Source organism: Xiphophorus maculatus, chromosome 4 (assembly GCF_002775205.1).
Source record: "Xiphophorus maculatus strain JP 163 A chromosome 4, X_maculatus-5.0-male, whole genome shotgun sequence".
In the NCBI taxonomy this organism is placed as follows: domain Eukaryota; kingdom Metazoa; phylum Chordata; class Actinopteri; order Cyprinodontiformes; family Poeciliidae; genus Xiphophorus; species Xiphophorus maculatus.
The window spans coordinates 32,510,397-32,654,575 of record NC_036446.1 but is presented as its reverse complement, the minus strand read 5'-3'; the positions used below and the strand labels follow the sequence as shown (position 1 = coordinate 32,654,575).

The 144,179-nt window shown below is 39.2% G+C and overlaps 1 protein-coding gene and 1 long non-coding RNA gene across 5 annotated transcripts; one reads left to right on the top strand and one right to left on the bottom strand.

The window, feature by feature from the left end:
* Positions 1–58,274: 58,274 nt before the first annotated feature.
* tshz3 (teashirt zinc finger homeobox 3) lies at positions 58,275–104,483 on the bottom strand. The gene is made up of 3 exons (XM_023332237.1): positions 104,398–104,483; positions 103,440–103,963; positions 58,275–63,500 (listed from the first exon to the last, which is right to left on the bottom strand). The coding sequence occupies exons 2-3, from the start codon at positions 103,477–103,479 to the stop codon at positions 59,851–59,853; spliced, it is 3,690 nt and encodes a 1,229-aa protein (XP_023188005.1). The 5' UTR covers positions 103,480–103,963; positions 104,398–104,483; the 3' UTR covers positions 58,275–59,850.
* A 294-nt stretch (positions 104,484–104,777) lies between these two features.
* LOC102230119 lies at positions 104,778–131,559 on the top strand. 4 transcript variants are annotated; one of them, XR_312735.2, is made up of 6 exons: positions 104,778–104,869; positions 105,212–105,272; positions 113,813–114,002; positions 114,094–114,166; positions 121,798–121,873; positions 128,273–131,559. It is a non-coding gene; the product is annotated as an uncharacterized LOC102230119 (long non-coding RNA). The 4 variants fall into 4 exon arrangements; XR_002752632.1 differs by having other exon boundaries at positions 127,331–131,559; XR_002752633.1 differs by lacking the exon at positions 128,273–131,559 and adding an exon at positions 123,496–124,509.
* The last annotated feature ends 12,620 nt before the right edge of the window (positions 131,560–144,179 follow it).

The following is a 144,179-nucleotide window of genomic DNA, read 5'->3' as shown; positions in this document are numbered from 1 at the left end:
CAAACTGGTGTGAAAGTCTAAATTATAGAAGAAAAATAATTAAGCCAACTCATGTGAGCGTGAGTTAAATAAAAATAGATGTAGAGACATCTTCTAGTGATTGGCTATCTTACACTGCATGTTTTTAATGCAATGATGTGTTATTAATAAAACAAACTAATAGAAATAACACTGAAGTTATTTTTCAATTAGGCTCAGCATCGCAGCAATCTGCAAAGTGTGACATTAATTAAAAGTTCAATGTCCAGGATGTTCATCTGAGCCACAGACTTATTTATGGAAATCTGCCCAACTTGTTTGGGCAGATCTTGTTTTCTATGTCTAAATGGAATAAAAAAAGGAGAAACATTTGCTTTGCATCCTGTGTTCCCTCTGACTGACAGACAGACATGGACAGAATCAGCTGCAGTGTGTGTGTGCGGCTTTAAGGCGGTGAGGCGGGGTTATCTGCAAAATCCATTTTTCTTCCCCCATTTCATCAAACTTTTCAAAAGGGATAGAAGTTTCATTGACCTTAGTTCAGCACTAATTCTGAAGGAAAAGTAAATACAAATAAAATAGCTTTGCATTTTTTATTTTTGGTATCATAATTATGTAGTCTCTTGGAGCTTGACAAGCCTTCTAATGAGTTCTCTCAGGACCTCGCTTTTATTTGTTCGCTAGTTATTTTGAAGCTTGATTAAGTCCCCTTGTATTTAGCAAGCACAATCAAATCAAAGGGGAGCATGATTAACTGTTTGCATTTCTGCAGCATCTTTCTGAAATTATAGTCACTGACTTTTTCTTTTTCTTTGTTTGTGTGGTCCATAATCTATAACACTTCATTACCGGAGCAACTAATACCTTCTTGTATGCTGCTGTAAATTTCAGTAGGATCTACTTTGACAAGTTGGAAGATAAAGACAAAACGCATGCAATTACTTAATATTTATGTCTTACAGGAGTTTAGAGGTAAAGATTTAGATCATCTAATGTCTTAAACTACTGAGTCCTAAACTCTTTTGCGGGTGACTACCAGAGCAAAGTAGGCAATTGATTTTTGGGGTGTTTGACTTCTAGGCACCCAACTATTGACTGGCAGTGACCTTTCATTGAAACAGAAAGAAGAGAAGTAAGGCTACTGACCAAATTCAGAATTCTGCCTTTAATTTTCTGAGATAAAAAGTCTAAATTCTGAGAAAAAAAAAAGTTTGAATTCTGAGAAAAAAGTAAAAAAAAAAAGTCAGATTTTTTTTTTTCTTTTCAGTGATTCTAGTTTACTATAAAAATGTGGTGTTGCAATGATGGAATGGTTAAATGGCAATGGCGTTTCCATGGCTCTGACCACCACAGGCGAAATATCCCATCATGGAACCTACATCCAATGAGCCGCTTTTGACGTTCAGAATGACATTGCAATGGTAACAACAGCACAAATGTGCACAACAGAAATGCAGCAGGCAGGACAACCAAGTTTGTTTTCTTTCTGCGCCTGCCATTTCTGTCCAGTGGGAGCCATGGTCGTCAGCGGCGTGGCTTTGTTTTCAGTCCACTTGCAAAAAAAAAAACACAATGTAAAAGCAAACAAAAAAAAATCTACTTTTGGGCCAGACCAAACAAGCCAACCAGAGGACTTTCCTGATGTGAATACACTTTACACATTTATCTGAAATGTGGTGTGGCAGCTCAGTCGGATCTCTCTTCAGAGTCCAACCCAGTGAATCACAGGTAGGAACATCCACACGAAACAAGCCAACGACGCACCGCCGCATGTAAAGCCCTGTACACGGCAGGCAGCTTCATTCCACCGGCTGCAGGTAAAAACAACATGATACAGGATTTAAAAAGAACCTGGGAACAAGAAGGCTTGAGAACAGAGGAGAAAGAGATGCATTAAATGATTATAATGATTGATGGTAATATCTATTTCGGCAAAAAAAATGACTCCAATAGTGTAATGGTCAAATGGTAGGTGGGGATGACAGAATTATTAAAAGAGAAAGGATTGAGTAATTTCAGCACATTTATCAGTCGGCACATCACAGCTTCACTCTTGGTTAATACATACTGTAAATCGCACCGATCCCACCGACTTCTCCTTTTATGTGATTCTTATATTAAGTCATAAGCTTGAAGAGCAGAGTTGATTTTAAGTCCAGGATTGCAACCAAAAAAAGAGTGTGACACATTATTTTTATTCAGTTGAAAGCAGAAGTTTTCATACACGGAATAAAAGAAGATATTCACCATTTCTTTCTCAGTGTTGGATGTTAAGTCAGAGCAAACTTCTACTGTTTTACGTCAGTAAGACATTATCTATTAAATCTCACAATAATGAGATTTAGTAGCTAATATGTCAGATATTTATTTATTAATGTCTTCAAAATCAGAAGTTTACATAAAGAATGACCACTGTCTCTTTAAATAATGAGGGGAAAGAGCCCAGAAGATGATGTCATTGCTTTAGAAATTTCTGATAGATTGTCTTACTGAGAAAAAATAAATCAATAAATAAAATGTAAAACAAGAACAGCTGAATAGTTAGATTTACTTTGTTATATCACACAGAAAGTTAACTCAGTGTTTCAGGGTTCCAAGGTTTTATGAATCCATATCAACTCTAAATCATCTCACACCATGAGTCAAATTTAACCAGACGTTTTTGTCTCCGATATGCTTTGTTTGAGTCTCACCTAAAGTAGAACTAGTGATTTATGTCAAGTAAAAACTGGAACTCCCTATTTTAATATTTCACACATTAAATATACACTATTATGCATAAATGCACACAGTGGAAACTGTCTCAGCACTACTATTGAAGCTAACATCTGCAGTCTTACCCATTTCCGCTCTTGGGGATACAGCCAATCAGTGTCAAGGAAAATAAATGGCACTCCTGGATTGGCTACTTTGCAAACTCCAGCCAGTAGCGTGTGGAGCAGCAGTGTGCTAAAGCATCTCAGATTTTCTTTTAAAAGTCTTACAATTGTGCTAAAAACAACTCAGTCAGTAGGCAGGGTTTGCGTAAATAATTTGGAGAAGTAAATTATGGAAAGATGAAGAAAAAGGCTAATACTGAACCTTAAATAAGTGGAGGTCCACTTGATGCAGCTTTGCAAAATAAATTTTGCTGCCATGTTCTTTCTAACACACCAGATGAAACCTTAACCAGGTGAATTTGGTCCAAAAATGATAGTTTGTCTTCCTGCTTTAGTAAATATATCGTTATAAACACATTCTTCATCAACTCTTTGTGGTTTTGTTCTGTCCATCTGTTGGATTCTGTCTCTCCGTCCTCTCCACAGTATACGGAGGCTGTAATAAAGGTGGTCAGCCGTGGTTCTCTCTCAGGATCCAAACTGACCTGAAAATATGGCAGCCAGGAGAGGAGGTGGCAGATGGCTGACAGGGCATTTTTACCCATAACGCTCCAGTAAAACTTTAACTCCTAAGATTTAGTGCTAGCCTGCTGCACTTAGCAAACTGCAGCTGCTGCCATTTTTTATTTATTTTTTTTTCAAAAGTTCCATACTGATAGTTTTGCAGGCTGTGCTTAAAGATGTTTTATGGATTGCTCTGTGAAAGACTCAATGGGTCAGTATCATTTCATGCAAAATGTTTTGGCAGACAAGTAAAAATAAAAATAGCTTTTACACCTTAACAGGCATCATAAAGTAAAAAACAAAACAAAGCAAAACATACAATAATGATTAAAATTTTCCATCCACCGTAATACTGACTGATGTTTATGGTAGACAGTAATATGGCATTTAGAGGTATCTACTCAGCCTTTCATTCACAGTTGCACCCGTGGAGTGCTCCATCGTAGTCCAGTCATTGAATATCCCCGAGGCAGTAGCTCAATCTAATTCAGATTTTTTTATAAATGTCAAAAGGGAACTAATGCTCATAGTTCATAGAAAGTTTCTTTTTTTTTCCCCATTGATATAAAAACTGGAGTAACAACAAATTAACATCTGGTGTTTAAAGGATGCCTCAAGTCCTATTTACTAAAAGTGAATTTTTTGTGGCGATCTGTATTCTACTCACCCTGAAAATACAGTAGCAGCAAAACATGAAAATGCCCCTTTTAAGGCTAATGGATGGGAGAAGATAACTACGCTGATATACATTACTAGAGGTTATATATTTGATTCTACATGTGGGAAATTTCAATCTTTAGGAATGGCCCCCAGATACATTCAGAAACAAAGGGCAGGGAGATTCTTTCTTTGTGAATCAGAACTTCAAGATCCCTATGAGACAGTGTGTGTACCACACTGTAGCCTGGTACAGAACCAGGTTGTGATGGAGTGTTCAGAGAGTGAGTGCGGGAGGACGGGATTTTTATATCGGTGTAGTTTTATTTATCGAACACACCTGCAAATATATACAAGGGGCCCATAAAATGTTTAGACAGAGCAGCAGGCGTAAGGCGGAACAGCAGACAGAGATAAAGAAACTTGCAGAGTGACTCCATGAACTTCTCCCTCTTCATCTGCTGGCAGCCTTCTTTATGTTGAAGAAGAAATCAAAAAAATCTAAAACCTTTGATACATTTGTAGGGATGGACAATGTTTTAGTCAGTACTAGAGCTAATAATGGATAATATGAAGAGAAAAGAGATGAGAGGCAATGGTTTCTGTAACTGACAGATCAGAGAGAAATAAAATAGATGAAATAGTAGTATGAGTAAATGAGTTGTTTTTGTTTTATCTGCTCCTTATTTGTCCTACACTGTCGTCGTTAAAAAATATCTCCTGTCATTGCTATGCAGATGATATCCAGTTGTATCTTTATTTTCTTCCAAATAAAGTTTTGGAATTGCACATCTTACTAGAATGCACAAAGACTATTAAAAGTGTAAAACACTGCAAAATTCACCAAATGCATACTGTTTACCAATCTATGCAGTAGCAATAGAAAACTAGAACTAAAAGAAAACAGAGAACTGAAAGAGTTTTATAAAAAAATATATATATATTTTTTTTTATTCTTGTGTCTATGAAATTTCTGTCAATGACATCTTTGTATTTACAAGCCAAGTATCTTCAAATCGTCTAGGGCCAGTGTCTGGCAACTTTTAGATGTGTGTCTTCCTCAACACACCTGAGCCAAATAATGAGGTCGTTAGTAGGACTTCAGAGAACTTGACTGCATACTGAGCAGGTGATTCAGAGCAGGGAAGCATGTAAAAGCTCCAGGACAACAGCCCTGAAGGATCTGGAGACCTCTGGCCCAGGCTGTAGTTCTATACATATGAACTACATACACAACAAAATTCCCCTTGGGCACACACGTTTCAAACCTTTAGCTTGTGGTTGACACTTCTAAATGAAGATTTTATTTCAGTCTGAAAATCTGATGTGATATTTCAAAGGAACATTGAAAACATTTCTGTTTTCAATGTTCAAAAGAAATTAATCTGTCTTTTGTTGAATTACTTGTGGGAAGCCATTCATGTCTGGGGTTCAAACCTGAGAACCTTCTTTTGATTGATAATCAGAAAAAAACAGAACAAGGTCCTTCATTAGGTGAACCCAGCACCCACTTTACCAAAGATAGTTTTCACATGTTTGCTAGAACTGAGCAGAAAACACAGCACAGAGTTTCAGGATGAACACCGTGGCTTTAGTGAGCTTAGAGCTCCATCTTGTCACTGCATCAGGTTTATTAATGAACGAGGACACTGACCCTGTCAGCCTGACAAGACTGGCAGCTTAATGTGTTGGAGAAAAATGCGAAACTATAACTATATAAATAAATAACTTACCACAGTGAAAAGGTCCTGTGAGGCCCAGCTAAATGCAAATCATGGCTGATTAATCAGGTCGTATTTCCACTGAACCAAATACGCTTACCAGTCAATTGTGTTAAAGTAGCCCTTTTCTCACATGTGCCCAGTACATTTAGTGATGCCAGGACATTATGATGCAACAGTAATTCAAGAAAGTTTAGTCTGAAAGCTTACAGCTGTCATGGTGGACGATTTTCTTTCAGGCATGGCTGTATTCTCTGAGGTCGTCCTACAACACAGGTTCAACATATCCGGGGTAACTGTAGAGAATGTTTTAAATACCCTGAGCAGAGAACATAGCTACACTCATGAAATCAAGAGTTTAATGAGGTGCAGAGGAAGCAGTAGAGTTATTCATTTCTTATCTGTGAGGACATTAAACTATGTCACCTACAGTATGTCCACTTGCATAAAAACACACCTATTATTTTGGTTAAAACACGAGGAAATAAAGAGGCATTTGGTGAAACAACAAGTTCTGTCACATCTGTGAGGTCTGTGCTGCTTTTCAGGTGTTGGTGTACTGATTACTTTAGGCATGCTAGAAACAATAGGAAGGAATTCATGGTGTTCTGCTGCATCAGGTCCAGTAACGAGTAATCTAGCGCGTTGCTGTTTCATATCTAGTAGTCAGACTACAGTTACTTATCAAAATCATTTTGCGTTACTGTGCGTTACTATTTTCTGTTGGAATTTAATTGTATTTCCTCTACGCGTCTGGTCGAGTGATCGCCGTTTCTATGCGACAGTATCAGCAGCGACAGAAACGTAAACAATGGAGGGAAGAGGTAGATGCGCATTTTGTTGGTAGAAAAACAGGAACTATTTCGAGTTTCTGTCGCCAAGTCCAATTATTATAAGCGGCTGTGGGCTTTTTTTTAAAAACATTTTTAAACTTGCTGGCAAATTTAATGAGTCGCAGGTTGCGCTATTTGGGCTCGTTTTTGAACGTGAAGTTGCTCATTTGGACTTGTAAATAAGCAGACATAAACCCCAGAATGCGTCTGACCTCCAATTAGTTTTAGTCAGGCTCTCCCTGTCCATCATTTCCCGGATGATCCGTCCCGCTTTGTCTTTGTTAATGTCAAGTTAATTTAATACCTGTCAATTACGTCGAGCTATCCAGAACATTGGAAACATCGAGACTAATATGAACAGAGCAATAAACGTGAAAACAGCCACGAATGAACGAGTCCGTAAAGTTGTGCAACCAAACGGCATTATAATTATTAATATTAAGATAAGTGTCACAAATCTGTGCAGCAGCCATCTGAATTGTGGAGCCGCAGGGGGAGCTCTGTGCGCTGCGCTCTGATACCAAAAGCAGGGCCGTAATTCACAACCTGGAGGGGGGGCTTTAAAATCCTTCTTAGAGTTTTCCAGACAAAAGTGGACCACACAAAACATGCACAAATTACTAACGTTTTTTTGTTTTGTTTCTTTGTACTGTAACCATTAAAAAATCTCCCCTTGAGTTCAACCTTATTAGTGGAGACACATTGTTGATGTTACCATTATAAAGTAGTTTACAATTAAGTATTGGCAAAGAACAATGTAATTTTCACAGCGTTGTTGTTAGCAGCTGCTGAAAGTAACTAAAAAAGTTACTTTTAATGTAACTTAGTTACTTTCCAAATCAAGTAGTCAGTAATCTAACAGAGTTACTTTTTCAAGGAGTAATCAGTAATCCGATTAAAGTTACTTTTCAAAGTAACTATGCCATCACTGATCAGGACACAGTTCTGTGACATTGCTGCCTTCTGGGATGGAAATTTCCGTGATTTTTTTGATTGGTCAAAAATGGTCTGAGAATTATCAGTAGAATTAACCAAACAGTAAATGATCAACATCTGTAGTGATGGTGGACATCTATTTATGTTCCTATCATGAAAAATGTATCATATCATTTTGATGTATTTTAACATAGTTAAATCCACATTGATGTACAAAACCCCCCAAAAATATTGATAGTATTTTTGGGATTGTTATTTTTCACTATTACTGTACCTACAGTTGGTTTCATGAAAGCATCAGCAAATATCAATGAATATGAAAATATTATTAAAAGCAGTAACTGTGTGCAGCTTGGTGACAGGAATCACTCTTTGTATCTTGTTGGTGTCATAAAGATGTTTTTATGAAACAATATTTTAAGTTTGTTGACTGCAGTGATATGCAGTTATCTGAAAACAACTGAAAATATTTTCTAATTATATTATCACTGTTACTGTTGTCACAATACAACTAAATATTGTGATAAAATTAGTTTAATTCTAAGGTGCATACCACCTATTCCTAATATGTAGCAGCCTGATTTATATTAGCAGTGTTTTATGGTTCAATACCAGTTACTATTTGAATTATAAAAACATCCTCAATGTGGTTCTTCAGATCTGAGATTAGTCAGAATTCTAACCTTTTTTCTCATTTTAATTTTAATCCTCTTCAGTAGATGGGAGGATGAAACAGGAGACGGATAGATGGACTGGGACTTCATTTGCAGTAAAGCTGCTGCTCTTGTCTGTCATGGTGAAGAAAGAGCTGAGCTAAGAGCAAAACTTTCAGCTTATTGGTCCATCTACATTGCAATGCCTCAATTATGGCCATGAGATATGGATCATGTTCAGAAAAATAAATAGATCTTTTATGCAGCTGAAAAGGGTTTTTTTTCACAGGAAAACTCTGCCTGGTTTGATTCAGTTTGCTTTGCCTTTGCAGGAACGTTGACTTCCTTAATTATTTTTTGCATTTTTCATTTTCATTGGGTGAATTTTTAACTTCTTTATGTAGCTTTAGATTTTTCTTCAAGTTTTTATAATTTATTTTCCTTAATTGTTGCCACAATTGTGGACAAAATAAAATAATAATAAAACAAAACCTTTTGTTTCAAACATATCTTGTACGTACAGTATATCTGTGTGCTTCTGTGGGTGTGGCGTCAGGTGTGTCCTAAACTAAAATTGAATTGGTGTGTTCACTTTTGTTTATTTGGTAGCTGGTTTTTCTCCATAAGCTTTGTGATTGTACTGTGAAGCTAACTAAAAATGAATAAGTAAGCAGAGTTTTAAATAGTTAAATCTTGTCCAAATTTTTGCTAAGAAGAGTAAAAATGGCTTTCTCTGCTATTTATCAAGCCACTTACCGTGCCTTGCAGTGTGTACCTACACATATCCTTCCTGTTGGTGTCCCTCGTCCCACTACAATCCTTTATTCATATAAACCACTCTTATATATACAATGTGTCTGTTGCTTGCATCAGAGTCTAAGACTCGCCTTCAGACATGACAGAATTAAGTTTAATGCCACCATAAAATAAAAATCATTCACATTTTCATACTTGAGTGAAATGACTTGCACAGGGTCAGGATTTAAAAGGGAACTTCTTGTTAATTGCAAAAAATATCTTAAATTATATGAGAATATAATTATTTTCCCAAACACCAGGCATGAAACTGTGAACACAAAACTGTCCAGCTGGTTGTCCAGTGGATAAAGCTAGCTAACTGCTAACTGGAAGCATCTGAATGTTTGCTAGCAGTGATATCTATATATGTATATATATATATATGATTTATTTAAATAAAACAAATTAAAGCCAGAGCATACATGATGGTAGAATATTTTTAAAAAAAAAAGAAAAAAAGATGTTAGAAGAAGGTAAAGACAAAAGAGCAATACTTTTTTTTTTTAAATCACTCAGATTTTTCACTTCAAATTGCATCTACTGAAAAACATCATAAAACATTACAGTTGTTTTGCATGTACCTTTATGCCAATTTTTTAATAAATCTGCACCCGTGATGTTCAGAGTACAACAGATCTGGATCCACCTGAGAGCTGTAGAGAAGCAGTTATTTTCCGAGCTTTTTCATGTTCATTGTTTTTCCATTTTGTTTCCCCTTGCCTCGCTTCTGCTTAATTAAACAAAGCAGTTTGCTCCCGTCTTTGTGAAGACGTACCACTTTGCACTTAAACCTGCACCCCTACTGGCTGGCTCCGTCGTCCGAAGCACATTTGCAGCAAACACTTCAGCACTCTCTGTTCACTTTTTAATGGCCTTCTATCCTCTGTTCCTTGCCGGATTTTATTTCACACAGGAGACAGGTGAAGAGTCTCCTCAGCATTTTTGCAGCTCCTTCCCTTAATCTCTTTGTGCCTAATTCTCTTTTAACGGTGTTCACTGGAGTCATTAACTGATTAAGCAGTTTAATTAGGCCACGCATTGGAGACACACGGACGACTCAGTCATGACGGAAACAAAAGGACTAAAATCTTTAGGAAATTAGGATCGACATAACTAACACAAAAATACAACATTCTTTTAAGCTGGCAAGGTTTTACAGTGCAATTGTTATTATATTTACAGCACATATTATGAGGGAGATGCTTTTTATTCTTAATGGATAATGAAAATATTTAAATTTATTGTGATTTATATATATCTATATATAAATATATATAGATATATATAACTAATCCTTGTGTTTGTGTGGGGGGTTTGCAATTTTAGCATAAAGTATAAAATATTTTGGGTCAGTCTCAAAAACTTCATAAAATCCTCATCATATCTCTTCACGAGGAACCGTTTCCCACAAATGTCCACCCAGCTGCTGTCAGCTGGATTTTGTCCAGATAAAATACTAGAATACATTAGAATGGACCTCCAGTCCATTTTGCTTCAAAATTTAAATGGTGTAGGAGTTTTAGTAGTTTAAGAAGAATTAAAATAAACATTAACAGATACACACAATGACTTTTTGTAAGTACAAATACAAGTTCATCTCAGTAATTAAGACGTTATTGAAAAGTTTATCTAACAAGTCAGTAACTTGGTTCTTAGTGAGATCCATTATGTGTTCCTACAGACTGTTGTCAAATCTGTATTTCTACTAATTATGATGATTTTCCACCTACAGCTAATGAAACATGACATGTAAGATTAGAATATTACATCAGACCAATAAGGAGAGAAATGTGGGCTTATTGAAAAGTATGGCTTTTACTCTGAAAAGCTCTTAATCTGACAAACAAGACTCTTTAGAACATGTCCTCTAATTTACTGACATGCCTGTCGTACGGTATGATATTGTACTCTAATTCTTGTTAAATCTCAACTGAATCATTTTCCACAACTTACAGTTTCTTGAAAACAGAACCTACAACGCTGTGAAAGTCTCTGCAGAATCACAAGTAACTCCATTTTATGGCTGTTTTTTTTTTTTTTTTTCACAAGTCTCCCACATCATCAAACTAATTATATCAGGCAAAAATAATATGAGTTTCTTATTAAGGAAAGAAAAACTATCCAAACTATACTGGGGCAAATTCAGTGAAAAAAAACAAAAACATTTTTAGAATTATAGATTTTTAAAATATTTTTTTCAATCTAAGGCTTAAAGGTCTGTGACAGAAATGCCACGCCCTCCCCACCACCAGCCTATCACACCTTCAGCAGGGCTCCAGCCTCAGGCTGCAGGCGGCTGGTGGAGGTGAAACATCCTGGGTCAGCTCAGGATCTGGTGCCAGATCACCAATCAGAATCCCATCAACATACCAGGAGGGGGTCACAGAAGAAAAGCTGCTCCTCTCCAGCCAACTTTCACTCACACCAGTCCTGCTGTGCTGCTTTAAGGAACACTTTTAATTGAAACACGGCCTTTAATCAAGCTAAGCTAAGGTAAGCTCGTGATACGATTTGTGACACACAAATGCAATTCATTTTGCTTTTACAGTGTTAAAAATTCACTGGAAATGTGATCTCAATTCAGTTTGCAAAAAAAAAAGCAGAACCAAGACATGCCTGATAAATTCTGAGTTCAAATTGCATTTAGAATCAATCCAGTTCATTAAAGCAGTCTTACAGTCAGATTAAAATACATTCATTTAGACTCCAACTCAGTCAGAACTGAGAACACAAATTCAGTTCATAACACAAATGGTGCAAAAATGACTCAAGTAATCTCAGCTGATCACAATGAATCCATCCATCATGGTGTCCAAACACATGGCGACAGTGGAGAGGAACAGTTCTCTTTTAACATGAAGAGACCTTCAGCAGAACCCGGTCCAATGGAGGCCTTCATCTGTCATGACCAGAACACGACTGGATGGCTAAGAAAAGAAAAAACACAGTAGCAGTGAACCAGGAAAACTTTCTATGCTAAAGAAAATTTGCATAAATATCAACAACTTGGAAATTGGACGTATTTTAAAGCGTTCCAAAAACTTTGATGAAGTCTGAAACTGATTTCATTCTTGATTTAACTTTGAATAAAGTCATTAGGTAAAACTGTAAAAAACATAGATCTAAACTGTTTAGATCTGCCTGACGGTTTGTCCACCCTGATTTGATGTTTGAACTGTAACATTTCTTTAACATAATCCTTCCTCCTCACACAGCTGTGTGTTCCAGGCGGTCAAAAAAAACAAAAAACACCTTTTAACGTCTCTGTTGCAGGTGATTGGTTAATCAGGTGCATCTGAGTAAACCTTTTAAAACACCTGCTGGCTATTTCCTTTATTACAGCTTATGGAAGCAGCAACAGTGTAATTAGTTTTAACACAAACATTCACCATTTGACTTAATGTTTGCTTAATGAATGACAGAAGCAGAGGGTGAGTTTGAACTCTTTCATTTGGGGCTCTTGAGGTTAGATATGAATCATATTGAAACTTGTGAAGACCAAATCTTTTTTTATGTTCTGAGTGTAACATTCATAATTCTAAAACGGCATATTTTTGTTTTTCCTGCCTTTTTTTTCCAAAGCAAATATTTTTTAAAGCAAATATGGATATTGTCACCTGACTAAAATAATGGCCTAAGTCATTTTTGGCCAAAAGAGTTGAACAACAAAAAAATCACCACACTCTTTCTTTCCACAAGAAAACCCACTTATGACAAAAAATGACATGGGCCATTATTTTAGGAAGGTGACAGTATGGAAATATCATTTAGAGTTTTAAGCTGTTATTGCTGGTAGGTTTTGGAATTAAAGTTATTTATTGAAATAAAAAAAAAAGCCAATCGTACCCATTGCTTAGACAGGAATGCCTGGCAGAGTGTCGGTGTGCTGTGGAACTGGGGGATGTTGAACATATCTTCCCATTTGCTGATTCTGTGATTCCGGCTGCATGTTTGATTCCAGCAACGGCATCAGGGACACAATATAATTTATGGTTTCCATCTTGCTGCAGATGAAAAATAATCAAATCCAAATAAAATGCAAAGAGGAGGAAGTGATTATCTAAATGATGGCTGCTGGGCTCGGGGAGTTTTATCTGACAGCTGAGCGCACCGTCTTTATGGACATCTGGAGGATCCAGGGAGGAGAGGCGGCGGCAACACAGGCACAAAGGGGCGGTTTAGGGATAGGATGGTGGAGGGGGGTCGGGGTGGGGCGCACATTCAAGCACTTTACAAGAGGAAAAGATCAATTCCACAGGCATGCATACACACACACATGCACCCCCCCCCCCCCCCCCCCACACACACACACACACAATTGCTGTGACAGCCTGAGACAGAGCATGACATTTAAAAGGAAAAGGCTGACATTGACTCCATCACTGTCAACCTGACTGCCATAAAGCAGCTGCAAATATTAAAACATTTTTCATCTGTGCCGCTCGGGGTTATTGGCACCAGAAATTGTTTTCCTCTCCGTCTGCTGCTGGCCTGTTCTGCCGCAGCCCTCCCCCGAGACCCTCGCCTGTTACCGCCGCTGCACAACATATTGGCAGTTGATGTGAAGCTATCCATGTACACTTGCCACTCACAGAGTCTTTATCGCCTGCTACTCCCCCCTCTGCAGCAAAGAAAAAAACAAAAAAACCTCCTTCGCTTGGACACACATAAAATGAACAGAACACACACACACATACACACACACTCACCCACATTCATTCTCTGCTTTCTGGAATAAACGGTCAGACAATAAAAGTGTAATTGAATCACTCAGATGGGAAGCGTTTTCTGTGTATGTGTGTCTGTGTTGCTGACTTGCATGTTTGATGATCCTGGTAATGATGCCGTTTTTGGCAATCAGCAAACTCCCTAAACATTCTGACTGATTGCTTTTGTTTCCAGTTTGGGCAACATCTGTCCTTGCAGTTGTGTTTGATGTAAAACTTGCTACGCAGTTTGATCGCCATTTGCCCACCATCTCTATTTTACATTTGCCAGAAAAACTTGCAGGCCAGCATGCCGTGCGTACCTTCATATATTTTGAGCTGCAATGATTTTCTTATTAAATGTAATTCAGTTTCATTGGTTTGTGAGCAGAATGGTTCAACGTCTCTTCTTTGATAAAAGTGTTTGCTCTTTCACAGAACCTCTCACATGTTACTGTTATCAAGATTCTCTGGCACATTTTTATTTATTCATTTTTTATGAAACATACTAAAGTAAATATGCTCATGTAAAACATTCTTGGTAAAAATCTTGTAACCAACTAGTGTAACTTACGAATAGATAAGTTGAGAAACTTAGATTTCAATGTTGAAGTTACAGTTAGTCTATCTTTCTAAGTTCAAAAAGGAGGATAATAAGTACAAACAACCATATTATCAAGAATGAACAGATTATTTAATACAACTTGAAACAGAATATTACGGTACAGTTTTTTTTTGTTCCAACATAAAGTGTCCACCTTTTTTATCAGGCAGTGTATTTTCTTTTAGTTCAGATTCCTTATAGTTCAGTTCGTCCTTTGGAAGTTTTGTTTTCTTAGTTCAGTAATTTAAGTCAGTCAGTCAAGTCTTTGTTAAATGGCCATGTGTTTCTTTGGATCCAGAATCTTATCTTATCCAGTGCAAAGTAGGCAGCGGATCCAGCAGTCCCAGGTCTTGGGTTGAACCCTGGAGCTCAGCAATCCAATCCAGGCCTGCGATGCTATGCAGCTGGACAGTCTTCAAAGTTTCATGGGGTTCTAAAAAAACCAACCAGAGAAAATCACAGTAAAAATGTGTTTTACTGCCAGGGATCAGGTCACGGATCTTCTTTTCTCTTAACCGTTACCGGAATTAATCAAGAATTTATCTTATAGCATGCAGTAATTCGCACAACGTGCTACAGCCAGCTACGGTTTTCTTCTTCTTCTTCTTCTAATAGTTTCCTGCTGTCTAAACCAGAGTGTAATTCACAAGCCACCTGCTGGCGGTTTCTGGTATGACAAGAAAACTCAAAATGAAAATATAACTAAATTGCTGGGAACATTAAATAACAAAACAAAATCCTACAGAAATAAAATACCACTAACAGTACCACACATATACATGTGGGTTACAATCTGTTAATGACCAAAAAACCAATGGTCAATGACTATTGTTTTTTTGGTCATTGACCACATACAACAAATGGTAAGTGGAGGTCAGGAATGGCTGAGAGTGGCTCATCCGTTCATCTCCAAAAGTTAATTCCTTGAATAGCATGATAGTTCATTTACTGCTGCAAGTCAAAACTTTTTCTATTTTGTTTGGTGCTATCTGAATCTGATCAGATGTCCATTTTTAAAGGGATACTCCTTGTTATGGATTATGATCTACTATGGGCTTCATTGTAAAAACCCAGTTTTATAAAAAAAAAAACCCGGTAAAAACACAGAGTGACACGAATTTCAAGCTCACATCAGATCTGTTTGCTCAAACCCCCAGGAGATCTTTGAGACTCGAGTTGTTTAGGGTTGCTAAGAAAGTTTCTTGCTGCACAGTAAAGATTATTTGTAATCTCTTAACAAAACCCTTGTGAAAAATCTGGTCCTTCACTTAAACAGATTTTATAGGAGATTCTACAGCTGATTTCAGTGGTCATCCACTGCAGTCTTGCCATGACCTGCAGGCATTTAGCTGGTATAAGATGTAGCGGCAGCTAGCACATGGTGGTCATTCTCACTCAGCCTATTGACTCCAAATTTGCTGAGTTGGCTTGACCTTTCGCCTAAGAGAAAACGCAAACCCAAATCAAAGCACCCTAAAACACTCAGCAGTGAGACATGTGCCGTTATTTCAATATAAGCCCAGAGATAAAATGACTTATTCACCTTTTGCGTTTTATCTTAATCTTTATAAACTATTAAAGCTTATAATTTATTCTTATGCTGTTTTAAGGTTTCTTTAAGACAGTAGCTCAATCCATTTAGTCACCAAAGTCAACAGCTTACATCACCTTGGACCCAGGGAGGAGCACACATAACGCTGCTCTCTCTCTTTAGCCCTTCAGGCTGTCTTTGGACCTATAGGAGATATGTGCTGCTAATGCTCACCAATGAGAGGTCCAAATGGTCTTATTACAGCAGTTCCCACAGCTCAGGCCGTACATCAGGTAGAAACACACTGCAAAATGGAGACCGTGATTGTTCTGGGAGCAGCAGCGCTCATTACTCAACATGCCTCATGCTTCCACAGTACATGCAAGTCTCCTTCTCTCACAACCCCCAGTCCCTACCACACATCTTCTTTCTCTGCCTCTGCTTGCTGTTTTTATAACTTCCAATTGCATTTAGTCGACGTGATAAGGCTGTCTGCAAAAGGAACTGGCAAAAGGAATCCACTATTGAATTATTTACATTTGTGAAAATGGCCGGTGCATTGATGGATTTCTTGCACATTCCTAACCGTCTAAGTAGAAGAACATTTAAGCAAGAGAAAACAACTCAACCAAATTTGAAGTTTTCTTTCTTTCTTTCCTTTGCTCATTTGTTGCTGTGCTGGTGACCTCTGGCATTTTTCACATCAAATGCGTTGCCTTCTTTCACCAATATTTTTAGACCAATCATCACAGTTAGGAGAGATGCCTCCATGCTGGTGTCTACAGTACAACTGTTAATACCACCGTTCTTTTCAACTGACTGTCTTAAAAGGTCTGATATTGTCAATAATGGCTCATGTTTTAAGATATTTTGTGATTATCTTCATATGCTCTACTAAGGTAAATTTGAAGCATAGGAGATGCACACACTGTTTTGTTCTTTCATTTTTGTTGTTTCATAAAAATTAAACAACTATGAAAAATAATATCATTGCTTTGACACATTGAAGAACAAAAGTCTGAGAAAATTTGCCTAATTACGGGAGAAGAAAGTCATTCCATCAAAGCTGCTAGATGATGCATCACTAAATGTGTAAAAGTTTGCAAACATTTTGTAAGGAGGCTAATCGCTAACCTCAACCACAAAATCCAATTTGGCCTCCATATGTGATAACTCTGGAAATTAAATATTTCTCGACTTGTGTATTAACAAATCATTCACCCAGAAAGAGACCAAACCCTGTTCTTCATGTTGGAATATATAGTAAGAAAAGACAAACTGAAGACTAAGCCGTGAAGAAGACTTATCGACTTAAAACCCTTACTTGCTTTATGTGCTACCACGACCCGGGTTTGTTTTTCAAAATAATGCTCATGTCCTTCCATTTTTTGAAAGAAAAACCTTTGCAAATTATCCTAAAATAAGCAAAGAACTATGGATTCATTCATCCTTTAACTTGGCTGCAGTGAGAAAAGGTGGAGATGCGTTTGAAAAGAGAGTGTTGGTTTTCCATCCTGGTGATCTTCTGACCAAATCACACCGCGCGCATTTTCTGAAAAACCAGTGACAATTGTGCCAGTTTAAAATAGCTCAGGGCATTTTCTTTTCTCTTCTTTTTTGTCATGTCTTCAAAGGGAAATCTTTTGTTAGAAATTAGACTGACTCAGTAATTTACATACAAACAGTCTGTACTGACTGACTGCTCTCTTATCTCTGCTGCCAGGCATGTTGGTAATGTGACAAGATAAGTTTTGCTGACCACATGTCAATCAATAAAAGTCAAAAAGAACATACTGAAAACAATAATTTAATAGTAATGTGCAGGAGGTGTGTGTGTGTGTGTGGGTGGGTGTGTGTGTGTGTGCAGTTAGTCCAAGACAACATAGCCATGAGGACACCCTAGTAATTAATCTCGTCCAGCTGGTAGATGACCACCGGCGATTCACCATCGTCCTCTACCTATGAGTTCACACTAACAAATGTCCAGAACTCCATCACCAGAGGTTGCATTAATGAGTGGGGGAACAAATTTGATTAGCGCTGCATTAGATACGGGAAATGATTTCTGTCAAAGCCATCTTTATCGCAATTATGATATGATAATTATGTGATTCACTATTGATGTAGGAAAGATAACAATACTCGCAACTGAAGAAAAGAGAGAAGCAACGGTCCAGGGTAGGTGGACGGCACGGAAATGACAAAACTAAAAAGATGTGAGGGTGGTAATAAATACCTTTACTGCAAAAGAAAACAATTTCTTAAAGGCAGAAATTGTCTTTAGAAGTACGATGACATGCAGTTGTCAATTTCACTGTGTGTGTATTAATTTAATGTTACAAGCTTGGATTTCTGTAAGTTGAATAATAAACACTGACAAGGGTAAGTACAGGTGAATTAAACATTATGTCTTCATTGAGAAAAATTCTCCATCTCTTTTCTGTCCTGATGGAATCTCTCCTCCTGCTGGTCATTCATTGATCAGACTCTCAGGAAACTGATCTAGATGTGAGAACAAGTCTTGCATTTTGATGCTCATGTTGCTCCATAGTTCAGAAAGTTGACCTGATTGAGCAAAATCAATGTGATTTTTGGATTCAGCACATCAATATGATCATAAAAGAGTTGAAAAACCACAGACAATTCTTTTGGCTGTTGAACAGTGTTATCTGTGGAGAGCAGAACTACATGACAGACAAGTTTCCAGTCCATCACAGGGCAAAGTTTCAACATAAAAGTTCATTTGTAATCACCAATTTAATTAACAAGTGTGTTTGTGAACTCTGGAGTACCCAGAGAAAACTCAAGCATGCACAGGGAGAGCAGTCCCGCAGTCAGGTGTCCCGGCAGGGTTCTGGCCTAAAGTCGTTGTCGATGTAATTAAAAAGCGCTAGCCAATACACCACCATGCAGGCACAGAATGAAATCTCATGCCACCCAAACACAGCTAAACTTGTGTTGGACCGTCAGCAGCTGACAGCCTCGGCTCCCTGTGGAGTTCAGCAGTGGTTTAGGGAGCGGTATATTCCAATTACCTGGCAGGATTCCCAAGCTATGGAGAGTATTCAGAGGGAGTCACATTCAATTACAGTCTGTGTCCTCTGTGGACATTGTGTGTTTTTTACCTGTCCTCATGCATAAAGCAAATACTTCTGCTCCTGTGTGAACTTGTGGGTGTGTGTGAAGGGTAGTTCTGTCCAAATAACTGTATTTATTTTTATCTGCTTGCATTTATAGACTTCCCATCACAACATCCTTTACATTAAAGAGGCAGTATTATGCAAAGTTGTCTTTTTGAGCTTTGTGACATGTTATTATGTTAATCCCTCATCAAAAACATACCTGGAGTGTTGAGTTGATTCTTTTATTTATGTTTGAGAAATCCTTCAATCTCCATAGCAACCATTCAGCTGTGCAAATCATCCAGTTGGACCTAGCACCGCCTTCGAGGATGAAGTTCTTCCTCAGAGCTACAGGCTCCAAGCTTCTGAGTTTTGGCCTCAAACAGCAGCTCTCCCCCACTCCTTCAGACTATCCCGCAGCACTTAGCAAACACCTGTTCTCAGTTCAATGCTGGTATGCAGATGAATGTGTAATCTACTGTTGTTCTAATTCAATTGATCAGGCATCCAAATGTCTACATGCTGCTTTTGATGAAGTGCAGGTTCATTTTGAGCAACTAAAACTGGTTTTAAATGCTGATAAATCAAATATATCCATTCCATTGGAGAATATCCCTCTCATGAGAACTGCCCAAGGTAAAGTTATCAAAAGTGTCTCCAGTTATAAGTACCTGGGCTTAATTATTCATACGGAGATTTCTTTTAAACTTCATGTGAAACATATAATCTCCAAATTAAGGGTGAAGTTTGGGTTTTCACTACAGAAACAAATCTTGTTTCTCCCTCAGAGCTCAAAAACTTTTGATCACAGCTACTTTTTTTTGCATGTACTTGATTATGGTGTTGTCTAAATGTATGCTTCAAACAGCTGTCTGCAGTCCTTGACTCCAGTGTATCACTGTGCTTTGAGATGTATCACTGGTTGTTCACCCACCAGCTGGCATGTCGTCTCTGCATTATTAGGTGATATACACACTGGAGATGACTCTGGTGGAAGAGCCTCTTATTGGCCTGCTTCCTAATTATGTATGCACTTTCATTCTGAGAACAGACAGCACTCATGCCTTACTCTCTAAGGATTGTTTGCACCTCTACGTGTACAAACAGAAAAAGAAAAGAAAGATTTTAGTTTTTCTGCCTCCTCTACTTGGAACGACCTGCAAGCTGAACTCAAATTGTCAGAGTTTGTTTCACTGAACTCTTCTTACAACCCTGACTCTAACTGAAGTGACTATATTCATAGTTACTTGAATATGCCATGAAATGGCCATGCTATACTATATGCCTGAAAAACACATGATACTTCTTCTTTAAAATAATGTGTAAGACCTTCAGTCTGCAGACTACATGCAGAAATGTCGGCCTCTTGTGAAAGAAGGTCAACAAGCTGTGTTACAGCTTTTCTTCAGACATGTAAGGAAAACAGGAAGCCAAAAAAGTATCTTTGTTACTCCTTTGCTCTTAATAAAAGTTTGAAATTTTCATTCAACAGAGACGTTGGTTTCTGAAAAGACATGAGACGGGCATCTCTCAAAAGACAATGAACAATGTGAAATCTTTCTGGTTTCATTTGCATTTTATTAAAAACAGAATGTTGAAAAACAAGGGAAAAATAGTTTTGGATTTACAACAATCAAAATATTTTTTGTGCCTTTTTTCACCTGTGTTTTGACGACCTATCTTTGACAATAAGCTGCAAGTCTGAGGGTGGGAGGCATCTTTGCCATTGCCCTAATCTGTTATTCCATCCACAAATTCTCAACTTGATGTAAGTACAGACTCTGGATGGATCACTCAGAAGTATCAATATTACTTCTTGTAACAAGAAAAATGTTGGTTGTGGTGAATAAAGGCTATTTGAACAATAAAACCTTTACAGAAAATACTTTTGCTCAACACTTTACTGTTGTTTCTTGATCTTCGTTATCTTCAATGCTATTTAGAGATTCAGAAAATAAATAAATAGGAAGAGATATTGTCTGACAGTAACAGAGTTCATAAAGAACATTTATACAATTTAGTTTATGTATAAAGAAAATACCAAATCACTCAGTAGCCAGTCTGTCCCCAAATGAATCATAGGTCAGACAAACACACACATTCACCTCTGGCATTTTTTGCTATTATTCCCAAAGTGTAAATATGCATAAATATTGCATAACAAATGCTCATGGTGAGATGTGGTTTATTACAATTATACACAGATCATCCTTAAATTAATTACCCAAGTCATTTTTTGCTAAAAGTGATTTTTTTTAACCTAAATCATCTTTTGGCAACAAAAAATGACTTATCCCATTATTTTATGAAGATGATCATTTTACAAATAACTGCTTCCTCATTAACAATCTTTTTCACTGCTCCAATGTTACATGTGTGTAACATTACATGCATTTCATTCTATAAAATGAACTGGTTGTGAGCCAGTGATCTGTGACCTGTCCAGGTTGACCTCGCCTCTCACCCAATGACCGCTGGAGACACCAGTCCCTCATGACCCAGCAAGGATAGCTGTGTATGGGTAATGAAAGAATGGGTTTACTGGGGCAATGACGGTCAGAAATTCTCGTGTCTATTATTATTTGTTTTCCAGTATTTCCATAGCTTTGAATTACTGCCACCACCTTCCCTCTCTACTTCTGAACTTGGAGCAAAAGCAGTTTAATTCACAGGGCCAAACTTTCCCTTCTCCAATATGTTGATTTGATATACTCCAATAGAGCCTTTCTCCCAGACACCATCAATTGCCTATAGATTTTTCTTAGCTCTCTTCTGAAGAGAAACAAAAGCAGACCCTGAAAAGCCTCAGGCCTAAGAGGGTTTATTGATATCGATGTTGGGAGAATATCGCCTATTTTCGCTGGGGGATCAATCAGGCCGTCACCACTTGCTTTACGATCGGCAGACTCTCTGCTTGTGGGTTCATGGGGTGTGTGTACGTGTGTGTGTGTGGCTTTGTGTGAATGACTGCTGGTCTTTATGTGTGTTTCCAAATCTGTACACGAGTTAGACACAGAAGGAGATGTAGTTTTCTAAATAAATTTAGGAGTTTGGATATTAATAAAGAATAGATATGATTTTCTATGGTCTATTCTACACAAAGTCTTACATTGTCAATATCGAGGATCAACAAATGTGAAGAAATTGGAGCAAAAATTAGGGTGGGGTTGTACTAAAAGAAGCTGAAGGGCACAGTTTCAGTAATCAGGGTTGGCCCTGCTGATGAAAACTTTCTTGAATTTTAAGAATGCATCTCCCCATAATTAGACTCAAACTGTAAGTGATGCACTTCTCAGTGCAAACACATTATTATTATTTAGTCCATCTAAAGTATGCATTGACACATGCTAACATCATGGTACAAAGGATAAAAAGAGAGTTCAAAGAAGTTCTCAAATGCGAGGAGACAAGTAAAAACCAGATCAAAGTTGATGTGGTAGATGAGAACTTCACAGACCTGAGAGGTGAAATAGCAGGACCACCTGGTATCTGGTGACAAAATAAAGATAGGCCTTTATTTTGACCTAATGGCCTATCTCTCAGAGAGGTTTAATTAATTCACAGCAGAGCATTATGGGAGCGACACACAATGCCATCTTTAAAAGGCTGGAAATACGTGACAGAGGAAAAACAACACAGCCTTCAGTTACATTTGGCTTGAGTGCAACCTGTGGCCGTCTATTGGCAAATTGTGCCCACCTGTGTAAATCTCCACCCACAACAAGAAGTCAACAAGAACACCAACAATAAGATTCAACAGGGAGCAACCAGCAATAGAGAGAAGTCAATTTCCTGTGAGTGGACAACAAAAGTAGAACATTTTCAACTTGCTCATGTTGCTTAGGCCTCGTTTGCACGTTTATGTGTACAAGCTCAGAATTTCACATATACCAATTGTACCAGTTGCTTGGCTGGGTGAGGACAAATGATTGTCACCTCACAAGTTCCATAGGAAATGAATGGAAAAGGACATTTCTAATTTAATGATTAAAACAAAATAAATTCCTTTAAACCTTCCTGAATATGAAAACCGGGAAAATTGAAAATCTTCAGACATGTTTGGTTTGAGAAAAAAAAATGCATACAGTGGCAGTTTTTGATATGGGCAGTTGCCCAGGGCGGCAACAGAAAGGGTTTGAGGCACCCAAGAACTGCAAAATAAAATATATCTTATCTGTCAGTTCTCCCATGAACAAGCTTGCTGCTACAAAAGATTATTCATATATATATATATATATATATATATATATATATATATATATATATATATATATATATATATATATATAAAAATAATCTTTTCTCCGTATATATATATATATATATATATATATATATATATATATATATATATATATATATATATAAATTTTCAAGAAATTTTCAAGAGATATATATATATATATATATATATATATATATATATATATACGGAGTAGATAACATCTTTAGCAGGAAGGCAGACCTATTAAAATTTGTATGAGCGCATATATTCACAGAGCACTGCCCCCTGATACCAGTTAGAGCGACAATGACTGTTGGCTGTTGCTTTTCCTGCCAGCTGGAGGGTGCTGATGGAGTTTGATTGTGTGTGCATTTTGTGCGAGAGCGTCTGCGATAAAGAGAGAGAGTGAGAGTCTAAGGGAGTAGAGATGGGGGGAGGTCATTTCATAGGAGTAGACAAGGGAATGGAGGAGAGGATGGTTGCACACCTGGCATCTGCCACAGATGGGCATAATCATCCCCCTTGCTAACCACACCCAATGAGCCCGCTCAATAAACACCCACCCACACACACACACACACACGCACACACACACACGCACACACACACACACACACACACACACACGCACACACACCCACACACACACGCACACACACGCCCACACACCCATGCCTCTGTGTGTTTGGGATAATCACACACACATATCCCCACTGTCAACTTATACACTCTGATTTGAACAGCAGTCATGCCACACTCTGAATTGGTCCAGCTGACAAAACCAATTACCATCCAGTAGAGTTAGAAATTGTCATGTTTGTTTGGAATCTAAATGAAATGAAATATTTTTTATAGATTGTAAAAGATTGTTTTTGTGTGACAAGTTGTGTGTCTTAAGTTAAGCTAATTATCTTAACAAGTCATGCAAGTATGGCTTTGAGACTTGGTGAAAAGCTTATAGCTTAATGTAAAAAGACAGTGACAGATTTGCACAGTTAAAATACAATTATTTTAGACAGATATCAGCAAATCAATTATCAGACATTTCTGGCAGCAGTAAAAACAAATCAAAAAGCAAATGAACATGATTGACTCATGTTACTCTCTGTAACAATCTTCCCTTTGTGTAGATGCAAACACTGATATTACAACATTTCAAGTTTTTGCTTTTGTTGGAAAGATCTTAAACATTAGCATTTGCTAGTTTTGTGTTTTCAGTAATTGACAGACTTATGAGATGCTGGAGAGGCTGCAGCCATCTTGAAAATTTACTCTGACTATTTATTTGTTAAGCAAGACACCTTTTTGCAAAACAATATAAATAACAAAACAGAACCCATTAGAAATAGGCACTCTTAAGCCAGATAAGGGATTTTTATACATCAAGTAATACCCTGTTTCTTGTTCATTTGAAAACGGACTCCATTGATTTAAAACCAACTGAAATGCATCCATTCATTCAGTTGGGAGGCTGGGCATTAGCTGAGTGTTCATTACAAATGTATGCAAAACTTTGTCAATATTCCACTAGTGCCAAAAATACAATTTTGCAATTATGTTGTTCCCATTAAGTAAGAACTTATAGTTTGATCTTGTGATGAGTCATTAAAAATTATGCTCTGCCATGATCCTCCTACTGCTTCCTGTCTTCTTCTTCCTTGTTTTAACCAGCAGTACAATCAGGTTGTCGATCACATGACTTGTGTGATGCAATAAAAGTGTATATAGTTCTCTGTGGTACAATAAACAGTCAGATTGGTAACGGTATTGTCATAAGGCAATAGTCCAAAATCCATGAGGTTGTAATCAGAATCAGTTAACAGGAGACAGTAGAGAGACTTGTTGTAAGTCTTTGAACATAGAGAAAAACAACATTGTTGTAAGCTAGTTGAGCTAAATGCAGCTACCCTGGATGCCAAGTCCAACATTTAGCTTTCTACGAAAGTACACTTAAACAGGAAATAACAGAGTGCAGAGTTGTTAATCCATTTTGCATAGGTGCAATGAATAAACTGATCAAGCATGTACTGTACTGGCTAGGATGAATGCGAGATAAAGCAAAAAGTTTAATTTTTTTCTTCCTTTGCACTCGTTAAGTCTGACAAAAATAACCTCAGAAATGAAAGCAAAAACATCGAAGGGCAATAAATAACTACAAACTGTTTAATGGTTTATTTATCAAAAGAGAAAAAAAAGAGTGTTCTTGAGGAAGTTTGGCAGGCTTGAGAAGGAGCATATGTGATCTCACACCCGCCCCTTCCTATCCTCCTCTTTCCCTCTCCCCTCGACCACCCTGGAGAGCAGGAGCCCGCCCTTTCCAGGCAACAAAAGCGGGACATGGCCTGGAGGCTTTGATGTTTATTTTAGCAAGCCCCTCTCCTGCTGCTTGCCCCTCTTTTGTGTCTGTCCAGGTACAACAAGCTTCCCATCGCAACACACAATCCCCCCGCCTTGCTACTGAAAAACAGGCGGTGGCGGTGGTGGTAGAGGCGAGGTTAGATGTGAGTCTTTGAGCTTGACCGAGGTCAGGGAATGTCCTGTACTCAAACCCTTAACCCTTCCATACCTTAACCCCACCTTCTCCCATCTGGAGGAGCAAGCTCCTCTCCTGATCCTCTTCATCTCATAGCCTCCTCTCTCATGTGCGCAGCCTCATGTAGATATGATGTGTGTCTCTCCTTGCATTTGAGCCTTAAGGAAGCAGTACACAGGAGCGCATGGAAGGTGGGGAGTCTGGACATAGTTTTGAAAGACTCTAGGTTTGGAGGGGGTGGAGGAGGTTGTGGATGGGGAGCGGTGGAGGAAGGGGGGTAAGTTCCCTTTCACTGTCTGCCAATCCATCAAGGCTCAGCCTACTGCTGTGCGGTCCGACAAGCAGCGCAGAAAAGAACAAGGCCCGGCAACAGAGCCCCCTTTCTATGGCTATCACTCATCTCCCTGCAGACTCTGAACTCTGCACGACCTTTTCCACAATCTCTTCACCAACTTCCACTCCTTAGCACCTTAGCTTGTCTTAAAGCAGCATGCACACGATTGCTTTGGTTGTAAAGCTAACACATATGGGGATGAAGTAGAAGAATTGTTGTATGCACTGCTCCGTCTCAGAAAATACATGTGCACACATGAGTCCAACCTCTCCCCAGACATCAGATTGTCAGATAGCCACAAGGAAGCATCAAGTCTGAGGAGCTCCAAACACGGATGTGCACAGATGCAGTGAAAAGGTTCAGTTAGAGGACATCTTTATATCAGCAGGCCAGACACATTTTGTTGTCGTTCTCACAGATTTGACATGTCTGAATTTAGCTAAAAGCTGACTGACTCTTGCCGGGGGATTTTTCATGTATTCCCACAGTCTTTCTCTTGCTCAGTTGTTTAATTCAGAAGACAGATTTTGGTGGAGTTGTCAGGATTACACTTTGTGGTTGTGTAGGTGGTAATAAAAGAAGCAAATATCCAAACAGAAAGTGTCTTGTAGGTTCACAACTTTGTCAAAGAAGGATTTAAATGTCTTTACTTTTTGTCAACTTTTTTCCCCTGTTTGTTGATAGCCATGCTGATTTCTCACCCCTTTGTAACATTGCTTTCTGCTTGTGTGTCTGTGTCTCCGCTGGTGGTTTCCTATGTGTCTCTGTGCTTAGAAACAGAATGTCAGTATTAACAGAGATCTTCTGACCTGACTAGGATTCCTGGTTTGAGACTTTTATCTAATGTCTTGAAGAGTGAAAGAAAGGTTCTAGTTTCAAACATCTGGGGTTCCTCTAACTCTCCATGACAGTAGGTTAGGATTCTACACTATTTGCTGATTGGTCAAAATTTACACATGAACATTCTACACTTATCTTTAAAATAATTATTTCGCTAAACAATTGTATCTTAGTTTTTGACTATTTAATTCAGCCATTAAAATCTGCTAAGGGCTGATTTTTTATTGTTTTAAAAATTTATCAAATGCAATATTTACCTCATTAAAATATAAATAGTCATCCATGAGCTAAGAAAAATGCAACCAAACCCGATAATAAAAAACCTCTCAATGTTGAATTTCTGAATGAATCACACACAGTGTTTTCTTTTTTTTTTTTACTTTATAACAGCTACGTCACAGCCAAACGCTTGTGATCAGACAAAGTTTGAAATCTCAACCGAGTCCACGCCTCCAGGGAGCAGGGCTGGTTTTTTACCAAGTTTATAAAACCCTGAGAGCAAAAATGTCTACAAAATTAAATCACCCGCTGTCATTAACATTTATTTATTATATCTGAATCAAAGTGAATTAAATTGTGAGTTTTATATACAAGACAAGGCATTTCAGATACTAAATTAACTATGTGTCACTTTCTACCATTCTTTTGATCTCCTACAAAAAATGGTTAATAGGAATGAATGGGAAAGGACACTAAGAAAGTTGATTACATACATGATTCTATATTAAAGACAACTCAATCACTGTGTTGATGATCAATGAACCAGCTATGGTAAGCAGAACATACATTGGGTTTGAATGAGACCAGTAGTAACCAGTAGGCAATCTGTGCTCAACTTGGAGATGTAAAAGAAAGGTTGCAGATTCGGCTACAGTAGAACTGTTCAATATGAATAACAACAAAAACATGTGATAATCCTGGGTTTTAAGGAAGCTAAAAGAAACTGACCAAGTGGTCAACTTGTTAGTAGGTGAGTAATTAAAGCAAGGGTAGATGACTAAGGAAATACTTGACAGAAAAGAACTGAAACTGGCAATGCAACTGACTGTGAACCCGAACAAATTACAATTCCTAAAAAAAATAAAATAAATGCAGGCATGGTACCAGCATCAGCCACAAATACAGTAAAGAGATGTAATACTGCTGTAAAACACATCTTACATCTTTGTGTTAGTCCGCTGACTCTAAAAACATATTTAGTGCAGTTAAAGAACTGAAGAGTGGAATACCATTTAATGAATCATTCATGCATCAAGAAACACGTCCAGGCTGCACATTTACAATTCTCAGATTGTAACTGATGATGTTTGGTCAAAAAGTCACATCTGACCTAAAACAACTTTGTATGTGTATTTCAGCCAGAAGACAGATGTACCAGTCAGTGTGGCGACTGAAGAGATGGATAACTTAGTAACATCTGGGCCTGTGACAGTAAAAGAGGGATTTAGTGTTTGCTCCCCCAAGGCAGAGGGAAGCTGTGTGTCCATTAAACACTTTATTACAGAGCCAGCAGCCTCATGTTAACTCACTTAGGCCAGTGTGCAGGAACCACTGCTCAGTACTTTGACTGTCTGTCAGATTACCTGCCAAGCACTACACCATGCTGAATACAACGGCTATGCCTTACACACGCTGTTCAGCTTGCTCCGTCTTATTGAGTTCTTTTTCGTCATAATCCTTAAAGTTGCCTGCACTAGGTTGTGCAGGACAAAAACAAACGTTCAACACTGGGTATTTTTCCGTAGTAGAACATAAAACACATACAGCTTTGTGTGTTTAACATTGTCTTGTATAATCACTCCTATTTGTAATAAACATCTTGTGTTAGTAGAAAGCATTTTTAATAACAGTATTGTAATTGGAACTTTTAGATGCTCCGATTCATCTTAAACTTGAACTTTAGGAGTATTTTTTCTTTTTTTTGTTACTAATTTACAGATAATATTATGTGTACCCACTGTACATCTGACTTGAGTGAATGCTGCAAGTCAATGTCTCGATGCAATGTGATGGGTTCTGTCAAAGCTGCTGTGTGTGTGTAATTTGTTTTCCTTAGACAGCAAACTTTTAAAACCAAATTCAGGGATTAGCAAAGCTTAAGATACTGTTTGACAACTAGGATTAATTGGAATACATTTGTGACTGAACTGAACTGAAATGATTTGTTTTTAAGAAGTGTCTTGAGAGGACATGTGTTTTGAAATTGTGGTATACAAATGAAAAGAACTGAACATAATTGAATTTGGTGATTTTGGAATAGAGCCAGCTTTTCTGCACAAATATCAGAGCAAACTCCTCCTAGATCTTTCCAATCAGAGGCTTAAATTTTGGTCAGCATAGTCTTTCAGCATTGAAGATCAAAAGTTATCAAAAGCTTTTCGCTGCATTAAAGAATGCAGACATATTTTGCTATGTGGATATGTTGGTCTCTAATTCGCACATTTACGATCCCATTAGCTCTATATTGCATGTGAATGATCTTATTAGGATGTCATTAAGATCATGTTGGACATTGAATCAATGGCGCCGCCTAGAATATTGGAAACAGCAAAATCTCCTTGACGCATTATCAGATCCATACTAAATATTGTGAGTTTCCTCTTTGACAACTGTTTAACACATTGGTTAGTAAATTGAGGAGATCACTTTAGCCCCACCCACTGAGAAAAAGGTCTCAGTTTTCTGTGGTGAGTAAACTTTCTAACCTTTTGTCATAGTAAATCATTCCAACTGACATTTTCAAAATACTAAAAAGGTCTTCATTGATCCTTCATGAAGCTTCACCTAAGGTTGAATTTTCATCAAACTTGGAATGCTTTGACCAGAGACGACGTTACTCTGACTCAAAGTAATATCGAGCCTCACTCTTTGCACTGCCTTGTGGCAACATCCACAAATGATCGTAAGGCTCGTTGAAAACATTGAGGAATGTCCATGGTTGTGATACACTCTGGAGCGACACTGATCTGTGCGGATCATTAGCTGCTATAATCATTTTTTATTATTTATTGGATTATTTTGTATTTAGCCCGCAAAATAAACTATTAGGTTACTTGAGATCCCTTTTGTTTGTGTATTGTTTATGGTTATTGAAGCTGCACGATCTTCATTACCATCCAATTACCAAAAGCAGACATGCAAACATTGAGAGGCCCAAAAAAAATATGGAAAAATATTAGCCACTGACGTGGTTCCTGTGATAATATGTAACTCCAGCCAGAATCTGTTTTACATCGTATTTTTTTGTCCAACATGTGGATAGATCCTGTCTTTTAGAGCATGTTGTGGGTTTGTGAGCCATCCTTACTGTCAGTGTGGGCTGACGTGCTAGATACACTGAATATGGAATCTGCTTGTCTGCCGTGCGCTGAGGCTGTCTTTGACAGTGTAGCGCTGTCTGTGTCACACTCTAACAGACAGCCAAATAACCCCTTGGCAGTGTAAACAAAGAGAGATTACACCCTGGTGAGTGGAGGGAGTCTGCTTATGTGCTCCCACCATTGAGGGGATAAACTGACGATGGGTGGTTGCAGCAGAAAGTGAGAGAGATAAAGCAGAAAAATTGAGAGAAAGGCAGTGATGAGGCTAGACTGAGCATCAAAGATGGAGGACAATAGTTCAGACGTATACACTGCACCAGTGGGTCTCATTGAGTCATTTTGAGGGATGATCAGGAATTGCACATTGAACATTATAGGAATATGGTGAATATTTATTCAATTGTGTCATAAATAACCGGTTAAGAATTCTAAGAATGTGACTTGATTTGTTACAACATAATATCTTATGTATAATATAATATATAATATGTATTTTTATATACTGTCATGTTTGGTATTGTAGCAATTATAATGACACATTTGAATGAAAGACAGGGTTTTCCCCAGTCTATTATTAGCCTGGTGGGCCTCCAGACTTCACCTGCCCACCCCTCCTGCCCCACCAGGCTAAGCGTTGCTTGTGGTGTCGACTGTAACACACCAACCAGCTCTATAGGGCCAGGCTGACAGCAGTAAGCTCCGTCTAGCTCCATGAAGCCCAGGCAACAAAAACAAACAGCCGTTTATTAAAAGCTCAAAAGTCACAACATGGAAAAGCTTAGTCCCTACCAGCACCACATCCATTATATTTCACTGTCTGTATTTCCCATGCAGCAGAGAGGTGCAGTACTGTGGTGCTAGCTCGTCATTCAAGGCCAGTCCAGTGTTGTATGGGGCCTTAGAAGAATTTGATTTTGGGGCCCCTCTTCCTGCTCAGAAGATCAGCACCAATAACAACGATTCAATGCAGATTTAGTGGAATCTGGGAATACATCTTCAATTTTAATTCATCTCTGCTGACTTTAATTGTGACTAGAATGACACAGTGTTATAGATCCACTGGCTGATTGCTTAATTGGGATTTAACAAAAGAACAAAAGAATGTATCTTTATTTTAACTGTCTGTTTTTGATTGTTGTTTTAAGACTCTATAATTATGTGTAAGTATTGTCAACAATGTCTTCCAGTAATTTATAATTATCCAGTAAGATTTTTACATTTCCTGCCAATTTAACATCTTTCAATCCAAAAAACACAGCGGGCCGTTGTTTGGACCGCCCTGGTGCCCACATCATCGCCCTCAGCAGGTTTTCTGGAGGAAACTCTGAAAAGAATATTTTTGTACATCCAATGCTTATAAAAAAGGAAAAAAAATGTATGTTAAGGTAGAATATGGTAATTGGCCTGTACTTCTATAGTCCTTTATCAAGTCCATAGTATTAGTCCCAAAGCACTTTACACTACATTTCACACACACATTCACACACCGATGTGGCAAGTTACTGGATAGTAGCCACAGCTGCCCTGGGCAGTCTGACTGAGGCGAGGTTTCTATGCACCGGGGTCACCAGCAGTTAAGGCAGGTAAAGTGTTTTGCCCAAGGACACAGCAATACAGGTGGGCAGATCAGAAATTAAACCGGCAGCCCACCAATTACGCAACAAATTCCTATCACATCACCAACAATCGTCCCAGTCGTTTGAAAAAAAAAAAATTCTGTGATTTTTATTTTATTTTATTTTTTTATAAAAATACCTGTACATTATCTATTTGTTGTTTGGTAGAGCTCTGCATATTGCTACATGAGAAACAACCAATCTGCTATCCAGGATGATCATAAGTAATTTTGGACTGAGGTATATGTATATGTTATCTGTGCTGCATATTGTTACCATAATGGTAGCAATTTCCACAAAAATGTCTCATTTTAGGCAAAGTAAGGATAGAACCTTAGGATGAAACTCCAGCACTTTGTATTCAATAATATATTGTAGTCTCATAAATGGATGACATTGATAGTTATCACTCCTCCCCCATGTGTGGGAACATTAAGAAATAAGAAAATAACCTAAATTAACGCAGCATTTCTTATTCTAGTCTACTAACCATATTTCTAGATTAGTCATAATTTCTCCTACTGTATCACGTTACCATGACTCCAGCTTACTTTTTTCAAAAAAATAATAAATATTTTTCACAACCAGCCGTGACGATGGAAACGGGAATCATGCAAAAGCCAACATACTAGTAGAACATTACTTACATGTTGACCCTGCCATCCTGTTCCTATCAGAAGCTTTCTGTATCAACAGAAAGTAGTTGCTCTACATCTCCCCTTGTCAGAGGCTATCAGTGTCAACACCCCCCATCTCAGTTAATAGCTCTGTCAGCTCAGTGACATCGCTGGGTTCAACCACATCATGACACTGGACGTCAGAGCTGTCGCCCATTAGTGAACATGGTTTGCTTTCGATGTCAGCAACCGTGACATGCCCGACTCGTTCCCTCGCACACCAACATGATATCATATTAATCAAGAGGTCAAGGAATTTTGTCGATGGAATCGCAGCCGTTTGAAATTTTCTTGTGAAATTTTCACATTACCTGCATTTAGCAGAGGCTCAGTGAGGTCAGAAGAAGCGCTAACAAATAGAGGAAGAGTCAGCAGCAGGATGATTAATTACCGAACAATTTATATTAATGTTCATTGGAAGACCTCCACTTAGTGTGTAATTAATTCCAATTAAAGGAGTTGCTATGGTTATGTAAGGGGAAAAACTAACAATGTAATCAAGCTAATTAAAGAGGGGTGGTCTGGAACCCTGCCGTTATCACGAACCGCTGATGCCTGAAAAGCGAGGCTGATCTGTGTACTTATGCACAAAAACATGATGTAAAACAGCTTCCTCAGCAACACATAGCAGCAACTTTTCCTTCTTATTCTGAGTTCATGAAATAATACAGAACAGTTGAAGCAAACTTAATGCATTCTCAGGTGCAATGACTTTGTACATAATGTTAGAAACAAACTTTAAAATGTAGTGAATTGATGACATTCTTTTCATCACTTGGGTTTATTTCTCTCCTTGTGTCAGTTTAAAATTCCTAGGAAAAATAAGCAAATTTAATAAACTGGACACACCATAAATCCTTCAAGGTTAACAAAAACACCATTTTACATGTTTTCATCCGATTGTCAAGCAGATTTTATTGTGAATTAGCCATTTTTCTATCTACAGGTTTGGAGCGAGTTAACCAGGCTATGTGTTGACATTTAATCAAATGTTGACGCTACACATGGCCGTTATAAACAACATGTAGAATGGACCACATATCTCAGAAAAATGGAGAGTGTCTGTGCCTCCAAACTGGAGGTTTTGAAATTTCTCTGAGTTTTGTACCTCTGGTAAGGCACAGACAGACTCACCAGTGGACGGGAATGTTTGCTACATCAGAACGGATTTTGCAAATGTGTGTCCATCTCGCCTTTAGTGCATTGTCTTTTTCAGCAAAGCCAACGACCACCTCAAGAGAGTGTAAGCATTCTTCTAGATAGTAATTTAATTTAAAAAATATGTTTTTTTATTTTTCAAATTTTGCCAGTCCCATTAACTGTTTCTAATGCAATACTTCAAGATATGCATAAAAACATTGATGTGAACATGGCTACAATGAGCTTAGCTGTTGCTGTGTGGATGTCTCCAAACCTAATGATCACCGATGTAATCCTCACAAACGGTGTTTCACAACAGAAATGACATACTCAGTCAAGAGGAGCCATGTTGTGTTGTTTCCTCCAGCTGAGCATATTTGTAACTTCCCATGTGCGATGTGAGTGGTGCTAGCCAGGTGTCAAGAGGCATGTTCATGTTTCACCAGATGTGGGGTAAATATGTGGAGTATTGTTCTCTCTGTGTCACTTCAAAAAGGCCCTGAAATTAACACTCACAAGGTCGAACTACATAGAGTTGTATGAGAAATGTACTTCCGCTAGATTATTCTTCCGCTACAAAATGCTAAAGATCAGCAGATTGTCTCCAGATGCAAATGTTAACACACAGAGAGAAAAAAAAAACAAATTCTTAGATAAGACTCCATGCGCCAATCAAGCTTCAGTCGATTTACTCACTGTGACAGGCCAGTGTCTGTCAAATGCCACGACTGTCGCATTGCTGTCACCTGACGTCTGATGGTGTTAAGTGTCACACAGCAGCTTTGACTTGTCACACTCCATCTGCAGCCTGTTACTCCACCATGGCCCACTTTCAATCAAGCCCGTCAGTCAAAGTTTGCCCACCACCAAGCTGTCTTTTTTTCTCCCCTGTTCATCAACCACCAATTTAATTTGTCCGTAATTCATCTTTTACCGGAGCCTTCTCAGGGGACCTTCTTCAACACAGTCTCACGCTAACACTGAGGCAATGTGATGGTTTGCTACCAGGTAGATCTCAGTGATTGCTGACGTCCCATGACTGACACTGCTCAGTTGTGACATGTCCCAATAAACCTTGATCTCATTGATGGAATGATGAAAATGGATAGGAGGAAAACTCAACATCATTCTTTTTTTTTTTCCTCTAGCTTTTGCTCTCTCCTAGCGTCTCATTTTTAATATAACTTTGCATGTCAAAACGTCAATTCACCACCAAGGGGATGTGACAAGCTCCGGGGCCTGGGGGAGAGGGCTCTGAATTGAGGGTCCTGGTTCAAATTGATTGTGATTTTACTCCAAATCAGTCAAAGTGTTTAGCTTTAATGTGAGCTGATCAGAAAGCCACTTGGAGCACGACAGAATGTGGAGAGAGAGACCATGACTGGGTTGTTAGTCCTGTCATTCTCCTATCACTGTCAATCAATAGTGGTCAGACATACAGAAATGGATATTTCTATTTCTTTTATGTTCAGAAATACATTCATTGTAGAAAACAAAAATCCAAAATCTGCTGCTACACTGTAAAAAAATATGTCTCTAATTTATGGGAAAATACCATTAGGAGTGGTTGCCAGAACTTTACTGTATAAATGCGGTAAAATACACAGAACTAGGTTGTTGTTCAAGAAAAATCATGTTGCAGAACATGAACAGTTGGTTTACAATTGTCCATCCCAGGAAGCCAGTGGTAAAACACATTCCATTGCAACATTTTGCTTGCCTGAATTAAAGTATGAATTTATTAAGCTAAGTTGCTGGGTTTTGCTTTAACATCTTTTCCATGTACAAATGTTTCTGTTTGTGATTCAACTATGCCTATGTTTCTGATTGGGGTTCCTGATCAAGGCATTTTGTTATCAACACATCCCACTCCTGTTCCTTATCGCTGGCATGCTGTCAGCAATTTTACATCAGTGATACAAAAACACTGCAAGGTCACAACAGTGACATGCCAACCAGACTGTCTTCTAAAACTTTTTTTATATATATTACAAAAAGGTGAGCAGCTCAGGAGGAACTGGCAACACTTATTATTCCGGTAACTATAATTCTATTCACAGCTACATTTGATACAATGAACTGAATTTAACATTTACGATTCAAAAAGTTCCCAAAATAGAACTTTAGTTCTTTTTTTGAAAGTATGTGTACCTAATGTGAAACAAAACAAGAAGCTAAAAATCAATATGAACATAGAGTTCCTTTACTGCATCTACTGAAGTTTGAAACATAGACATGGCATTGATGTTGATGCATTTCACACACTTTTATGTTGGCAGGTGGTGAGCAATATACATCAGTGATACATATACATACATAAAAACATCATTTTTAGAGTACTCAATCTTTAAACATTTGGGTTTGGGAGTGGGGTGTAGTCTTCATCAGCATGTGGCAAAATAACACAAATTTCCTCCTCTCAAACACTTGCAGTAATGCACCAGTTAACACAATGTCAGTCAGTCATCTTTTATATGATTGTATGTCCAGGAAACATCCCTAATTTTGTTGTGAGAAAGTGGTCTGAAAATGCACTTTCATTGGTGCCTTTGGTTTGTGCAAAGAAACTAAAATTTCCCAATTTAGAAAAAAATGAATTTCCTCACCAGACCTTGATTTTACAATCCAACATAGCTGCCAAGAGTGCAAAGAAATAGCTTTGATAAGAAACACTTTGTTTATGCTTTTGTATCTCATTAAGCACACATTGTACTGTATAACGTCTGTTACTGAACATGTTGCTACAGTGTTTGAAAGTGCAGAATGCTGAGAAACAACTTTGTCACTGAACATAATAACTAGAAAATCCAGCTGATTCTGTAACTTGTAACTGGTACACAGTTAAGTTTGGTGTCCCACCATTCCAAGACCACTGGAGGATGGGCACAGTTGTGGTTAACATATCTTAAGTTACATATCAGTTTTTCCAACAGGACTTTGCAGGTTCCAGCGGCTGGCTCATTGATCAGGCAGTTACTGTGTCGGATCGATGCAGCAAACAAACCAACTTCAACTGAATCTCAGACAGATTCTGTGAAGTGTTGTCAAGAGGAAGATGAGGATAACCCCACCTAGCAAAACAGATGACCTGAAGGCTGCTGGGCTTCCATTACACCCCAGCTGGCTCATCTCCTCCATACCACTCTGCATTGATGCAGTAAGTCATACACCAAATAAGTATTGAGTACATTGAAATGAAAATACTTTTCATAGTCTGACACTTTTATTTAAAATGTCGTTTTGTAATTGTAATATTGTAATTGTCTCAGGTGCTGGATTTTATAATTTCATTATTTCTCAGACAGTTTTCCATTTATCTTTTCACTAAGTCTGCCACCATGCTAAGCCCTCGTCTGCATTTTAGTCCTTCTTCCAATTTGCAAAACTTCATAATCATCAAAGAAATCAACAAACACCTAATAGCAGCTATCAACAAACAGGATGGTAGTAGAGTGATAACTTGGTTTTGCACTCAGAAGAACCTGGTCATTTAGCAATCAAAGAGTTGACCAACTCGAATTTAAGAGCTTCTTTCCAACTTCTGAAGACTGGCCTAAACTGGGTCAGAACAGTGATCCCACAGACCGCAGCCAAACTACAAGAGAGGTTGAAGCAAAACCAAGAAAAAAATAAGAGAGAGAGAAAAGCATTGAGTCTTACAGCTAGGTGTGCTTTCTTATGACTGTGCTGTTTTATTCAATCAGAGTAAATTTGGTTATTTAATGAGATGCTATATGTAAACCTAATGCTGTCATATGCTTTACTTTACTGTGCAGTTTTTGCGTTTCGAGCCTCTAAAACTCGGCTTTCACTCCAGAAGTTGTTGTCTAACAAAGCTTAAGTGGGCTTTTAAGCACTCAGTTAATCTCCCTGTGCTGATGACTGCTCATTTGAAAGAACTTGATGGCCTTGATCTCTGTGAGTGGATGGGAAGTGACAGCATCAAAGCCATGAACAGAGCCAGTCAAACTTCACAGCTCCTCCTGTCAGAAAGAAAATCCCACTTGGAGGGTGGGAGGCAAAGAAAGGGAGAGGGAGAAAAGGAGAGCGAAAGATGGAGATAAAGAAGTTTGGAAGAACTCCACTCAGTTCAGGCCAACACTGTTCCATTACCATGGATCACGTCTTGTAATTTGTCAAAACGAAGTAGAAAACTGCATCTTGCATTGCTATCATGCCACATCACATATACATGCAGAGATACGGTCACATAATATGTTGTTCCTGATTCCAGTGCGAGCCCTGTTGTGATTTTATGGACTTTAAAAGGCTGGAGAGAGGATCAGAGACCTGTTTCCCATGAGGTCAGCGTTTTCCTGCATTGCCAGAGTGGCGTTTTAAGGCACCTTGTAATGTGTATGGAGACAGGACCTAATAGACTGATACACAGGTTTTGACATGCTATTTGAGCGTGCAGGCCTGCTGTAATTGGCCACGTCATCATGCATTAAATGAACAATATATAGAGTAGTGCCCTGAGACGAATGTCTTGGCCAGATCCGTCAGCCATCAGTGCAAAGTGCATGTGACAGTCAGCTCTGAGGGGGAGGAAGAGGGCGGTCAGGAGAGGTGGGGGGAAATACTTTAAAAAAGTATTACTGTGACGGACACTGCTCTCACTGTATGAAGCCATCCAGCTATCAGGGGCGAATTTACACAGTTACATAGTACCAGATTACTGTGAGGAGTCCACAACTTCAGTCAGTTCAATATCTACATGTCTTTTCCCCCCCAGGTACTACAGTCAGTCAAGTGCAAGTTCACATTTTAGAATTAGTCCTAAATTGATCACACACTTCAAGACTAGAACAAAATTAAATATTGAACTAATTTCCTTTCATTTTTCATCTTTTTTCTAAGGATTTTAGCTGGCAGTAGTGGCCTTTATTGATCAGGAGTTAGGCAGGAAGTACAGAAGAGAGAGAAGGGAAGACATGCAGCAAAGACACGAGTAAGGGATTCGAACTCGGGACGGTCGCATCATGGTGTCCTGTCTATGGGGTGCTTGCTCTATTCAAGGTGTGTTTTTAAAGCAAAATTTGCCACTGAGCACAGCAGTCTGTCTATCCAGGTGGTCATCAGCCCAGTTGCACCACAGTGGACTGTACTCTCACTATTTCTCTTCACTTGTTCCACATCAGACTTCCAGCCCAATTCAGAGTCCTGTCATTTACAGAAATACTCTGATGACTCTACAGTCATCGGATGTATCAGAAACGGACAAGAAGCTGAGGACAAAGATCAGCTGGATGCTGGTATGGAACCAGTCACGTAGATTTGAAAGGAAACAGGAGTGAATGAGCTCTTTTCCATCTTGGGAAGTGGAAGTGTTTGAGGAATATAAATACCTGTGTAGTTCCAGGTTGATTGTGTCCTCTACCAACCGTTTTGCCTGGTAAGCAAATTGCAGGAGATTCTGCAAGAGGGCTGTGAATTTTTTAGAGGCTTCAACATCAGTTCCTGAAATGTCTTTATAGCCTGCAGATGGCAGGGAAAATCTGAAGCACCATGTTAAATATTAATATAGACAAAAGAAAATCAAAACTCTGATCAATGTATCTGACACCTTGTAAAACCTGTGGCATGAAGAATTTAACAAATATAAGGTCAAAGTAACAAGGTGTGTAATGTGAGTTTATGTTGTAAATAAATGTTACAAACTTCTTTTTAGCAATTATAATCACTAAAATCTGTAAGATTTCTGTTTCACAGAACAACTTTAATTATATCCCCCTTATTGGTTCCTCAGAACCAACATTGCATTTTAAGTGAACCTTACGTCCTGCTTTCTAGTGCTGAAGTTTATTTATTCCATCAATAGAGAAAAAGTCCAATTTGCTTTAGGAATTAGATTTGAACTTGACCACAGATGTGCAAACTGTGCGTTGCGGTTATCAAAGTTGAAATAATTAAACCGATCTTACCTTGGGTGTTGTCACAGGGAGATAAGTTAAGTTTTGAGGAAATTCAAACTGACCCTGAACTATTGCAAAGATGTGATCATAGATACAACAAAATGACATACAATTAATTATTATCCATAGAAATAATAGATAATACAAAAAAACAAGTGCATCCATGCTCATTCAAATGTGGGTGTGTGTGTGGACGTGTGCAGGAGTGTGTTAGTGTGATGGAAACACTGGCTCCTCTAATCTTTAAATTACCTCTGAAAAAGAGAGTGCTGACCTTTACACAGAAGTTATATAAAGTTCAATTTAACAAGCTTCTCCCCTCTATGATTTATTAACCTGAAATGTGAAGTGGAGCCCATTGCTTTACTTATCTTCTTGGAGTGCTGAAAAAAAAAGGAAACTAGTGAGGTATCACCAATATATTCACCCCCTCTACTCTGATTTACCTAAAGAAAAACCAATGTAGCCTTCTTTGGTTTGATTTCATCTCAGAATAGATCCTGTTTTGCACCTCAGAGAATAATACTCAACAAACTACATGAAAGACCAAGCAAAGCTGCAGACGAATGGGATAGAGATCTGAGGAAGTTTAAAGCAGGATTAGGTAATACAAAAAAAGGTTAGTAAACCAAATCCAGAGCGTTAACCAACATAGAGCAACATAAACCCTCTACATCTACATTTACATGGATGCAAGTAATAAGAATTTGAGTAAAATTTGAGTAAAAAATGCACCAGGTAAAATTAGAATATTCTGGTTGGATTTTAGTTCAATGAGAATGAAATTTAAATCCAAATGAGACAGATTGGTAATCCAAATGGTGAGCATGTGTCATGCCAACATGTCAATGTGATGTCAGTGTCCTACAGTGGCTAGACGCTGTCAAGAAAGACAAACTGCTCTAAGGCTGATCTTTAAATAAACTTTGAAGGTTTTTTTCTGCAACTTTCTCATGCAGTAGCACAGTGACACCTACAGCATGTGTTGTTAGTCTGTAGCTTAATTAGGGAGTGCATTTGACTGCTAATAGAACATGGCATGGGTCAATTCAGAAAACACAGAATAGACTCATTACTGCTTGTTTTTTACACTCAGCACAGATGCAAGCACAGTTTCTTCTTCTGTGTTTCTTTTTTTGTGGACGGTATAATGTAAAATCAACTTTGTTGAGCTTGGTTCCATGATGTTATAATGTTACTCCCTCATCAACCTTTGAGAAATCCTTGAGTCTCCCGTGTAGGCCTGTCGCGATAAACGGTAAATCAATTAATCGTACGATAAATTAAAACTATCGGCGTCATTTTAATTATCGGCATTATCGTCTCTTCCGGCCTTTTTCTCTTTCTGTTAATGACACCCAATGAAAAAAGGCTCAACTCCGGTGCTCTCCACTGACTCCTCCCTTCCTCATTTTACTTAGTGTAAAGCCCAGCACACAGGAGCTGTCGGCCGATTGTCGGCCCATTTTCAAAACCTGAGACCACATATTAGCCGACAGAAATCCTAGGTATAACAGTTCGATCGGGTTCGTTCCTGCCTGTGGTGTCCAACAATGGGCACAAAATAGTGGCTACAAGTCCAGTGAACTAATTTTAAAACCAGGCACTAATCAATGCTTTACTACAATCTACCTGCAATGCATGTGGCTAGTGTCAGCGTAAAGTCCTGCCTGAATGAAAATCATTAGAACCTATTTACGTCACGTTAACAAAGAACAGCTGAAAAGTTACCGGGTTTACCAACTGCGGTAGCAATTTCGCTCCAACTCCTCCTCTTGTCATTTCTATATTCTTTGCATGAAATGTTGAATAAACATTAATGTTGTTTCCACATATCATCTCCAATGTCCGCTGGACTTCAGGTTGCGCCGTGTCAGCTGTCTGGGATTCCCCAACGTAATTTCCCCTCAGAAAACACTGAGGAGAATCCGCGCTTTCTGATTGGCTACCTGTCACATTCAACAGGGTGAGTTAAAGATCCCAGTCGGGGAAAACCCTGATTTAGATCGGAGAGGGAACGACGATCTACCGTAACACAAAACACAATCTGAGAAAGACCAACGTTCAAAGATTGTTGTAAGGGGAAAAATAGGAGCAAAAAATCATGTAGTGTGAACTATTGCATCAGGTAGTCGATGTGCCCATCTTCTCTATTTAAATCTAATTATTACTGAAGGGCAACATAATATACAGACTTCATAATCTGCACTCTTTTGGTTGAATGTAGTATTTATTTCCACTTTAGCTTTATGCTGTTTAGTTTTTTTATTTCAAGTGAGTTTTTTGTTAATGGAGACTGAGAATCCATTTTATTTTTGTTTTTGGTTGTTTTGTTTATTTTGTTTATCATTTCCAGTGTTAAGTGTTCTTTTGAAAATAAAGTGCATCTATCTTTGGCAGGAAATCACATGCATTATTATGTCATTTCCATTAAATCAGTGTAAAAAGGTCGTCAAACAATATTATTGTTTATCGCAATAATTTTTGAGACAATTAATCGTTGAGCAAAATTTGCTATCGTGGCAGGCCTACTCCCGTGGCAACCATCCTGGTGTGCCTACATGCTAGCTCTCACAAAGCTCAACCTGTTTCCACATAGCTCCTCCTACAGCACTCAACCCCTCCAGACTAGCAGCAGCAGCATTTAACTCCTGGTGGAATTGCAGGTCTGCTGGGTTCATCATACAAATTACTCCTCCGTCCAACACTCCTAGGATCGGTTGTAAGCAACATAATGGAGAAACGTTGTTGTCATGCTGTGCTGTGTCAGAAAGAGCAGGAGCTCCTTAAGGAAATTTAGGCCAATTTCAAGTCATCAAATTGAGAAATCAAACTTCTTTTAAGCCATGTTCTACATATACAGCATTATTTCCATAATGACTTAAGGAAAAGTAACTACTTAACTGAGTTATAAAATGCCTGGAAAATACATAACACCATAATAGATGGGATAGATCAGTCTGTGTCATTTCGGACAAAGTAAACTCCTCTGAGGTATCGGCAGGTTTAAGTGACTTTGAACTTCAGAATTTTCTGGTAACAAAATAAGTAAAGTAGTCATGAAAAATATGCTTTTTTTTCATCATCAGAAATAAAGAGACCTTTCCCTGAATTGTGGAAATTGTTATTGAAAGTTTGGTTGTTATTTTCCCCTGTCCCAGACTGAACTGTTTGCGATGATGCTTTCAGATTAGTGGCAGTTGAAATAATTTGTCTTTTAAAATATAATTTATGACCCAAAAACCTGCTAAAACTTGACCTTCCACCTGAACTGACTGACTGGGGATGGAGAGGCTATACAAGAGAAGCAGCTAAATGGGCTGCGGCAATTTTGGAGAACCTGAAGAGATCTACTGCTTAGATCAGTGGTGTCCAAAGTTGGTCCTGGAGGGCCGGCATCCTGCACGTTTTAGTTCTCTCCCTGGTGGTACCAACAACCTTTAGGTCTTCTAACGAGCCATCATTTGAGGCAGGTGCGTTAAACCAGGGAGAGAACTAAAACATGCAGGCTGCCGGCCCTCCAGGACCGACTTTGGACACCCCTGGCTTAGATTGAAGAAACTGTAAACACTCCTTCTATTAGCTTCACAAATCTGACCTTTATAGAAGAGTGGCATGAAGAAAGCCATGGGAAGAAGATTTTTTTTTTATGTGCACAAATGCTGTATGTTGGTTTGTCATATAAAATCCTAATAAAAAAGCCTGAAGTGACAAACTGTGGAGTTCAAGTTCAAGAGCCTCTAGATACTTGAAAGGCACTTTAGGTTTCAGTTCATATCTCGCTCTTTGGTCTTTTGTTTTCATTGGTATCTGACGCTGCTTCATTCTCTCGCTTTTCTGGCTCTTTTGCTCAGGGAAAGGAACGCCTATCACTCTTCTCCCCGAGTTCAAAAGAGGAGGTTTATTTTCCTTCAGCGCGGAGATAGGAGGAGCACATGTAGAATCCGGTTAGAGGGATCCAGTCAGACCTAAAAGACAAGAGGTAAACAATTGAGATGAGAGGCCGAACGACAGCGCGAGGGAGACAAAGATGGAGGAAAAAGGCAGGATGAGAAGGGAGGAGGGTGGATGTTCAGAGAGCAGCCAGGCTCTGTGTTTGAAGCAGGAAGCTGGCGAGACAACAGAGGCAGCATTATTCCACAGACAAAGAGTGAAGGCAACAATAGGAGTCATGCTGAGAACAGGCCCGCAGTACACCGAGCCTCACACACAGGATTAAAGCAAGCACACGCTTAAAGATCCACCTCATAAAAGGAACGCGAGGGAATGTGTCTGACTCACAGACACCAGCAGAGAAAACACCAAATGCTGCTTGGTTCCAAAATTCAGGTTTTTTTTATTGTTTTTGATGAAGATATTTTGTGAAAACCGTTGTGTTCGCTTCCCTTTCAGAGCAACTTCCTCCAAAACGTCTTTGTTATTTCTGAAAGATTATCCCAGCGTTACAACACATGGACTGGGAGTTTGGCCGTGAGGAACTTCTGTTCTGAGTCATCTGTTTTGTCATGAGAAGGTGATTTTTTAACATTTTTTAAATATTTACTTCTGTTTCCATCTTCGGCCCCCTCTGTGCGCCCGGGCTCTGGAATCTCTTCCCCAGCGCTCCACGTTCACCAGCGTCGGGGTAAATTTACACGGAGGAGCCGTTTGCATATCAAACAGCTGCGATGCAGGTCTCACATCATCTTTCATTGATTTACAGGGAGATGTAGGTTGCAGTGACAGGGCGCAGTGAGTGTCCCCTTCACCTCCATCTGCCCTCTGTGGGCATATCTTAAACCATCAGCTGAAAGCTAAATGACTGAATGACACGACGGTGCTTACTTGGCGCCATATTCTGTTTGTGCAGTAGGGATTGTGCATGAACACGCCCAGCAGATCTAAACTACACACACAAACACACATATGACAATGCTGCTGGTCTGCCGTGATCCTGACATGGTGCAGGGTGGCTGGTAATAAGGGTATTTGTCACGCAGCATCTCCCCATGACAGCATGGTGTGACTGGGTTCCACACAACCATCCTACAAATATGAACTTATCATTTAATTACACGTTGAGGGAGGGGCTAGGCAGGGACGGGGTGAGCTGATTGCCTTGTCAAGATGCACGCTGGTTAAGAGAAGAGCGATCTTGGCGACGACCTCGGCGTCCTGACAAGTTTCAACCCCACATCTGGAATTATCTTGCTCTCATCAGCTTCGTGTTTCCAGAAACATTTTTGTTTAGTTTTCTTCAGTTGTAGTCTGTGTTTGTACACTCATAGTAGAAGGTTCTGTCTAGCATTCTGAAAAAAACTATTTGGCTGAATTTTGTCCAGAACCATAAAATCCTGACTCAAACACAGTATCAGGAAGTGATGTGGATTCCTTTTCATCTCCTGTGCATGACCCAACAGTTCCTGGAGAAATGGGTTCTTTCAGTACAACATCCAACCTGGCATGAGCTGAGCCTTCACAAATGGAGACATGATGTTTTGAAGAGCACAACTTCTTCTCACTTTCAACTTTGAATTTTCTCTAGAGGTATTACAGGAGTCTGTGAATAACTGAATATTCATTTTTTACGTCCTTTTTCCCCCTTTCGTCTATACAATTATCCAGTAGCACTGCCTTACAGCAAGAAGGTCTTGGGTTTGAATCCCAATCTGGGATTTTTCTGCATGGAGTTTTCAGGATGTTTTTGTGAATGTTTGGGTTCTTTCCGAGTCCGGCTTCCTCCCACCGTTCAGAAACTTGACCGTTAGGTTAACTAGCGCCTCTATATTGCCCCTAGTGTGTTTGTGCATGGTTGTTTGTCCTTTGTGTCTTTGTGTTGCTCTGTGATGAACTGGTGATCTGTCGATGCTTTACCCCATCTTCTTACAATGACTGTAGACGACAGATGTAACTTATGTGTATATTATATCAGTTCTAAAGCAATGGGTACCTTAATTATGTTACCGGTGAATACTCCTTGGACATTCCCTCAATGGCCACTTTATTAGGTACATTTTGAACACCTTGGAACTCAGTTGGATCATATTTTGCCTTCAGATTTGCCTTAGTTCTTCACATAGATTCAGTTAGGTGTTTGGAACATTCCTCAGAGTTTTTTTTTCTTCCATTTTTTGGTTAATTTTTGCCTTGATTGCATCACACAGTTTATGCATAATTGTCAGCTGCACATCCATGATATTAGTCTCCTGTTCCACCACATCCCAACTCTGCTCTTCTGGACTGAGATTGGATGACAAAAGAGGCCATTGAGGACCAAAGAACTCATTGTCATGTCAGATTAACCTGCTGGAAGTGAGCATCAACAGCTGGGAATGGATTTGTGAAGGCTGGTGTTTAAAAGATGCTCAAAGACCCAAAGTTTGTCAAAAGATATTCCCCACACTATCACACCATGACCACTTTCAGCTGACAGCACAAAGCATGGAGTCTGTTATTTCAAGTTGTTTCTCCCAAATCCTAAACATCCAATCTGAATGTTGAAGCTTAAATCTAGACCTATTGGACCAGACAACGTTCTCCCAATCTCTAATTGTTGTGATTTGGTGAAGGTTTGATGTGTTGTTTTTGAGTTCACAAATGAAGTTCCACATACCATGTTTGTACTGTAGCTAGTGATATTATGAAGCTCTAACCAGTCTCCAAATTCTACTTTTATGACAACAAGATATTACCAGTCACAGAGCTGCCTCTCAAAATTCTCAGTTTTCGACCATTTTTTCGTAATCTCATGGGCCACTTACCAAGTATTTTGAAAGACAAACTCACTATCACTTTTTTCTATCATTATTATTCCCAATAATCAAATCTCTTTTTTCCCCAACCTACCATGACTGTGATAAACCTTGTAATATGCTGCACGTACCATATGCACAATTCCACGCCGGCGTTGCATTCTGATGTGACAACCGTGGAGGAGTAATTGATTACATTAATAGCTAATTGCTGGTTCATAATTGGATCTGACTCAATTAAAACCTCTGGGTGATAGTAATGAAACAGGGCGCTGCAGCTGAGTGGGTAAAGGTGCAACCGCGCCTTCCGCTGTGCCACAGCAGAGGAAAAATAGAGGGAGAGAGGAATAGCAGGCTCTTGATACACCTGCAATGCTAAATCATAAGTGGTTCACTAGATAGAGGCCAGCCAGGGAATGCTTTGTGCTGTTTTTGCAGTTCCTCAATGCAGATTTATATCTTTTGCATTGGGAAAGGTTGTAATATTTCACTGGGTGTGCGGCGGTGGGAGTGCACACGGGAGGATTCAGAGTGGGGGCAGTGGAAATATGGTATCAGCATATATTGTAATTTCATTTTGATAAGGCTATGCTTATGGGCTGGTATGGCTCATCTTGAGCAGAGTGGAGCGACTGTTATTTTACATATTCCCCGAGCCCAGGGACACTGAAGTGCCATCATTAGTAGGGCTGCGCTAAAGGTGGATAGGATCTGTAAATTAGGACAGGTGCTCTGGCTAGCATTGCTAACACAACACGCTGGAAGGCCACGATAACATGAGCAGTCAGTTTACGTCCTGGAACGCAGATTGGACGTGCGCTGATGTTTGTCTCTGTAGGTGTGTTTGGTTGAGTCTGTATGCAAATAAGCACATATTAATATTCCTACTCAAGAACGTTTCCTATTCTGTGTGTGTGATTGTGTGTCCGAGCGTTTTGGTGTATTGCTGGTGTGTGTTGTTTTTTTTGTGTGTGTATCTTTGGCTCTGTCTGTGTGGTTGTGTGTATGTGGAGTACGCTCCCTTTCGCCGCCACCACGTCAGAATTTCCACTCAAACCCGGCTGATCGGGTCGAGGCTCGTCAGCCTGTCACAGAGGCGGGCGTTTCATTAGGGCTGCTGCTCTGTGTCCGTCCGCCCCGCCGAGCACAAGAGCTCAAACACATGCACAAATTAAATCGACATCCAAACTCGCTCCCATACACAAAGTAATTTAAATGATATTCATTAGAGCGATGACAAGTCCTGATGAGCCTTTCAGTGCTACAGAAAGGCATGAGGAGAGAGACAGAGAGAAGAGATGGAGGACTCTCCCTCAGCCCCGTCAGCCTTATGCCAACTTTGTCTTACAAAGAGGTAAATCGCCCATCAGCACACCTAAAAAACAACAACAAAAAACAACTTTGTAATATACAGGAATGTAAACAACTTTCTTTCACATCTTATAAAAAAAGAAATATCAAGCGTTCCGCATGGTCGAGCTGAACTGCAGTTCAAATCAGTTCTCATTAGCTGTGTTTCCATTAACCATAGAATTGCACAAATTGAAATTCTGAATATAAATATTCTTAATGAAAACGGACCAATTTAAAAAGAAAACTCACATACTTCGATAGAAAGTTTTTGCAACGGGAATACAAAGATTACTATCAGCCTTTTTCACGTAACAATAGAGACTTTTTTCAAAGGTGAAGCAGTACTTGCTCCACACTCACGGCTGATGTTGATGTAAGGAAACATCACCACTGTTCTCTCATCTTCAAATACTTATTTTTATTTTAAGGCACGAGATAATTAATGCAGGTCTCTTCTCTCAGCCTTTAATTAACCCCTTCAGGATTGAAATTATGCTTAAAACTTGCTATTGCTGCCAAGCCTAAAATTCCCTGTCCTGCTCTTTTATATTGACAAGATTCCTATCCTCAATTACCAACTGTTTTTTTATTTGTGTGTGTGTGTGAGAGAGAGTGTCTCTGCTTGGCTTGATTAACACAAAACTCCTTTTTTTTATCTGCATGTGTTTATTTCCCCTCTCTTCTCATCAACACGTGCAATAAAGAGACGTGTTCCTGATCTTAGATGCATGCAGCGGGAACACAACCTCAGATTGTGTGGCATATGTGATGTTTCTGCTGCCATTAGAGCCCCGCAGGCCCCACTGAGGGCCGATTGCCTTTTGTTGCTGCAGAGGCTGGCTACACACACATACACACACACACACACATGCACCCCGCACGCCTACGCTCACACACAAAACGTCTCTGATGTTGTAATCAATTTGTGTAGCCAGACATAGTCTGGACATGTGTGTTAATTAACTTTCTTGCGGGAGGAAATAATTTAAGTGTGATAATGAGTATGAAGAGAAGCGGTTAGAGGGGTGTGATCTCTGAAATATCTGCAAAGAGAAAGGGGAAAAAAATCCTCGTCCTCCTGCTGGAGACTTAAAATGATCCTAAAGGGGGAACAGAAGCATAAATGTGACATTCCATAATAAAAAATACTTCTGAAAAGACTTATTATAATCATCAAATCAGAAGGGAAGACAAAGGATAGATTGTTTCAATATAGTTGAAGGGGCAGTGTTATGTATTTTCCAGTAACATAGTGACATTTTGTAGCACAAGTTATCATGTTACCTTCAGTTTTATAAAAATTATTTGTATATCAGATTTGACTTAAAAATAAAATTGACTTTGTAATTAAACGCCTGGAAATTGGGCATCTCTCTCTTTAAGAAACTCCTGCTCTTTCTGAAACGTCGCCTTCAGCGAGTCATCACAACATGGCTTCTCTATTATCCCTTTAACAACATTTTTACCAGCGTTGCTCTGAGAAGCAGCTCCTATAATGAGCTCAACAGATGTGCATTTCCACAGGATGGTTGCTAATAGCTGCTGGCTAGTCTGTAGGAGCGCAGCGGTGGAGTTGCTGGGAGAGTTGCTCTTTTGTAAGCGGAAGCTTGGAAACTGCAGCTGCAAGGAGCTGCACTCGATCCACCCAAGTGTTTCGCACAGCTGAATGGTTGCCATGGAGATGAAAAGATTTCTCAAACTTGCATGAAAGATTCAAGGCAAAAATCCAGGAAGGTTTTTGATGCGGGAGTAACATAACGCTGCCCCTCTGATAAAGTCTTTAGGTTTGTTGTGCCTTTGTGGCCAACCCCTGTTTCTTTACTACCCTTAAATAAAATCAACTTACCTTTAGAAATAACCTAAATTGTTAATAAAGCCCTCCTGTCTGTAATTTTTTGTCAGTGTAAATTGTGTTCTGTGCAGGCGACAGATGTTTATTGGAGACGTTCAGGCTACGCTCACACAGCTGGTCTTGAATTTTTATAATGAAATCTGATTTCAGTTTGTACTGCTGAATGATGTGACCAAAGTTAGACTCCTGAGTCGAGAGTTTACGACCCCAAAATGACTCGCATGCGCAGAAGAACCTAGACGTCACACAGCAGAGCTCCGTTTATGGAGGTAATGATGAATGCCGTCGTCTATGGATCAATTTTAAAGTTAAAGGCGCCAACAGAATTGTCACAAAATCATAATAAGAACAACGAAGTTAATAAAAAGAAAGAACTAATAACAACAGCCTTATAGTGGCACATTGACTGCAGCTTCTCTAGAGAAGTCTGTTTGGATGTGGAGTTGAACCAGAAGTAGTGGGATTATAATATGATGCACTTCAGTGGAATAGACTTCATTCATAATTCCACAATTCTGGTTTTGTTTCAGCCATTGTTTATGTCCATTCTGGCATCTTCTGGTGCAGAATTATGGTGCAAATCTGACATCAATGACAGAAAAGTCGCATTAAAGGTGAGACTCTGATGGCAGATGCTTTAAAGACCTGATATGTATCTGATTTAGCTCCACATGCCAAACTGGATTTGACTAAACCAGATTTGGAATTTGATCCAATTTTGCATCCACCTGCTGTGTGAAAGTAACCCTAGTGAACAAACAGCATGTTGAAGATCAAGGGACACATGAAAGGTCATCAAGAAGAAACTGTGGTGAAGATGATAAAGTAGAGTTAGGTTATGTCTCAAGCTTCTTTTTTTACATCTCTGTTCAGTGTATCCTCTGAAAATAGAAACCATAACTGCTCAACAATCAGGGCCATAGTAAGACAATCCTCAAGTAGCCTTTAAAAAGTAATAAATAAAACCCCCATCGTCTAGAGGATTTTTTCTGCCATAATCAAAGCATACACATTTTCATTTTGAAAGCAGGACTTCATGTATTTCTTCTCAAAACGTGTAGTGCTTGTACTCAAAACTTCTCCTCGAGCTCAGACTTAGTCTCTGCTCGGACTCTCTGCTCACTTACGAAACATGGAACTGCCTTTTCGCACAGTCACCTGGCAACCTCTCAGCCAATAGAATCAAAGTGTTGTACTGGGTGCGTCCGTTTCCTTCTAGCAGGTGTGCCTGTGTGGCTACTATTGATTGCAGCCACCTGAATAGACGTGGACAACACACTTTTCAGACTTTTGTACTGAAAACTTTCTGAATCAACGTGAAGCAATAATTTTGTGCTTTTTAGTGTTGCTCTGTCACAAAGGTTATGAAGTTTTTCACACAACGGTCTATGATTGTTTGTAATGTTAACAGTTATAATTCAATTCTGCAAAAAAATACAATTTCAAATACATATTGAACAATGTGACACAATATCTATCAAATGGACAATGAAGTCAGAGCAAAAATATATAAAGTTGTGCTTGCTTAAATATTTTTCATTTTTGTAAACATTTGCATATGTTTTCTGTTTTTTTCTGAAGGATTATTTAAGCTCATTTAATGCCATCAGATCCAGGAAATGATCTTAGAATACTTCCACTTAACCTTTAGACAGATGACAGTTTGAAAGTTCCCCAAAAATGTCCAACTTTTTTTTTTTTTTTTAAGATTTGGCCATGAAGTGATATACCACATTCCTAAAAAACAGACATATTCCCAGGCTGCACAACCTCGACATCTTTGGGTGCAGTAACTGGAACCTACTTTCTAATTACATGAGTGAATGAGGATTCTGTGTTTATTCATATAAAAAATGTGTAAATATAAGCTGCCACTCAGGAAAAATGAGTTTATTTCAGCCTCTTGGTGATAATTACTAGCATGGCATATGGAAGTACTTACTTGTCCTACTTGGCATCTTGGCTTACAGAAGTTTGCAGTACTGTCGTGCAACCATTCTGCTACTTCTGGCAGTTTGTCTTTGCCAAAAGTGTAACTCTTAATTATATTTGCAGCTAATTGCTCACTGTTTGCATGAGGTTGATTTGAAAAGAGATTAATGTCATAGCTATTGTTGTTAAAAAGAAAATGATCTTTTCTAGACCGACAAAATAATTTCATGGCACACGGATTAGAAATCAAATGGAATGTTTTTGAAAGAAAGGAAGAAAGAAACCTTTTATGGATCTAAAACATCATTTTATTACTTTCTGAAAGCCTCTTGCTTGTTTATCCCCCTGAGAAACTCTCCCAGATAGATTACCAGTCCTTTGATTTGTTAATATCTTGATGTGGAAAAAGTTATTCATTTGTACAACCACTCATGTCTCTGATCATGGGACTGACATATGGAAATTGTGTTTGGTTGGAGTTCTCAAGCTTCCTTCTGATGACGACTGGAAGTGTGCCTTGGACCGGGAACCTGCACATCAAAGTCTCACATCAGAAGCAACTGGAAGGTAGAATTATGACATTTATCTGCTTTTTAAATGAAATATTTAAAAGATGTCTCACAAGGCTTGACTTTTATATTCTAGTGCCACTCTGAAATTTCTTGCTGTGCATAAAATAGAAGAGCGCAGAACGGGCTGCTGCTCCTCTATTTAAATACACAGGGATCCACTTTTTATATTATCCACACATGTCCAGAATTTTCCCTCAAAATAGTTATTTGTATTTTAATAAGGTGTTTCCTGAGGTAAAATAGTGAGTTTTACACACAATTGTTATATTTCAAGAGTGTTACTCATGTTGTATGAGATTATAAGGCCTTTATTTGCAATTTAAAATAGAGTACAATCTACAACATACCCGTCATTCCAGGCGATAGTAAGTGTTGACTTGAGCTAGTAGTGCAGTGTGTATGTTATAATAAACATTCAGAGTTCTCCTTGAAATACAAGACTGAATATTTAAGCTGGAGTCATTTTGGCTTTCTTCTGTTTTGTGATGAAATTTCCATGGTGATATGTTTGGAAAAGATCCATCACTACAATTTTCAGAAGATATACCTTTATCTGCCACGAATTAATCACATTGTCAATTTACGACAAAGTTTAAAAACATGTTCAGTACATTATATCTAAAAACAGACTAAATACATAACAATGTGGTTGAATTACAGCAGTTCTGCTTAAAAGACTGGGTCAAAACTTGCAAAGCTATAAAAAAAACTCACTCCAAGTTTTCACAAACGTTTTGTTGCAGTTCCTGTTGCTAAGTAAAACCCAACCAGCTGTTAGTTTTTAGGCCACCATGTAGGTTTAATTTTTTTTTGTCTATTTTTAAAAAAAAACCTGCATGTTGTCTTCAACTAAAGCTTAAATTGATTTGATGCACTGAAACACTGATGTGTGAAAAAAATGCAAAGAATGAAAGTTTGACCTTGTCAAATCTCTGAATTATTTCCTGTGCATTTTGTCCCTTTGTTGGGCTTTTGGATTATTTTCCTATTTATTGTCCTGGAGGAACTGAACTGATTTTTCATGCACTGAGTCAGGCTTTACTAAACTTTTCTCTACTAGGACCTGAAATGAGATCACTTCCTCTTCCAGCAATCTGCAAAACAACAGGAAAACGTTATGACCTGAGGGTAACACTAGGGGCAGTATTGTATACAAATACTTTACAATGAATCATGAGAGGCGGTAATATTATATATATTTTTTTTATCTAAGGGAGTTTAAAATAACTTTAAATTTAGAAGTGAAAAGCATCCTAAAGAAACCTGCAACTTACTGCAGATCAGTAAACGATGTTTCCTGCCTGCAGGGCAGGATTCAGGTGTGTGCTGTGTGTTTATACTATGTCTCCATGTTACACACATCAGCACAGTGTATTGCTGTCTTGGTTCCTGCTAGTGCCAAGTTATGTCAAACTAAAATCTCAGGATAGGCCATCACAACAGAAACTATATGCCAAGCTGTACCTGAATGGCAGCACAAGATTGTTGTGAAATTTGCTTCTGCTCTCAATTTTTAAAGCAACAAAGCTCGTCTCAGTGGATACAGTAAATGAATACAGAATGTTGCATTTTAACTAATCAGAAGCAAAATACAAACACACTTGAATGCTCTGACAGCAGGTTAAACTGGCAGCTATTCTGACAATTATTTGCTTTTAAGACCCAAACAGAGAATTAGATCAATTCTGCCTTTGATACAGGAGAAACAAACTGATGTGTAAAGAATAGACAAAAAGCAGAGTCCAGATACAATACAGTGATGTCTTAGTGCGTGACATTGAAACTAACACAAAGCCATGAAACATAGATAAGCAAACAAACTTATGTTCCAAGTAGGAATTACACTGAGAAACTATAATGTTTACCTATGAGATGAGATTAAATTAATTGAGTTTGACTTGCTTACACTGAAATTTGAGCTCATTCTCAGTAAATGTGAAATTTCTCCAACACTCTAATGGGTAGTACTGAACACTGGAGGGATTTATCACTTTAGTACCAAACTATGTAGTCTTTTTGCATTTCTGATGTTTTGTCAAATAAATAATTTATTGTAGGAACTGCAATGACAATAGCTTATATAAGCGTCTTCTTTTGTACGTCTATTTAAAATCAGATGTCTCTGTGAGATTTAGCTTTGTAAATACAGAGGAGATGAACATATATAATATCTGTATCTATCATATAACACCTTCAAATAAATAAAAGAAGCTGTTATTTAAGTTATTATTATTGCCAAAACTGGAAAAGGCCCTTAAACTCTTTGTAGGAAAATATTCTCAAGAGGGATATTAGCATATCAAGTTTTCTTATGCTAAACGGAGAAAGAAAATTTCAACTGTTAATACTAGCAATAGACTCTAAAATGTTTAGTAAATCAATGAACAATTGCCTTGTGTCAATAGGGAAACACTGTGCCTGTGACTGTGGTATTGTGTTCTCATATAAAGAACAGAATGGAAGGAAAGGGAACATGATTAAAAAAAGAAATCAAGAGGAACTCGGACAGACAGGGCATTCTTCCTGTGTGTGTTTGTGGAAGGAGTGTGTTTGCTTGTACCTTGGCTTTATTTGTGTTATGCTTCGTGATTCCATTGTGAGGAGTGGATCCACTGAGCTTGTATTCCCACCCTCCCACCAGTCCTGTTTTAGATGAAGCCATTTGAATCGGTAGCACACCTTCTGCAAATGTGTGTAAGCAGCTTACTGTGGCGGAGTCTCTCACCGTGTCCCTCTGAGATTCTGACGGTTGCATTGTGCGAACCACAATGAAGATGTGTTACATTAGCAGACCCAACCTTCTCCCAAACTCATGTTATATCACCAGTGTTCAATGGCAGAGCTGGCTTTAAGCAATTAAGTGTTATTGAATCTTTTAAAGCGCCTGAATTTTTCAGTTTTTCCTTCACCTGAAAATTCCACACAGCAACATACTTTTGAATAAATATTTGGAGGCTGTTTCCAGGTCAGATTGAACTCTGCCAGGGTTCCCTGTTGTCATTAATTCAGTTTCTTCTGTTTACAGAGTAGATCTCAAACCACAGTCATGGAGAGGGGGAGGGAGATTTTCTCTGGGAACCTCAGGATCTTTGCTTTTTGTTGATGGGGTTATTTAGTGACCATGACCTTCTGTGTGCCCTATAACAGTTCACTACTGATGAATCAGTTTGATAAAGGCTGCCTTCACACCAGCCCTGTTTAGCCCACATTAATCTGACTACAATTTGTTTGACTTGAACAAACTAGAACCAACAAGACCTTTTCATTTGGGGAGGTGTGAATGGACCATCCAACTCTAATGGGGATATAAAAAAAAACAACCAAGACCTCGGCTGACAAACCTAGGTCTTGGTTCAATTAAAGTGAACTCTGGTTCGGCTTGAATGAATATGGCAGACCAGATATCGCTCTGATAGCACGAAGCGGAATATAGTGCAGGGCATCATGGGTAAATACAACCAAAACAAAAACCTGAGTCTAACGCTAGAGGGTGAAATGTCTCAGTGTCTTTAACCAATAACAAAGAAAAATCCTCCAACTGCAAAAAATCTGACACTGCTCTGTTTTAGTTTGCATTTCGTGAAGAAGGAAGTTGCTCTTGTGTCAAAGATAAATTTAACACTTTCTCAAAATCCAATATAAGTAAATTTATTTGGCAAACTTAAGATCACCTGTGCTGTGATCTGAGTATTGTTCATGTGCTAATCAAAGTGTTGATGCTAAAACAACGTAGCATTAGTAACCTTATTGTACGTCTTTTATTCTAACATATAAGATATCAATGATTTGGGTTCATTTCTTTCTGCTTACTTGACAACAAGTTTTAGGGCACGTCATGAATATGATGCAAATATGATTTGTGGTTTGTTTAAGTGCTTAGCTGTAAGCTCAACCAGTGGTGTGTCGACTGCTTCATGCTTGCTTGTTTCTTACCTTAATAAGTCCTTGCTTTTGCTCAATGGGTGTGAGGACAGCAAGAGAGAAAATGGCTTTTTTACACTTCAGTCTTATGCATATTTTCTTTGAAGCTAATGAGAGCCTTAAATACGGTGCCAGACTTCAGGCAGCACTGTTGAAGGCTGACATTTTCACACACTGTGGCACCTTGTCACTGTGGATGAAGTCCCTGTACCTGGCTGTTGACAAAAGTGTGTATGTGTGTGGTTGTGCGTGCGTGCGGGCGTGTGTGTGTGTGTGTGTGTGTGTATGTGTGAGTGCCTTCTTTGTGTCTTAAGTGTGTATATGTGGAGGTTTCCAGACCGGTAGATTGGGTGCTATTGATGCTGTTTGCATATGTAATTTGTGTAGTTGCCCATGCATTAGAATGTTTTTGTGTTAACCTGCAGAAAAGAGAGAGAAAGAAAAATGACTACAGAATTCACTTCTCATCTCCAATCTCCAGTATTAATCTATCTTTTGGAAACCATTCTGGTCCTTATGAATTCATTTCTCATGTAATCCAGAGAAGTTATTAGTTGGTTTTCATTTGACAGTGAAGCAGAGAGGATACTTGATTTCTGTAATAAATGTTGTTTTCAATAGTCTAGTTTTTACTAAATATGTTGTGTTTTTATGAACTGTAAGTGGAACATTGTCATCACTAACACAAATAAAGGCTCTCAAAAATCAATCTCTGTGCAATAATCTATATAATGTATTTCATTTAGTGATCAAGTTCTTGAAATGAATGTTTTTTCCAGTAATATTCTAATTTATTGAATGGATTCTGTATGTCAAATAAAATGTTTTGATTTTAGTCAAATTGAAAGTCTTGCAATACATTTTTTTGCAAAATAAAAAAAATGAAGTGTTGAAGTTATTTTGATCTTAAATTCATGCAAGAAATCCATATTTGAAAAAAACCTTTTAGTGTTTAACTGAAAAACCCAACTGGTTAAACACAACAGATGGGCTTTCAGGACGCTGTGTGTATCATTACCCCCAACCATTTTTGAATTGATTTTTTTATATATATGATATTGTACACAGTGGTTTGTATATGATATGAAAACTTGCGATACCTGACCTAGTGTCTGTCTGCACAGCCTGTCATATTGTCTAACTCTCTAAGTCATCATTGTCAGTAACTGCAGTGTGACTGCATCATGGTGAACATGTGGAGCTGCCGGGTCCTGGCTTTGAATCACAGAGTACAAAAAGAATGCACTCATGTAAAAGTGCAGTTACTTTGATAATATTTTACTTAATTAAAAGTAAAGTTACCAGTGTAAAATGTTGCTCAAATAGAAGCAAAACAGAACCTCAACTCAAAGTTTACATTAAGTAAAAGTTACTTTGTTACTTTTTTATGAGCAGAAGAAAATGCTGCTCATGGTTTTCACAAAGGAAAAGAGGAGATAATGCTCAAACTATTTTTAATTAAAGGAGCAACTTCATAAGTAAAACTGCAACACAACCAGAATGAAATATCTTAACATATGACATTAAGAAGATTTGGGTGGCATTATGTGTAATGTTAATGGGAGATAAAATTCCAATATCCTGTGTCTGCTGCTGTCATTATGGTTCTCGGGATCCTTCACTACATCTAGAAGCTTCTCTCAGCTTCTCCTCTACCTCTGTTTTAGCCAATGCAAGTTATAATCAGTAGTACCAGAGAAAACCGATATTATTTACATTTTTTTGTTAAAATATAATTCTGAATGTTTACATCAACATAAATCAAACTAAGTTCACACTGTATGATAAAGCTGCTGACTTTCTTAGACTTATAAACCAGTCCCTTGAAGTCCAGCCTGGGTTTTCTTTCTTTTTCTCTGAGGTAAATCTGAACTAGTGTGTCTGTAGATCAGCAGGATTCCAGCAGAAGGATCACTGCCATTATTATGGTGCTTTTTAAAAATAAAATTATTTAATTGAATATTTGTTTTTACTCATTAAAACACATGATTTCAAACATAACTGAGTAAAAATATTTTAATCAAATCAAACTCCAGTAAAAGTTAAAATTCTTGCATCTATCTATCTATCTATCTATGAAGGCATCTGTTGGCATCTCACAGACTAAGTCACTAAGACAATAGAGGAAGCTACAGGCAAGTCAAAAATCACTGTTTCTGTTTGCATGTTTAAATATAAGTGTGCGTGGCTGCGTGGGGGCGTGTGTGTGTGTGTGTGTGTTTGTGTCCCACACGGCCCCGCTGCTGCCACTCACTGTAAACTAGTCTGCAGCTCGTCACACACAGACGCTGACACACTCCCAGTCTAATGTGCTCATTAGGGACTGCACAGCATACACCTAATTGATAGCCATGACACACAGAATGTACACACGCACATTATTGCAAAAAACAGTTTCTTTTTTAATGCTGCAGTAGAAAACAAGGTTATACGAAGTCATATAATGGGGATTCATTGTCAAGAACAACAACAACAGAAAACCAAAGAATGAAATGGAAAAAAGAGAGAGAGAGAGAGACAAACGGCACAGAATGCATAACAGTGTCTGTGCTGTTTACATGCCGATATTTTACACATAAGTACTTTTTTTATATTATTATTATTTCTCTGGCAGATGTCAGTTACTTCAGCAAATGAACTGCCAAAAAATGTAGCAGAACTTGTCACTCAAGAGGTTAGTGTAACCATGGTTACCTTTCATATCGCAAAAAGATAAAGCTGCAGTGTGGAATCACTGCAGAGTAATTAGACAGAACAAGAAATAAAAAGTAGGACCAATCAAATAGGCATTCAACAATATGAAACAACCAAGAGTGCTTTTAAATAACAGTTTATACAGGAAATATATTCATAAAGTAAGATTTTTTTTGTACAACTTTTAATATTTTTAGTGTTCATACAGGGGGCTTGTGTAGAGCAGTTTCAGATCTGTTCTTTTTTTTCCTCAAAAAAAGAACATTTTAATTGAGCATGAGCTGGGAGTAAAAAGATTTGCACTTTTACCTCCATTTTTGCTGTATTTTCAGATACATAACACATTTATAAAACTATTGTGCAAAACAAGTTTGTCTTCATATAGTGTGCACCAGCAAATAGTCATAATCCTTTTAACTTAAAAAATATAGAAATGATGCATAATTTAAACAGGAATTAACTGAATGTTTTTTTTTATTATTATTTACATATAGTACACAGACCTGAATTATATAGGTCCCTGATCAATCAAAGCAAAATATTACATTTTATTTCTTCTCCATACAATGTTTGTATTAAGACCTGTTTTAATTTTCCAGTCAAAAAAAATGAAGCTTAGGGTGAAATTCTTACACTTAAAGAAGAATCTTCTTTTTAATAAACTCATCACTGTGGATGTTTAGAAAACAAGCAATGTAAAAACAGTGTACAGTAATTCTTATATTTTTATGCTTTGAAGTACCCACAAGGTTTAATTTTAAATTTGACTCATGGATTAAAAAAAAATAATAATAAAAAAAATTGCAGACAGGAGTTTAAAAACACAAAACATAGAAATTGCACCAGATGTAGGTATAAAATATTTAACAAAACTGTTTTATTGATATGCATGCAGCTAAGCCAAAAATATCAATAAACCTAATTTTTTTTAAATAGAGAAAAACTCATCTTGCCATTTTAGAATCTATCTTATACTTTCATTTAACTTTATCCTTTTAGTTAAAAATGCTTCAAGTATGAAACTACTTTAGTCAGAGAAGAGAGGTCAAATCAAGAGATTCTGACTGGAGTAGGTCTTCCTCACATGTAACTAAAACAAAAAGAAACAAAAAAAAACTCAAGTTTAAAAAAAAAACAAAACAACAATGTGCCAACACTCTTAGCAGTAGTTTAATGGCATCGTTGTGCAGTTTCATCAGTTTTAACTCAAAAGAGTGGCACAGCAGTAGGTTGAGCTGCATTGTAAAAGTCTTGCATCGTTCCAAGCCAGTGCTACTGTTTTTCCAGCTCACACACATACATCAGATGGTCCTCGGGGGATTTCCCATGTGTCTTGCTCAAGTGAAGTTTAACAGCGTGCTTACTCGCAAATGTCCGGTTGCAGAGCTTGCACTGGTAGACCGCGCCGCATTCATCATCATCAGGAGAGGACGATGGAGATTCAGTTGACGGCATAGACGTTGTTAAGGATGAGGAGAGCGAGATCGGTAGTGATACTGGTACAGAGGTCGGGAGGGAGGATGGGAGCGGGTGGCTGGATGGGTGGAGATTGGAGAAGAGTTTTTCAGAAAGTCCTTTGGTGTGGCGTTGATGTTGGTGATGGTGTTGCTGCGATAATTGACTGAGCAACTGCTCCCCAGAAAGTTTAGCCAGGTCGCGAAGACGAAAGCCTAAGTGGGATTCCAGGTGGCTGACGTAGGTGGACGGTGAGCGAATCTGAGATGCGCAGTCACTGCAGAAGAACACTGGGTGGCCTGAATCCAAGTTTTTTAAGAACTTGGTGCCACCAGTTCTTCTTAGCTGATACTTCACATTGGCCAGCCAGTGGGATATTGTAGTCATTGACAGACCTGTGAAACGGGAGATGTGCATCCTGTCCTGTGGGCTCAGGTCAGACATCATGTATTTGCCATCATTTGTTTGCCTCAAGCTGGAAGCAAACTGGGCTTGTAATATAAGGAGGTGTTGAGGGTTCCAGTTGGACTGGCGGCCCTTGCGCTTCTGAGCAGGTGAAACATCTTCGATTTCCTCTTGTGTGGCACCTTCGATGTCAGAGCGCTCAGACTGACTGGTTGGCGTGGAGGACTTGGACAGAGCTTGGCTTTCTGTGAGGTTTCTCAGCATGTCAGAGATGTCTGACAGGGCATTTTCTCTCAAAGGTGACGTGGACATGAAGGAAGCTATTGTAGCGGAGGCCTTTGTCATAGTGACAGCAGAAGAGGGAGAAATTGATGGGGTGGAGTTAGTAGAAGAAAGTGTAGTTGAACCCAAAGAGCCACCATTACTTCCTTTATCAGCATGTTTTCCTTTAGTGAGATCTATAGGTTGGTCGTTGTTGAGATGTTGCTGGTAGAAGTAGCGATCTAAATGTCCGTTACTGGTCTTTTTGGTGTGTGCTGGTGGGGTGGAGGAAGCCACTGCTGCTTTTTCTGCCAGACTGTTGCTCATCTTAAACAACATGCTCATGGGGTCAAGCGAGGGCATGGCCGGTTTAGCAGCCTTCCCCAGGTGGACGTTCATTACTGACTGCAGAGCGCTGAGAGGGTTGACAAACGGCTGTTCAGGAGGTGGATGGTCTGTGATAATAGCTGTGCTGCCACACAGAGAGGCAGGCAGTGGGGGTGTTACAGCAGTGGGCTCCACTCCATTCTCCCCAGACTCCTTTGTGGAAGCACTACTACTGGAATCTTTTTCATTCGTTCCCTTTCCATCTTGTACTACCTCCCCTACACTTGTATTTTCTGGGGTTTTACAGTCTCCTGCAGTGTGTCTTTTGGGCGACTCTCCTCGGATTAGATCTTCTGCCTCACTGACACAGGGTGAGGGCGTGGTTCGCCTCAGATGTAAATCACTCGCAATCATACCGGGGTCTCTCATTTTCTCCTCTACCTTAGCTACTTTCTCTGTCACTTTTTTAACTAGCTCTTCCATTGCTTGAAAGTTGTTTTTAGGTAGTGGAGAGGTTTGGCAGCTGGGAGGAGAAATCAGTGGCTGACTTTTGCCAGTAGGGGAGAGAATCTCCCCTCCACTAAACATATATTTAAGGGGAGAGCTCTTTCCAGAATTGCCAAGAGAGAGCTTCATTATGTTTGGAAGCTGGTAGGCTGCATGGATGCTGGGGTACCCACCCCAACTGGGAGCGCCATTCTGGGCTTTGTTGATGGCTGAGGTCACTGTGTTCTCCAAGGACTTGAGAATGTCAAGGCCCCCCTTTGGACTTTCATCCAGATCCTCTTCAGTCAGATAGGTGTACTTTGAAGAAATATCAAACTTCTCTTCAGATTCATCTTCCACTTCTGTCCTCTTATCTTTGTTGTGGTTATTGGCATTGATAATGTTGGACTCTTGGGTACATTCTTCTTCCTTCTCCTCCTTTTTAATTTCCACAACCATTGCCATGGGTGAGATGCTAGTTGGAGGAGGCACTGGGGCGGGTGGAGAGGAGAAAGTTGTGGCAGCCAGGGGAACTGACTGGATCTTTTCTTCAACTGAAGAGTTGGATGTGGGGGCCTGGGACTCTAAAATTGGTTTGCCCTTCTTTATGGCAGAATTGGTAACCTTAATAAAGTGCCCTGTCACCATCATATGAGCAGTTAGTTCCTGCAGTGAGTCATGTGAGCTGCCACACTCCATGCATTTGAGGATTTGCGACTTCCTGGATTCAAACTGCCAGGCGTAGCTGGCACCATTTTGGTGTCCATAGCGATTGTTAGGTGTAATGTAGGGGTTGCTTATTTTCTGCAGAATGTCATTAGCATCACTGAACGAGGCTGGCTTCGGTGTGGTGCCTCCGTTAGAGTCGGGTGAACTAGGGAGGTCCAGGTCAACCGGGGCCCTTTTTCGAGCAGAGGAAATGATCTTGGCAGCTACGGGTGTAACAGGTTCTTTCAGAGGCACTTTCTGGTAGTGTTTTGTCTTGATCATGTGGACGCTGAGATCCTGAAGGGATTCAAAGGAGTGTCCACAGTACATACACTTAAGTACTTTTTGTGCATCTTCCTTCCCTTCCATCTCTAGTAGGGAGCGTTTCCTGGGTTTGGACCAGCGCTTAGCCCCCTCGCTGTCTGTCTCATGGTTATCATCACGATAGTGGCCCGTCTCGTTCATGTGCACCGTGAGCTCCACCAGAGTGTCGTACGCAGCACTGCAGTCCTTACAGCGAAATTTGCTGGCACCAGTGAATATGGAGCCGTAGAGCTTGGAGCTCTGCCGGTACAGCTGAACAGTGCTGAAGAGGTTAGGTTCTGTAGAAGCTGTTGTCACCGCCACTGTGGGATGTTGCACCAAGCTCAGTCTGTTGTGGTGGTTCTGGGAAGCCTGCTGGAGACTTTTAGCCACAGCAGACTGGTGCCAGTCATAGCCTCCGCTACCACAGCTGCTGCTGCTGCTGCTACTACTGCTGCTGCTGTGACTACGAGGGGGCTTTTCTGCTGGTGGCTGACTCAAGTTCAGATTCAGTGTCGACCAATAGGAATTGCTCAGGAAGGAAGTGTAAATTGCCTTCATTTTCTCGAGGCTGTCAGCCACAGAACTTGTTGCAGCCAATATGGCCTCGTCTCCGGTTACCGAGGCGGCAGCATTGGTTGCAGCCATGACTGCTGAAGAGGAGGAGGGGGACAGTTCGTTGGAAAGGTCTTTAGAAAGAAGGACGTCATCCTCATTTTTCAATGAGGAGCTTTCAAAATCAGACATTCTGTCTGAGGATTCACTCAGGTGAGACTCGCTGTCCAGGTCCTGACCAGAAAAGTCTGCCGCATTGGGGGAGTCGTGAATGCCAGCGGATTCTGGCCTGTCCTTGAAAAGGAAATCCTTGTCCTGACATAGGAGCTTGCTTGCAGGCTCCTCCCCTTCTTGAGCAGAGTCTTCTCCATCAAGGTCCTCGTCCAACAAGGCTACTTCCTTCTCATCGTCGGGCACATAAGCTGTTCAGACAAAGAGAGCAAAACAAATACAGAACTTTGTTAGGATCTTCTTGAAAACACATAATTCCTAAGTATTTATTTTGTCACACTTTTACACAGACATTATTTTCCAATCATTTAGAATGTCACTCCCCTGCCCTCCCATTCCCAACCCCTGAATTCTGTATTACATGAAATAAACTGGTGAGAAAGGAATAAAGACAGAGAAACTAAGGGATAGAAATAGAATGATGAAATGTAGGAGAGGAAAAAAATGTCTTCTCAAACATAACTTGCCACCTTATTCTTCTCAAGGGGCAACAGCTTGAAATTAAAACTAAATTTGAAATTAATGAAGCACATTCTGGCGGTGGCATTCGTTTCTGAAGTAATAAATTACTTGTATCAACCTCGGAGACAGCGGTTCCTGTCTGTCAATTAATATGTCTTACGCTTCTTCTGCAGACTCTAATGCATTCCCTAACAGACACACTCGCCATTTAAATTAAGCATGCATTTTCACTCATTACAGCGCTCAGCCTTCGCCTCCTCGTAAATAATAATATATAAAAAAAAATGTATGTATATTTGCCTAAGACAAATCTCTCCCTGTAAAACCCATTTGCTTCAATTACCAAAGATTAGAAAAAAGAAACTTTAGGTTATTATTTACAGTTTAGCTTCAGCGAGAGGGCTTGAAGCTTTCAATTTATATTCAAATCCCTCTAGTTTAAGAATATTACAATGGAAATCACACAGAAAAAAATATGTATCAAGACAAATCACAGTCTCACATGTTGGTAAATCTCTGGATGTTCACTTTTGTTGTTAGGGCTATAAAAGTCATAAACAGCATCAGATGAGAAATGATTTATGCTCATGCAATAAGCAAACAAACATAGTAACATGCATACCTAAAACTCTGTATGTTTTACCACTTTGAAGAAGTGTTTCTTCTTCTTCTTAGCAAAAGGATGGGCATGTGGACCCAGTGGGTTTGTGACCACCACTGGGTCCTGTTACGGGTCATCATTTATCTAACCATATATGTAAACATGGAGGAGTGATTTCACAATGTTGTCTGTGGGTGTTAAATGTGTATGAACCAGAGTTTGTGCATGTTTCTAATTCTGAACAGAGGTGCAAAACCAGAACTCCGAGGATAACTTCAGAGCGCCAAGCGTCTCTATGTGTTGATGCAGTTTATCCACATTTACCTGTATGCATGGGCTTAGTGGAGAAAAACCTGCCTATATTTATTAATATTACTGTCAATTATAGCTAGAGCCAATTGCATGCCATTGTGGCAGACCAGAGATGCTTAGGTTATGCAGACTGAATGGGTCAAAAAATCCATATGCTGAAAGCAGATAGAAATGTTCATGCAGGAAAATGGTGATAAAAAGACCAATCTAAAAATTATAATTCATACTCTGCTAATCTCGTCTCACATTTCTAAATTAATCAATTTAAAATGTACACATCATTCCACTATTTTACAGTCTGCAGCATTACATTGGTTTTGAAATGCTGCTCTGATGAGTCCTCCAGTGAGATGTGCTTGAAGATTTGATAAAAGTGGGCAATTAAATAATAAAAATAGTACTCATGGAATATTTTTTTAATCACTTCTTTGCATCTGTCATGTCTGTGGTGAAAAGACTGAAGAATAGGTGCATATTGCTTCCATATGCTACACTTGATGGACATGTTCTGCATTTACAAGCATTTCAATCATTCTGCTGTTAACGCAGCCTGGAAATAAAATAGTGGGAAATATACAATAATATAAAATTATTTTTTAAAAACAACAGATATAGATTTTTCTTCTGCTAACGTTAAATGAACATTGCACATTATGGTTCTTCCACTCAGGATTTTCAAATGGTTCCAGTCTGATTCCAGATGTGTGAACACACAGTGCAGTGCTGCACTTCAGGTTGTGTGAGGTTGAACATGAGCTGATGCTGCATGAGCAACAAAACAGAGACGTGCCTTTGTCATTGTCAGGTCCTCCGTTGCCAACGGCGATAATACAACAGCGCCGTGAGATAAACAGATGCATACACAGACAGATATCCCAGAGTCCCTTACATGTCTCTCACACACACACCCACCCTGCGCGCCCGCACACACACACACACACACACACACACACACACACACACACACACTCACACACACACACACACACACACACACACACACACACACGCACACACACACACACACACACACACACACACCAGTTGTACAATATGTGTTGTACTGTAGCAACTTTTTGCCTCCAGGCAAGCATTCGGTTTCTCTGTTGAACATGCAATCTGTTCCAGCATTCAGCCTCACAATGAGGATCCATCTGAGAGGCGTTAAACACGCCACTATGAACAGCTTCTAAAAAATTGTTGGGTCACATGACACATGATCGGCTGGATGCATTTATGTAAATTTTCTTTTATGGCATTGAAATACAGCTTACTCAAAACAGCAATGATCCATTTCTGCTGGATTTTCAACACTGGTGGAGACAATACACAGATTACCGTGTTTTCATGCTTCACCCTGTTCAGGAGCTCTCTTTCTTTCTCCATCGCTCCCTCTTTCGCTCTCTCTCTCTCTCTTTCTCCTTCTGTCTCAGAGACACATCCGCTGCCTGCACATACGTGCAGCGGAGGAGACCCTCATGTACACGCCATCTGTTCTGCATCAGCCAAAACGACAGCTGTTTAAGAGAATAACGCTGTGACTGAGGAAACAGTGGAACGCAGTGGCTCGGCGCTCCAGCTGAGGACAAACATCACTGCGGAATCACCTTTAACGCTCACAGCGCAGCTCCAACGAGCGATGCTTGTGTGAAGAGAACAAAGCATGGGTTTATTTATGTTTGTGCAGCCATCTGCGTTCTTGCAAGTGTGTGATATTTAAAAGAAAGAAACAAGGAGGAAGTCAAAAGTATGATAAACTTTGGCCTAGACTTAAAATTGTTTAAGATAGATAAGCACGGGTTACGAGTTATGTATTAAAATTCATAGTACAGTGGTGGCATTTGACTTATTCCTTCTGAAGTACTCTGGAATATTTTGTTATTTTATTAAGTATATAATTTTAATCCGCTGTGAAGGTAGAATATGTTTCAGTTAGAAGACTGATGGTTCCATTCCCAGTCGTCCACAGTTTAAATGTGGAAGGTGTTTGCAGATTCGTGATGCTCACACTTTTTCCCTTATTTTTGAGTCCCTCTGTATCAAGCACTCAGCCCCACATTGCAACGTGTTATTTTAGTTTTATTAGTTTTACAGAGATAATGCAGGGTAACAGAACATAAACAAACTACTACATGACTTGCCTATAAACACACATTTATGGAAATACATAAGAAGTTTAAGTTTTGTTGTTGTTTTGATTTTCAGAGATAAAAATATACAATTCAGGTAAAATCTATTAGAAATAGTGACAGGTCTGACTTGAAATTTTCCACTGAGTCTGTAATTCAGTCTGTAATTAATCACAGTTTTTCGAAAAGGATTTAATGACAAAATAAGGAACATTTTCAATTCAAAAAACCTTTTTGTTGCTAAAAGATAGAATAAGTAGACATATTAAAAATATATTTATTGGTTCTAATCTGTTATTCTGGTTCAAAGTGTTATTCAAGACATACAGTTTTTTAGTGTTTCAGGAACTCCTGATCATTCCTGGAACTTCTTCAGATATCTGAACTATAGACGCTGACGTTAGCATTGGGGACGTCTCTGCTGCGGCTACATATTTACCATTGAAATGCTACTTCAGCCTTGAATAGCTTCCCCGATAGGCTAACTCCTTTCAACACAACTTGAAAACATCAATAGTCTTTTCCAGCGTCCAATCAGATCTGTTTTTGAAGTAATAATTAACCTCCAATGGGCCAAGTAAAGTGGCTTTATCATCAATCACTGTGGTTTACAGATGTTGCTAGTGCGTCAGATTTAGGAGTGTACCGGAAACATGTGAATGCAAGGTTCCTATCTGGACATTTGCATTTAAAAAGAGAGAGAGAGGGAGAGATTATAGTGTTAAAAACACTCAGACACCTGAGCTCTCAGGTGTCTGAGAGCTCAGGAGCTGCATGTGGTTCTATAGATCCTCCACTGTGGCTGGTTAGAATTAGGTATTGTTTTAAACTACGAAGATAATTATAAAATGTTATCTTTATCAGTTCTTCATATGTATTTTCATGCAACATTCTGCAAAGAATGACATCAAAGTGTAAAGAACATTCTTTTTCATTAAGTATTTTTCATAAAAAAGTTTGCAAACTAACTGTGACACTATTTTCTTGAAACACTGACTGTCCCATTAGATTTAATATATAGTATAAAGCTTGAATGTAGAACTAAAGTTGTTCTTTAGTTTAAATACAGTGATGTACTGTTTTCCTGGTGTTTGCTGAATATTTTTTATTTTATTTTAAACATCGTAGCAGGTGGATGGTGTCTTTAAAATCCCTTGTCCTGGAGCAAAACTCAATACATTATAATAATTTAAAACAATTAAAGGAATACTAAGATAATATATTATGACAATTAGGTATTCAAATAAATAATTATAAAATTATCAATAAATTGTATTAAAAAATATTTTTATATATTTTCCAACTCCATTGAAATTTATTCCAAGTTTTTGTCAACACCGTCAGACATAAAAAGAATGTAAAAAAATCAGGCATTATTGAGGGACATCAGAACTTCTGAGGACCTCTTCCTTTCTCTTCCTTTGCTAAGAGGGCAAAGCAGCTCTGGTTAGCTTATGTTATTATTTAGTTTTTTCTTCTGTTTTATTCCTAAGTTGTTGTCACAACCCTGATGTGTCAACACCATAACTGACAAGTTACAAAACTTTGATGAAATTTTGTGAACTAAATCCTCATTTTTAGCAAACTGTAAAGATTTCATGGACCTGATGAGCTACAATATGGCCTCCCTCAGAATAACCATCCATCCATTTTCTAACACCCTTGTCCCTAGTAGGGTCAGGAGGGTTGCCGGTGCCGATCTCCAGCTAACTCTCCGGGCGAGACCCTGGACAGGTAGCCAGTCTGTTGCAGTGCAACACAGAGACAGACACAGGACAAACAACCATGCACACACACACACCCACACACACCCACACACACACACACACACACACACACCCACACACACACACACACACACACACACACACACACACACACACACACACACACACACACACACCTAGGGAGAATTTAGAGAAACCAATTAACCTAACTGTCATGTTTCTGGACTGTGGGAGAAAGCCGGAGTACCTGGAGAGAACCCACACATGCACAGGGAGAACATACAAACTCTGAGCAGAAAGACTTCGGGATGGGAATCGAACTCAGGACCTTCTTGCTGCAAGGCAACAGTGCTACCAACTGCACCACTGTGCAGCCCCCCTTCAGAATAACATCATATAAATTGAGGTAGTTTGGCATTTTGTCAACTCAGTCAGTTTTGAACTGACAATCTGACTCTCTCAGTGACAGTGTTGACAAATCTCACTTATTTAAGTGCAGTTAATTCATTTTAATGTATTTTACATAAATGGCATTACTTCACATGTATCAAGTATTTCTTTTTACTCACTAGTTTGTCACCACCTTCAGCTCTGTGTCAACTCCGTCAGATGGACTTTATGTTGTTTCTTGTTTTAAATAATATTTCTTTTGTTTCTTGAGAAGCATTTGTCTGTAAAAATGAGTAAAAATATAACTAATAGGGTCATTAAAAATAATTTAATATTTATTTTTGTCAGATGGTGATGACAAAGTTCTAGGTCAGGTCCATTAAAAATGTAATTTTCAAAAAAATGTTGCAACTGAGAGCCTGCACCTTGGCATCTTTACATTTCCAAAACATTATTTGTCATATTTGAATACGTAAGCTTGAAGAGTAATAAAAAAAAAAAATTGGGGGGGAAATTTAAACCCATTTTGTCCCACTTCTCAAGAATCACTGCTAAACATATCTCTAATAGTGCGTCTCATAAAAATAAGAGTTTGAATTTGTGACTCAAATAAATTTTTGGCCTGAAGGCAAAAGTGGTTCTTATGGTTTTAAAGGTTGCTGACCAAATGCTGGCCTAATATAATACTCGTATCTTAAATATCGGGTTTTTATCAGCTGCAAGAAGAAAATAACCACAACTAACAGATTTAAAGCTTTGAAAAAATAAACCTGTATGGAATTAAATAAGGCAACATCCACACTGAGCCGTTTCATAAAAAACGGTTCCGATCACACAGCGATCACATGTATTAAAAATTTTCACTCTGAAACTAATAAGTGGTTTCCATGTGGACACAGGGCACAAATGTTTAAAAACCTTCACATTTCAAATGAAAAATTAAAATAAAATGAATAAATAAATAATATTTCTGTGTGGACAGATCCATAGATAGTAAGTTCACTCATCTTTACGAGTGTGAGAGCCAAAACTAAGCCAGTCACAACAAGCAATTAATCTCATGATAAATTAAAGTTAGCTCCATAATTTCCATTCTGAAGATTCATATTTTTTGAAGCGCAATTTTGTTTGTAGTTTCGGTTGTAAGTGGATTTTACTTCCGTTTTTATTTACTGCTTTTGGTTGTCCTGTTTTATTTTGGACATTTCAAATATATTTCAGTTCTACTCTTGTGTGTTCTTTAGAAGATGAAAGTATATTGGGCTTTGAGAACCCAAACTTGCACTATTCTGCAATTACCATTACATTATTTGAAAATGGCCTCAAAACAACATTTTCTTTTAGCACAATAATGACTGTGACAGTTTATCATCCAGCAAAATATGTTATTATGTCGAGCCTGGCCAAAACAGTTCTGATGCTCCACACCGGAAAATTCAACATGGATAAAGCTCCTCGTTTGTCACAAAGTAGTGAAGTGTTCGTTCAGAGATTTAAACCGAGAGAAGAAATCACAGATGTGGATACATGTGAACACTGAAGGAGAAAGACTTGCAGAAATGATCCCCTGAAGGCCTCTGGCTTTGGCCCAGAATGAAAGGTTCACAACACCATGACCCAAAATCCTGAGCTAAACATGGAGAGGCACGCTGCACACAAGCAGCAGGAGAGCGAGCTGAACACACCAGGTATGCAGGTGCTCTTTTAATTAGTGCAAAGAGAGATGGAGTGAATTCTTGATGAACAGTCAGCAGGAGAGAGGATGAAGGTTGGAGCTCAAACTCAGGAGAATCAGGCTCAGCAGAGCAAAAGAGAAAGTTAAAAAAAAGCAAACTCCTTTCAAGCTTCAAGGATTTTAGTCAGTTGTACTCAAACTACAAAGTTGACATCTCTGCTAATTCTATAACACAGAATCCAACCTGGAACAGTTATGAGTTCCACTGATATCAAAAACCTTTGTAATTATGATGAAGCTGAGTATCTTTGTGTTCCTGTCTGCCCATAAAGGGAGGAAATCTTTTAGCATTCTGCAGATGTTATGATGTTAGGAAACCGTTTATCATGCTTATATAACCACTTAACAGCCCTATCAGACACACAGGCACGACAGCGCTGCCTGTTTACACTTCAGCTTAGATCGAGCTGTTTCTCTCAGAGTGTGTGTTCCACAGAAGGAGAAAAACCAGAGGTGTAGAAACATCACTCCTTTTTTGTGAAACAAAACCCACAACATTCCAGTCACCCCGAGACAAATTTTCTCACACCTTTCCCAGTGAATTTCTGTGTTCTACGCTTCAAGTTGTCCAACCCGCTGAGATCTTCTAATCTTCACCCTCGCTTCCCCCCCAGCCCTCTCTAATCACCAGTGCAACCCACGTTAATAAAGTTAATTGAATCTGAGATCAATAATGCTTAATTATGGTGATTTGACATGCGCAGACATATTAGTCGGGGGACTTAATGGGTGTGTGTGTGTGTGTGTGTGTGTGTGTGTGTGTGTGTGTGTGTGTGTGTGTGTGTGTGCAGCGGGAGCCTCAGGACTGATGAGGTGTGCTGCAGGTTGTGAGAGGTGTTGCATCGACCCCGATGGCTGACGAATTGAATCGCTTCTTTAAACATGTCTTTCTAAACTTGCAACGCAGTTTTAGCATCACTGCAGTCGAGCGCAGTAACTTCTCGTCCACTGCTGGGTCGTGTTGCTGTAAGATTTAGGATTTGCTATGTTTATTTTTCAAAGACGCACCAATCACTCAGCTGAACAGGGTCAGTCATGTTTCCCTTTAATCAGCTCCCATCAGTAATAAGCAGGTCAAAACAACCAAAATGTGGAATGAAACATGTTCAATAAACTCATCAAGACCATAAACTCCCATCTTTTATGGTCCATAAACGCACCAGCCAACAGTAGGTACACTGTCAAACATCTCAGCCACATTTAGTTGTGTCTACTAACTTCTATTCTTCAAGTCAAATACATTTGGCCTGCTTTAGGTTTAAATGTGTGAGCTGATAAAATAAACTTACAGTAGTAAGCTGTGTTAAGTTTTTATTCATTTTGTTACAACTCCAAGAGTTAGGCAAACAAGGATTTTTAAAGGGGAAGTATTATGTATTTTCTAGGCACACAATGCATTCAGGTATAAAAAAAAATGCTCTATATACTGTATCAAACATGACTTAAAAGAAATTTGAGTTTGATTAGTGACTCCAATTCTAACCATTTCAATCAATATTTGTGTAATGATCTTTTTTTATTTCTTACAGATAAAGGATCAATGATGACAACCTACTCATTTACTCATTTGTAAATGAGTAGCTTCAGTGGACATAAAAAATTTACATTTTTTATGTCCACTGAAGAAAAACCTAAACACAAAAAAACTATAATTTCCTTGAAATGACTTTGGTAAATTTTTTTATATTACACTTTTTTTTTTTTCCAACGGGTGATCTTTATAATTGAATTTGAGACACACATACTGTTCTGGGTCAAACTGACCCACTGATTAAAATCAAGATAAATGAGTCATGCAGAGAGTATTTATGTTTCCCTCCACTTCTGCTGAGTTTCCACTCAGTGTGGGTGGAGTTTATCCACGTGAACAGAAAAGATTCCCGTCAAAAGTTGTATGACCACCTGCTTTCTTGCAGTTTCCTAGTGAAATAAGGAGAATAGTGAGAAAGTGGGCTTGTGTGTCTGTGGTGTGTTGTGTTTGTGTGTGTTGGTGAAATATGGTTCATATCTGCAAGGAAACATTGGACATTTTTAAAAATCTTTTTCTGCACTTCAACTCGACTGCCGGGTCAAATTGACCCGAACAGTACCTATGTAAAAAGTAGACCTAGGGGTTGGTACAAATGTGTAAAATGAATACATTTTCAATTTCTATGTAGAGTGCACCTATTAAGGCAAATAGAAAAAGTTCCATGCAAAAAAAATACTTCCAACTATTTTTTTAAAAAATGTTAAACTTTAAAACGGGTCAATTTGACCCGCAACATAACAGGAGGTTTAAGTCAAGTGTTAGGTCTAAATTTGGTCTTTATCTCATATAGTGAAGGGGAAAAAATTACATGTTTTTATTCAGCGTATGTAAACTTCTGGCTGTAAGTATGCAAACAAAAATAAAACTGAATATTAAAATGTCATTTAAACTTCTATCTTACAAAGAGAAGTACTCTTATTTCTTCCATAACAGAAATAAAAAAACTTCTCAGGTGCAAGTGTTGCTATAAACCTGTAGCTTTGCTCTGGATTTGTCTCTGCGGTTTATTGTGGATGTTCTGTTTCTAAGGTGGTAAATAGCAGCCATGCTAGCAGCATGTGCAGCAGCTCAGACACAGAATGGCAGCAGAAAGCGCGTCTGTCTCTGGTTCTGATTATTCAGAAACACAGATGTAGCTTGTTGCCCACAAATGTATGTGTATGTGAGAGGGTTCGGGGGGGAGGGGGGACATGTTAGCCTGGCTAATCATCTCCCCATGCCACTCAGCTGGGGGTTCCTGACAACATATTCACATGCTGTCCCTACATTGCCTACACAAGAGTGCATGTCTGGGTTAGAGAGCTCCTGACATACTGGTGTGTGTGTGTGTGTGTGCCTGTGTGTTCATACAAGAGCAGCGTTTATTTTTAGTACAGTTGCTATTTTGTAAAAATGCCACATGCAGAGTAAGAAGCATGCTGCTCTATATAAGAATGCTAGAGTGCAACACTAGCATGCTGCCTCTTTAATGGATCTGTAGTTTTTAATTCTGTCATTTTTACACCCAGTAGTAATGAGCCTGTGTGAGTTTATTTGGGACTAAGAGAGAGAGAAATAAAAGAATATAAGTTATAGTTTAGCAAATAAAAAATAAAATATATACATTTATACTCACACAAACACAGAAAGGTCATTAAAAAATTTTATTGAAGCAATACGGCCATATCTTTTATATTTATTTACTTAATCACTAATGTGATTTATTACAGTTCAAACTTAAAGTGAAATATTTCAGTGAGATTTGAATAATTGTACCGCTCATTTGATAAATTAGATCTAAATGTTTTTCTGCAGACCTCTCACTCTGACTCTGGTTCTGCTGGAGGTTTCTTCCTGTTAAAGGGAAGTCATTTGTTTTTGTTTTTTTAATAAACTCTACAGATGTTTGTTCCATAAATGTTTCAGGGACAATGGACAATACACATTCATGAAGTGCTGTACGTGCTACAGAACTTAGCAATTGAAAAAAATGTCTTTTTTTTTTTTTTACATTTTTTGTTGACTTTTCACAGACACCCGTAAACAGGCTTTCTAGATCTGCTAACGTAGGTGGCAGAATATGAGACAATGGAACAGTGAATGTGTTGGTTTTCTGTCTCAGTTTCCCTGTGAGATAAAATGACGCCCAGCCTTTGTTATCACTAGCGGCTGCATCAGAAGAGGAGGCCGAGGTAAGTAGAGCTTTGAGAAGGCAGCAGCCGCAGCAGCGGATCTTCTGCTTTACTTTGACAGCGTGGGAAATGTTAAACATGGACTACGATTTTGACTATTTGTCAATATCATATTTTTTCCACTGATACATATGTAGTGCGTTGACATCAGCAGGTTATATCAGTGAAGCATGTTATTTTTCAAAACCAATTACATACACGCAGAATATCAATGATGTGTTGAAGACATTTCCAGTTCCAATGGTGCCTGAACGCATCAGCTGGGACTGTGTTTCCAGCTTTTGTAGTGAGCGGGTCAGTCATGTTTCCACGCCCCCCGCCCCCATGCCAAAACAGGATCAAAAGTTTGAAACTGCGAAGAAAAAAAAAATAAAGAAAAAAAATCTTAAACTGAGGGGGAAAAAACTTGAATTTGAAAAGTAGTTTTTGAAAATTTCTTCAGTTTATTTTTTTTCAGTTTCAAGACATTTTTTCTTCAGTTTCAAATCTGTATTTTCAGTTTCATTTTTTACTTTCTTTTGAACAAACTTTACGGCCTCAATATAGCTCCATATACGGTACATTCTTGCTGCCGGACAAGAACAACTGGACCAGCAGTTCAGAGAATGTTACACAAATAGACATATTTTCAGGCACAGCTAGAGAACGGTCAGCTAGAAACAAGGTCAATATTTTTCACAAACCATCTGAGATTGGAACAACTTAATTCACTTCTTTTGAGATCACAATCAGTCTGTTAGTATGTGAGCACATAGATGGTATGTTGCCTACGATACATAAATATTATTAGGGAGTGAATGATAGTAAATTACCCTCTGGATCTTCTTTGTTATTCAGATAGCTCGCGCTCAGAGCAGTGTCTGTCTGAAAGGGTTTGGGGCAACCTGGGGTCACGAGCATTTGTCACTGGAGACAGACAGACGGACGGCTGGATTTGAGTATGTGGCTGTGTTTGTACTTTGGCAAGACGAAATAGATAGTAGTGATGTGCAGGGTTAGCCAAGCAGGGCAGAGGAGCATTTATCATTTCCATCATCTCTCATTTGGTTATTTTAAAGGCCTGCTCTGGCGCTTTTCTGCCTGGTTCTCTTTAATTCATTCTCCCACTGCCTTTACCATCTCAGGTCTGCTTCAAACACACACACATGCATTTATTTGACCACACAGTCTTTCTATTCATTAATTTCTTGATCTTTCTCACAGTTCCTCCTCAGTCTCATTGACAGTAAGCATGATTGGCCAAAAGAGAAAGGAAGAACACATAACAATTTGCACTTTATTCTTTCAGACATGTAAAAAAAAAATGCTATAAAGTAAGAAAAAAAAACTGAAAGGAAATTTCTGTTTTTCTGCTACACGTATCCATGTGAGCACCTTTTTGAAAGCACACACACTCTTTGCAGAGCAGTCTGGTTAGTTGCTGGGTATCTATTGCCTGCCAGTCTGCTCTGATCTCTTTGGACAGCTCTGATCAAAAGATGTCATCCAAGCCAGCAGACCGGGCTCACTGGGAAAGTCAGGAATGGTGGGAGTGTCTGCGTACGTATGAGCATGCGTGCGCGTCTGGGAGTAAATCGTACAGTGGTCTGGGTGTAAATAAAATGACAGGATCAGTTTAAGGTCCTGTCAAGTAGGCAGCAGGCGATTATGATAACGCCCGGTCTGTTCCAACGCAAACGGACACCCTTAAATTTACCGGCCGGAGGATAATATACATGATATAGCTCTTTTTCCCCGTGTTTTTCCTGCCGCCTGCTTCGGCGCTTCGTCTTTCATTGCTTTATTTTGCTCCACATATCCTTGTGCAACATGACCTTTATTTTTTTTCCCTTTTGTTCTGAGAGTAAACAGAGTACTACAGGCTTCAGGTAGAGCTGCGGAAAACTAAAGCTAATTTAGGTTATTCACATCAGATTAATGTAAAGTGCTAAATTATACCTAATGTTTCAGGAACCCCAGATCATTCATGAAGCTTCTTTCAAAAACTCCTCCTTTAGAAATGTGGACATTGATATTAGCATTGGTGACATCTGTGCTGCCGCAACATGATTAGCATTGAGATGCTACATTAGGCTAGAATCAATCAATCGAGTTTATGTACACCCTTGTCCCGAGGGCAGTTAAAAGTTTTTTTACACAATAAAAACACAAAAATACAAAGCCATAAAACTCAACATACAGTCAACAACTGAGAAAATAAGCAATAATTATTATATTTTGATGAGTCTGCTCTGCATCAACAGAACCAGAAGACCTGAGAAGTTCTGGAAGGTTGATACAATAACAGCAGATCTTTAATGTGTTGTGGTGCTAAACCGTTCAGACATTAATAAACTAACAACAGTATTTTATGTCTTAAGTAAGTCTATTCTCTACGTACGCTGACAGACTAGCTCCTTTTAGGACAACTTGAACACAACAATGGTCATTTCCAGAGTCTCATTAGATTGTTTTTCTTTTTTAGGAAAAAAATAACCTCCAGTATGCCAAGAGAAGTGGCTTCGTCATCTATCTCTGTTGTTTGAAGGTGTGCCAGGTTTTCAGGCATACCAGAAACGCGTAATGGCCGGAACCAGTGTATGTAAAACAATGAAAAATTCCACAAAGCTTTTTAACGCATTAAAATCTATGTTGTTATTTAATCAGAAGTATTGCATTAAAGTCCCAGCACTGACTAAAAGAAAACCATCTGCACCGACAAAGAAAAAGGAAACAAAATTAACCCGATCTAAAAGCTTGTTTGTTTTAAGAAGAGCAAAAGAGAAATTTGTAAAACAGAACAGGCCGGGCTATAAAAAGGTGTAAAATGTGAGTGCTTTTGGAGGAAAGAAAAACGGCTCCCAATAAAGTGGGAAAACAGGGCTGCTCTGAGGCAATTTAGACTGCAAAACACAAACCATTAAGTTTGTGCATTATCTTTTAATTTAATCTTGAATGATTTATAATCCATCACACAAGGCTTCAACCATATCCAATTATTCTCTGCTGCTTGATTGACAACAAAGGTGATTTATTAATCTAATAAAAACTGATGTGCTCTCCACTTGCTCTGAAAATAACCAGCCGGATGGAGAGCTTTAAAACACACTCGTGCGCGAACGCACCTACACACTGCCTTTCTAAGAGCTATGAAATCAATACGTTGTGTATTTATTTTGAAGTGTATCGCTTTGTGCGCAAGGTTAAAGTATGTGTTTAAACCCTTTGAGAAAATCACTTAAGAATCTCTTTGCTTAAAAGAGAAATCAGTCTCCGTCCAGCCTGCATGCCGTGCCAGAGATCGCAAATCAAAATGTCGGGCATGGTGACGAGTGATTTTTATATATTTTTTTTTCCCTATGCAAGGCCGAATGACTATATTAGGCTTTAATTCCTCCATCTATGTTGTATATGTCATCTTAGTCTCAGCTTTATCGGCTAATGTTACTTTCAATCTGGGGTATTAATGGAAAAACAGAGAGCCGATACCCTGCAGTGGTGGCGACCATTTGTTGATGAGCAGCAGGATGGGACTTCGGGGGTTAACGGTCTACAGTTCACATGCATATAAATGTAGGAGAATGTCATTAAGAATTATTAGCATGTTTACAGCACCAAGCCATGTATGAGCCTCATTTAATGAGGCTTATAGTTACAGGCGCACTTTTTTTTTTTCTCTCTGGCTTTGATGTGCAAACACACACACACACACTAAAGAGCCTGTTTTTGTTGGGTTTCAGTTAAAAAAATGTGTTGCCATCATTTAAGCTGTCACACAGTTATGCTTTGTAAAGTTGACTGGACACTTACACCTGTAACAGTAAACATGTTTAAGGACTGAAGATGATTAATGTTACAAAGATTTTAAATTTTAAATTAATGGACAGATGGACGGATGGACGGATGGATGGATGGATGGATGGATGGATGGATGGACATTAAAGTATTAAATGACCATGAAGCGGAGAACCACCAAGTGGTTAGATAATTATAAATTGAATTATTCATACGGTATGTGATCATGTTCAATCTTATTTTCAAGGCTCTAGCATCCAGAGGTGAGTAAAGTGGAAAGTGTAGTCTTAAGTGCTGTACTATTTAATTAATAATGTTACTTTTGGGTCATTAAATACGTTTTAAGCAAACTTTTGAAGTGTCGCAAAAACAAATGAATAAATAAAATGCAGATTAGGTGAATTTTGAGAAAATTCTAAGTCCAAACCTTCAGCAAGGAAAGGAGGATTTTGTCAGAGTTTTGTGCCCATGGTAAGGCACAGACCCAGCAGTGGAGCCCAGCATGCAGTGTCTCTCACCAGCCACTCTTGGCTATCCTTCTCCCCTCTTGAAGGGTTGGACTTTAAGAGTTTCATGTGTCTTGATCGGTGTTACCACTCATCAACCAGCAGAGGGTGGAATAAAATGTTATACTAATATGCTTCTTAAAGACAATCAACGATACAACAACAAACACAATACATCACAATACATCGAACTAGACATTCCTGTTTTCTTTTGATGCTTCGCTAATTGATAAACCACTTTGTAACTACGCGTTACCATGTCATCAGCTCCTGTTTTTGTTGTTTTCCAATAAACAAACCACTATGTACCCATGTACTTAAACATTGCAAACAGTTCCTTTGTCTTGGTAGTAAGGTATTTTAACCAATTTTCTGAACAAGTTGTGTAACAAAATGACCAAAGCTGCTAAAGTACAAAGTAACTCTCCACTGTTTCAGGTGTATACACAGACACAAACCATTTCCTTGTGTAATAGCTTGGATGATATGACAAAGAATAGGTGTAAACCTGGGTTTCAGTGTATGGATAACTCCAGGGAATCTCACTATAATTTATGTTACAAGGTGCAATTAAAATGAAGCTATTGAGTAACAACGTTTCTGTGTAGTTTTACCATGTGGCTAGTGTCAAGGTACCGTTCAGTATGGCAGCAGACATGATAGATTTCTGGTCCTTGCGAGGCACCAGAACCTTTCATCTTAGCCACAGGGTGCCATGTGTGTTTTAGTATGGTGGGTATTCAGTTTCAAAGAGCTGACTATTGGTGTCTTAGACTAGCAGCGGGATAAACATATAAAAGCAGTAATGACTTAAGGCATTAAGGAGTGTGCCAATTTTAATCAGCTAATTAAGCCAAAAGATCATGTTAAAGTATGAAAAAAAAACTAGCTTATGTTAAGCAAATATTGTCAGAAGTACATCAGTAAAGTGTGGGAATGGGTGTGTTTCTTCACCAGTATGTCTCAAAATCTACCAACTCATGCAGAACCTAAAATTAACCAGGCAATTCATGCTCTGATTCATTCCGGGAAGATTTTCCATGTGAAAACCCGAAAGTTTTATTCACCATCAAAACCGACAGTATCTGGTGTTTTAGACACACCACTGGGAGCCGCAGCAGCTGTGTGAAAGACGTCACGTGACAGCAATACACACATATGCACGAACACACCAGAACCCCGACCAAATGGAAAACAGACAGGTCTGGCATGCCTGGACACAGGCCACAATTGATTAGTGCGATTTACAACATACAGTACACCCAAACACATGCACATATGCAAACATACATAGAGCACACTTACTTTCAGAAGTCTGGTGGGGGTGTGTGTGCGTGTGCATGGGTGTGTGTGTATTGTGTTGGTGCTGGTTTCTTATATGTCTGTGGAATCCATAAACACTTTGCCTTGTCAGGATTTTGTCTAACATTGTTTCTCCTCTGACAGCAAGACACGAGCTTTCACTGTCTGACTAACTCTGTCTCTCTTTCTCTCTCTCACACACCCACACACACGCACGCATACACCAAAGTACAACTGCCAAGCAATTTTACAAGAATAAATAAATAACAAATTATGACATTATTTATTTTGTGGTAGGAAAACATATTAAACTGACGAAATTGTGTTTCATATAAATATATTTATACCCAACTTAAAAGTTTGAAGGTGTGAAGATTTGACAGAGCGACAGCTGGAAGTATTTTCAATTTTATGCTTTGTGCACTACCAAACAAAACTATCTCAGGGAAAATGCTCATTAATTTTAATATACTAATATTTACATCCACAATGATGTTACAAGGCCTTAAAGCCTTGAGATGCTCCATCATTTCAAGGAAATGGGAACATAATTTTTCATTTTTGTTCATTTTTGCTATTCCAGAATGATGCAGCCTGGCCATCCATCAACCCTAGCAGCAAAAGAGTCATGATTGTGATACATAAGATTGTCACAGTATGAATGGAAATGAAACAGCTTCACATAGTCATGGTATTTAGCACAAAACCTAAAACTATAATGTCTAAGATAATGTAACTGCTATTAGTTTAAACTCACTACTACAATTAAATATCACTACAAATTACCAGAAATTCTCCCAACTGCTAAGCCACTATAAAAAAACTAGCTATAGCATTCAATAATGCTTATTTTGATACGCAAGTAAAATAAATACCTGCTTATATAAACAGACAGGACAACAAGCTGGTATTTACGGTATTTGGGTTGATACTTATTATTAAAACTCATTGTGTTTCTTGATTTTGCACCAGTAGCTGTTATGGGTTGGTAATGGTCATGTCTTCCATTGTGGCGTTTTGTATCAGCTTTGACAACCAATCATTGTAGAGGTTTTTTTTGTAATCTGCTCTGTCTGATGTAAGGATATGTGCCTATTAGTGGGGGAACTTGATTAAATTGTTTTAATATAGTTAATGCCAAGGTCTGTAATTAATTAATCACATTTAATTGAAATCTACATATGGGCAAAATGAGCAACATTTTCAATTCCAGAACCCTTTTTGCAGGTAAACTATAAAATATATAGACATATGATCTCAACAACAAATATATTTACTGTTTTTAACTTGTTAATCAAAAGCACAACACTTTTGATTAAAAGTGCTATGATCCTCATTCAGCATTCAAGTGTTTCCCTGATCATTCATGGAACTTTGAAAAAAAAATACTTCTTTAGAACTGTGGATGCTGACACTAGCTTTGAGATGCTAGGCTTGAATAGCTTTGATGACAGGCTAACTCCTTTTAGCACAATTTGAACACAACAAAAGTATTTTTGAGTGCCAGGAAGTAGAGTGGAAAGAGAAGGGAAAGACATGCAGCAAATAGCCTGAGACCAGGATTCGAACCCAGGAGAACCGTGTCTAAGTATACAACCTCTGCACAATGTGTGCGCTCTACAAACTGACCCACCCAGTGCTCCCCGAAATTTCAGAAATTTTAAGAAAACTCTTGTCACGTCAGTACTTTTTCTGGAATCTTATTAAAGGACTCTAGCGTTAAATCTAAGTATCAATTTAGTAGTTTTGAAAGTGTAACTTATATGAAAACTCAACTTGATTACAGTAATGCCAAGCGCAGACCTTGTGATGGGAGGACAGTGAAACCAAGTGAAATTAAGCCCATATGACAAGAGAATAGATACTTAGCACACTATTGATTTGTCTTTTTTCTTCTTTCAATGATTGACAAAAGTTCCTGAAAGCTCAGAAAATGTAGAGTAAGATCATATTTCATTTGGGGTTTGACCTCTGGTGACAGACATTTCAGAGAAACGAGAGAAAAGGAAACATTACTGTAAGCTGCTCTGTTTTCAGACATTCAGATGTAAGTGGAAGCTAATTCGATATAGATTTCACAGTGATCGTTGTAGCTGTGTACAGGGAGGACTTCTTAGCATTCTGGCTTATATTGGTCAATGAATCGATAGCTACATGTTGACCAATCAAGTTTGTATTGACTGGGTTATAAGTGATAATGAAAGGCTGCGGCGCATACACACTAACACACACCGGCTCCCTCTATCTGTTCGGATGTTTTCAGGGTGATTGCAATCACATCTGGTTTTTTTTTTCTTTTTTTACAAAGTAATAAAATTTCTCCACTCTGTGTCTGTGCATTGCATAATGGCTACAACATTAAAAAATGAATGCGCGCTTCCCTCTGCGTGTGTGTGAGTGTTGGGTGGTGGGAATCGTTCAGTGAGACTGAATATAACCCGGGGCAAAGCTCGAGGCTGAATCACTCCTGGAAGAGTGACAGAAAATGTAGAAAGCAAAATGTTAAATGCTTACTGATACTCTGTCTGCTGCATCCGTTTCCACTGCTCCAATGCCTGCTCCCCTCTCCCTCTGTCCAAACCTCCCCCCACTTCTTTCTGTGTTTCTATAGTTCTGCTGGTTCATACTTCCTCAGGAGGTATCTGTCAGGTTCCTGTGAAGCCCTCTTTCTTTTCTGCCTCTATGTCTTTATATGCAACTTTCGGTCTGTGTCTTTGCTGTGAGATTTTGGATGGGTGCTTTGCATGAAATAATTTAGCCTTCTTACTTATTAGTTCCACTTTTGTTGTTCCTGTTTGAATAAACTAAGAAATGTTATTTTTATTGAAGACCTTGTTTATGCCCAAAGCAAGATTATTCTTCTAAAAAACCAAAACAGATAATAGTTATGTATTACAAATCTAATATTACGCTCACACTGCTGAGCATCTGCCTCTCTATTCTGTGGTGTAGGAAGATATACCGCCTTGGGTAAGAGCCTCTGCTCTGCCTTCCTCAGCATCTGATTCTTCGTCATACACAGTTTGAGAACCCAACTGGTGATAAATAGTCTCTTACCCAAGATGGACACAAAAAAGTTAGCTAGCTAGCTGGCAAGGATATAGTAGTTGGTAATATACCCTTGCTAGTTAGCTAGCTAACTTTTTGTCTCCATTGTGGGTAAGTGAAAATGTATCATCAGTTAGCTAGCCAGCTTGCAAGCAAGTTAGCTAAAAGTTAGCTGGCTAGCTGGCATGGATGTATTAGTTGCTAATATTGAATACCCTTGCCAGTTAGCTAGCTAACTTTTTTGTGCCCTCAAGTGGTGTTACAGAATTCTTTTGGCATTAAACTGAACCTCTGATTGGCTAGTAACACTGTACTTGGTGTAATGACAAACAACCCACCAAAAAATACAACCATCCATTTTATTAATGCAGTTCTATTCAGTGGTCAGACGGTGAAAGTCTAAGTACATGTGAAGCAAATCTTCTAAGGTCTAGAATATCTGTTCCCTCTAACACATCATGTTTCTAAGCTGTTTGCGCAAAAGGAGCACAAGCCAAATTCAAACTGAGAAAAGTACAGGTCAAGTTACAGATGTTCTAGTTGTAATATATCATTCAGTACATCCACATACCTGCATGACCCATAAGACATCTGACTCAGATGACCTCACCGTAGACTGAAACTTAAGGTTAAGATGCTAAAAGGAAAATAATAAAGAAACCTGAGTACAACAATCTCTGATATCATTAATTGATTCTCATGAGCTAAAATAATCAATTTAAATATCAATTTAACTGTAAATATTTCCTTTTGTTCCTGACATATAGATATTACCTGAACTTCATAAATATTGCAAATAATAGTGAGAACGTGAGGGAGATGAAAGAACATGGGATCAAAAATATGGCATAGAGAAGGATAGAAAGGGTTCTGTTCTACATTCAGACTTCCTGACACTAGAGAAATACGTCAGAACAGAACTATCCAAATTACACTAAAAAATCATCCACAGTTCTTGTCTTTCAGAATGTAAATACTAAATACTAATACTAATACTACTAATACTAAATATAAAAATATATATGTATTATTGTTAATATTCTTTTTAGTTAAGGAGAAACTCATACAGGAACATTTGCTTTGTTTTTAAGATCTTAATTCAAAATGTAATATAGACTCAGAAAAACATTCTGTTTCTGTATTAATAAAATTGTGGTTCAAAAGTGAGAGGGATTTCTAACAACATTTTTACAATATGTCAAATGGAGTGTTGTAGCTAAAGTCGTAATGCTCCACTTGTGAAAGCAAATCTTCTTGGCCCTCAATTTACAACAAAAAAGTGAAAGGATGGAACATGTCTGTAGAAGTCAAAATGTGGTTAAAATGTCTTTGTGGTTTGTGAAATTAGCCAACCAACTCTGACATTTGTGCAAAATTTGGACAGGACATATGTGCTAAAAGAAAGTCAGTGTTGTCTTTCTGAGCTAAATAAAGACATGAATGAGCAAATTCAAATTACTCAGTTCATTTAGCAATTCAAACAAATCTTGTCAGTCACTTTGACAAGATTTCTATATGTTTGGAGAGAGTACTGCATATCTCCCTCCCTTCTAAATAGCACAGAAAGACATAATTCCAAAAAAAAATAATGTTCCAAAATTACTGTCAAGAAATTTCTGCCATATGACCAATACAGATTTCACATGTACCAAATCTATGTACAAAAGATATTGCAACTTAAATATTGCATTAGCAGCCTAATAATCTTTATTATTTAACAAAATGCTACACTTTATGCTTCATGCAACATGTGAAACTGATTACATCATGTACATTCTGATTAATGTACCTAATAATTATCTGACCACTTGGGGGCTCTTAGAGTATTGACAATTAATTCACAGATTGTCAGTGGATTCTGAAAAAAAGATAAATAAAACATCATGGGAGTAAAAGTAACCCACCCTGTCTTGATGCATCTTAACACTGTGAACACACACACACACACGCACACACACATTCAGAACTGAAGTCTATCAAAACTGATACACGGATACAGATGCTTTAATGTTTTATCTAGATGAGACACACAGTTTTTGTCATGTGTCCACATTTCATCTACTGAGGAGTAAAATGATAAAGTAACACTTATTAACTCCCCAGAAATAAAACAAGGCAGGTGATTTTCTCTGTCCGTTTTTTGCATTGTGCTGTTTAAGTGCAATCGGGGATGACGGATAAATTCACATCACTTCGAGGAGCTCTTTTATTCCCTCTGCCAGACCTTCTTTTTAATCCTTCCTCTCATTTTTTCCTTCCCATCTTCTCCTAATTAATTAAATGTGTGCCACTTTTAACAGCACTCACTTATTCCACTCCATCACGAGGGAAAGAAGAGGTCAAATACAAGATTGTGTGAAGAAGGGGAGTTTTGCATAGCTCTTAAAGAAACTAGAACAAATTTGAACATAATATTACAAAGCAGTGACAATGTTAAAGTCCTCCACCCCTCACCACCCTCTGCCCCAAACTTCCCCTCTTCTCCTGGGCAAACCAACGACCAAGTCAGCGAGGGTCATATCTTTTTAATTATCTTTCCCGCCCTTGATTAATTATTCGGCGTGACAACGTCGTGTTGGTAATGCTTTTCACCTGCCGCCTCTGACTGACGGCCCCTCCGTCGAACTCAAAAGCAAACAGCTGCTGCCATGATTGCCTAGCAACCGGCCGGTGATGGATGAGTGGAAGAGATGGATGGCCACAATAAATCACCACGTCTGCCTGGGCGCTATAGAAATCTGGGAAGCGGGAAGAGGATGAAGGGACGAAGCCGTGGACAGGAAAGAGGGAGAAAATCTGGGAATCCAAAATGTTTGAATTTCAAAACAGCTTCATGCTGTTTCTGTTGGTGACAAAAGCTCTTTGTTCCTTCCGTTTGACGTGATCATACGCCGTCTTTATTCAGGAATTGATTAGGTTGTAGGTGAAAGCATGAATCAGAATTGCAAAGGCTTTATGAAGGGGATAATTCAGTGGCACTGTCCAACAGCACTTGATAATCAACAAAATATATTATTATATAAAATACCCAAAATGGAGAAAACAATATGTGCATAATTAAATTGAGCAGGAAATGACTTGTTTCAAATATAAAACAAATATCTTCTGTTCAATATATAGATCAATAATAATTCAAAATTAGTAAAATAGTAGTAAAATCTCCTTTTGGTCTTTAAATAATTTGAATGTCAACTTAGCATTACAAACTTACTGTGAATGTGTACCAAAGTACAATTAATATAATTTAAAAATAATAATAACACAATAATTGTGATTAATCAATTACTTTTATTCTAAAGCGCTAAAAATTTTCATTATTGTTCCAGGCAGAACATTTTTATTCATATGTTTCTGATAAGGTCGTAAATCTGATGCAAAAACACAAACTACAGAGATGGAGAACAAAGCTGCTTCTCTTGGTCCACTGGGGTTTAATTTCCACTTAATAAACCAATCGGCGACGCTGGAAAAGAGTACTGTTGTGTTCAAGTTGTGCTAAAAGGAGTTAGCCTGTCAGCACAGCTATTCAAGCCTAAAGTAGCATCTCAGTGCTAAACATGTAGCATCAGCACAGGCATCCCCAACGCTAACGTCAGTGTTCACATTTCAAAAGAATGAATGATCAGGCCTTTCTGAAATGATTGTAAGCTGAATGGGTAGAATAACATCCATCCATCCATCCATCCATCCATTCATCCATCCATTTTCTTCCGCTTTATCCAGGGTCGGGTCGCTGGGGTAGCAACTTAAGAAGGGAGGCCCAGACTTCCCTCTCCCCAGCCACTTGTTCCAGCTCCTCCGAGGAAAATGAGTATGAAAATAGTATGAAAGTTGCATTGCTAAAGCAAATAAACATACAAACTGAAGGTTTTAGACACATGATTTTACATTAACAAATTCTACAGACAGAAAACTGTACACATATTGCACTGGAGTGGAAATAAATGTGTATATTTCTTGTAATCACTCACCATGCTTTAAAGATTAAGATGAAGAAAGTTCCACAGAAAAATCCATGAATAGGTGAATCAGTGAATACAGAACCGGATCTAGGTACGGTGAGGTGAGATTACTCTGATGTGGATTTGGTCTGTATGACTGGATCGAAATGATTGCTATTGAAAGCCTATCTTCCCAGTAAGAGCCTATTATTATGCAGTGATGAACTTGATTTATTGTTACGTCTTCAGATCCACCTCTGGCCTACTGTGACCTGCACACCCCTCAATGCTGACCGACTGGGAACAATCCAGGCTCATGGGACTCTCTAACTCCCTGGTTGTTCTGTCCAGTGAACCTACAAGGTGAATTTATCCACTGACTCTGTTGACTCGCTGCTGGATACTCGGACTCACACTGCTCCACTCCTGATGGAGGAGTGTGCATGTTATAGATATACAAACATTTACATACCCCTCACCGGCACAAATGTGAACCGATTTTTCTACAAATCAGTTCACATTTGATTCTTCCCATCTGCTTAACCAGAATATGGTTAAGCATGTTTTATTTTTTTTTCTGCACGTTCTTTGATCTCTCTCTGTTAGTTCAGACCCCAACCGTCTCCCTGTCACATCTCCTGCCTCTTCCACACACACGTAACACACGCAGTACACACATGTTCATCGCGGTGGCTCAGGTTACAGTTGTGGCGCTACCCGGTCTAAATAACACAGCTGTGATGAATGGTGGGCCAGACTTATATCCATCAACAGGCTCTTTTTTAAGGAGCATCCATCTTCTGTAAGGCTTCCCTTTGAATCATGGAGAAGTGAAGAGAGCGAGAAACCGACTGACCGCAGGACCTGAACCCATACCGGAGACTTGTACAAGCAGTTGGAGGGGTGTGTGTGTGTGTGTTACATAAGACATGACGGACACATGCCTGCAAACACCCATTAGGTCACAAAAACATGAATGTGTATGCATTTGAATCAAAGAGATTATCGGAACCACAATCAGGAATCTATATTCATTTGTCCTCTGAAATATGAGTGTGAATATTTAAAGTTGCTGTACTCCAATCACACACACATGCACAGTACTCTGTAAACATGGGCCAGTATGAGATTCCCACTGTACGTTCACGTTGAGTAAAATGCCACAACGTAATGGTATTCATTTTAGTTTTAAAAATTTAAAACAAGTAGCAAGAAAAGGAAATATTGATATTGTTAAAAATGTTACAACACAAATAAGCATTATAACTGTAAAATGTATCTTGAGCATGTATTTTTTACAGTATAAAGCAAAGATATTGATCAAACCCTTAAACTTACTGCAAATATACCAATAGATAGATAGACAGACAGACAGATAGATTTTTTTTTCCCCGAGTATCTTTTTAAAAGAACTTTCAAATATTGGAACAGCAAACTGTATCTTTCTAATACTGGATGATATGGCTGAACAGCAGCATATCACAATACAGGCATTTCATATCAGTCGATATAAATAAAGTATTTGACATACAGCCAAACTGCTGGTTCAACCTGTCCTGTTTTATCCACAGTTTTCACTCCACTCCATTGTTGTTGTTTTTTTTAAGTCAGGTTGGTGAAACCTCAAACTGCTGCTGCGTAAATTACACAATGGGTTGTTGCTAGGTAACCAAACAGTGAGTGAGTTAGTTGATGCCACCCAGTTAGCTTAGCTGGCTGTGAGAGGTTTACTGGCCAAAGCCTTTTCCTCTGCCTACATCCCCCAGAATGCTGTGGGGATGTAGGAACGTGTTCTGGATCAGAGTTCAGTGAATATTCTATATACTGAACAATAAAAGTTCTACCAAACATATTATTTATTGAAATTGATCACGTCAATCACAATATATATTGTTATTGATTTATTGTCAAGCTGTTCCTCCTTGATAGCAATATTTAAACATGTAAAATCTTTTCTTTTTTTCATTCTCCTCCCGGATCTCGCACAGGCGATAAAGGAAATCAGTTCTGTGAAAAACGTGTGACGGATTCTTTCCTCTCCTCCATCCCTTCTCATTCTGTTACTCACGCATTCAACCAATAATCACCCTCTTCCTCTCCATTTCTCTCCCTCCTCCTCACTTTTCATTCCTCACTCCTCCCTTGGAGGACCTCAGAGGCAAGAAGGGAAGACCGCTAAGGCACACATATGTGCTAATGTGTGCACACACCAACACACCCCTCCCACCTTACCCACACACACGCACACATGTGAGGCCCTGGCAAGGCCCTGTTTGATAAATGACACACGTCAGCGTGTCAGAAGAGAAGGGTGGGTCTGTGATGTATGGTGCCGACGATGAGAGGGGGAAATCAACTGTTTGGCAGAGTCGCCGCTTGTCCGCGGCCTGCCCTCCTCTTCTGGTTTTCTGGAAAACTCCAAACACACGCAACAAACAGCCACATCCACGAACACACGCCGCACCAGAGAGGAGTCTAAAGCTGTGCTCCAGTCCACACCAGACACACACCCAGGGAGATCTTTTTTTTTTCTTTTTTTTTTTTTTTACCACGGCAAGTTTCGGTCTCTCAACACGGATTCTCTCTCCAACGCCACACGCCTCTGCTCTCCGTTTATGTGGCGACCTTTGCACTCGCTGGCTGAGCTGGACAGGAGTTGGTGAGGGGAGAAAAAAAAAAGAAAAATAGAAAAGGAGGGGATGTGAAAAGTACAGCTCACAGGCCCATTTGGAAACAAGGTTACTAGTATTTCAAATAAAACAGACAAATAGCCTCAGTTAAAGGCTGTAACCTGAACCTCTCCCCTCCCAAACGCCAGCCCACCCCAACCTCAAACTTCTCATAAAGTGGAGAAACAGGGCGCCCCCTCCACCCATTTACTCACACACATTTACTCACTGACTATCTCTCTCCTGACTCTTTTTCTCTCTTTGTCGCTACCAGGCGAGGTGGCTGACATCTGCAGAGTGCATTTACAGAGAAAAAAATGTGTCAGAGGAGTGTGATGCACTCTTTTTCAGGCATGCACACACACACAAACACCCCCACAAGGACACGCACGCACACACGCAGACAGTCCCCCCATCCTCCCCTCCCGCTCGGTTTCATTAGCTCACTGGCAGGGTGGCACTTCTCAAGCTCATTACTGAGGAAGGATTTATGGCGCGGCAGCCAGTGGCGGAGAAAAGGCATCTGTCAATAATTGCAGGGAGCAGCAACTCCCATCTCCACCAGCTTTGAAATCTCATTAGGTATGCAGTTATCAGGCATAAAGATCAAAAACATTACTCAGCTCCGACAGAAACCGACCAAGAAACATTAATTAGCAACAGGCCCTCACAGTATAAAATAAAACAGCCTTCTTCCCCTCTTCTCTCATCTCTCACACTTTCTTTTTTTTTTTTTCAGCCGGTCGACTCTCTTCCTCTCTCTATCACCTGCCTCCCAAAGAACGCAGAAATCCACCTGCAGAAGTAAGCAAGCCACTTTCCTTACGCTCACATTTCATAGCACAGCCTTGTGGGGCCAAAAGATTTCCAACACAACCAGGTCTGAAACACACACACATGCACCCACGCACACAGCCACGGAGACACACAGGGCGAGAAGATTCCCAACATTTGAAACAAGAAGGAAGAAAAGGATCTCTGGCCTACGGCAGAGACTAAAAGGTGGCATTTATATAAAGAGCTGTGTGTGTGTGTGTGTGTGTGTGTGTGCGTGCGTCCATGTGTGCGTGTGTGTGGATGCAGAGAGAGGAGGAAGGAGCTGTCAGTCTGAGAAGGATGTCAGCTCCGGCTGGCCCTGATTACCAGAGCCTCATATGGGTTCTCGTTGGCTCCCCTGCCTTTCATCACAAGCACTGTTACACACACACACACACACATGCACGCACGCACACAAACAAGACTGATGGCTGCCAGTCTTGTCTGGGTTCCACCAAATCCTCCGTGGGAAAGCGAGGTAAAGCCTTCTGATTGTCTGCAGAGCGTGTGCTGATACACACACACGCTCTGCAGACATAAAGGCGACCCCCACCGAGGGGAAGAAGAAGAAAAACCCAGACCTGGAGTCAGGCCCAGATGACACTCAAAAGATGCACACACACACACCCCCGCACGCACACACACTTTAGGAAAACTCATGCTCCAAGCAGCACTGCTGTTTCTTAAGAGTTCATGAGTCCCTCTGTGTGTAACTCCCTCTCTGCTGAACATGACAGGAAGTACATGGAACAGACCCGAGTTAACCACAAGCAGAGGCCGTTTGTCTTCTTAAGAGTTAGGAGCTGCTACTTGATGGACCACCAAAAAGATGCCTCTGTTTTTAGAAGTGATTAAAGCCAAAATGTTCCCAGTATTTTATACAGTAAGAGCACAGAAATATCTGGTACGTCTGATTCTGCCGTGCGCCTGTCATCAGAGATTCACAGTCCAACTGGCCGGTGATTAGAATACCTGGAGGACATTAGCCGTGTTTCTACCAATGTTTTTTTATATGCACATTTTTCAATATCACATTAGAAAAGGTTGATGGAAATGACAAATTCAAAACAACTTCCTCAATTTTACAAAAAAAGCTTTTAATCTCACTTGAGGTGGTTTTTGGATTTTCTTAAATATTTAATGCACAAAAGTAGAGAAGGAAACTCATTTGCCAAATAAGTTCTGATGCAGCAAACTGTCCCATCCACTGGTGGCATGAAACATTTCAAAGTCCAAATGCTTGGCTCAGAGAGGACAGCTCTCTCCATTTTTCTGAGATGTTTGGTCCATGCAAGTTTTCAACCTCTATATCTTGCTTATTACAGCCATAAACAGATGGAAATGTACCTACTTCTTTTTTTCAAAATTTTGCTCAAAATTCACCTGACAATTGGATGCAAACACAGGGTGTGACAGCTCAAACATAGAAATACTGAAGCAAGAATGATTAGACATATGTTAGGTGAAAAGAAACATGGTGACAATTTAAAACAGAATTCAGAAAATTAAAAATAGAAAGTAAACGATCTCTGGAAAGAACATGATGGATTTAGTTGTGTGCTATATCTTATAGATTTAACATTGAATAATCAAAAAATAATAAATTATTATCAATTTGTTTAAAACTTCCTAAACTTTGTACAGTAATGCTCCGCTTACAAATCCTTCTATTGTTTTTAACATCTACATCTCTGTCTTTTTAATTTCATTCTCCTTTAAAAAAAAAAAAGCTTTATCTATAAATGTACAATTGATGCCACTTTTAGTTTCAAAGCTTAAAAAAATAAGGTAAACTGTTTCAATATAACTAATATTAGAAATGACACTTCCACATGCATGCTTTTATTTTCATTATTCTAGTTATTACATGTAAAAATGAAATGTTTCTCGATAGCATAAAAAATCACAGACATGAAAAGACTCCTTATAACTTTTTTAAAAGTCTTACTTTACATTTTTCTGCAGCTATAAATGTTTAGCTTTAATGCAGTGTTACTGATTAAATACAACACTGTTTTACCATACACAGCTTCACACATTTTGACACATTTAGTTCTCCGTAGCTTGAGAAATGTTGTGGGTTTGCTGTTATTTTAGCACTGATGATTATGGGAGATAATGACCTACCGAGTGTTCCAGGAGGACAAGAGAAGTGACTTCTCAGTAGATCTATAAGAGATAACAGGTGATGATGTCCACCTTAAGATGAGTGAATCCTAACACCATCTCTTGCCTTCATTTTAAAGGTCAAAATTATTTTCTTTTCTTTATGGCAGCGGATCATAATAGGCATTATTAAAGATGACCTTTTAGCCTCATGTAATATATCTTATTTACACAATGGCATGTCATTTCTGCCTTTCATTGGTTCCACACTTACAATTCTCCTCTGTTCTCTGCATTGCTCTAGAGGGCCAGGTCCCATGTCGCAATTTTAAAAACTTCTGTGTTAAAAAACATCAAAAATGTTCAGCATACCATACTCACAGATTAAAGTTGCTTTAATAAAGAAAAAGAGAACGTTCTAGAGCAGGGGTCTGCAGCAAAGAGCCATTTCTCTCCTCAGTCCAGCTAAACAAAATGGGTCTAGAGCAACAAATATTATCAAGCCTATTGAAAAAGACATCTTATAATTTCTGGTATATATCTACTGCATTAAATCTGTTGCAATTATTTAAAGAGCAACCATTTTATTCCTATTTTTAGTTGTTTTGTAGGGTGAAAACCATTACACTTTTTCCAAAAAGATGATGGCTACATTTTCTAATATGGGATGTCGATATGTGTACATAGTTTGCAGTTCAATAACAAGAAAAAGTGAAATAGTGTCAATCTGATGTAGAAATTAAATGCAATTATTCCCTGAAAAACACCGATTATGTCTATTTTCAAAACTTTTATTGCATCTTCATTGTTTTTAGTCAAAGTCTGTAAGAGCCATTGTGGAAGGCCCAAAGAGCCGGAGCAGGTAGCAGACCCCTGCTCCAGAGGGACTGTACCAGCAGTCAGCATGTGTTACACAGTACAATGTAGGCTACCATGTAGCCTGCTAATATTATCAAATTAGAAATAATATTCTTCACAATAACCGTTGTACGTTCGCCTAATGTTTTATCCGACTCTGAAGAATACCAGTTTTCTCTCTGCCAAATGCTGTTATAGCCAAGTGCTGTAAAAGCATTTGGCAAGGGTAAGTTTTATGAAAGTTTTATAAACACAGTTAACCCTTCAATTATTCATATCCATGGGAGATTAAGGTTTTATTATTTTTTTGTAATATTTTTCTTCTGACTGGAAATAACATAACTGCTTTAGTGTGACCCTGTTGAATTCCAGAACTAAAAATGATAAAGAATCTGTGGAGGGAGGTAAAGTTTAGGGTTATGGCTAGGAGGACTTCCAAACTCAAAGACGTGGAGTGTTTGTGTTTTTATGATGCAAAGCACCTTGCCTTGCTGCCGAAATGCATCATACAAATTAACTTGACTGACTGATGAATCTACAGTAGGTGAGGCTGTTAATGAGGCTGAGCAGAAAGAGAAAAGCCGAGTTTAGTGTGTCCTACATATTGTCTCATTCTGCGCAGGCGTTTAGCTCGACATTAGACCATAAAAGGCATGAGATGAGATGTGAGATTTTAAAAAATGACAACTGAATAAAAAAAAAAAAGTTTCATAGTGTCAGTAATATATAGCGTATAGTATTTAACAAAAATAAATTATTACCTAATTGGTCTTAAACACAACAAAAAAAAAACACAAGCAGTCCCACTTCAACTCATAATAATTATTATAGTCATACTTTTCTTACTCATGAAATTGATGTAATGCTATTTTCGTATACAGTACTATTTGGTAATGATATTCAAAAAATAACATACTAAACTTTGTAGTTTTCAAGAGCTTGTCACAAAACCATTGTAACACTTTTCTGTTCTGTTTCTGAAGTATGACAAACTGATAAATAACATAATTAACAATGGCACTAGTAGATTTTCAATCTTTTTTCAAATCCAGCTTTAACTAATATGAAAGTGAGCAATGGTGTTTCTTTAGTTTCCAAACCATAACAGTTTGTGATTTTCACGACAGGTATTTGCAAAGAGCCAACTTACGGCTCTCCCACACTTCATCTAATCTGTCGAAATCGTTCCTCATGCATGTAGTTATGTTGCAGGAACATAGTTGAAGCCGATATTTTGCTTTAACTAGTCCACTTCCATTATCCGGTTGGTCTGGGTCCTTGTATGAAAGGTGCGTGTGAATACAAATGGTCTACAACCATGTGACTACTTCAGATGAAGTATAAGAGAGCTTTTAGTCATCCTAGTGAGAAAGTGTAGTAGTTTCAACCAGCTGACCTACAGTGCACTACAACCAAAGGTGAAAGGTCAAAGCTTACTAAGTAAAAAAAAAAAAAAAGAACACTGGTATTTTCTCCGGCATCTCATTCAGAGGACAATAGAGACGAGGAACAATATGACAGAAAAACCTAGCTGTCACAGCGTGACTTCTCAGAATTTTGATGTTGGGAAGTTGAAAATGCCTAGACAGGAAGTTGACATTTGTTTCTTTCCAGCTTATAAACCCGAGAGATTTACTACAGACTTTAAGTATCGTTGGACCACAGTGAAAGCTAACACAAGTTTATTTCTTCTGTTTTTTTTTTTTTGTTTTCAAAAGAATATGGAGTTATGACACTTTTCACCAAACTTAATTCCACCAATTTAAACAGAAATTCATAAATCACAAAAAAAAAAAGAAAAAAAAAGTGTAATTGGAGGTTAGCGGTGTCTTTGTGATGACAAAAACAGAATTATTTGCTCTTACCCGGATGCAGCCACAATCCATAGCTCTCTCCTCAAAAATAATGTTTGGGGAAGAAAAGGAGAACAGGGAGGAGGCAGACAGAGCAGAGAGGGAAAAGAACTGGGGGTGAAGGGGCGGGGAGGCGGAGGGGGTGGGGGTTTGAGAAAAGGATGCAGCCTTGTGAGCCAATTTAAGAAATAACTGCTGATGCATCAGCTATTGACTGTTTGAGCACTCGTGATAACGCTCAAGGCGAAACTGGGAGCGAAATGACAGCATCAACTGCCTGCAATAAAGTGCAGTGCGCCAGACCAAGGGAGCTCTAATTGACAGCTGTCAACCTAATGGGAGCCATGACGGAAGATTCTGGGAGAGGGAGGAAAAGAAACACTGTTTATAAACCATCAGCCACTTATCCTCAAGAAATGGAGGGGAAGGGGGAAGATATGAGGGAGCTCTAGAGCCTCTCCCTCTTCCTCTCTCTCTCTCTCTCTCAATGATTGTCGTTTGTCTGCTTTTTCATTCACTTCTACCTTCACTTGCCCATGCCCATAATCTTTTTTACAATCTCATTCCCATTCTGTCTTTTGCGATGATAGAATATTCAACCATGCTAGAGTTCTCCCACTTCATATCTCCTCTCTCTGTCTTTTGGTTCAGAGTGGCAGAGTGGGGCAGGAGCGCTGAAAAAAGCAGAAGAGGGGCATAACAAATCACCATGTCAGTTTGCTGCCTGGGAAAAAACTCACTCTGCACAAAGTAAGGCTGAGAGAAGGATTCTGGCACATCGAGGCGGAATGAATGGAGCGTGTTTTTAGCTAAAGATCTCTATGTAAAGCTATCATTAAATACAATAAGTTTCAGTGAGCGACAGATGAAAACCAGAGATGGAGTTGTTTAATTTTTACAATCTGTCTCTAACGATGTTTATTTTAAGTTTGCCACTAGAACAAGCAAAGGTCCAGCTGTTAGCATTAGGTTAAACCTCGGGGGGTTAAAAGTTACCGTTACTAAGCTGCTAAAAATGTCTGTCATATTGCTGACAGAATCATATTTCTTTTCGTCAGAATTTGTCTGTGAGCTGTACGCTGCACTGCCGCTAACTCCACTTGTTGATTCCTGTTATCTAACTGAAGAAAGGCTGCTACATTTCCTGCTGGTTTAAATAAATCAGAAAGTTCACTGGAAATATGTGTAGTAACACAAAAAAGAGATTTCTTTGATACTAGAGACACACATCTCAGCCCTCTTATGAAGGCTACACTGTTTCCAGTTATCGTGCGGGGCTGGGGATGCTCAGCACAGTCCTGGCCAGAGATGAATAATTACCTAGCCTAGCTAATGCTAACTTGTTAAACTCAGTGTTTAATACACATAAACTTCCAATTCATAGGTCAGAAAAGACATCACACTCTGAGCAATACGCATGTTATTACTAAACTAATCAACTTTCAATTCATTTCATTACTTTGGTGTAGGGAAGATCTGGAACTGTGGCGTATTAGCCTGGTGTTCTCTATTTTCGGCTCCGTGAGATTTTCAACCTTGATATTCCAAATATCTAGAGCTGAAAATGATATAAAAAGAACTTTTTTTTGAGAAGTTGGACACAAGTTGAACATTCATTTAAAAGTGAACGTCAACCTTCATACTGTAAGCTTGTTAACTCTGTCTGTATGGTTTAAAATAATTCTAATAATACAGTAGATAAAGTGCTGGACTGCCCAGAGAGTTCTCCTGCCATTTGTAGCCCTCCCCCCTCCCCCACTTGTTGTTGGGCGCCGTCTGTCAACAGGCTGAAGAAAGTTTAAAAAAAAGTCTGCTGAAAGTATTTCAGGTCATAAAAACAAATCAATCATTTATCTCTCCTTTTAAGGTGACAATGTTGGATGCATGTTTCCAACAAGCTACACACAGAAGGACTGAAGCTACAAGTTACTGAAGCTCATAAAATGGTTGGTCATCTAGCTAACGTTAGTTTGTTAGACACAGAGTGTTTACTTAAAAAAGGTAGAGTGACCGAGCAGAGATAAGTAATAAACATTAAGCATATTTAGCAAAGATTATTACTAAATTGGTCAGGTTTTTCTTTTCTTTCCTTGGCTCTGTTGTTTCAGCTGAACATTGTCTTTAGATTGAATCTAATTCATTTAAACTTGGAACTTTGTAAAAAGAAAATATAAATCTTATGATGATAGTTAGCCTGAATGTAATATATTTATGAATAATATTTTTTTATGGTTATCATAATATTCGATTGCTAAGGAAGTTCCTGTCTACTTTAGACTCACTATTCTTCATAATATTCTTTTCTACATATTTAAATACTGAAAGAACAAATTTATGAAGGATTTGATCTCAAGATATTTTAATTAAATGAAAACAAATGTAAACATTTAAAAATACATCACAACTGTTAATTTAATATCGTAACACAAACTCTTGTCATCACTTGATATCTATCAAAGTTTTTTCATCAGAATTCAATTACATTATTAAGTCGAAAATCAATGCATTTTATCTTTGTTTAATCAGTATGATAAGAAAGCCTGCAAAAGTCCAAATTATATAATGATGTGTAAAAAGTGTTTTATAAATGCGCACACACAAAAATAATATCTAGTTTCCAGTCCATTTTCCAATAAATAACAGCATGGCTTTGTGGATTTTAAATCAAATTTTGAAGAATTTGTCATTTGAACCTAGACATAAGAGACAACCAACACTGTCTCTAAATTTACATCTCAGAATCATCCCACAGTTAATGTCAAAAATGTAACAATGGAGATGGACTTTTTGACTTATTTATTTTTACACTTTGGAGCAGCTTTGCTTTTAGCAGTCTGCTGGAACACGTCCACTTCGTTAGATACTGCAGCACACGACTTTCTTTTCAGGGATGAGTAACCTCTGAATTTCATTATTCCACGGCGGACTTCTACTGCTGTGCTTTAAAGGTCATTTCTTTGAAATGTAGAGGAGCGTTAGGGAAACCATGAAAGAAACAAATCATAGCTTGCAACATTTTTTGCCTGATTGAAAACTGTATCCTGAAAAGGCTAACTTGTGTTCCAGTTCCAGAGACCGAGTCGTTTATATTTAGAATTTCTTCTTTTTTTTTTTTTCTAGCCGGAAAGGGAGATATGAAGGGCTAAACTCGAAAGGTACGTTTTTGAGGCAAACGTGTAGGCTGCATCTATTTTACAGGAAGCAGATTCAGGCACCAGTATTACCTTTTTGCTCAATACAACTGCCTCAAATAACAGAAGATTTCAAATTCTGATGGGTTTCAAAAAGCCTCATTTGAATTCATGTTCAACTCTGAAGCAAAGTGCCGCCAGCATCCAATGAGAGCAGTGTTATTCAGCATTTTTCCGGAGAGCCAAAAGGATTCCCTGTCCTGTCTCCCTGTTAGGAATGTGTTCCGGTTCCTGCCGAACCGGGAGAAGATCCGCCGGTCTCCATGTGTGCCAGCGTTCCCGCTCTCCCTCTGGTGAATCTGCGTGAGGGAGTGTATTTAAATGGGCCACTGCATCTCGACTTAGATCCACCGTGAGTGCAACGTTAACACATCAAGCATGATTAATCTCCCGCTCTCATCTACAATCAATCAAACACACTTGTAAATGTACACACACACACACGCACACACATGTGCACCCACTCAGAGGCAGAAAAATCACAGAAATCAGCTGCTTTCCCCCCTTAGCTGCCATCTATCTCCTGTTGGACAGAAGCAAATCTGTCTCGATGTTAATATTTACATAAATCATGCTTAGCCCTGCTGGACACCATGCTGATGATAGGTGTTTCTGGGAAATCAACCTGGGTGAAAAATCTTCTACATAGGGGGAAGTGTCATTGAGCAGCTAATAATGACCCATGTCAACGTCATCAATCTATGGTGGGTCTGTGTGAGGACAGAAGGCAATGGCGACGTGCGGAGACAATCTATTGCTAAAACATTCTTCATTTGAAAGACCTGTGAAGCCTCAGACTCACATGGACAGATGAAAGCGGAGCAGGATTCCTGAAACAGACTGTTCTAGATATTTGATGTTGGAACTTCCTCCACAGTAACAATGATCTGTTTGGTCTCGCTTGGCTTTGAAGCCCAAGGACAGAAGTCCATGGGTGCCTGAGCTGGTTTTTTTTTTTCTCCTGTTCTGTCAGGAGCACTGAAACAATAAATACCCCTCCTCATGAAACAGCATGTGTGGGAGAACATAATGCGTTTCTGTAAGAATCGCCGTGACAGAACACAGAACACGGTCTAAACAGAACCGTACCGGCTCCATGCAACCAGCACCACTCTTCCTGGGACTGGGGTTAACTTGGTTTGTACACTTTATGGAAACTGTATATTTGGAGCATCTATGTCAAAAGTTGAATACTGCTCCAAAATAAAATTTCAAGATTTTTTCAATATTTATGTTTTTTTTGTTTCTTTGTTTGTTTTGGTTTTATCATGAAGGACTGACCACAGTAATACTATAGAGGTGTCCCTCAGATCATGACACAACACAATGCTGCCAAACTCATCACTGTGGTAAAGCTAAATTTTATTTGTTTTTATCTGGAATAATTAAATCAGTTGTATTAAAATATCTAACATTTATCACTGTATTAAAACTCTGTTAATCTATATAGAGATGAAAATATCTCAGTAACTCTAAAAACAAAACTATTACTTAGTTGTGTGATGTAAATCAAAGCAATATTTAAAATTAATCAACATAAAGATATTATTTCACGGAAATTAAAATGTATATGGTCTAGGTCTTGGAATAAGAATGAAGCCTAAAATTCAAATCTTCCAGGCATCCAAACTTAAGCTTCTAGATCACTAAACTCTACAGCAGGCGAGGACGTCAAGTCCAAGCAAAGGCTACCAAACTGGCTCGATGGAGCAGCAGTGAGTTCTGCTTGAATTACAACAACCTAAAATGTATCAAACAGGACATCTGCAGTGACGATATATTGTACAGCTTAAGGTGTTCTGAGCAGAGCTGCATTGTGTCAGTGTTGATAACAGCTGGATGGATTCTAATTTACCTTAAAGACCAAACTTAACTCAGTGGCTCCTAGAGCTCATGGAAAGCTGCGTAAAGACACTATCATTGTACAGGGCCAGTTTCCACACATTTTTCCATTCAAGATTCCAAACCTTTTCCAACTCAGATTTCTAGATTTTTGTATTTTTTATTACTATTATTTGTATTTGGTTTTGTAGATTTGAATACAAAACATTTGGCTTGAAAATGTTCAAACGGTTGTTAGCTTTGATGGCTCTGATTTTGGCACAACTTCTGCATTACAGCACCGGTTATGATCGTTTCTCATGAATTCTGTTCAACCGGTTAGAAACAACAACATTTATTTTAAATACTCTGGCACTTTTCTGGCATCTTAAATCAAAATTACCTTAAGATCATGAGGAAACTAGAGGTCAAAAATTGTGACATTTGTTATTTCTCTTGAAGAACCCACAGATAAAATATACTCACTTCAAAATTTGACAACCAAAATAAATGAAGTTGCAGAGTGCCATATGAAAGCTGAACAATCATATTTGTCTATAAATCCAGATTTCTTGTTTAAAAAATGTAACAATTGATAAAGTATAGAATTTATAAAAACATGATTCATTATTATTTTTACCTTATTCAAATTCAATTCTTTTTCAGACTTCTCAAGCCCCAACCTTCACCTTTGTCGGAGGGAGCAGAGTAAGGGCCCAGATGAGGGCGACAGAAAGATGCAGTAGATTTCATGGAGACATGGAGTACACTTAATTGGTGAGCGTGACAAGTGTGCTGAGCCTGTCATCTCCAATCATTAGGCCTGTCGGAGAACCATCAGACGCTCGGCTAATTAGGAGAACGCTAATAAAGCTGGCAAAACAACTTCTCTGTTTAGCTGGCTGGACGCGCTGCGACACCTGGGCAGGAAGTGTGTGTGTGTGTGTGTGTGTGTGTGTGTGTGCGTGCGTGCGTGTGCGTGCGTGCGTGTGTGTGTGTGTGTGTGTGTGTGTGGGTGTGTGCGCGGGTGTGTCTGTGGTGGTGAGGAGGTCCAGCACACCACATGTGGCCAAATCTAAAAATCCGAACAGCTCTCACATGAACGATCAGGACAGTGAAAAATCTAAACAAACAAGAAAAAAAAATCCTAATCAAGACCTATCATTTGCATTCCTTTTCTAACTGTTGCCATTACTGAAGCGCAATCAGTTTGTCATCACTTCTTTGTGCGGCACAAGCTTACAGCTTGCAGCTGGGGTGAGGGAGAGGAGAGAGAGAAAAAGAAAGAGAGAGAGAGAGAGAAAAAGAAAGAGAGAGAGAGACGAGGAGTAGAGAAGAAAGGAAGGCTTGGAATGAAACTCCTCCTTTTGCCTCATGTTTCCCTTATTTCCCTTAAAGAAATCCTCTCATTTTCTGCCACTACACTGCAGCACTCCTGCTGCACATCCATCCATCCATCCATCCATCCATCCTTTCAGTCATTTCTTCATCCCCACCCACTGTGTCCATTAGGACTAAAACATTTTGATCAAGCAAGTCTCCAGACTGACAATACATAAAACTCCCTCAGTGTGTGTGTGTCCGCGCGTGCGCGTGTGTGTGTGTGTGTCTCCGTGCCAACGTCTGATTGACCATTAGGGCCGTTGATGAATGTGGCTGTCAGAGGGCAGACAATTAAATCAAATATGAAACAAAGTCTCTGTGACGGCTCCTCTGATGGAGCAAAAGCAGTCCTGCTCTTTCCACTGACGCTAATAGTTGGGTTTTAGTAGCAGTCTGAGTGCTCATCAGCGTGTAGCGGCCTACATAGCACAGGACTGTGGGACACACATAAAGTAGAGAAAAATAAAACAAAATAATAATAAAAAAATGATGTGCTGTATTGGAAGCGACTGACTGGACCCGAGAAGGCCCCGTTTGTCCTGCCGGGGGGAGTTCACCAAGGGACAGGGAGGAGCGAAGGCTGATTTATTAACACTTATTGGGCAGGAATAGATCAAAGGCACAGACAGATGACAGGCGATCAATCAGACATCAAGGCAAAGGTGGCAATTGGTCCATTAAAGGCCTCCACCTCCCCCCAACCTCCACCCTGTTTACTCTCCCACCCCTCAGGGCGGGAAATAATCTTTACTGGATCAAAAATTTAAAAAAAGTACTTCGAAAGAGAGAAACACAAAGATGCTGAAATATCAGTGTGATATTGGATTAAATTAGCAATAAAGAAAATAAAATATGGTAAAATATTTCTAATGGATTTTATGACCTTAAAATATAGTAAAAGATTTCTGTTTAAAAGAACGAATAAAAAAGTTAATTTTCATTGAAAGAAAGCAAAAAATAGATACAATTTGGAACAATAACTATCTTCTTAAAAGAAATCCAAGCATCAAAGAAGTGTGTTTAGGTTGAGCTGAGGGATCCAGCGAACCTCTACTGTAGATCCTTCATCACTAAGTCAATATCTACAAGCAGAAAAACCCCAAACTGTAAATGATTCCAACTTTCTGTGGGAAAAGAGAGAAAGGTGGAGGAAAAAAAAGAAAACTGCTCTGAAAAAAAAAACTTCCATCACACTGGGACTTTGGAAAGGACACATGCTCCCAGGTGACCTGTGACCTTTTAGGAGAAGCAGTGGGGCGGTTGCTCTATAATTAACAGTTCTCTAAACAAGCCATGATTTCTAAATGTGAAAATGGGAAAATAAATCTAGCATCTGTTTGTTCAAACTGTTTCCTTAAAACATAATGAACGATATAAAAAAATAAAAAAATAAATAAAAATGTGAAGAAAAAAAACCCAAAAACGTTCCAATGCAGCATCAGGTAACATCCGGAGCCTCACCTCGTCCAATTAAGAGTTTCTCACCAAAAAGACCGGAAATGCGTATTGTTTCATACTTTTTCATTTCGGCGTAGTTTTAGATAGTCTGACCAGTGTTTCCACAAAATACTAAAAGAGAATTGTGTTTTTTTGTTGTTGTTTTTCTTTTGCTGTTATAGAGTCTTGCTAAGCTACTCACAGTTGAAAAAATAAATAAATACATGAAAAGAAAGTGAACCCCAGAGCTGTGGAGGGGGGCAGGGGGGGGGGGGGGGGTAGAAGAGGTGAGTGTGTGTGTGTGTGTGGGGGGGTGTCAGTGGGGGGTAATAGTTGTAAAACATGCGAAACAAAAGCCAGCACGTACCTGCGGCGCGCCGGGGCGCCTGCTGCTTCCTCCGCGGCATGTCGGCTTCTGGGGCCCGGCAGGGAAGTCGTCTCTGGCCACGATGAAACGGGGCTGCGGGGAGGTGGTGGCGTGTGTGCGTGTGTGTGTGTTGGGGCGGTGGGGGTCGGGGGGTTATCCGAGGGAGCTTTGATCCAGTTTCTCCCCCCGCTTGGCTGCGCTCTCACGGCTCCCACATAGATCGAGGTGGGAGTGTGTCTGAAGGTAGAGGAACAGGCGCAGTTTTCGAGAAATAAAGAAAAAAAAAAAAAAAAAAAAAAAAAAAAAACAGGATGAGGAAAGAGCGCCCCAGCAGCGGCAGCAGGAGCTCCGCGTGGCGGTCGCTCGGTCGCTGCCTTCCCCCCGCCGCCGCCTCGCTCTGCTCCGGCTCCGATGGACCTGACGGAGCGGCGGATCCTCCGGCGGTAGGAAGAGGGGAAAACGGCGCTTTGTGTCTCCCTGCGATCCTCCGGGTTTACTCTGTGTCGGAGGCGGCAACAGGCGAGCTGGAGGGGATAAAAAAACAACAGATGATTGCGTCAGTCAAGAGTCCGCAAACAAGAGAAGCTCCACACATCAAGCGCTGACACAACTGAAACCCTGCGCCGCTCCGCCGCTGATAGGCAGTTCTCCGTCTCTCACTCCCCTCTGCCTCCACCTAGTAGGCTCTACCCCTCTCACTCTCTTTCTGACATCTCCTGTCTTATTCTAGCCTCCGATTTATCCCTGAAGCCCCCCGGCCCCCTCCCTTCCTCGGACATTCACACCGGACACAATAATACAGTTTTATTCACCAAAAACACACCGACGGCTGAGCAACCTGAGCCGGGATTCTGTTGAAGAAGACATTTTTAATCTCATTGGGGAAATAAAGGTTAAATAAATCTTTTTATTTTCTTTTTTTTTTTTTAAAGAAAAGATAACGGAGATCCACACTTACTTCACAGGTTGATCCTCTGATTCACCGTCCATAGGTTTCCTCAGGTACAGTCAGAGTCAACAGCTGGAACATGAGAGCAGCTCGTACACATCCATTCATTCAGAAAAAATAATAATAATAAAAGGAGCCACGTGAAGCTTTTTTTTTTTTTCCTGTTTCAGAGGACAGAGGAGGTGGCGGTGGCGGCAGCTCCGCGATTTTGTCCGAAAGCTCTTTGAAACATCTGCCGAGGGGCAAGTCATTCAGTCAGCATGGGCGCGCGCGCCCTTCACAACAACGCGTGTCTGTCTGTGCGCGCGCGCGCGTGCGTGAGTGCGCGAATCGATGAGATACGCGCTTGATTGGGTCTCCCTTGTTTGTAATAATGTACATGAGGAGGAGGCGGCGGCGGAGGAGGACCAGCCTGCTTCCAGGCAGCGCACGGATCAGCCGAGCGCCGGCGCCGCGCTGTCAGGCACTTCCCCGGCTGCTGGTGATGATTTCCTTTCCTTTTCTTTCTTTTCTTTAATTTTCTCTCCGTCTCTGCTTTTTTCCCCCCTTCTTCCTCTACTTAGAGATGAGCTGTTTAGATCAGAATCAGACGCGTCTCCCGCAGCAGCGCGCTGAGCTCTCAAAAGGCGCAAAACCTTTTCCGACTTAAGTGGAACTTAGTAAACTTACTTCCTTTTTCATTTGTCATTATAGATATTTACAAAAAAGTTCAAAACTTTTGTCAGTTCAGTTTTATACAGTTGAGTGCTTTTTTTATTTTCTTATTGAGGAAGTTTTTTTTTTCTTTTTGGAGTGAGGCAGAAATCTTCTCCTGTGTTTTTAGGCGGCGGTCTCCGGATCAGTGGATGTAAGGTTTTTGTGGAGAAAACAGAAGATCAAGGAAGGTAAGGGTGAGTTGCCAGAGGCTGTCTCCCCCCCCCCTCCTCACTCCTTCACTCTTTTTTGGCCCTCACCCTCTTCTCTTCCCGTCTTCCTCTGAGTCAGATGTGCTGCTGCACCTTCTCACTTTTTGGTCAATAGAAGGAAAGAAAAGAAAAAGCGCTTTTCGTAAAATCCTCCAATTTGCGCGCATCAAACCGAAGCAGTCCCTCCGCTGCGATCGTCAGCCTCCGTCCGCAGAACGACGTTGTTTCCGCTCGCGATCTCTCCGCGACTGTGCGCGCCGCTCCGCCGCCGCCTGCCGTTAGATCCGCCCAAGCATCTGTCCGTCTTTCCATTGGTGCATCCATCAGTGTCACACACACACAGAGAGAGAGGGAAACACACACACACACGCACGCACACCCCCACATGCACACACACAAGGTACTAAAGTACCCCTCCCAGAGGATAACGTGCCATTCATGGACACCTCGCACGCGCTCTCATCCGCTCCTTCAGCCCGAGTCCGCTTTGTGTTTATGATGTGAGATGATCGTTTGAATCATTTTGCACAACTAAAAGCAGGATGAAAACAACAAACGACGAGGCATCATTAATAATTTATTAAAGTTATTTCAATAATGTCAAAATAAGAGGAAGGAATGACCAAAAAAAATGGTGTTCAGGCGCATAGAAACTGCTCTTTTTCACCAACTATCCTCCCAAAATTGTCTTGCTGCGCTTTAAAAGATTTTAAATGATTCAAAAATGAACAAGATTTATTCCCAGTTAATACAAAAAAAGTAGTTGTGAAATATTTGTTCAACTCCCCAAAACGGTGACAGAGTTAAATATGTCAAGCAGGCATTTTAAAACATGTTGTTTTGTTTATTTGATCTTTTATGTGAGACGTTTGGAGAGATTTATTGTAATTGCCTGAGTGTGTTTTGCTTGTTGGGAACGTGAAGAGCTGACCACAGGGGGGGAGAGGGGGGGGCGGGGGGACAGGAACATCCCAAATAATCACCTCGCATTTCTTGACAGTGGAATTGGTAGAATCGACTCCATATTTGGGGTTTCTCTCCACAGGTCGCCAAAAAAAGTAAATAAAAACAAAGAAGAAGAAAAATAAAAACGTATTGTCAAAACCAGTATGCTAGAACTTCTGAAGCCACAGCGGTGTAGAGGAAATGTAAAGATGCTTCGCTCAAGTCAAACTTTTTGTTGAACAGCTGTAGAAAATGTGTCTAAATCCGTCTTTCGTCGAAAACAACGTTAAATTGTGTCTGAAATGTTCTCTTGGTCAACTTTGGACAGGAAAAATCAGCTTAGAAGTCATGTTCAACATATCTGTGAGGGGGAAAATTAAGAAAAGCCAAATAGTCATAAAAAGGCGTTTTGGCAGTTGAGGTATTTGGAGAAGTTATCCTTAACTGTCTGTTCGTTCTCGCTTCAGTTATTTTGATTATATTAGAAATAAGGATATAAAAATATATATTTAAACTTAAGCTATTAAGGCAGCAGTTTGTGTGAGTCGTGGGGACGTTACCTGGAAATGGGCCTACTTAAAGCACGCAGTTGACCTGTGAAGCCCAACAAGCGCCGTAAGGATGTATTCCACAGAGGAAAGGCAACTGGACCGCCTCATAAAAAAAAACTTCCCGAACAGACTCTGATGTCTTGCGCGCGCCCGGATCCAACGTGAACTCTTCAGCTGTGATTCCAGCTCTTATTGCAACTTTTCCTCCACCAGTCATCCTCAGTATCACCGTCCTGACCGGGATTACCTTTATTGCTGCCAAATAAGCTGAATTGTACTATTCCTCCCCTCCCGCTCCTCAGATTCGAGGTGAAACTATTTCAAAGAAGCCCAGCCCTAGGAGTTTCACTGCAGGATTTGGTGCTGCTTTCTTTCTCTCCCTCTCTCTCTTTTATTTTATGGTTATTTGTAATAAATGCGAGCAGCACAAACTGTAACCATTTAACGGGTGTCTGCTTGTTATGCGCTCTGAGGAAACTCCTGCGCCGCAGAGCGAGTAATGATTCCAGGAGGCCTGTGCGTAAAGTGTCGCTGTGAATCTCCAATGTCCTCCAAAAAACTTTTGATTTTTTAAAATTATTATTATTTATATTTTTAATCTAATATTCTCTGAACGTCGCTAAGTGAGCAGATTTTCCTCACGGCACGTGCTGCAAAACAAGCCTGCAAAAAGATCAAAACAGAAAGAGACATATGTATGCGCGCGAGCGCGTGTTTGAGCCACGCGCATGTAATTCATTTGATCTCTGATTCCATCCGCAACTAACGAACAAAACGGAGCTTCAAGCGCGCAAACTTTTAGTGCCCCCCCCCCCCCTCCCCGCTCCCCCTAACCGAAACCTCAGTGGTGTTTGCACTCACTCGCCCTGGTGTGTGTGCGTGTGTGTTCAGAGGAGGCTGCAGGGAAAGAATCGGAAGCCCACGGATTCCTGTCTCGCGCGCAGTAGGTGCCCCAAATGGCTCTCCACGGACGCGCGTCGAGACAGAGCGTAAAAAATGCCCGATGCGCGCAGATGTGGTTCTAAGGTGTCTATGTGTCAATGTCGCCGCAGTTTTATTTTATAAAACACAATATTTGAATTTTCCAAAACTTTTGTTTTTCTTCTTTTTTTCATCGTTCATAACGCAACAAAACAATCTCCTAGACGCGGAGAGGCGACAGAAATGAAAACTCAAAAATCTGTTCAGGAAACAGAACAGGAGAAGAGTGGTTTGGAATCAACTTTGGATTTGGCAACGTTTTATTTCAGCAGGGTTTATGTTTTTATTTTATCGGAAACTTTCATTTTCACGTATTTGCAGTAAAAGTAAAGATTTATTTACATGAAAGACCTTAAGGTCAGAATTTCTCCAGAATCCCCCTAACTCCTTTATTTGTGTGGACGGGACCCTCCTTTCAGCAGCTTGTAAATCTACCTAAATGTATTTAAAATGCTTTTAGATTTTTTATTATAATGTGTTGTCCATATTATAGCAGAAAGCTTGTTACATTTTATACAGCTGCTCCAAAACAGCAGATTTACTCATTTGACTTTCAGACAGTTGAAAGATTCAGATCAACTGCAAATGATCTTAAATATGTCAGACTTTTATATATCATGTGCATAGATTTTTTTTAAATAGAATAATGCATTATTCTTGTCACTTTTTAAATAATTACTCTTTTAGTTTTGCTTGTTAAGAAGAACTGAAAAAATATCATACAAAAGGGAATGAATTTGGAATCAAACTTTGTATTCCAGTGGCTGTTTTGATAAACCACTTCAACTGAGAAATATTTTTTCAGTACTTGACTAAAAGTATGACATTGGAACAGTTTAAACTAGACTTTTGAGCTGTTTCTCTGCTCCTCAAACATATCAAATGAGAGAAGACTGAAACGTGTGAGAGAGATTAAACGCCTTCAGTTCCAGGTTTGGCCTTTAGAAGTTCTACGCAGCCTTTTCCTTTATTCCAATTTCTACTCTGTAGAAACACTTAAAAACTTGGTACCTTCCAGAGCAACTATTTGAATTAAAACGTTGAAAGAAGGGAGGAGAACAAATAAAAAATAAGCTGCCGTTTTGGGGTCTGACTCTCCTCAAATAACCTCAAAAGTTACAGACTTGCAGCAAAAAGCAGACGATGCGAGGGAGAAGAGATCCGGTGCGCCTCCCTCTCTCTCTCTCTCTCTCTCTCTCCTTCCTCCCTCTGCAGCGGAGCAAGCAGGGTTGAGAGGGCAAGTGCTGACCAGCCCTCTTTCTCCCTCTGTCTGCTCTTAGTAGGTCACGACACACACACTCGCACACACACACACACCTTTCCTTGTGGTCAGTGTTGCCACCAGGGAGAGGGGTAATTTAAGCCCTCCTTGATGCAGCCTATTCATCACTGTCCTGTGATCCGGCCTTCAAAATTAAGGTCTGATCTACAAAGTTGGACTGAAATGAGATAAAAATTGGCAGAGGTCACCAAGGCAAAACAGCAGCCACCAGGGAGAACAGAAGGAAGTTTATGTAAATGCTCCATTTTCTTTGTTTTGCACAGTATTGGGGATCATGTTTAATTTCAGAAGAAAGAAAGTTGAATTAGTTGAGCAAACTGTAACCTGAAAATGTTGCTTAGCTATTCTATTCTGATTTTGCTTTATATATATATGTGTGATTGTTAAAACTGAGCAGAGCTGGCCCAAGTTTGAGTGGGATCTGAATCGCAAACTGACTGTCAGTTAAGCTCATAATAAATGTTTGTTTTTTTTAAAGCATTTTACAATCACAGTAGAAAGGTGGTGCACAATTTATTTTTAGCTGCTGAGCATTCATGTATTTTCCATACTAAGAAAACCACAAAAACAGTTTTTTTTCTGAGTGTTTTCACAAATAGAATAAAAGTTCAATGAATCTCAATTTATGTTTTAAGAATCTTTGTAAAGCACAGATTACATCCAGATGGGTATTACCAGTCCAGACTCGTTAAGAAACAGAGACAGGTCTTTAATTTAGCAGCAAAGCATTAGCTCAGATTACGTATCAGGCACTAGCTTCAGCATCAGTAGCTGCCAGAGGTGTGCAGCAATATTTTCTTCCAGAGTGCAAAGCACTGAGGAGCCCACTCCCAAATGAACCACACACGCAAATAAGCAAGAGGAAACTGGTTCATAGTTCATAGTGCATGGAGCTTCTGTAGTTTGTTTTGTTTTTGGCATCAAATAGATAGAGGGTATTACATCAAGGGGACATGAGCATCAAATAGAAAGCAGTATGACATAGCAGTGGCGCCAGAGAGGGCACTGACCATATATATATATATATATATATATAGTACAAACCAAAAGTTTGGACACACTTTCTCATTGAATTCAATGAGAAAGTGTGTCCAAACCTTTGGTCTGTACTGTATATACAGTATATACTGAATATATGAAAATAATAGACCACTTATATGTATCAGTTTCTCTGATTTTACTCTTTATAGGTATATGTCTGAGTAAAATGAGCATTGTTATTTTATGAACTACTGACAAGATGTCTCTGAAATTCCAAGCAAACATTTAGCATTTATTTGCAGAAAATGAAAGATGGTCAAAATAATGAAAAACATGCAGTGCTTCTAGACCTCAAATAATATAAAGAAAACAAGTTGATATTCATTTAGAAACGACAATACTAATGTTTTTACTCAGGAATAGTTCAGTAATCAATATTTGGTGGAATAACCATGAGGTTTTCAGTGGAGTTCAGTGCAGTGGGCTCTTCATTTTGTCGTGTCCCGGGCAACATTAGAGAGGCAAGTGCAAGTAATAGATGAAAAGCAAGAACATATAGCTAATCCAACAAGTTTTCTATTGCTTTAATGCATGTTCAGTCAACAGGGATGAGAAAATGGGGACTAGTTTCCTTGCTTTGTCTTGTACTACATTGCATTTGATCTCAGACTGCAGTCTCAGATGAGTTCCTGCAGTTTGATTGGTTGGGTGGACGGCCGAAGTTGAGGGCTCAGCCCGGATGTGATTTGTGCAGGAACCACCAAACTGCTGTTTCCCATAAAGCCATTAAATTTGTCTTTTGTGTTTTTTACATAATGCTGCCTTTGTTTACATGTAAAGTAAATTTGAAATTAGAAATAATTTTATATCTGTGAATATGCGCAAAGACAAAACATGTTAAAAATTGGACACATTCTAGATAAAGAAAAGTAAGGAAAAGAGAAATTTTCAGATCTATATTTTTTCCATGTCCTTTCTTAGCGGCCTTAAGTCGGATCAAATGCACTCAGACATAGTGGTTTATAACTTATGACATTATTCCATGAGGCCGTGACACACCAACACCAATACCAGACACGGAGCATGTGAAAGTGTCTCATATTTAACCTGATTTTACAGTCGGATGCTCCAGATCCAAACAAAAGAGATGCGTGTTTCAGACATCCTGCAGCACATAATCAGTTCAAGCTTGCTCTCTGCGCCCAGAGCATCTGCACCACCAAGAACAGAGAATTAGCATTCAGTAAAATACAAACTGGGCCTCTTTCAACTGTAAAAAAAAAAGAAAAGTAAAAGGGATTTCTGAGGGCAACAAAGAAATAAGCAAACACCGACAGTATCGCAAACGTTGCTCTGCAAGCTTCCAAGCTGTAAAACAACATAAAACCACAAACTACAAAGTAAATTTGCAGACAGATCTTTTAAGCAGTGGAGACTTTTTTTTTAGATCTCACGTCTGATGAGCAGTCTGATGAGCTGCCCTGTTTACCGGCGTACAGTATGACGGCACACTGCTGGGTGACTCACTGCTTCCTCCTTGCAGCAAGTGTGTATGCGTGCGAGCGCGTGTGTGTGTGCTTTTTTATGTGAATGTGTGTGTGAGGAAGCCACGCTGACAGCTGCAGCTCATTACAGGCACTATTACTGATGGGGACTGCTGGGGGAAATTCCTTCTTCCACAGAGCAAAGCAGCCTGTTTACCACACATACACACGCGCACACCCCTACACACCCCAACACACAGACCCAACGTGGAGCTGCAACATCTGTACCTGAAACTAAAATGATTTAGTAAAAAAAAAAGAATGAAAAAAATGAGGGAAAACGGAAGCTTCTGTAATGAGGAGGGGAAACGCATTACGTCTGTAAAGTCGCCTGGCGACTTCCTTTAGATTCAACATCCAGAACACATACATCCTAGAGGTGTGTGTGTGTGGGTGTGTGTGTGCATGTGGTCTTGTATTTGATACATCATAAGTCCAATACGTCCAACAAATACCATCTTGTGGGGACCGACTGGTTCATCTGGGGCTCGAAGCGCCAGAAGAAGAAGTTCTGTTTTTGGGTTTGGGGTTAGATTTAGAACTAAAGTATGAATGAAGCTTAGATTAGGCTTAGCCATACACTGGTAATGGTTAGGTTTAAGGTTAGGGTTTGAGTTGGGCTCTAGAAATTAATGAAAAACAAATGGAAGTCAGTGCAAAGTCCTTGTGAAGACAGAAAGACGCGTGTGTGTGTGTGTGTGTGTAAAAATACACACCCTTTCACAGCCAGAGGGGGAGCACTTTTAAGGGCAGATGAGATCACTGGAGTGCCCTAAGCTTTGCCGTCCTGGCACATACACCCCCACATGCACACGCACACGCACACACACCCATTCAGGCACAAAGTATACAGTGTCCAGTGACGTTAAGGAGAGGGCTTAAAGCCAGACGCACATGTGCTAGAGTCATTAGAGAAGACTTCATAGCTACACTTCAGGCCACTACACTCCATTACTGCACTTCATTGGTTACACTATCGGAAAACAGTGGTAAAGTCAAGTTCAGAGACCACCAGAGCTACTGACACACAAACACATGCACCCCCCCACATATATATATAATATATATATATAATTTCCCTAGATTTATGAGAGAAATTAAATAATTATTTTGGACTAGAGAAAGCCAGATGAAAACAAACAGCAGCAACAATATTAACATATCCAACAAACTGTTGACAATTATCACCAAATACATCACAACCTGTAAAGATATAGACCTCACAGGTAACGTGGATTTCTCATCAGAAATAAAACAGTGAGAAAAAAGGTTCATTAGAAGAAATTAAAATACTGTGACAAAATAAAATATTGGAAAACTCATGGTGTCACACCCTAACCAGCTAATTAAGTCCTAATGGTTTCCTGAGACATGATTGCTTTTGAATTGATTGCTTTTATTTATGCCAACACATTGGCATAACCAATACTTATAACCAATCTGAGGTATATAAAATTTGTTACAAATGTCAGATGTGTTGAAATAATTTCTATATAAAAAATGCACTAGTCCCAAATAAAGACGTTATGCTTGGTATGTATCATTCTTAGTTATTGATGGACCCTAATGATGTCTGAAATTATGCTTTAGGTCCAACCAAGAGGAACTGTTGTATTTGATTGCATAATGTTCTCATTCAGGACTAAATTCTAAGAATAACAGACAGAGGGGAGCCTTTGTGACCTAGCTCCTCCTCAGAGCTGCAGCTTTACGGCATTAAATTATGAAGTCACAATGGTTAAGTCAAATTTGATACATATAACATTTTTACAAAACTGAAGGTAACAGTTTCTAGATTGTGCTTTAAAAATGGCACTATCAGTTCAAACTTTGATAATGAATGTGCTAAGCCTGAGATTATTATTTTAACTTTACCTTCATAGTATTTAGTATAATTTAAGCATAACATATCTACAAGTCAATTGTGTCATGTTTGAATGGTTTGACTCCATAGCAGGCAACAATTACGAATGCAGGTAGAAGTTAATTGAACAGAGAAATTGATTCTCGAGATGATTTTCTACAGAGTGTGGTCTGGATCCGCGCTGTAGGTTGTTAGTGACTGCAAGTGCACACTGAACTAGTTCTTGGCAGAAGAAGGAGTCTAGGATGTTCTTACAGTTAGAGAAGATGAAGATGATCCAGGAGGGGCGGTAAATGCATCCACAGATGTTGAGGTTGGCTGATTGTGGTTTGCTGTTGAATGGGTTTGTTCTGCTGTTTCTCCACTGACAGAGTTCGAACGTCGAAGGGCGGAGAGGTGGTCGAGTGCTGGATGAGCCACTGATAGGTGCTCTTTCTAAAGGAGCAACAAGGAGACATTACTGTTCCACCACTGAAAGGGAGAGTCAGCATTGCAGCAAACTCGAAGAAAATCCTACGGAGAAGAACAGTCTGGTCTGCAAGGAAGGAACATAACCAAGGCGTGAGTGTGACAAATATTTCTCTTCAAACAACTGCTGAAGAACTCAGCAGTTACCATGAGTAGTAAGTTTACCATCTGGTGTCTGTCTCAGGAAACCCACTCCTCTAACTACTGCTCCTTAACGAGGGCTGGTGAAAACTAATCACATCCTGAAGAGGAAGAAGGTGAGAGATCAAACATCTAACAGCAAACAAGTCTGTGCATGGCAAAAATGAATTAATTCATTCAGTTGTTTCTGTCAGCGCTTTAGATCAAATTAGTTAGGCTGAGGCAACATGGTGCTGTGATAAGTAGTGGATATGGTTTCTTTATAGCTGACATCAGATTTGGTTTGAGAATCCATCAAAGAAGAGCATACCACCAACCCAAATCTTGCATATCTATCATAGATATTCTACCGCTTCCTTCGCTTATTTTTTAACACTCAGATACAGCTATTAAGCATTCATCCATCCATTGATCCATTCATCCATGTTGAGTATAAGCTATGGTTGTGGCATGGTGCCAATGTCAGGCTGGTCTCATGGGGTGGTTGTCACCTGCAGATTAGCGAAGTGTGCCTGTAGGTGCCCAAGTGTTAAGAATATAATCTATCACCAGAAAAAGAGCCTTTTTCTAATGGAATTAGCTGAAACATGGTACTAGTTCTTCAGTACTCAGCTTCACAAGCTTCGTGTGTAGCAATGTTACTCATAAGCCTCATTTTGAAATGTCTCCACCTTTTCTTTATTCAGCTTATTTTCGCATATACCTACATGGGTGTGAGTTGATGCAGACATAATGGAGTAAAACAAACATTTTAAATCATACCATACACACTTTAAGCCAGGGATGGAGGGCTAGTGGCTCTATAATTTTTGTCCAAATTATGAAAACATAAGTCCCTTTTATATTCACTTGCCGAAGCACAACAAGCTGTATGTGAAATAAAAGCACAGCTGCATCCCACCATATCAGAAAAAAATACAGTGTTATTATTGCTAATGACTGCAAAATCATGTTGCACGTGAAAGTTTACACCATTTGGTCCTTTTAAAACAGCATGTCTGTGTGCTCACATGCAATGTGATCTAGCTTTTGCTGAGCTAACACCTGCAGTCTAACCGCAGACAATTGTTAAATTCGCTTTACAAAATCACAAAAGAACTGAAGAAAGAAAAGAGGAAAGAAAAAATGCAGAGAAACCTGTGAATTCACCACTGGGGTTAGCGATATGTAAAGTGAGCAAGGCACATCCAGTTTTACAAGACATCTACAGCAACACAAGGAAAAATAAGCAGAGATGTAATAACTGATACTCTGATGAATTGTTTTTAGTCAGATCATATAAAATATGTATTTTTTTTTTAATTTGACAAATGTTCATTAGCCTAATCTGTCACTATTTGTTTTGCTTATCTTGCAATTATTGTGCAATGTAAGAACATTAATTCTGTTTAGAGAATGTGTATCAACATATGGTTGAATTTAATGAAATAAGTATTACTTTATTTTGTGGTGTACAAAAAGCACCACAAAATATTGTCTTGAACATTCTGCCTCAACCTTTGTCTTGGTTATTGGTCTCAGAAGGTCTGGTACTGACTCCATCCCTGCTTCAAGTCTGACAAAATGTTATTTCTTCAGACTTATCAATTTTGCTCACCATCAAAAGCTTTCCCAGTAACAGATTTATACAGGTAAAAGCCAGTAAATTAGAATATTTTGAAAAACTTGATTTATTTCAGTAATTGCATTCAAAAGGTGTAACTTGTACATCATATTTATTCATTGCACACAGACTGATGCATTCAAATGTTTATTTCATTTAATTTTGATGATTTGAAGTGGCAACAAATGAAAATCCAAAATTCCATGTGTCACAAAATTAGAATATTGTGTAAGGGTTAAATTTTGAAGACACCTGGTGCCACAAACTAATCAGCTGATTAACTCAAAACACCTGCAAAGGGCTTTAAATGGTCTCTCAGTCCAGTTCTGAAGCCTACACAAACATGGGGAAGACTTCAGATTTGACAGCTGTCCAAAAGGCGACCATCGACACATTGCACAAGGAGGGAAAGACACAAAAGGTTATTGCTGAAGAGGCTGGCTGTTCTCAGAGCTCTGTGTCCAAACACATTAATAGAGAGGCAAAGGGAAGGAAAAACTGTGGTCAGAAAAAGTGTACAAGTGATAGGGATCACCGCGCCCTAGTCAAGATTGTGAAAAAAAAACCCATTCAAAAATGTGGGGGAGATTCACAAGGAGTGGACAGCTGCTGGAGTCAGTGCTTCAAGATCCACCACCAAGAGACGCTTGAAAGACATGGGTTTCAACTGCCGCATACCTCGTGTCAAGCCACTGTTGACCAAGAAACAGCGCGAAAAGCGTCTCACCTGGGCTAAGGAAAAAAAGAGCTGGACTGCTGCTGAGTGGTCCAAAGTCATGTTTTCTGACAGGAGAGGCACAGGATCCACGTTGCCTGAAGTCTAGTGTAAAGTTTCCACCATCAGTGATGGTTTGGGGTGCCATGTCATCTGCTGGTGTCGGTCCACTCTGTTTCCTGAGATCCAGGGTCAACGCAGCCGTCTACCAGCAAGTTTTAGAGCACTTCATGCTTCCTGCTGCTGACCTGCTCTATGGAGATGGAGATTTCAGGTTCCAACAGGACTTGGCGCCTGCACACAGCGCAAAATCTACCCGTGCCTGGTTTACGGACCATGGTATTTCTGTTCTAAATTGGCCAGCCAACTCCCCTGACCTTAGCCCCATAGAAAATCTGTGGGGTATTGTGAAAAGGAAGATGCAGAATGCCAGACCCAAAAACGCAGAAGAGTTGAAGGCCGCTATCAGAGCAACCTGGGCTCTCATAACACCTGAGCAGTGCCAGAAACTCATCGACTCCATGCCACGCCGCATTAATGCAGTAATTGAGGCAAAAGGAGCTCCAACCAAGTATTGAGTATTGTACATGCTCATATTTTTCATTTTCATACTTTTCAGTTGGCCAACATTTCTAAAAAATCCCTTTTTTGTATTAGCCTTAAGTAATATTCTAATTTTGTGACACACGGAATTTTGGATTTTCATTTGTTGCCACTTCAAATCATCAAAATTAAATGAAATAAACATTTGAATGCATCAGTCTGTGTGCAATGAATAAATATAATGTACAAGTTACACCTTTTGAATGCAATTACTGAAATAAATCAAGTTTTTCAAAATATTCTAATTTACTGGCTTTTACCTGTACATACATACATTTATTTGCTTTATTAGGATACACTTTGAATATTAGGCTAACAGTCCTCTCTGACGGCTGCATTGGAAACATGAGCCGATTCTCTGTCACACCTACTCCAAGACACTTCAGCTGCACCTGATGTTTCCTTTATGATTTTACTATCAACCCTCTTTGTTTCTCCCTCTACATAAGGTTGATATATGAAGAACTGAAAGAGAGGCCTGATAGTAAGAAAGAAAGAAAGTGGAAAGAGAAAATGTCATATTTGACATGTGAGATGATGTCCACGCCTGGCTTTTGAGAGGCTCCTGTTATAGCTAATGAGCAAACTTTATTTATTTGTAGAGTGAAACATACAGTATATAGTTGCTTACTGAGGTCAATGTGCAACTGTATCTTATTGTCTGAGTTTCAAAATCACACAAGATTTTTTTTTAATTAAAATTAACCCAACAATAATAGTGGTTTCTCCTCTCCACTATTTGTTTGTTTGTTTCTTGTTTTCCTTTGGTTAAATTGCTGCAGTTCCCCTCCTGAAGCATTGACAGGAGGGGACAGGAGGGGAACTGGTGACAACACCAGGTGTTGTCACTGACAAAATAATGGATTATGCTCCCTATCAATGGGTCTTGAAGAAGAGCCTTTCGGAATGTTGCAGATCATATTTCAGTGATGTAAACAGTTAAAAAATGATGCGTTATGATTTTATCTGCATCTTACTGTATCACAGTAAGAATCAGTATCAGAATCAGTAAATTTGAACATTCCTACTTAACATTAGTATTTCTGACAGAGTAATAATACAAGGCTAAGAAAAAACTTCATAATATTATGATTTTATTGTCAGAATATTATAACTTTTTTGTCTTAGTTTAAAAAATAAATCTTAGTCTGGCTGTAATACTCCATTGTATTTAAGAGTAAATATTCTAATAAGAATAATTTTTAATACTTCAGACATTAAAAATACTTGAATGAGGAGTTCAGTGGATCAATTTGACCAAAGACCATTTGCCAAAATATTGCTAATTTAAAAAAAACTGAATTTTCATTTTGTATAATTACTAGAAAACAGAACAAATTAGCAGTTCCCATGCAGACAAATGTACAATGATGCAATAAAGCAAGTTAAAAAACCCACAGAGAAAACAGAAGGGTTTCATGATCAGAGCAGTGTGTGTGTAGGGGTGCTCTTTTAGCAACACACCCTAGCAGGAACTCATGTCGACACCACACTGAGCCGGTATCCATGGACTTGTCCAGACCTCTGCCCACACAATAGATAGGAGAGTGTGTTAAATGCAGATGCAGAAGCTACAGTTCCCCCAGACCCCCATACTCACTGGCAGCTCCTTGCCCTTGAGCCTCGCAAAGACGTCCAGCGAGTTGACATCCACGTTAGAATCATGTCTGCTTCACGCCTGTCTGAATTAGCGCTGCGCTGTGGGGGCTAAAGCGGCCAGCGCGGCGCCCTTCCTCCAGGGAGGCAGGAAGAGGAGGTCAATACGCTCAAATGATTTTCCACTTCTCCAAAAAGTGAGTAGTCGTGGCTTAAGGACATTTGGCGACACAGATGATTTTTTCAATATGTCTGCTGCTTCTCAAACACCGAGATGTGAGGTTTCATCTAAGTTGTAGGTGACGGATGGTCAAAGAAATGCAAAGTGCTTTGCCTGACAGTAAACAGATGCTAACCAGCAGATCACCATCATCAGGCCTCCGAGCGTTTGGGGCTCTTGCAGGGATGCTGTGTGTTTCATCAGAGGTTTATAGTGTGTGTGTGCGTGTGTGTGTTTGCAGTCCGAAAGACTTTGGAAAGGCTTTCTCTCTGAAGTGTCAACCTCCCAGAGCGAGGATCAAGTGCTAAGCTCAGGAATCAGGAGCTCAGTGTCTCAGTGTGTGTGGATGTGTGTGTGTGTGTAACCCATCCTTGTGGTTTTAGGGACTGAGGCAGTGATATATCCTCTCTATCTCTTACTGAGCCTGACCACAAGCTGGACCGAAGACTACCCGCAAAGCTAAATCCACACACTCAAAGGTTAGCGCATTGGGTGTACATCTGTGTGTGAGCTACATCAGAGGAGCTGGACCTATTCCCCTGTGGGGCAAAGCGCAAAGTTTAAAGGTCAAACACACATGCAGAGGGTCAGTGAGCAGCCAGGCAACTGGAACCCATGACTTCCTACACGTTTTCTCCAAATATTAGCATGTATGAGAGGAAGACAGACAGAGGGGCACATTACAGTAGTATTTGTACGGACCAGCTGTATGAGGTCATTTCACAGAGGAGCCCTTCCTCCTGTGTTACTATTACATTTTTATGGGTCTAATAACTCTTGTTTTATTTTGTTGTAGTTTACTATGGTTGTTCTGACTTGACCTACTTGCCAAGAGTCATCCGTACTAAAACCTGGAAGACTGCAGTAGCTATAATTAGGGGTGTAGCGTTACACATAAATCATAGCCCAGTGGTTGTAGCATCATTGTTCTGTACACATCCAGAATAACAGCAAAGAGAAACAAATGCCTTCAGGTGTCTTTGTATTCTTTTAAAGAGTGGAGGAACAGAAAACAATTCACCTGTTATGGATTTATGATCTTCTATGATGGCAGCGATGGTGGTAGGAGTTTGAATGAGTAGGTCCTGCAGTCAGAGGGTTGCCAGTTCAATCTCCATTCAATCTGTGTCTGTTGCTGTATCTTCACTTGCCTCACCCACAGGTGGCGCCTGTGCATGGCAGCCTCACCTCTGTCAGACAGTAGCTTGCCACCAGTGGGGTGTGAATGAATGAATGACTTAATGTGGTGTGAAGTTCTTTAATGTCACCTGGACTTGATAAAGCCACCAGTACAGAATGTGGTGCCTGCCTGGCTTTAGAGCATTTTGGTCAAAGCAGTTGAAAAGTTTGACATGTGAGCCACCTCACATTGCATCAACAGCAGCAAGTTTTCTGAACATTCTCCTGTATTCAATTCCATCCATTGGACTAACATACTGCCACCATCTTGTTTTACAATGGCAGGGGTAAAAGGTCAACGTAATTTGGTGTGATTCTTATGTTGGCCAAAAGTCTGTGTTCATCTCTTTTCATTAGATGTTTAAACAATGGGATGTTGATTTATAATGACACCCTTCCGACCTGCTGGTTGTGCTCCTTGCTCTTCGTGATGCTTTGTTCACTAATGTTCACAGAGGAGCTTCACTAATACTGAGATTAAATTACACAGGTGAATCAGTTAGATGAAAGTCATGCCAGCTTCACGCGGCAATATTTTAACATTGTTGGCTGATTTTTGAAACTTGAGAGACCCACATAGATGACAGTAAAAAAATGTGGGTGTAACAGTTGTACTTCGTGAGTTGTACACCATACACAAACCGAATTCACTCAACAACATTCAGATGTCAGGTGGGAAATATTGCAAAACCTCTTGAGGCCAAACATGAGTTCAGAGTGAACAAACATGGCTGACATGGAAGAAGCCATGGTGATAGCTGGGGAACTCTATATAATAACATCCACCAGACTTTCTGTTCCACCATGACAGTTGCTTTGTCTTCTATGTATTTTGAATTTCCCTCTTTGTTTCTGTCACCTCTCTTTCTGTTTGGCTGCAAGTCACATTCAACGGGCTTCGGTCTCTTTTGTTCTCGGGCAAAACCACAAACACTGTTATATCGAGCCAAAACAATCTAACATGTTGAATATACCCCCCCCCCCCCCGCCCCCCCCCCCCCCCATTTTCAGATTGTATGGGTCCTGACGTCAGTCTGAGCAGACCAGATTGCTCTTAACACACAGCAGGAATATCTCCTAAAAGTAATTTTAAAGCCATCCTGATACTTAGATAATCAGAAGGGGAAAATCAGAACAAAAACTTGTAAAAGTCTGTGAATAGGAATAAGGGGGACATCAGACGACCCGCAGAAGAAGCTAATATCAGCTGCTTGTACCTTGTTGCTTCACATATCTGCTGACCACAGCCAAGGGATGGAAGGTAATCGGATGCATTTGGAGTTTATTTAGGAGAAAGTGGCATGCCAATTTCCATCGGTCTGTCACATAAAACTCACAGACAATTAATTAACATTAATTAGGACAATGAATTAACATGACAAAATGTGGAAAAGCCAAAGCCATAACCAAGTTCACAATTTTTAGACGTCAATGGTGGGCTTTTGTATGACAGACTAAATTTAAAATTCTTTTACTGATTCATAAATCGTGCAAAGTTCAGCTAATCAACATGCCGTAGCAACAGAAACTTGGAATGAGGCGATTCTCTCTGCAGGAACATACAGATGCAGGCTTGATGTGATTTTACAGCTCTAGAAGTATTTCACTGTAGTTTGCGGTGTTGTGACATGAGGCAGTACACGTTTTGGGGTTGGAGCTACATGACAATGCGGGACGAAATGTGTTAAAAGCCAAATGTTGTTTGTCACCATGTTTTCCCAGCCACAGTCCAAACTACAACAAGATGCCGTGTTTTTCATGCGACTGAGTGACTGAGTGTGCTCCCAACCTGGTCTCCTGCCTTATTTTTTCCCTGTCTTGTGTTTTTCAGCCTCATGAAGCTGTTGAAGCTGTTCATCGGACACGAGATGAAATCAACATGCTGACGAAGTTTGAGACACACACGGGTACAGCTCACCTTTTCAGCAGATCAGACACGACACATCTGCATGTTAAGTGAAAGCTTTACTCCTCCGCTTCCACTGAACACTCCGGTCTGTCTCTCTCTCACAGTCTACGTCAGCCATCACTTTGTCTTCACATTCATGTGGAGGCCAACTTTCATGCATCTCACATCAGATTACCTCAGATTCACACACATTGAAAACATCGGCTTTATCTTTTAGGCGATGGGAGAGAAGGTGCTGTTGGGAACAGGAGGACTTGACAGGGGCAGAGAGGAAGTACACAGGAAGTACATTAGTTATCACTCCATTGTCTTCTCCACCTTTTCAGTTCTCATCACCACCTGACGTCTCAGACTTCCCGACCCCGTCCTTTTCTCTCTCAGTGTCTCGATTTCTCACACACATGCCTTTAAAAGTGACTGCCGTGCTCCATTTAAATGTCGGGCCTTGAAATGTAGGTGACACAAAGCAAGCTGCGGGAGCTGCAAGACAGTCAAATGAAATATTTAAATGAAACATTGTGAGGTAAAATAGAGGGGAAGTGGAAAGAGAATAAACAAATGGAAAATATTCCATTTGAAAATTGAAATTGCAGTAGATTAGAATGTGACTGAACAAGATTAAAGCCTTTTAAAATGGGAAACTGAAATACTAATTATTACACAAGATCTTTTTATTTTCATTTAATATTTTTAATTATGGTTTACTCCAAATGAGGAACCCAACTTCATTTTCACAAAAAATGATTACATATGACCAACAACAACTAAAAGGGTATTTTAACATAGAAACGTTGTTAAATGGACAACACTTTATTGAGAAAGACTAACAGTGAAAAACATTATTCTGTGAATATCAGATGTTGCTTTTGAATTGTGGTTCAACAGAACCATTAAAAAAAATAAATAAATAGTGAAACAGGCCTGAACACAAAGGACCGTACCTTTAGAAAAAATGCAAGTTAATTTGGCTGGAGGGACAAGTTAAAGTAAATGTGTCCTCTAATGGCCCTACAGGTGTCTTCAAGCTTCTAATCAGTCAATTTGCCTATATAAAAGGGCAGCACCACGGAAAATCAACTTTTTTGAGCCATCATGTTATAATGTTATTCCCTCATCATACCTGGAGTGTTGCCTTGATTCTTTCATGCATGCTTGAGAAATCCCTTCATTTCCATGGCAACCATCCAGCTGTCCAAAATGCCTTAGTAGACCTAGCCCCACCTTGGAGACACATGTAGCACCAGTATCACACCACTAACTGCGCCACTGGACCAGTTCTAGGCTCTACGGAGTGGGGAGCAAGAATAATAACACCAGAGACCGCTGCTTTAAGTGAAAAAGGCCGGCAATTTATGAATGCAAAACACACATATAAAATACAATACATGAAACCAAAAATACCCTGCAGATTCTTAATAATGATGTAAATATAAATGGGGAGGAAAAGGGAAAAAATAAAATAAATTTAAAAACAGTATATCTCTTTCTTTTTGCTCTTTAGTTAGGTTATTTTAATCAGACTAATTTGAGTTAATTAGACCGGTCTCTTTTTCCTAGGTTGCACCTATTTTAAGATTTCTATTTTTCTCCTGAGTTAACTCATTTTTCTTTCTTTTACAGGTAGGGAAATACCTTCAAACACAATGAAATCAAAGTGGACCACAATTACGCAAATCACATTCAGAGACATAACATATGAAAATCAAAGTATGGCACTTTAAATTCAAGTTCAGGTCTAAATGTAAATCCAGGTACTCAGTTCAATGAAAAGTCTCAGTTTGATTCAGTCCAAAAAGATAATAATTCAATCAGTTTTCAGTTCTGTTCAGTTCAGTTCGAACTGGTCCCTGATATTCCTACCGCTCCAGCAGCGGATTACCACACGCGGGAGAGTCCCTCCCTGATGCGATGGAGAAGATGAATTGAAGGTCTAGGTCTGGCTCGCCATCTTGAATCCCGTCTGTGAATGTGCACGCCAAACATGGCAGACCAATCCTCTCTCAGACCGAGCTTCCAACCGGACAAAAAACCTGACCTGTGTAACAGGCCACAAATACAATAAAACTCTTTTTAAATCCTCAAATTATACAAATAAATTCTTCTTCATAAACCCAATATATTAACCGGATAACAGTTTATGACGGAGCATTTCCTTGTAATCAGCTACGTTTTTAGCGCTCCGTCAAAAGAAAAAGTACAACACGATGAAAATGCAGAAAAATAAACACAAAACTCACCAAAACCGATGTAACTTGGTTCTCATAAAATCCCCGTCAGTTCCCGACCAGGTAAATTGTGTTTGTCTTTTTCTATAATATTAACTTTTCCTGTTAATTAATCACCGCTCTTTCCCTCTGATTCCTCCTCTGCTCTCTCCCTCAGCTCTGTGCACTGCAGCGTCACCCAGGCGCCGCGTCTGTAACGCTGGTTCCTTACAGGAACAGCGACGTTATTTTCTGTCTACAGACTTTTAACCAACTATTTATTCCTACTTATGTCAGATTTTAACATGGGTTACACACAGCTCCTCTTCTGGGCTGCAGTTTCTAACATTCAGAGTTTCCACCTCACAGAGCAGCCCTTTCCTACGAATCCCTCACTCAGCTCCTCCAGACTAGTCAGCAGTAATTAGCAAACACCTGGTGGAACTGCACATCTGCTGAGCTCATTATAGGAGCTACTGCTAAGTGCAACACTGGTAAAAATGTTAAAGGGTTAGTAGAGGAGCCGTGTTGTGATGATTTCTTGAAGGCAGTTTCAGAAAGAGGGGGAGTTTTTAAAGAGACAGAGACCCAAATTCAAGGGGTTACATCAGAAATTAAAATTTCTTTCAAGTCATTGATTAAGTCAGTGATTATATTGAACCACAATTCAAAAATAATGTCTAATTTTATTGGTTAATTTTCAGAACGTTTTTATTTATTATGACTTTTGTCAGTTTCATAGTATTTCAGTCATCATTGTGGGTTTTGTCCACATTTATAAATAAAATAAAAAGATCTGAGACATTCATTTTAGAAGTGTATAATTTTGACATTAATAAAGTTGGTTTAATTAATGTCAGTGAGATGACATTTTAAGCACAATGTACTGGACTTCTAAAAATGCACGATACAGAAGATTCTGTCAAATAAGTGCTTCTGCTGTCAGCAATCTCCATTTTAAAAAATCTCAAAATATCAAAGTTTTCCATGTCGAGTTGAATTCTAACTACAAGTAGCAGTGACTGAGCGCAAAAATACCAGAACACTAAAATAGACAGAAGTGTTTGATTTAAGAGTTCTTTTGCACCTTTGCATATCAATAGTCTGACAAGGTTCAGATTTTTCTCTCATTACTGTAATCTTTGGATAATATGATTTTCAGAAGCATGTCTTTATAATTAATTCTGCTTAGTTTTTGCTGAGCCACTTAACTCTTGAGCTAGAATAATTCACCTAGCTTGATGAACCAGTTTTCTGACTGGACATAATCCACTTCAAGAACCTTTCAATTATATTTATCTGTGGGAAAAAAAAAAAAAATCCTCAATTTCTTTAACTGAATCTCAGCAAAATTCCAATGACAACACAAGAAACAGGATAGTAGTACCAACAAGGCAAGCCAAAAACTGAACAATTATGGTGATGCAGCAGATGATATAGCAAAAAAAATGATGCTGTATCATATAAATAGAACCCTAGGTCAGAAATCTGATCATTTCTATGATTGCTTGAGGTAGGCAGATCGATACCAAGTCACTACCAATATTGGTACTAAAAGTGATGCAGGCTTCAGATTCCTTTATGAAATTTTATTTTATTTTTGTGTTGTCATTTCTCTACTTTCTGGATCATTTCATTTATTTCAAAAGCTTTTCATCCACCACAGATTGCTGCTAACTCATTTATAAATTATTTTCTTGCCCAGTTCCCTTATATTTACATACATCGCGGTCAGTTGCAATGTGGAGAATTATTAATCAATGTCTCTGAGAAACCTCTGAGGGGGAAAAAAAGGAAAATAGGAAACTGCGGCTTGCCTGAAACCTTTGGACATAACTGAATCCGCAAAACTCGAAACAATGCATATCTACACCAAAGGCCTGAATGCACTAATCCTGCCATCCAGTAGTGGGGAGAGAGGTATCACTTCAAATAAACAGCCAGTTTCCCAGTCGCAGCTTTGTGAATAAATGAAGCAGAGGAGGAACAGAGAGAGGCTCTGCTGTGATTGGGAGCAGATGTGAGCTCCAGGTCTGGGTTTGGTTAAGTCCCGCTGCCAGGAATATTTGCTCCATTTCAATAAATAGAGCTGTTAGGAGTGAGGTATTTCCTCGTCACCATGTCAAGGTTTCCGAGCGGAAGCTTCACATGCACAGATTTCACTTCTAAGCCAGCAACTGGAAACAAAACACTTTTTTTTCCCTACTGTACTTCACTGTAAAAAAAATCTGTAGTTTGATGTTCTAAATACTTTTCAATTGCGATTTTTAAATAGAATCTTAGGTCAGAAATCTAATTATTTACATGTCTCCTGAAGACTGGTGAATTGATACCAAATCACTGTTAGTATCGATACAAAGACTGATGGAGGCTTCAGATTCCTTTATGAAATTTTATTTTATTTTTGTGTTGTCGTTTCTCAACTCTATCTCACAAAATATTTTATTTTGGTTTTATGTCAAATAATTTTTCTAATTTGCTTATGTAGTGGAAAAAAACATCCACATTTGTTTAGGACTTCTATTGTTTCTGTTTATCTTGTAAAATCTTAAAGTAATTTATGGACACCTGCACACTATGTTCAAGCTAAGATTCTAATAAAATAATTCAGAGAAAAAAAAACACAAAATGCCAAAATGTCAGACGTTTGATATACCAAAGTTAAGCCATGAAATTATTCACACTCTTGGCAGATTTACATTGAAAATAATTTCCATGCAACAAAGAAATGTATTTCTGAAAGGAAGCGGGGCAGGCATCCCTACAAAGACAACATATGACATTACATGAGGGTCAATTCTATAAAAATGTTACATGTTATCAAAACATTTTTACACCCTCTTCAATAATCAGTGGAAAAAATCTTTATTGGCAACAACAACAACCAAGCCTCTCTGAAAGTTGCTGACCAACTTTCGCCGTCTTTCCACTGGTAGGATTCTTTGATGATGAAATCCAAGTCTATAAAACTGGAGGGCCTCCTGGCCATCACCCTAATCTTGAGCCCCCTCCAGAGATTATCTTACAGACTCAACTTGGAACTCTTAAAATGTAAATTTACAACTGGCGCTTTGGAGTTCCCAGCCGCCAAAAAAAAGAAGAAAAACCTCTCTTAGCGGCCTGCAAACACACTCTCTTTAAACGGCAGAAGCTTTCCCAAAATTAGATTTGCGCAGGTATTTGCTTTACAAACATTGATCACATAATAAATCCATAACTTTTCTTTCTCTCTCTCTCTCTTTTTATCCAAGGTTATCAGATGCTTTCCCTCCATTTTGTGCCGTATTACCAGACTTTTCTTTCTCCCCCTCGGCCCGTCTACGATCAAAACATCGTGCAGAGAAATCGTGGCGATCCAAGAGGCTCTGAGCAGAAAGGTCATAGAGAGAGTCTGTAAAATGGATGAAGCCTAATGATTAGCTCAACCTTTGCCTAATCAATAATCATTTATCCAACAATATCACCGGCAGCCACAGCCCCATTTGCCATTAACCTCAGCAGCGAGGCGAGAGGCAGTATTGTTTCCTCTGGCAGCTTTATGGCACTCCGATGAGTGGTAGGGCCGGGAGGAAGCTTAAGGTTGGATCTTGATGGCTCGGATCCTATTAAGAGACTGCAGGTATTTTACTGGAGAAGTGTCACATAATTACACTTTTAAATGATTGACGGTAATGTTCAGCATGCTGGTAAAACTGTACAACGGGAGAGGGGGATGATCATTTAGCTCCAGGACAGAATATTAAAAATGTTTATGTGCACTTAAGTGAAAACAAAGGCCTTAAATATTTGTTAAATTGGAAAATGTTGAATTTTGTTTTGTTTCATAAAAAAAAAAAGAAGAAACATTTTAAAAGGTCTAGAATGTCAGCTTTGTCTTTCCATGTTCTGGAGCATTTTGAAGAAGGGAAATCAATAAACGTGTTTAGGTCCGACTTAGCTCATATCTCCTTCCCCAGCAAAAAACACACTGCAAATTATCACTACATAAAAACACTAATCTGTGCCTCCGCTTCTTATTCCTGTCCCACACTCAGCCGCGAAGCATTAGCTGCGCCCGTCTCCTCTGTGTCTCTCCATGATGCCATCTTCATCATAACCTCTCCCGTTTTATTGCTTTTAATGACTCCTTCTCCCTTTTCATTAATTCTTTATCGATTCCTCTTGACGTCGCCTGAATTATTTTTCAATTACAGAAAATAAAAGAAAAAGAAGAGCCACGGAATATGCACGGCTGCCTGCGTTTGCTATGGTTGTGTTGCGGCCGCCGGTTTGTGCTCTTTATTTCTTCCCCTACATCTTTCTGGTAAAAACACACACTTTCACACCCCTTCCTACACACAATACACACGGAATATGACTACGGCCGCAGAAGAAGAGCCGAAAGGTCACCGCTGGCTTCCAGAGGCTGAGCTGGGGTTCTCTGTAGTGTGTTTCCCAGAGAGGAGCGGAACTTGGACACGGTCCACTGGGGCAAGCAAACACACACACGCCAACACACAGAGAAAACGTCTTCCAACTGACGAATTGGGATCTTTTAATATGCTGATTTGAGAATATGAAGGATGGTCTCAAAAGCAGATAGATGCGGTCGCAAAATGAGCCTCTGAAGGCGCCGGTTTAATACCCACAGGTCGTTAATTATAACAATTATTCAAGCCCATATCACAGACACATATTGACTGTTTTTTTTCTTCTTTTTGGTCTCTACTTGGGTTGTCTGGTGACGCACCCCAAAAGGCTCAATTAAAGAATAAAGTGAGTGTATTAAATGTGTGTATGTGTAGGAGTGTGTGTGTGATTGTACAGGAAATGGAAATAGATTTTCACCTGCACTGTTTATTATGGGGCGCACAATGCTTTTTTGTCCCTCTGTTGTCCAATTACATCATATTATGTTGAAGTCGTGTCAGACAGAATTATGTTTTATGACCCGGATGGGTGCGATGCACACACATGCACACACACACACATATATATATATTTGGACATGTGATGGAAATCAAATAAACTTGTTCCATCCACTCACCTGTGTGGTCATCTGAGTACATGCGCAGCACCGTATGTCCCTTAAGTGTCGTATTTAAGCTACCTTCGCCATGTTGCATGGCTGTCCTACGATGTGTGTGTTCCTCAGTGCGTGTGTGTGCGTGAGTGTGTGTTTGACCTCCACTGCCCGTCTCCCTGCCATCCCTCCTTTGAGAGCCAGTGTGATATACGGAGCTCTAATTGTCAGGTCTGGCCCCCACATTCCTCGCCTCCAACAGCCGACCAACAGTGTGTCACTTTAACAACCGCAAATTATCACCGCGATGGAGATCTCGGCTTCACCGCGCCTCTGTGAGAATATAGATACATTTCCTTCAATAAATTACTTCCCACCAACCACCGACACTCCACACACACACACACACCTATAATCTCACACAGTCGACTCATTACCTGTCTGCCGCTGTCCTCTCTCACACTCGCCGGTCTCTGACTGACGTTTTTACCACAACATTATTGTGTGTGCCTCAGGATCTGCCTAAAAGGGAATGAGATGAAGCTAACCCTTTGTGTCACTTTGACCAGGGTGTTTGATTCTTAAATATGTGAGCTGGAACAGAACAGGGAGGGGCCGGGGAGTCTAGACACAGACAGAAAAATACTGTTTAATTTGCTGCGTTCAGTTTTTATTGACTGTAATTTTTTTATTTTTTTTAATCACTTGAAATGAAATGTAGAAAGTGCTTTTGAAGAATCTTTTACACAATGGGTGTCCAGGCTTTTTGTCATGTGGGCCAAAATTGTCGAGTCAAAAGTGTTGGTGGGCCGAGAAAATGAAAAGAAAAATGAAATCAAGTAAATAAAGTAGTCAGATTTTTGGGGGGTTTGTTATTTGTAGGAAACGGATATTATTCAATATGTTTTATTAAAAGAGAGGCATCTTGTTTTCAAATTCTTTTGGGCTCCATTTGAAGAATTTTATTATAAGTTTTAAAAACAGGATTTGGGACACTTCCTTTGAAAATGTTTGCTATATTTAGCTGAGTTTAATTAATAGTTGGCTTTCCAGTAAAAGTCTCTAAATAGACGTGGTTCTACTTATTATAAAGATTTAATTGTAAAAAAGATGAATACTTTATGTTGTGCTTTACAAACTTTACATTTAAGAAATTTACGTCAATAAAACCTTTACCCTGATTAAAAAAAAAAAAAAGTCTCTAAATGCATCAACCACCCAGGTGGACGGGTCAAATCTGCAGCTTTCTTCAACTGCAGTTGGGGGCCACAAAAAGTCAGCCTAAGGGCCACAAATGGCCTTTGAACGCTCCTGGTTCAGAGTAACCTTTAGCATCTTCTGTAGCAAATTACATCTGATTATCTCTTCTGAAAAACAGAAGTGGAAAAAAAACTAAAGGATGGAACAGAAAAAAATAAATAAATAAAAAGAGTAATGTCATTATCAGACTGAACCATTAGAGCCCATCCTGCCATGTGGTTCATTTTTATATCAGCACTAAACAAAATAATTCCAACCACCCAATCGGATGCAGCCTAAGTAGTTCAACATGGTCGTGAGAAGCGGAGCAGTCATCTTCTCCGGCGGACGGGATGCCACGTAAGTGTTTCAGGCTGTCTCCATAGAAGTCCCGGCCAGCTCCGCTGCGGGCTCGGCCAGAACCGGGGCTTCTCTCTAATGAAAGGCAGGCTGAAAAAGCCTCTTTGATTGATTTCCTACATCTTGATTTGATATCCTGAATTAATTATTTGAACTTGAATAATATATAAAGGGAAAAATAAATGTAAAACACTCAGGGGAAATAAGTGGAGCACTTCAGTGCTGTTGCCGCAGCTGCGTTTGATACACTGGTTCTCTATCTGCTTGTCAATCTTTCCCTGGAATACTATGGAGTTTATCTCCAACGGAGGAAACCTCGTGTGGAGTCGTGGCAGATGGAGGTTTTTATGCGACTGTGGAAGACAGTAAAAGTACAGAACCTTAAAAAGTTTTCATCCCCCTTGACCTTTTACACATTTTGCCACAGCACAGATTTCATTGTGGTTTGTTTTTCACTGTATTATCCAGAAGACCAACACAAGCGGTGCACCGTGGTGAAGTAGGAGAAGCAGGAGACATGGGGCTCAGAGGGTTTTCAAAATAAAAATCTGAAAAAGCTGGGATGCATTCAACTCCATTCATTCTAACTCACCTAAAGTCAACGGAACTAATTTCCTTCAAATGTCAAAATAACAAGGCGCTGCTTTGAGAAGACTAACTGCTGTCTGTAGGCTAACCATCAGAACCTGCAGTTACGGGGCCACAAGTGGCTCTCTAAGCCTTTTAATGGCTATTAGTAAGGGGGGCAAATCAGGCCAAAGTAAGTATTACCAAGCAAGTATTGGTGTTCTAATCAATACTAATACTAGTATTATAATACTAGTAAGATAGATCCTGTAGTTTCAGATTTCTTTATGAAATGTTATTTCTTTATTTTTGTGTTGCAGTTTCTCAACTACTTAAAAGAAACATGTTTTGTTTTCATTTCCTCTCAGATGATAATTTGTTTACACATTTTTTTTTGTTCTGTTGTTTCTGTCCATCTTGTTAATTTCTTATTAAAGTATTTTGTAGACTCCTGCACACTTTGTTAACATTTTTTCAAATGTTTTAAGAACGTAATCGAAATGAATGAAAACAAAGACACCTAAATGAAGGAAGTTTGATATATCAAACTTAAGTAATAAAAAGTATCGGTATCAGTATTGGCAATACCCCCATTTTTAATTGGTTTTAGATCAATACCAAAATATGCAGTATCACACACTTTTATTCTTATTAACTTTGGCTAAAGATGATAAAGAACCAACTGATATTTTGAAATATAAATATAATACCATGCTGTTTTAGCAGTGGTTCAAGGAACAGCTATATTAAATTTACACAAAATAATGACACTAAAATTACCAGGAGTAATTTACCTGCAACCTTTGAATGTCCAGTGGACATTGGAGATGTCTTTGTACACTTTCTTCTTGTTAAACATTGTCCACAATCTGTAGCTTTTGCTTCTTCCCAGTCGACCATGGTCGTTTACTCTGAACTCATGTTTGCTCTCAAAAAGATTTTGTGAGACCTTCCATCTGACATCTTAGTGTATACCACACACTCTCTGACCAAACCTGCTATACATCAGATTTCTTTTTATTGTTGTGTGTGGTCTCCATTTTAAAAACTCGCCACTTGAACCAGGCTTTAAAACAAAGCATGCGGATGTGCTAAAATGTCACGGTATAATTTAAGACCACGTCGAAATGCGATTTTATTTGCAAGGCTTGAAAACAGTTGTTCAAAAATATTCTCTATTTGACTGAGCTAAGCTGGTAGAGACATACCTTAAAAATCTAAAAAAAGAAACAAAAAACCCTGACATGATCACACAAAAAGACGATTCTATAAACAAATGCTCCTCAGAGATAAAATCCCTAAAAAGAGAAAAGGTTTTGAGAGAGATTGAAGAACATGTGTAACATGTTGATCAACATTTGAGCCTTAAAGGTTTTGGAGAATCCTACTGAAACTGCAAGGGCTCAGGTTAAAAAGAACTGCCATTCTCCCGTTTCTAGTCAACATATTAAAAACATCTATGAAGAGAAAACATGTTTGTGTCTGAGAGATTGGATACTGGATTAAGGAGATGATTTGGTAGATGAAATAAATTCCCAGTCATGTTCAAAATGGTCAAAACAGCTGATAAATTAAACATTTATGAGCTATAACTCTTCTTGAAAGGCCATTTCCTGTCAGACTTTACATGTAAACTTCTCTGTAAATCATTCCACAGACATTCTCTCATCTCATCTTCTCATCTTACTCAGGACAAGAAGGATGATTGAAGTTAAGAGATGTCAGAAGTGCTGCTTTGCAGGCCGTCAGGAGAGATTCGATCTGGATATTCTGATTTGAGATCGGTCTCAAAAGCTATGTGTCGTCTCTGCGCCTCTGATTGGATGTTTAGGGCCAGTGCTGGATTGTAACGTCTTGAGTCTTTTATGGTCTCTAACAGGTTTTCTCCCAGGATTTCCTTGTATCTAACTCCATGTTTCTGTCTGCTCTGATCAGCAGCATCCCCACAGCATGACACTGCCACCACCGTTGTGTGACGGTGTTCTTTGGTTTTCTTTGGTTTTCTTTTGGTTCCTAAATGTTTCACATTTATTTTTTATTTATTTATTTTCTTTAAAGAGGCTGCAGCCTAAACTCAATTCAGTCAAATCATTTACTCTAATGATGGCTGCTGTGGCCGAATGCCTGCTGGCAAAAGAAGGTGAGTCACTACAAGTGCAGAGGAAACCTGTTTGAATATGGACATAAACATACACTAATGGACGCAACATGTCGTTTATCATTAAACGGAGACAGTAAATCCTGAAGAACAGTGTCTGCCCATCGGTTCTTCACTCCAAGCTCAGGCACAGAGAGCTACAGCAGGACAAACACTGAATGAACGGTTTGAAGTTGCTCAAAATCCAGACTTTCATGATTCTTTCATGCATGTTTGAGAAATACTTTAATCTTCATGGCAACAATTCAGCTGTGAAAAACTCCTGTGAGGACCGAACACTTTGGTATTGCAGTTTCCAAGCTTCCAAGCTTGCGCCTCATAGAGCAGGTCTCCCCCGCAACTCCTCCAATGGGTTCCTTCAGACTAGCCAGCAGAAATTAGCAAACACCTGGTAGAACTGTGCATCTGCTGAGCTCGTTGTAGGAGCTACTTCTCAGTGGTAAAAACTTAAAGGGTTAAAAGAGGGGCCTTGTTATGATGACTTCCTGAGTTGATTGATTATGCTATAACATGACACTATCTACGTGTAAAACACATAATATTGCCTGTTTAATAACTGAAATTATTTGTTGTAAAGCACATTTTCTGTTTAAATTTGTTAGACTATATGAAACATTTAACCATGACAATAAAGCCAAAATGAAGGAAACAGGCACATACTTTTCCACAGAGTTCCACCCTAAACTGTCATTAACTTATTGTTTTTAATCTTATTTTCACAGCCAATAATTCAAGCTTTGCAGAGTGTAAGTTGTTGATGTGTGTGTCTGTTTGCCAGCAAAGGGCCGGCGAACTGCCGAGGCTACTGGTAATGTATTTTTCTCCAACAAGAAAGATTGCTGAATCCCTGCCTCCTTGGGTACGGCAGCCCGGGGGGCGGGGGGTGGTGTAGGGGTGGTGCATAGTGATGCTGAGAATTCAGGTATATGGATGGCCTAAGGAGGTTTCCATCATTCATAAAGCACGGCCGCCGTACGCGTCCTGACGCCGAATTGATTTTGCAAAAGAAGCAGGGTGGCAGAGCAACCACTTCATTAGTCTCCCAGTGCTACAAATCAGCTGCTACCACTGCAGCACTCAGAGGGGCCGGTGTTACCCGCCGCTATATTACCACACTAAAGTGACCATCCATTCATGCAGCCATTATGAGTGAGTTATATAGCGATGCAAAAGTGCTCGCTATACATCCAGTATTACTGTTAGTGCGAGCCAACAGTCTTCCATGAGCTGTAAGTGCAACATCATACAGAAGACATCATGGACGGCCACTGTGGTTATTCAGGTTAGGTTTCTGTTGCTGCTATGAAGATTTTTGTGTGTGTAAGTGGTTAATATCATTGTAATGATATTACAATGATTTATTAAAGCAGATAGCACACTATACAAAATGTCAGATATGTTTTAATGCACATGGTCCAAAGCAGAAAGGAAAAACATAAAGTAGGTGCAGGTTATGGAAGGTCCACATCAAATGTTGAGGAAAAGCTCCCTTGTGATGCAAAATAAAGTACAGGAAATTCCAAAAATAAATGTTGATAGTGTAAGCAAACACAATTTTTCTGGAGAGATTAAAGTCCATGTAGTGTCCGACTACATGGACATTTACCTTTACTAGATTCAATTCAGTTTATCTGCATAGAAACAATTCTTAACAAAAGTCAACTCGAAACAGTTTGAGGGGCAATTTGGTCCAGTTTATGTGTAGAGTAGGAATGAGCGATACTGCCAGAAAATGGCTACTGTCTGGGCAGAGAAAATGATCTAAGGATAAAACTATTTCAATTGTGTATTTTGTTTGTGCTGCTAAACTACGTTCAGTGCAAACATGCCACTGAGCCTGAGGTAAAAACATTGTTTTGTAAGGTTAATAAGTAGTTAAGAGTCTCTTTACTCCTGTAAAGTGAGCTTACTCTGTTTCTTCAGTGTTTCCTTCCATCTCCTCTCACTAGCCTGAACAAAAAAAACCTTAAAAACATGCTGACTGTCCATCATCTCTGCTACTTAACCGTAAAACAAAAGGCTCTGCTAATGCTAAAGGTAACCAGTCTTGATTCTGTTGTGCTTACAACACAAGCCATTCATTTCTTGCCATGATCAGCTGTAGCAGACCACTGGTTCTCATTAAAAAAATAACATTTGAATTAATGGCACTTAGAAGTACATGTCGGCCATCTTTGTAGTCCATCAACCAATCAGTCAGTCGCTGTGGTGGCTAGGTAATAGAACATTAATATATAAACAGTTATTTACCTCTAATTCAGCAAATTATTTAATAAAACGTTACCTTATTAAAATAATGTTTTTATCTTCACTTCTGCTTGCAGTGTGAACTTGTTGTTTGAACACATACCAACTTTTTAAGTTAAATGTTTAAAGTTCATACTGAACTGTAAGATCACTTAATGATTTGGTTGGTTTTATTCTGATTTGGTCGTTTATTCTGTTTGATTTTTTTGACTTCCTGAACATGGATTTTCAGAACGAGCAGGAGTTTTTAAAGGTCAAACTTCAAGGCATCAAATACTACGTTGAATTTCTTTTAAATTTCATATTTAATGCATATAAAGCCTTTCTACAACAACTAAAGGTAACATAGCCACTTGATTGTGCTATAAAATGAAACATTAAGGCTGAAAAATACACAATACTGCCCCTGAAAGATGCTTCAATATGTTTCAAGACATTGGTTCCATTATGGACGATGTGTCATCCGCCTCTCTGCTTTAGTGAGTGTGGCTCAGAATAGCCTGTTCTGTTGTCAAATTACTCTGTCTTAAAAACCAATGCAAATTCTGACTGTGGTCTATTTCTGTTCCTGTCTTTCCAGCTTTTTGATTTAGATAGTATCCAAAATATGACATATAAACTCTTTAAAATTTGTCAAAACAATTTCATTTCATTTCCTCAACCCGATCGTGCTTCTTGGGGCCCAAAAATGTTAAAGTCCTGCTGTATTTTGAATCCAATCAACCGAGCGCAGTTGGTTCTGTGTTCTCTTTATTCTTGCAGGCTGAGAGTAACAATGCCAGGCAGTCACAGAAAGATGGAGTACTCACTAAGGACTTGGTTTGTGATCTCTGTGAGGAGGCAACTTTACAGAGCCAGGCCAGAGCGAAACAAAGTGCAAAAGCCTTCCATGTACACAAATCTTGTCAGGGGTAATTGATTGCTGTTGGTCACTCGCAGAGGACCTGGGACGAAATCAAGTGGCTTCTCCATAAAACAATGTCAAATATTGATGATATTTCTCTTTCCTGCCACTAGAATGAATAGCCTCATCCTATCTGTAGTTTTGATGAATGTTTGTTATTGCCTTCTCTTCTTGTTGTCATTTTCCCCCAGCTTCTTGGAGGGGATGCAGCGAGCCACTGAGATCACAATTAATATCACATAATCTCAAACACAATGCAGACTACTGAGATGCATGCTAGTTTTAATGAAAAGTATTTTTTAAAATTATTTCATTGAAGTGTTTGACTTGAGGGCAAACCCACATTTTTTAAGAACTTGCTGGCATGTCTTAGTTTTGCTCTTTTTTAGAAAAAAAAAATCCTGATATATATCTGTGAGCTATGACAGCGCTCTCTATAAAAGAAGAAACAGAAGACATGGCGCCATGCTACAAACACAGTTTTACCACCACAGAGGCAAACAGTCAAGACATTTGACTTGGAAATACACAAAGTGAACTCCAGGCTTCTTCAGCTCTCCTCTGCCTTTATTCTCCCCATTTCATCTGTCAACACATCTCTCCCTCGCTTTCAAAAAACCCTTCTCTCCTTATTGTATGTTTAAACTTGCATGCACCCCACTACCTCATCCCCCACTAACTACAACAACCACATACATCTACAGCCTTATTCCCTTAACTGTCAGTGCAAGAGGTCTAAAAGCTTCTTTGGTCACAGTTTCACATCAGAAGCAGTTTGTGTGTTTGTCAGTTTTGTGTCTCAGAGAGAGTGAACGGAGAGACGGTAAGAGCGAGAGAGAAAAGGGCGAAGGACAACATGTGGCATTCGTGATGGATGTCAGAGACAGTCCATGTTTTCGGGGATGATAGAAGAGAAAGGGTTGGGGGCAGGATTTTGGAAGACATACTCAGAATGACACATACACGCGCGCAGACCGGTCGAGCCGCACAATCCTGTCAGTCCTTGTCTGACTTGTGAAGTTTAACAAATGCATCAAAAGGCTGAGCATCAATTATTTAACCTCCTTGCTTTGGAAACGTCTGTATCTGTATGTGTTTGTGCACAGTGGCAAACATTAGGAGTGGCTGGTGTTTGGAGGGTGGGACTAGTGAGGGTGCGGGGTGAGGTCCCTCTAGGTTAGGCCGTTTTGGAAAAGTGAGACTTGGTTAAACACCAGTCAGCAGCAGAACCAGCTTATAACTGGTCCAATGGGAATTTCAACTCAGAGAATTAAGCCATTTTGGTCTGTCTGTCTGTCTAGGATTTGGCACTATCTATTATGACGGAAAAACTCTTATTTATGAATCAAGAGTATTTTAAGGCATTTTTCCACTAGATCGCCTCTAAACGGTACGGTAATGTTAGCAGATCTGCCCGGCCAGCTGTTCTCAAATTTTTATACCTAGTAGCTGGACCAAGCCAGGTATGGTATCAAAGCGATTTGATTGGCTTGTGGTTACCAAAACAACATTATAGCTTAGCTGTGGACCATGGACATGCTGTCTGCTATAAGAGCTGCTCAGAACAGAGGAGCAATTATGAGTTTAATCACCAGCAGCGCCAGGAACACTGGTAAGTTTGCAGTGGAATGACTGTGATTTAGCAATGTTTTCCCACTCTGCAAAAGTTATGCAAATCTATCAGATTGTAACAATGTCTCATGTCCACAGGCCTCTTCAGGTAACTAATAGATTTTTCCATCAGATTTGTTCTGGACTCTGTCTCAAACATTACAAAGCAAATTTTTCTCTGGTGAAGTCTTTTTTTTTTTTTTGTTGAGTTGATGTATGTTTGGACAGTGTTGGTGAAAATTAAATTCCTCTCCTCTTCACATTTTTTTCAGGCAGCTGATTTTAGTCAAAACTAACTGATACTGACACTTCCACTAATAGCAGAGCTAATTTAGTCATTTTGTGATGTATTGTTTTTGCTAACTTTGAAAGCTTTTGGCTTCCCTTAAGTTTTTATTCTGGATAAATTCTACAGTGCTAATTAACTCTGCTGTTTTGTAAACTTTCATGTTGAATAAAGTTCAACATCTGTTTTGGTTATCGACTGCTAAGAATTCTTCAAGTAGTTGGATGTTTATATTCATGCTCTTATTTTGAAGTGGGAGAAGGCTGTTTACATTTCCTCTCTTCAAGTTCTCCACCAATAATGCAGCAAATGAAGTTTATTCTGTACTCAGAACACACCAGTAAACAGTTTAAAATCTATGTCACAAGTGCTTTCTGACCCTGCTGTAGTCCGTTTGGCAAAATCAGCAGCCATGAAATTGAAACTATGAGAGAAGCTCTGTCCAAAGAATCACTTCCTGAAGCACAAACCATGCAGGTAGGCATACAATGAAAAAATTCACCCTGTTGAGGGTGATGTACTATGTTGTAGCACATAGTGGTTAACAATGTGGTGGTTAAAGAAGCACTTTAGCATTAGCTTCTTCTAAATACCGTATTGGTATAGCATGCTAGTGGAGCTAATGTCTATGACTAGTACTTTAAGGTCAGTGAAGCTAACTTTTTAGTGAGCAGTGTTAACCACTGGTACTTCTGAATGTCATTCCACTTAATAAAGAATTTTGTTCCATTATAAGAAAAGTCAAGAAGAAGAAAAATGAATAAAGGAGATTATTGTTATGTTCTGCTCAGCCTCCCTAACCGGCTTTTAGCTTCAGTTAAAGAGAAACGTTGAGTGTAAACAACGCTGTTGACCCATATTTGCTCCAGTTATTGACAGTTGTCTCTTTTTGTGCAGCTTCACTGTTGAAATGGGGATCTGAAGTCTTACTGAGAACTGTAAGCATCCCTCTTTCTTTGAAACTTAATTGTATCAAGCACAATTGCCTTTTTACTTTTTATTTCTTTACTAAAATATGCAGTGCAGTTGTTTTACTAATTATTTCCCAGATATCACAGCTGTTGGTGTCTGCGTCTGTGTTTGCTATCACACATTATTACACATATCTGCAAAGGCACAAAGACAAACCAGACTGAGACGCATTCCGTTAGAACATGAGAAGTCCAAGCTGTCTTGTTAGCGCTCTGCACATCTGCAAGAATGTTTAAGTAAATGCATGGATTTGTGAATATGTAAGCATGTTTGTATTAAAGTGATAGCATGCCAAGGAGAGTGAAAAGAGGCAGCTAATGGACTCCAAGTGCAGAGTGCTTGTCACACAAACATTTCTGCTGTCACAGCACCTTATCACACATAACACAATGAGACATCATTCGAACAAAACACACACGCACACACACACACACACACACCCACCCCCGCACGCACGCAAGCACACGCACACTGTCCCAAAGCAGCCATTTGTCCCTGCTTGCTTGGAGTGGATGAGAGGGAAGCCAAAGAGGGAACAAAAGGAAAGACACAGTTAGGGAGAACTGGTGCGTTTTCACAGTTGTTTTAGCAGATCTAATGTGACAAAGTGAAGTAAAGGCTTCTTGGCACCATACTGCAGCTGACTGAACATAATTGACATCATCCTTGGACTTGGGTATGTGCACATAGACTGCTTAATAAAAACTAATCAGTTTCAGGCTTTTATGTAAAAGTATAGTAACAGTGCTGTTCATAGAAGCTTGGATTGTAAGAATGTTAACTGTATTTGCCTCTACTATTAATTTTAGTTTGTTTCAGCTCAGTTCACTTCCTGTTTGGGACAAGCCTTAATTAATCACCAAGCAGCATTCCAAATTATAATCTACAATTTATGATGTGTAACAATTTTTTTTTTTCAAGTTGAATCTCTTGCGGGTTGAATTGATGACTTTGTTTGCTGTCCATCTAAATGCAATCATCATTTTTCTTTTCATATGTGGAGTTATGCTTGCACATATTCCTGACTGTAAGAATTCCTGGAGGCCAGAAAAAACTAAAACCTCCAAAGTTTGAAGACAAAAACAACGTTGATGCTGGTGTAACACAACTCAAGAAGCCAACAGGCCTAAAAACGGAAGAAAAAAAAATATGTTGTGCAACGGGTTGACATTTTCATTCAAACAGGAAGTTTGATTCTGACTGGAATATTTTAGACATATTTGATATAGGAAGCATTTTTATAACAATTTAAGATAACATAGTTCCTTGATTATGCTATAAAATGACACCGTGTGTGGAAGATACACCAAACGGCCCTTTTAATATTTCCTAATAACTTCACTTGCTCCTGCATTTCACAACAATAGTGACCTATTTTGTTATATTGGTGCCAAGACACAGAACCAGGTGGCGCACCCTCAAAGTTTGTAAATCCATCCTGCGAGGTTTTGACACCGTCACCAATAAACAAAACGATCCAATTCAAAGTTGATTAATGTCCAGATAAAAAGTTGCTTTAATTTTCTGAAACTTTTCGGTTTTCTTTTGCTGTTTTTATTCAGTTTCATTAAGCGCCTCCCGCTGACCCTTCATCTATTCGTCCTCTCAACTCACACACAGATGCTTTCCCTTGCCTTTTTTTGCATGGCTGGGCTAATTGAGTAACTAAACAAACTAATTAATCATGAGCGTCCAGCAAAGACGGACAGGTCCAGAGAGGTGATGTTCACCACCCTCCACCCCCAAATGCACTCAGCCTATTTTGTATCCTTAATCCTCACTTAGTGTAGTTGCTGATTGTGCACATTCCCTCCCCACCTTCCCTCCTACATCCCACCCACCTTCCCCTCAAATCTTGCTGCCACGGCCAAGGTTATACCCATCCACATGCTCATTCACTATTTATGATTTTGCATAGATGATAACTACACACCCCCTCCTCACCCACACTGCCCCACCAAACACTCATGTGCTCTCACACACTCTTTTTTTTTTCCTGCTTTTCCTCTTTTCTTCGAGTCAGGGTATCTGGGTACATTAATCAAAAATAATGAATAAAATGATCAGCCTGACAACACGGTGAAGCCTCCTTTGGTTTCAGGAGAATATCCGACTAACTTTATTAATCAACATTTCCTGATTAATTGTTCCAAAGTGTCATCCATAAATTTTCCTTCATTTTAATAGTACTTTGGCCAACACTAACAATATCCCTGGTGACCACAGATTTATTGAGGTCTGGGCTGAATTGAGAGAGGGGCAAAAAAAAGGAGAAGGTGAGAGAGGATTGGGTAAAAGTAAGGAAACGGCGTCGCCTCTAACAGTGTTTTTCAGAGCAGGAGTGATGCTGCAGTTCATATTTGCCAACTCCTTAGCGCTCCGTTTTCCGAACCGGCCCAAAGGCTACAGAACGGCCCCATGGAGGCTCTTCTCTCTCTCGCCTTCTCCTGCTAAGGTAAGGTGGAGGAGTAAACCATTACGGGTGACAGTTTCACTTTTCTCCACCTAATTACTTGTCCCTGCCCATGTGGCATTTCTTAGAAAAATTTGTTGAATAATGACCAGCATTAAAATGGAGGCTCTTAAGAATTTATATGCACCAGCTTAATTCATCATGTACTTTCTTTATCTCCAGTGTAGATTTATATCCTGCCGTGTCGCAGGGCCCTCTGCCTTGTGACAGGGGCCGTCATCTCTTTAAGGGCACGGCGTGTATATCAGCGGCTGCACCCCGCTCCCCCACCTCCCCGCTGCTCCTTTCTATCAATGCTGCTGGCTAGGCAGGTGGATGAGACACTGTGTAAAGCAAATGTTTCTTTGTTATCTAGCTTGGAGAGGAACAGAGGTAAAGCTTTCCGTTATGTAGACTTATTTTTTTATCTGCATTCCAAACCTCTCCTTAAAGGGACAGTTTAGAAATGTTTAAATGGAGTTTTAAGAATCTCCAATAATCAAAATCTCACCTGCAGTTGGTAGGTATTATACAGTGAGAGGACTTCATTTGGTATCCGGTGGATGTGAAACATGATCACGCCTCTTTTTTCACGTAAATACCATCAACCTATCAGCTCATTATTTGAAGTAAAAATGAATCCTCCGGTAGTCGTGAGAGGCGGTTTTGTCGTCCATCGCTTTGGTTTGCAAAGTCTCTTATGCGTCAGATTTACAGGCGTCCCAGAAATGTGAATGCAAAGGTTCCGGCTTGGGACTGTTGGATGTAACAAAAAAGCAATTTGTTGTGTTAAATGTAAAAACTATGTAATTAATTACTTAAAATTTCAATGCAATTACATTTTTTTCCGTATTTCTGGTAACAGAGGTCACAGAAATGCCTCCGTTACCATTTGCAGATTGACTGATATTAACATCTTTCCGTTTTGATCTGCTCTTGAATTTCTTTTGATTGATTCTACCGTGCAGCATTTTGAGATCTTTTAGCCTTATTCATGTGTTCAAACAGGCAGTTTGAAATAACTTATTTCAAACACTTATTTCCTGATTTAACAAGGAGAGTGGTATTCTTTTTTTTTTTTTACTCAGGACCAGGTTGATCCCTTAATGAAGAAATAACTATTTGAAAGCCACTTTCTGTACTCAGCAAAGTCGTCAATGATATTAAAATGATCTTGTTAATCAGAAACTATCCAAAAACAGAAAAAAGAGAAGAAACCTCTGCGAAGCAAAGTCTTTAATGTCGCTGCATCACTCGCTGAACAGTGAAGAGATTGAAACGCCTACGATTCTGTGCAAACATTCTCTATGCTTTGAGTGTCTTTTTGATAGATAAATTATTGTGATTCCTCCCACTATAATACTAACAAGCTTTTCTAAAGCTACTTTTGTATAAGAACATGGTTTTTGAATAAAAAAGACTCTTGATATAAATTGGTTACAGAAAGCTTTGTGAGTAACTTTGGCAGCCGCCTCTCATCTGAACAACATATAAATTACGACATAAACAAAGCTTCCAGCAGGTCACATTGAGATAAAATGGAAACGTCGTTATGAGAGGTAAGCTCTGTCGAAATGCCAGTGAAGCTTATTACCAGTACAAACAAACAGAGGAGGTGTGAAGCTGCTCGTTCTGACGCCAGCAGAAGTGTTTTGACTGAGCGGAATATATCAAAGTGAGCCGTTCCCAAAGTACCGATCCTCTTGAATCTGAATCTCTCAAGGGCCACCATTTATGTTTCACCCATTATTTGCTTCTCCATGTATATTACACTGCTCCCTTTTTAATAATATGCAGAGATTTAAAGTCAGGCATTAGGGTGATTTATGTACAAAATCAAATAAAGCGTTCAGAGAGCTGCTCACAAGCCCACCTAGAACATTGTTGTTGGGTTTTTTTTTGCATTTTCTTTGGATAAATTACTGAGTGCTCTCTGGAGCTGACCTACCTAGGATGGATGTTTTCAAGGACATAATGGTGGATTTTTATCATAACATACACAACGTTCTAAATGCACTGTTTTCATTTTATGGACTAATTGCATGTGTGTAGTTTTTAAATGTGTTTGTTGTTAGGTAATACAACTTCTAAGGTTACATGTTCAGCAGTCATGACTGGATAATCTGACATCCTCTCTCAATTATTTATGGTCTGTGTGCTTTTTTTGTGTGTTTTGTTTTGTTGTTGTTTTTTTTTACCACTTTTTCCTGAAGTCTGTCACTGATGTTGGGAGAAAAGGCCTGACTTGTAATTTCTTCGTTAATTCAATGAATTGTTGAATTAATGAAGGTTAATGAAGGTG

Bases quoted from the DNA above. Each gene is read 5' to 3' on its own strand.
- tshz3 (XM_023332237.1), bottom strand. From the start codon at position 103,479: ATGCCGCGGAGGAAGCAGCAGGCGCCCCGGCGCGCCGCAG. The intron at 63,501-103,439 runs GTACGTGCTGGC...TTGTCTGAACAG, and splicing joins GGCGCCCCGGCGCGCCGCAG to CTTATGTGCCCGACGATGAG.